Source organism: Apteryx mantelli, chromosome 3 (assembly GCF_036417845.1).
Source record: "Apteryx mantelli isolate bAptMan1 chromosome 3, bAptMan1.hap1, whole genome shotgun sequence".
Lineage (NCBI taxonomy): Eukaryota > Metazoa > Chordata > Aves > Apterygiformes > Apterygidae > Apteryx > Apteryx mantelli.
The window spans coordinates 71845165-71989343 of record NC_089980.1 but is presented as its reverse complement, the minus strand read 5'-3'; the positions used below and the strand labels follow the sequence as shown (position 1 = coordinate 71989343).

The 144179-nt window shown below is 37.6% G+C and overlaps 1 protein-coding gene across 5 annotated transcripts; it reads left to right on the top strand.

The window, feature by feature from the left end:
- The first annotated feature begins 23517 nt into the window (after positions 1 to 23517).
- ADGRG6 (adhesion G protein-coupled receptor G6) lies at positions 23518 to 143395 on the top strand. 5 transcript variants are annotated; one of them, XM_067293638.1, is made up of 25 exons: positions 23518 to 23574; positions 29618 to 29718; positions 68785 to 69126; positions 74797 to 75417; positions 80288 to 80356; positions 91532 to 91617; positions 94017 to 94069; positions 94153 to 94212; positions 103006 to 103148; positions 103848 to 103962; positions 106041 to 106102; positions 107622 to 107829; positions 108330 to 108495; positions 112944 to 113084; positions 117505 to 117621; positions 118719 to 118764; positions 120604 to 120710; positions 123901 to 124028; positions 125354 to 125622; positions 127237 to 127351; positions 128430 to 128713; positions 132714 to 132815; positions 135238 to 135390; positions 137344 to 137390; positions 140296 to 140372. In XM_067293638.1, exons 2-24 carry the CDS (start codon positions 29619 to 29621, stop codon positions 137355 to 137357), a joined length of 3501 nt encoding a protein of 1166 aa, XP_067149739.1. In that variant the 5' UTR covers positions 23518 to 23574; position 29618; the 3' UTR covers positions 137358 to 137390; positions 140296 to 140372. The 5 variants fall into 5 exon arrangements, with proteins under 5 accessions (XP_067149739.1, XP_067149737.1, XP_067149740.1 ...); XM_067293636.1 differs by lacking the exon at positions 137344 to 137390 and having other exon boundaries at positions 140296 to 143395; XM_067293637.1 differs by lacking the exons at positions 23518 to 23574; positions 137344 to 137390 and adding an exon at positions 24257 to 24311 and having other exon boundaries at positions 140296 to 143395.
- The last annotated feature ends 784 nt before the right edge of the window (positions 143396 to 144179 follow it).

Here is a 144179-nt window from a genome sequence, read left to right as displayed (position 1 = left end):
CAAATGAGCTGCTATAGCAAAATTAATGCAGTATATTTCTATGACAAGCTGCACTATGTTTTCTTCATTGATCTCTAGTCTGCATCTTTACATACAGGTTGAAGAAGGTATCCACCAAAGCTAACTTTATCCCAGGGAGGTGAACTTTCCTAAATTACTTTTCTAATCCTCAGCTCCAGGTTAATAATATCATGTTCCCCTTCAGCAGTTTAGCTTGATCTTGAAAACTTCGCTAAAGCTCTACCCTGCCTCCAGGAGATACCCGAACACCTGTTAGATTTAGAATATTGTCAATTCTAGTACAATAGATTTTTCTTTTGAGTAAGAAAAGATGAATTGTAATTATAATCTGAATGTTACATGAAGAAGTGGATAAGACAGAGAATTTTACCACCAAAAATCTAAGGGATTGTCTACTTCTCTCCTAGGTGTTGTAGCTCACCTGTAGTTATCTCACCTTCTCTTAAGAGCGTGTAAGCATGTGCTTTGTTTCCAGTGAAGCCTGACTTTCTCAGCAGCACAGCATTGTGCTGGAACCTTTATTTGCTATCTTCTAAACTAAAGTTTACTTTAATTTAACTGGCTTTGTCTGGACTGCAGCCTCCTCTTTTTATAATTAGTACTCAGGTTCTAAAGAAGATATACTAACATTAGTTTTCTAGGAACCTGTAAAAAGCAGTAAGCACAGGTGGTTTAATTAGCAACATTGCTTGAAATGGAGGCATTGTAAACAATGACTGGAAATGGCAGATTATGTATGAGAAATAAGTCTTTTCTTGAAATTTACTATATGCTGCTCTTTAAGTCTCTTCCTATTGTGAAACTGCCTGTTTGCATCTGTTTAATTAAATCTCAGTGCTGAGGGCCATAACAATTACAACCTTGTTAGGTTGGTAAACAATACTAAAGCTTTCTCTTTCAGCGTCTTCATAGAGAGTTTCACAGTCTTTAATATGGGGAGGGACAATATATCTCTGTTGTCCTCGCTCTAGCTTTAATTGAATGCTTGCTGCATCAAGCCTGGCAATTCTGTAGCTGATTTAGGTAATTTAGCCAATATTTCAGAGCCACCTCAGGGCTGGATCTATATGGTTTCTATTGTGGTAGAATTATATAGAGAAATACATCAATATAATGCCAGTAGTGACACAGTTAAAGTGCTGCAATCTCTGTGTGCAAAGAAGGCCTCTATCTAATTTTTTTAAAAACATAGAACATTTAGACTTTCAATGAGCATTCTTCACCTCTGGAATAATCATCATATTTTACCTCTCTATTATTTAATCAATTTTTAATGAATAATACTTTGTTACTGTAGCATTTTGGTTCTGAAAAAGCCAAATTAGCAAACAGGTATAGATGGATAGTTGTGTCTAGCCAAATTATAAATGTCACAACAGAGCAAAGAAGTAAAAATAAAACAAGATGTGCATAGAGATCCTGTGTGTCCAGTGGAGTGTTATGAAATCAACAAAATAATTAAAGCATTGTGCTGTCTATAAAAGATTTTTCTAATGGAAGCCAGGCAGTACATGCCCATATGAAAGACTGCACCAGGCATTCTCATTAGTGGAAAAAGCTGCAAATCACTTGCAAATTGGCAAGCAGGTACTGTAAACAAAGATTGTTTAAAATAGTGTAGTCAACTGATGTGCAGTACAGCCACCTACAAGCTCTTCCAAAGGAAATTCCAATTCTTAAAAAGAGTTCCAACAAAAGGAGGGGCAGCATGAATCTAGATGAGTTGAAGAAAAGGAGCGCTGTGTATTTCTCTCTGCGCCTTTCCACCTACTGTCAAAAACATGGTTATTTCTACATAGGTGAATTTTTAAGTTCTATTCCCATATCTTGAATTGTACTTCAGGGAAAAGAACAGAGATGTCAGAAGCATTGCCTTGGAACAATGGGGAGTGAAAAAGTCGAGGAAACCTTGAAATGTGGCCACAGCTATGACAAATGCTTACAGGGTAAAAGCTATATTTGTCCTAGCACCTACAGAAAAAGTAAATTCTGTCATATTGAAGAACTCGTTACTTGAGTAGTAAAATCTACTTTGCAAATTGTTTCAGATGGCTCTTTAATAAATGTCAATGAAAAATGGCTCATCACCTAGGACATTTTATGGGAGAATTAAAAACTTAAATTCTAATCCTGAACACTGATGTGTTGGCACAGAATAATCCTTTCATTCTATGAACAGAGACTAAAGCAAAAGATTTTGGACAAATGATCTTTTCTAACAACAGGTTCTAATGGAGTCAGACAAATAACCATTTGCTACCCCATTCATAAACTGAAATTTTAGCTGCAAAAAGAGCTATTAGTATTACAAGGACACAGTCCTAGAAAAGTCCACAAAGACAAGTCACCATATCTTTTTACTTGTCCTTGCAATCTTCCAGACATTTTTTAAGATGTATTTACACTCAGTAAATTAAGGATCCATCTATAACACATGCTAGCATAGCTAGCTGTGAAAGCTTAATTTAACTGGCACGGATTACAACATCAATGATCTAAGCAATAAGGATTTTTGCATATGTTAATAACAAGAATACACATACATAGTGTCTAAAGAGTTTGAAAGTTGGTTCTCAGTTGGAACCCCAATTATTCTGCTTGGCTTTTGCTTGCCTTAACAGAAACCAGAGATATTTCTCAGATGTATCATTAATATATTTCCAATTAAAGAAAAAGTTGAGAGAAATTCATTGCTGATGTGGCTGGTAAAAGTTGAGATACAAATGCATATTGATACAGCACTCAGATGTATTCTGTAGCTCCTAACAAGGACAGGGTTCTGCTGTAAACTTTGGGTGCTGCTGACAAATGCATGCAGCTAGGACAAGATAGAAGGCAGTATTTTGACTCACAATAGAGAAAATAGGAACATTTTCCATAGTGGTACAAGAACAACTAAAATTGTCTGTTGTCTTGTGCTAATTTATTTGTCATTCTGACAAAAAGCAAAAGGACTTTGAAAAGAAGCTGCTACCTCCAAAATTTTTAGAAGGTCTTATGTGAATCAGAAACCACTAGCCTGAAGCAATAGCCAAGAAAATGAATCTCAAGAGAAATATAATACCAAAGGTTTAGTCTAGAAGGAAGGGTAATATAGATCACTTCCCTTCAAAAGCCATAACTGTAATGCCTTAAACCACATGGTGGAAGATTGTATGCACATGGATGTCATCTCAGTACTGCTGAGAACACCTGCAGAGAGTAAGGAAAGTGTCCCACTATTGTTTTCAGATCCTCTTAAAAAAATGGTTCTAAAGTGTTGGATTGTACAAATGTGTAAGATAAGGAAGGTGTTCTGATTTCCCAGGAGTGCTTAGTGCTATGTGTTTTGTCAATGGGACTGTGGCTGGAAGGCAGAAAAAAAATGTGGCTTACCTTTTCACCTTGCTGCCTCCACCCAGAGATCCGTCCAAAAGAAAGCGAAGATTGTGCCATCACTGAAAGCAAGCAAGCTCAGCAAGGAGAAGCTCACAAAGTGTGAGTGAAGCAAAGAGCAAACGGATATTGGGAGCACCATAAGGAAAACAGGGACTAGACATACAGTACAGCACATAGATAACATAAAGAAATAAATTTTCATAGACACCGAAGAGGTACAGTGCAGTGCTCATTGCTGTGCAGAAAGCTACTGGAAACTGCTGGATTAGAAATCAGCCTGAAGTAAAGGTCTTGCTCTTCAAAGACAAGAGTAGACAACAGAGAAAATCTGTTTTCAAGTCCTTTTGTCTTCAGCTAATGTACCCAGAAGATCTAAAGATCTGTATTTTGAGTCACCTAGTTCTAGTTTTGTTACCAAAGTTACTTAGTTATTAAAATATGGTAGTACAGATAGAAGGCCTTGTTGTGGTTTTCAATATGCTACATTCCAGGAAAAAGTGCAGGCAAATCCACCTCAAAATTTCTGGTTGACTTGAGATCTTATCAGAGTCCAATAGCCAAAATCTTATGGGGCTTGTGCAGCTTTCAGTAAATGTGGCAGGATTATCACCTGGGTAGAAAGTTGAAAACCTGTTGTCCAATGCATTACAAAGGTGCTTGGTAGACGTAGCGATTAAACTGTATTCTTCACAATTGGATGAGGAACTGAGAATCAGTATCAGGAGAGAGAAGGTAAAGATTTAAGTCTGCTGAGGCCATAGCCCATGTCTGATGGCATCGCAGCAGCAGAGGTTAGCCAGAGGGGTCAGTGAAGCCCCATAGACACTTTTTCTTGCACTTAGCATCTAGCGCTGGTGCTGAACTAAGACTAAAGCAGACATGTATGAGAGCACCCTCATGAGAGGGTACTCCAGGGAAATGGTCAGATTCCCAGGAGCAGTGTGGGGAAAGGAGTCAGAATAGCCTCATCTGGACTACGCAGCATTTCTTTTAGGGCATAACCATTCTGAAGGCTGAGACTTCATTCACCATAAGCAATAAGCTTTGGGAGGGCAAGGGGGAAAGGAGACCAGGTGAAAAGAACATTTGTACCTTGAATTCTGACACTATGCAACGGGAAATGGAGACCAATGATGGCTGCCAAAGCAGTTCTGGAGATGGGTATGTTATTGATTGTTTCCATAAACATGCTGTTGGCTTATTATTATATTTTCCAAAAATGAAAGCCAGATTCCTTCTCCTCTTCAAGTTTTCTTTGTTTAGATGCCAGTGTCATTCTTAAGAGAGAAAGGAAATACAGAAGTTGCGTGGGGTCTGTTTCCATCCTTTGTTTGGTGTGATTGAATTAAGTTGTGGTCTATTCTCTTTCTTAGCAACTCTGTAAAGGAAAGAACAGAAGTGGATGACAAACTAACAAATACTATAAATGGCCATGGCAATCATTAAAAAATTTTACTCAGTTGATGGCCACTTAAGGAAAGTCTAGGCATTTTATTCCTGCATGCATGACATAACCCCCCCCAGGCTGTTGAAGGGGTTGTCTGAATAAGTACTGGCAATGGGATACTGAGCACTGCTCAGAAGAGACAAATAATTTGGGATCCCCAGTGTTTAAACTTATTCATAGCATTTACAGTAGACCTACCATAATTCAAAGAAGAAGGGAGTTGGGGTTTTGCTACAGAAATGTAGCCACAAAATTCTGACATCTAGGTTCAAGTTTCAATGCAAATATTAAAGATCACATGTTTTTTCATTTTGTAGACTGTTCCTTACAGAGCCTGTGTGTTTCACTAGTCTCATGATTTGCTCCAACATGATGCTTCAAAGCTACATAGCAGGCAACAGATATACGTGTTTCTTAAACTATTTCCAGGCTGTGAAGAAGAAATATATCTTAGAGATAATCTACATTTTGGTCTGGAAAGTCTAACAGATCTGCAGCCAAATTTGATTGCTCAAATCAATATAGAGAAGAAAAGAAAGCAAAAAGTAATGATATTTTGCAGACAGCCATTGAACATCGTCAAGAAAGATATCTAATCAAAATTTTCAAAAATAAATGAAGACTTTGGTGTGCTTTATTTTGCTCTCTTAATTGAGACTTTTTTCTTAGGAAACAGTGGCCTTGCAAAGTGGGTAGTCATTTTAAAATAATTTCTTTTGGAGTAAAATGAACTCTGACTCCAAGGACAAGTTCTCTATTGTTGGAGTTTACCTTGGTCTCCCCTTGTAAATGTGAAACATTTTACTCCTAAGTTTTCTTGAAGTACGGTTAGGGTGTATACACATAAAACTTGTGAATCATTGGTTTACAGTGATCCTGATTAGATAAAGCCCAAAGTAAATGTTTGCACTGGGAAACTGCACTTTCTTGTCTTATAAAAGGATATGTCAAGAATTATATATCAAGTTTTTTGCTATTGAGTTTAATTATTCACTTTACATCCCACCATCTTGTATTTAAAGTGCAATACCGTATAAAAATATTTCTCATTATTTTGAGAAATAGCCAATAAACATGACATGGCTTATTGCATAATATGAATTTTACATATATATATTATATATATACACACACACATGTCTAAAAAGAAAAATTTAACCGACTTTTCATAAAAATAATGCAGGGAGGAAGAGGATTCAGCTGTACCTGAATCTTTTTGAAAAACCTTGGGCTTATCTTTAAATAGGGAACAGCATTCCTTCATGTAGGAAGTAGTTACAGCCTAGCATGACACAGTAATAACAGAGGCACCGCCAGGGTAAGAGAGAAGAAATTGTTTGCAGTGGTTTATAAATACCAGAGGGGTCTTCAAAGCTGTCGCAGGCAAAGCAGTCTCAGGTATTTTTACTTAATCTTATTTGGCAATAAATTTCTAATCACTGATCCAGGTATTTCAGAAAAAGAAAACAGAAAGTATTAAACGAACACTTACGGAGGCACCTTTCCTCCCCCTTCCCCAGGTTCGAGTTCAGTCCAATACCTCTCCTCCCCTTTCCCAGCCTCCACTTCCCTCGTTTTCACCAGGCGTTGCCCTCAGCCCTACCTGATTGCTGTGTGCTGGGTAATGCACCAGGCTGGGGTTGGTGCAGATCGGTTTCCTTCTGCTGCACCTTCACATTGCATCTTACTGTTCTTCCTCCACTGTGCCTTGCTCTTACTTGTTTTCCTCTGCTCCAGCATTGGTTGCCTGAAGGCTGAAGTCCCTCCGGGCACCCCCGCCCCAGCGTGGGTTGCCTGTGGTCCCCTCAGAGGTATCTCCTCTGTCATGGAGCGCCTTCTTCCAAGAGTGTGTCTCCAGCTGTGTCCCCAGCAATGTCCCCTTGCACTTGCCTCCTGCATTTCCCTTGTCCTTTGCGGCTACTGCTGTTTCCTAACTACACATGAGCAGAGGCGCTGTGGGTGCCCTCAAGGGCTGCAGTCCTGGCACACTGTGGGTGTTCATGGTGGTGTCGGAGCCAGCTGGACCCAACTGTGATGGGCATGAGGCAGCTCATGGCCTGCTCCCACGCAGGTCTCCCCTGCAGCCCCCCCACTACCCAAACCCTGATAGTTATGGCCAACATGTTAGCCATGAAGATTCTGAACAGACTTTACAGAGAAATAATATGAAACAATATAATTAATAGGCCTGTAAGTTAGAGGAGAGTATATCATAGAGGACACGATTCTAAAGAAATGGTGAGACAAGGGAAAAGGGAAAGGAAAATGCCATGAATTTGTGGAGGGGGTATGGGAATTATCTCATCTGGCATTGGTCAACTTAAAAGTTGGCATCCATACCAAGCTACTCATCTTCACTCTTGTAGTCATTGCATCCTTCAGCAAGCAATTTCTCCCGTCTGATTATAGATGTCTGGAAGAAATGTAATGACTCTTCTGCCTCTCTCTCCTCTAATGAATGAGGCAACATAGCATAGGTATCTAGGTTAGACTAAACATCAAAATTTTAGACCATTCATCCAAAAATCAATTTATTTTCATCTACTCAATGAATCACACTCTATGTTTTTGTCAATCAGTTATAAAATCCACAGTGCTCCCACAGTGGATCAAGTACCCATTAGCATTGTAAGAAAATACATGATTTAAAGACACAAAACTTTTCTTTGGTGTTAGTTTATTTGTTTTGCTGTGTTTCTGGATTCTAAGCCACAGAGCTATGCTCCAAATTTTACATACAAGGATATTTCCGTAACAGCTCATTTTTCCAACTTCCACAGAGGTTAATTCAGTCTTCTCTAAGAACAGCCCACAGATTAGTCAAATTCTACAAGTAATGTTTCTTTTGCCTGACACAACCAGCTTGCTTCTCCCATGTAACAGACCTGTTTTCAGACAGACTTTGGGGAGTCCCCAGTGAGAGCCTGGAGTCTCCAGACTTCAGTGAGGCAGGCATGGATAGAGGAAGTAGGAAGGAAAAGGGATTTAGGTAAGAGACCATGGTTTGAACAAAGAGTACAGGAAACAATTTGGTTTACAAGGACAACAGGGAGGAAAGATGAAGACCCTGACAGACTTGGAAGAGGATTCAGGTTGGCATCATTTTGAGGTCCCTTGAGCATCACATGCAACAATGCTGAGATGAGCTGGGAGGTGACGCAGCACAGTGGGGCGAGGAAGGGGGCACACACAGCACCGTGAGGGTCAGGAGAGAAAGAAGGAGGCTGTGAAGGGATGGGCAGTGAAGGGAGTTGGAGGGAAGACCATATTAACACTACTTATCAAATCTGCCCCAGGCTGCTGCTTTCTCTTGTAAAGGTATCAACACCATGGAGAGCCAATTCAGTATATGTCAAGTAGAAGGCAATTTTGAAAGTTTATTGCATCATGGCTTTGAGAAGGAAGACTATATGGCTGTATTAGACATGGTTTAAGCAGCCTTAAAAATATGCAGAGATACAAGGATAAAGCATTAGATGAGGAAACAAATTCATTTTTTGTTAGACAGTGTTACCCTCATCTGGATGTTGAAACTTTACTGTTGTCTTGGTGATTTGACTCACTGCACTGTGCAAGACTTGTTTTTATTACTTCAGTAATTTAAATGAGGCATTTCAGTATAAGCTAGAGCTAAGGTAATAAACTATAATATATTTACATCTGTATAGACAAAAGTGGTTCTTAGCTGCTTTATTAAAATAATATTTTACTTGAGCTGTTACACATACTAGCATGCTGATTGTTTTTCCATGTTGTTTTCTGAATACAGCACTCTTCTGTTTCAGTATGCATGTATGAGTTCTCAGTTTCTTTTAATCCCTATGCAGACAATGAATTAATAAGTTATTAGTCAGCATATATACATATATGTATGTATATAGGATATGTATATCTATAGCAAAGATATATATATATATGTCTCAAAGATATAGTGTGTGTATACATACATACATACATACATATATATATCTTTGATCATGACACATGACATTTTCTCCAAAGATGTTCTATACTTTCTGTTGTTTCTATGGTGGGGAGTCTTTTGTACTGTCTACTTACCCTGTGCTGTTGTTTTTTACAAAAAGCAAGTAGAAAAGGCATGGAGAGTTGCCAAGGAACTAATACCTCAAGAGAAAATAAAAATAAAACTCAGGCATTTGGATCTGCTGTGCATTTAAAGTAAAAAACTATTCCATGCTAAAAGAGACCCAAGTTGGAGGACCTGCAATCTCATCAAGGCTCATAAACCTTTTCAATCACCTAACAAAAGTAGAGCATGAAATATTGCTTCCAGCTTGCCTGCAGCAACTTTTGCCCAATTAACTGAAGTTGCATTGATCTAGGCCCCATGCTCTCGTAGTCTAATTTTCAAGATGACGTCTTTAGTCATTCCATGGCAAGGCAACCCGAGTGTATCATAGTATTATTTTCCTAAGTTGGGGTTTGGGGTGAGGTGAATGGGTTACAGCTAAGAGATTTTGTAGTTGTGTTTCCCAACTGATTTTATTTGATTCCCAAGAAAAGTTAGTGGGCAGCTTAAATTTGTATTTTCAAAAGAAGAAAGCCTCAGGGGTCACATTTTTTTCAGATGCTTAGACAATAATGTGTAAATTGAACATATTTGCACTGCTGACCCTGGGAAAGATAAATGTGCTTTCTGGTTCAAAAAATGACAAATTCTATTCTCTATATATGGAAACTCATATTCTTGATGAACTTGCTTTCCTATGACACTCTTTGTTCAAGGCTGTTGATTGGTAAAAAATATCTGTTCATTATATCTTAAAGATAAAAATGCCAGTGTACCATAACAATCAATGTAATACACAGGAATGTTGACATTTGCTGCTTTTATCTGTATGTCTGCTTGAGCAGAAAATGCTTGAAGGCAAAAATAATGGTAAATCCATTGATGATCTAAAGAACACAATGGTTAAACACTTGTGGTACTTCATATGATAATTTTAATATATGTCCAGCCTATACTATGACAATAAAACAAGGTCTTCAATTCTGGTCTAGTATATAAAGCATTTATTTTCAAGTTCCTCTCTTGTTTTTAAATCTAGTGTAATTCAGAAGGCATTAGCATGTAACCAAGTTACAAACATTAAAAACAATGGATGATTAAAAGAAACATTACTAAGTCCAAACCAGAATTTTTGGTACATCTCCACAACAGAACCTTCAGTGTGATCCATATTGATAGAAATCCTTCATTCTCTTGCAAGAAGATGGATGTCTTACTTTACCTTCAATAAAAATAGCATTCAATAAAAGGGATATTGCTTGGCTCTTGATATTGCCAGGTTTGATAAAAGGGGGAGCGATGGTATGTATTATATTGAAGAAGATATCCAAATGTTAAATTTTAAACTATTTCTAAACAAGCACTTAATGAATGGCCAGGGATGACTGGGAAATGAATTCTAAGTGTACATTCTAAGTGTAAATTCAGTCAGAAACCTTATTTAAAAGAATTATCTCTTGGGGTCTAGAATCAAGCTTTTTCCTAAATATCGCTGTGTTATGTTTCAGTTTTTGTCACTGTTAATGTATCAGAGAATATTTAGAACAGATTAGCTTCCCATGAATGTACTCATATATTGTCAAAGATTTGAAAAAAAAAATTTAATCTCTTCCTCTGTTTCTTTCCTCTGTGCCTTTTTTGGCTAGGGAATAATTAGAGTTATAAACAAAGGTTAAAAAGTCCTATCTCTTCCAGGAATGAAGCATTCTAAAATTCCTTATTTCTCTTTCTGTTTAACTGGCAAAGCACCAGATTCTGTCATCAGTATTTATCCTGCGTAGCTCCTTACAACTTAATCTAAAGCCTGTTGAAGGCAATGGGAACCTTTCCCCTGAGCTCAGGGGGAATCATCTCTGCTTGTGCAGGCAGAGCAATTTCAAATTATTTCCACTGGTGATTTCAGTGGAAGTACTACTTGAAATCAGTAAGCTGTTCTGAGATCCAACACGACAGCTAAGGTTATGATGTCTTAAGTTACTATTATACTCTTCTGGCTGTATTTTAATAAACTAAAGTATTAACAGCTGCCAGGAAAACAACATATAAATGATTTTTTTCTTCTCTATTGAGAGTTAAGAAATTAAGAACAACTGTACAGCTTCTAAAGACTGTTTCATTACTAACCAACACTGGAGACATCTTAATGATTCTTCTTGTTTTATCTTCTGAAATGTTTATGTCAATAATGCAAGGTAGTTTACTCATTGTAACTCAGAAAAAAAAAGTTTTTATTTGGAGATTGTTTTTAATGATACAGGAACCACTTTTCAGATAAGACAAAGGGACAAAATCTGGAGAGGAGCTCAATAGAGACTGTTCCCACTACTTTAGTAAGAATTTGGAGTGTTTGGGCCTTTCTGAATCTGAGCTGTTCTGCAGAACATCAGACTTAAATCATACTGACTATTGAACCGAGCAGCATTGGGAGCCATTCCAGACAGACTAAAGCAAATCCCACTCCATTCTCCTTAGCTTAATGGATGGCTGCATTCAAGTCCATAACAAAAAAGGACAGGAAATGAAGGAAGAAAGTAATGATTGTAAATTCATGGCTTTTAATGATTTATATTCTTCATCCTTATCCCTTCGTGTAGTGGGGATTATCTCCACACACACATTTTCACATAATGTGTGTGCTACATAAAAACACTACTTGGAAAAATGAGTTTCCAGTTAAATTCTTAACATGTTTTTGAAAATACTTGTTTGCAGTATAAGAACTCCAAGTCCCGGTTTCCACCATCTTTTCCACACCCATTTCCTTTTGATCTGATAATTTTAATTTTAATAAATTTAATGCTTCTTTCATATTTTTCAAGTTTTCCAGTTTAATTTGTCTTCCCTTTGTACCTCCTTCTGCCTTCTTTTCTTTCCTTCTCCCAGCGCTATGACTACTCTTGCCATTTTTTCATTCTGTAAAAGTCTTTCCATTTCCCTTCTCTTTGTTATTTACTTCTGTTTCCACCTCTTCTGCACTTCTTTGGTTTTATCCATCCAGCTTTCTTCCACCGCTCCTCCTTCAACATCTCTACCTTTTTTTCCAGCAGCCTTTTTCTGAACCTCCCACCTCCTGAGATTTCCTATATCTTCTTAATCACTCCACAGAAGTATTTCTTTTGCCACCTCATACTTTCACCCTTCTTGCTGAATGCCAGTTTGGTGTTTGCACTCCTCATTGTCTACATGCGCCTTGTTTGCTAAGATGATGTGTGAAATTCCCGTGCAGGGTGGATTCAGTTGCCTATTATTGTGCAAGGAAAAGGTGGAGAGGGAGCGCTGCATGCCTGGGAGACAGAAAGATGACTAGGGAGCCATTTTTGTGGTCTGTAGACAAAGTACTGTTTCCTTTTTCATCCTGCTCCAAAAATGAATTAGGCAATAATGGCAGAGATGGGGAAGAAGAATGTTTTGCAAGCAGAGAGAGAGAAGAGTACCCATAGGAACACCCACTCTAAATATCTAAATGCATTCTTCTTTTTTGGAATATTATTTAATGATATACAAAATAAGTTTACTGACATGTTAATATTTCTAGCATACTATTTTAAATCCCCTAGGACTGTTATCTGTAAGTGGTATTCTAGTGTTACAGATTCCATTTTCATGGGGTAGACACTGTAGTCAGTCAACTAACATGTCTCATCCATAACTTGAATGGCATTTACCTAGCATCAGAGACAAGGCAGCGCTTCCCACAGTTCCATGCACTGCTCCACTGAGACTTGAAGTAAAGATCCCAAGGCAGATGTCCAGAGTTACGATGTTATAATGGTGAAACCAAGTCACGGAGAACTGGACTCCAATAACTTAGAACACAAAAGAACACGTATATTAGATCATTGCTTTAAGGACATATTTGAGTTGCTGAGTCACTACCTCTAACTAGTCTGCCAAATACCTCTAGTTTGATAAATTACTTACAGTATTAACATTGTGAAATCAATAAGCAGCACCAACATTTGTCCGAATTTCCTTTTATTTTTGAAAAAATAAATAAATACGTACAGGATAAATTCGACAAAAGTTAGCCACAGGAAGACATTTCAACATTATAATGAAAATAGCAAACTTCAAAAGAATTATTGTATTTTTTAAATTAATCTTTGTGGATTATCAAAAAGATAATTAAACTAAGTTCAGTTGTTTTCTTACTAGGGTTTTATTTGGAATTTATTCTTTAACCCTCTGCATTCTCATGATTGCTCATTTCTAATGAAAATAATTTAAAATCCCAAATTAAGAAGGTTAAATGGGAATGATATTCAAGCTTCTTTAAACTTCAGGAATCTTGAATATTTGAATTTGTATCTGTATTTACATTAAATTCAGTGGTTTCTGTCACTGTTTATAGCAATGGATTTCAGAGGTTAAGAGTGTGTATATTCTATTAATAAGTATCTGAGTAGTTTTTATTTCTTTTACCTTAGAAGCAAGTATATTAACTTAATATATGCTATAATGTAACATTTAGAGCATGTAGGTAGTAGCAGCTCTCATGTTTAGCTGGAACTTAAAGTTGAAATATGAAGTGAACCACAGGAACATGGCATTAGTTACAGTTCCTATGTTGTGGGATCTGTCATCTCCTTGTGTATCTTGGTCACAGGCAAAGTTTGCTCCTTGCTTCAGTAAGTAACACGCGATTTCTTCTCATCAGCTGGAATTTGTTGTGGGTAAGCTACTGGCTTTTGCAGTAGTCTAGGAGTTTCACCGAGCAATTCTGCATAGTGTCTTCCTAACCATAGCCCTGGGGAGACGGCCGTGGTATGTGGGGGATTGGGTTACTGATTACCCCTACATTTAAACTCCTCCTAACATTCAGCGTTCTGGCAGTCAGAGGTACAGTCCGGAGGTTTACTTCGTATATCTAAATATAATGTAATGCTTAGGGAAGTAAAACAAACAGTCTCCAGATCCCAACAAAAGAGTGAAGGAGGCGCCTTTACTGAGAGGAGGACTGGTCCGTATTTCCCAAACAAAAATGGAAAATAGCGCTTAAAAATTATCAAAAAGTTAGAGGTGAGTTTTTTTCTTTTCTTTTTTTTTTAATGAAAAGGTTTTGACTGACTTTTTTCATGTAATACATTTTGTTCTTTTTTATTGTGTTTGGAGAACTTGAATAGAATTCAGAGAAATGACTATAGAACATGTGCATGTAACAGAAGTTTGGAGGAATGAGGGAAGGAAGGAAAAAATTTAAATAGTAAGAATGAAACATCAAAATTTCACATGGAGTAACTGAAAAATATTTTCTTTTTTCTTTGCATGGTTTTCTGTGACCCGTCAAGCCCCAATTTCAAGTTAGAGAAATAGACATTCCTTGTACCTCCCCCCCACCCCAAATGTTTCCTGGCCTTATGTGTTCATCATTAAGAAACACAAGCTCAACTGTTTTTCTTATACACGCTCTCTTAAATTAAGGAAAAAGACATAAACTACAACCGAAGTGTAACACTAAAAGAGATTAGTGGGTTCATTTCCTCTGAGGGTTTGTCTTAGGACATTTTACTGTCTCTTATTCTAAAAAAATTGAAGAGAATAAATAATTTTTCATAAAGAATGTAAAAGACATTGAAAAATTAAGTGTGACTTGGGCTATGACAAGTTATAAGCATATTCTGCAAACATGCTCCCTACTAATTGGGAAATTCACTCTACATACATGTTGCAATACCAGTAGGTGCCTTCTTGCCTCTATGATGAGAGTCATAACAGTACTTAGATACACTAAACTAAATTGAAAACATATGCATTTAGCTCAGCTTTCACAATGAATTAAGCATGTTCAGATGGCAGACTAGGTCTTCCATTACAATTCTGAATTACAGCAGTCAAAAAAGCTTGTGTGTGTTTCTCCCGCACTGACTTATTTCCTCTGTTCTGCAGCTGTTCTGTGCAAAGCCACCACTGATATCTCCCCTTATCCCCCACAATCACAAAAATATATTCTCTTTCTATTTATCACTCTCTTAATGGAGCTCTGGCTTTACTTTTTAGTTGTTTTAACTGCACAGGTTCTTATGATTTTATGTTCTATCTGTGAAAGGAAAAGATGCAAAAAAAGGAGTAGCCAGGAGGTCTGCAGAGCTGTGGATTCCTAAACCATCTTCTGGAAAAGTCAAAGTTTGATTAAGGCAAATACACATTCACCTAGCAAATCTGAACCCATTTTGGCTTAGCTAGTGACGTTCCTTCGAGTAAATAAATTATTACTTATTTCAGATAAACTACTTTCCCTCACAGCTTTTCCTTTAGTTGCAGCTCCTAACAAGGATGTTGTATCAGTGTAAAATCAAGGGAGAGTAAAATAGGGTGGCTTCAGTGGAGGTTCTAGAGTTAGATGATACAGTTTCAAAGAGAAGTGAGTAGAGGTATTATTCCCAGAGGGGAGTTCAGTGAGATGGCCATGGTTTGAAAGTAGACACATAACAATATATATTATGATAGTCTTTCATTACTCTCCACATTTTCCTTAAGGCCCCAGTTTTACCCAGTGCTGAGAGTCTATACATATCCTGGTAAGAATCGGGATTATTTGTAGGATCTGAGATGCTTATTCACTGTGCACTGTACTTACAACCAGTGAGAAAGGAGGAACAAGGCATAGGGACGGGGTTGAAGGGAGAGAAAAAACTAGTTCAAGGAAGCCAAGTATCACTATGGAGAACTGTATTTGCTTCCTGCCTCTGCCATACAGTTCTTTAAACTGAAAAATTCATGATTAGTTGCTGTATTTCCCCTTCCGCAATAGTTTTTACCAGGAGAAAGGCTGAGCACTCACAACTACACCTGAGCTCAACAGCAATGTACCTTCAAAATATGCAAGTGCTATAAACATGCCATGAAAATCACCATTATAACAACCACGGAAGACTATGTCCTAAGAATATCAGGCTGGGCAGTTAATATATGGACACTTTTTTGTAATTTTGCCTTTAATCTCTGTGTATGTCAATTCCCTATTTGGAAAATAAGGATAAGGCAATGTATGCTCCCAAGGGTGTTGTGTTATCAAGTATTCACATATTATGGTGACAGCAGTTTAAAAGGTACTTTGAAATTGAGTGCAGTTTGGGTTTTTTTTGCTCAGAGATCACACACTTAAAGGGAAGCACTTTTTTTTATTTTAACTAACAGTTCTTGTATTGGTAGGGGCTTGGCAGTCTGAGGCATGAGTTTGATCATTGGTCTGAAATCACACCAAACACTGCCCTATTTAGTTCAGCTTTTAAAGGGTACCTGGCTCATTCATTTCAGGGAACTGTAGGCTGCCAGGCCAGATGTTATCTGTGTCCATCCATTACAGGCTTCAGGCTCAAGAAACAGGCTGTTTCTTGCTTGCACTATGGATCCTGTAGACTTCGGAAGGCATATGACCCTTGCTTTTTGTTCACTCAGTAAAGTGAGGGTCCTATAGAACAGATAGCATATGCACATGTAATTGATAATTATGCATATGCACAAGCAATTGAATTAAAATTAAAAAGGTAGTTCAAATTCTCACCTACCTTTGCAACCAATGATGTTGTTTATTTATTGAATAGTGTAAATAATTGAATAATTTATTGAAAGTGTATTTCCTAGAATTGCAAGAACCTTTTCTCATATCTTAAAAAAAAAAAACACTTTGCAATATTGCCTTAGAACGCTGCTGTGTAACTCTTGTGATTTCAGCCTGAATACAGTGAAAAGTTTTATAACAGAAATTGATAGGTATCTAATCTCAAACACTGTACTATCTCATTTTTTTCTTTCATTTTCTTAAAAGTCACGGGGGGGTTATACATCTGTAGATGTTTATTGGCTTCACACTACAGCTCTGAGAATCACAAGCTTTTCTGCTCTGACAACCTTTTTGAATTAATGTTGCACTTGTGTTTAGCATCTAATTTTCATTTTGCATGACAGATGTATATTATTTTTATGACATGGGAAGAAGCTAATTGATTATGATTAATGTGCAGTTATTTCCATTTCTGTGTGATCCTGCGATTTTGTTACCACTTGTGTGGTTTTTAAAAAGAATGATGAATGAACTGCATAATGTTCACTTTGGTTTTAGTTCTGATAAGCATCCAAATATTTTGATGCTTACTCAAAGCTGATCCAAAGTTTCCTAGGCTCTTGAGTCTGCAAAACTAGTCTGAAAACTTAGACAAAGAAGGGCTTTCCTCATGAGGCTTCCAGTTGTTCCACTAATGGAACCTGATGGAAATACCATGAGGTCAGCTTTTCTTCCAGTGTTCCAAATCTCTAACATCTGGGCAGAAATCGGAAGTGAGAAACCCTGCCCAGAATTAGTATTATAGGAAAAGTTGGGTTCTAAAAATAGGGCAAGAAAGACTGTTTTTTATCTTTTCAAAACTGTTTAACCCATGACTAAAGAAAAAAAAAAATCAAGAAGCCAAAATTACAGCAGAATCAGGTTAATTGGTACCAGAAACAATAGCCTACATGGCTAAAACCCTTTGCTCCTTAGAATTTGGTTGTCTGCTAAGTGCTCTATTTGCAGCAAAATTCAAATTTGGTAACATTTTAGAAGCTTTCGGGGATAAGTGTTTATCCTCATTCCAGTCAGGTATTTATTCACATGTGCTAGGGTAGTGCACAGATCCTGATAGGCAAAGGTTATCTCAGCTTTGTACAAAAAATCCATGTGCTTACTCTAATTATTAATATTCTGTGGGAAAGGGGAGACACTAGCTATCAATGTTATCTTCTTCAAATAGCTCTAGTTTCAGGGTAAATCTACAGTGAAGGTGGGGAGTTAAAGCTGACATTAAACTTAGGTGATCACATTGAAATGACTTGCAGCCACACAGACACATATTTAGGCAAAAGAATTGGATAGCTTAAATGCTTTCTACACTCTTGGTTGATATACATGAAGTTCAAAGAATACTGACTTTGTAGAAATGAATGGTCACTTTTAATGCAGCCCTGATTTTCAATAAACTCATGATCTTCTATATACTGTGCTTCTTCCCACTGTGCCATGTATCATACCAAGAATCACCAGCTTTCGCTGCTTATCCTTTAATTTTATGAGCTCTTGCCAACCAGGTTTATCTTTCTATTCAAATACCAGAAACTAGCTCAGATCAGACCACTCATAGGTGTTCATTGATGATACCAACACTATCTTACAAAAAAATTCATAGCAGTAAAGTGTTTCACCATGTAATGTGAGCTTTAATCCAAGTTCATTGACCTGAAGCTGGGAAAATGTTCTGAGGTTCCTCTTCTTCATGAGAGAAATAAAAGTTCAGGAAGCCTTTATAAGCAGGCAAGCAAGAACCTCCAATTCCCCCTGCCTGCTGCCCCAGAACAGAGATGTATTTACGAACACCAGTGACAGCATGCTCCAGCAGGCTAATGTTTAGGACCCCCAGAGTGCTTGATCAAGGGTGAGGAATTGAAATGGGCTCATTAAGACAGATTAAAACCTGAAATGTTTTGTGAAAACCGTCCAAATTAGTTTGCTGCCCAGTCTGTCTCTTGCTTTGCTTGAGATCACAGACTTCACAACATTTTACAAAGTGCAATGTATAAAGGCACTGTACATATCATGCTCTCAGCACTTCATCAAAGACATTTCATCTGGCACAAAGCACATCATTTTAGCCATTGGTAACTTTGCTGACAGGAAACATTTCATAACCTAAGCTTTTATACACATGAAAATATACAGAGGAAGTATCAATGAGGCAAAGATATGAGCATATGCTAGCCCTTGAGCTTCTGAGTATGCATTTTAAACCTACATTAGGGTTACAGTTCACTTTATGCTTGTCTTCAGGAGACATAACATTAAATACAAGAACATATATGTCAGTGCAAACATTTATAGGCAGTCACTCATTACTAACTTTACTCAGTCCTGTTTCTTCTAATTCCCTTACCCTTCCAGTTCCTGCAAGTCCATGATTTCTTGGTACTGTGGTTAGGCACAGTAACTGCATGCCATTTCCCCCTACTTACTGGGTCACCAGTCCAGAAGAAACATTCACTCACCCAGCAATCAGGCATTCCTGAAAAGCACACAGATGAAACCACTGCATTAATGACCAGAATGAAAAGTGACTTGCCACCTCTTCAGCCTCTTAGTAATGGGAACAAGGTATCTGCACAGCATCTCAAATGTGAGGGGAAAACATTTCTGCAAAAACAGGAATTGACCAAAGAAAAGGCCCAGCTTGTTCCTGTTCTCACCTCCTCTGCATCTGAAACAGAAAGGTAGGGCTCTTATTAATCTCCCAAATAAGGAAAAAGCAGAAGAGAGGATATGTTTGGAGAACTCCTAGCAGGCCCTCAGAAGAAAAGCCAAGAAGTTCAGACAGAGTCTCCTCCGACTATGAAAGATGGGACTATGACCCAGCCAGGGGCAAACAAGCCAACCCTGAGGGCTGATTAAACAGTCTTGAGGGAGATAGAAGACCCTAGAAAAGGAGGAGTTGCAGGATTTTAAAGATTTATTTAAAAGCATAATGAAACAGAGTCCTTCTCTGCTATATCTCAACAGTCTGAAGCAACCCTTGAATGACAAGTATGGGGAACAGCAGTTCACACCAGTGCAGGTCCTTCACCTTTCAGATCAAAGCTCAGACTTTGATCCTCAAAACCAACTTCTGGGAGCTCACCTTTGAACTTTCAAACTCAGCTGGGGGTATCTATCATGTTTTCTCCAAGACAGGAGAATGGCCAGGCAGAAAGCCAGGAATGGCTGTAGAGTGCAAGCCAAATTTTGTTTGTCTTTGGACTTTTTGAGAATGCATATGATCTTGAATTTTCTTGATAAGTTTATAGCATTACGCTATTTATTTTAAGCTTCCTTTTTATTGTTGTGGGTTCAAGTGTTTTCTCTCTTGGACTGTTACAGGCACTAAAGTTTTAGTATTTGCACTTCTTTGAAAAATAAACACAGGTTTTCCTAAATGTGATTGATATAATAAGGAGGAAAGTTTCAAAACAAAAGTTCCAAGAAAAGTCCTGTCTCAAACATTAAAGTACCTAGATACAAAATATGAAATTTCACATTATTATTTCATGAAACATTCTTTAGCATTCTTATAAAATATTTCCTGAGAGGTCCATGGAATGTTGCATGAAACATAAAGAAATCATCCTAACTCTAAGTTTAACAAAACATATGAACAAAGCCATAAAAAATCAGGCCTATAAATTTCTTATGAAATATTTCACTAATCTTCTCAGAATATTCATGACATATGCTGGAATAACAGAATATCCTATCCCTGTATCTAAATATTCAGTTACCATAGCTTGTGGTTTAACAAAAATAAGCATAAAGCAACATTGCCACTACAGACAAAGTAAGATATGAATAAAAAGCACTGCTCTCTGTTCTGTTGGAATCCCCCACTATTTGCCCATACAAGGAATGTTTCGTTGGTGGATTATAGCAATGTCTCCCAGACCTTGGTGAAATTTTTCCTCTTACTCATATTTTGCAAAACAGAGCACACAATGTTAACCTGAGACAGGTATTGTAAGGTAGCCTGCAGTCTCACTCCGAGACAGTGAACTTAAAATCACTTTAACCTACGCACACAAACTTTCACTCTTGTCTAAACAGCAGTGTGACACATATCTGAGAGCAGGCTTCCTCAGCTATGACAGTAGTAGTAGATTAATTCTCTCAAAATTACAAAGGGAACATTAACATCATTCATGTACATATTGGTCTTGAAAGCAAATATTCATTCTTTAATCAGATACAAGTGGTGAATTCCCAGTCTTGAACCTTTCAGTATCATCCTATGTTAATAGGGATTAATGTGTCATGGTGATTAACCACATTATGGAAGTCAGCAAGAAATATCTATGTCTATTAAAGAGATCATTGTCCTTGCAAAGAATATGTTTCAACAATGATGTTAGGCCTCATAATTGACACCAATAATGTCTTTTTCAAAAAAGTAGCCCTCTCCAACTACTTGCTCCATACCAAGTTGTTTCACTGCTGATTAAAGGCAGATGTGGCACAGTGAGCTGCTGCCAGCTAATGAGGACCATTTGCTACTCAAGTTTGCTGTTTGCTGCTCTGCAGCTCTGAGACAGTCTCCAGCAAAACACTACTTTGTCATCCAGGAAATCTGCAGCGCACATTATCCTCACCAGACAGCATAGTCATTTCTCACCAGACAATATTTGGTTTTGAAATCCAAAAGTACTTCTGCTGTGAAGGAGAAAGCTCCTTCAAGAAGCAGCTGTTAGGAGCAGTTGTTCTTGTTCTCCCTTGCAGTAGGGTGGAGCTCTGCTTTGATATAAAATGTCTCCAGTTGCGTGGTTTTTGACAAACAAAATTTAAGCCACTTGGTGTGGGACCATCAAACATTTTGCTCAGAAGCTTTTATTTGAGATCTGACTAGTGTTCCTGATATAAAATACTGTTTCTGCTGTTCTGGATAGCAATTTGAGAACAGTGATGACTGAGATACCATATGATAACAAATTGAGAACAGGATAATTAACTAAAAACCAGATAGCTCAATGAAAGCATGGCAGGAAAGAAATCTCTTTTTTTTTTTGTTTGTTTGACTCCACATTCTGGAACTGCAGTCACCTCTACATACCTAGTAGGGTAGGAAGATGCAAGTTTCCAACATATCCAGAAGATAAGCACTACACCCATAGCACTAATTCTGCATCAACAGCAGATTGATATCTTCCAGATGCTCTTGACTTACATGCACATCATATACACACTGAGTCCAATATGCCCAGGAGTTATTGAGCTTAATCTTCAACTGATCAGCACATAAGCAGTGAGTCCTACGCATTCTGTATGCATAAACTTTGCTGTGCATGTGATGCAAATGCAATCTGTGCATGCGCAGTAAGCTCAGCTGTCTGCAAACTGACTGCACACAATACAGTAGGGCTTACGTGCATCGATGCATTCAACTTATTGCAAATGCCATGTCCGGTTGCTCCACACAGACTTTAGACATCCTGAAATAGAGTAGTTTGCTACTGAAAGCAGCAGGGCAGTAGATTGCAAGTCTTAGAGAAAAGCTGGCACATGCGCCTACCTGTGTCCTCTGCTATGTCTCCCACAGTTCCCTGTGGAGAACAGCTCAAAAGACATCAGATGCAGCAGCAGGGTGGAAAGCAGTGCAATACCTACTCAGACTACAAAGTTCTTAAAATGGAGAAAAGGCCTACCACCTACAAAGTCCTTTATGCTGCCTTCAAGCTGCAGCTGGCCACACAGATTTGGCTATGTCAGGACAATTTAGCAATGGCAGTTCGTGGGCCCATGTTCAGTGCCAGTAAGTCACAATGTAAGCAAGCCTACAGCTTTTTGTTTTAAAGACAGATAGTAAAAATTGACTACAATGAGTGAATATTAATGTTCAGCATAAAGTTCATGAAAAATTTAGTGGTTTATTTTTTTAAATAGGAACTCTGTTTGCTTTTAACTGATATTGCATGCTGATAGCTTCATTGAATAATTCACTTTGCCAAGTCTTCTCTTCCCCCATCCTCATAATCCTGCCAGCTCAGAACCAAGTAGTATTGTGAAAATGTTGGACTTCTTTCATGACCTGCTTTTTGTTGTCTTTCACATGCTATCATTTCAATGCTTTCACACTTAGCTGTAGTGCAGTACTGTGTCCCGCAGAGGTTAACTGAATAAAACTCAGGATCATTAGCAAACAGTGCAAACTACCATCCTCCCAAAATGCTGCCCAGGAAACAGGTGTGAGGCACGGGCCAGCACTGCCTGTTAGGATGGCACACAGCCCTGTATCCTTGAGAAAAGTGGCCAGAGGTGCGCTGCCCCCACCTACCTAGCTGCCACTCCAACTATGGCGTGTTGCATGGATCAGAGAAAAATAGCATTTGGGGTCTGTGTCCCCAACCCTGGGACAAAGCCTGGCAGTTTATTTCCCAGAGGTGAGTTGTGTGCCCACGCTGCATGCGATGTGGTGTGTTTGCACCCAGATACGTGCTGCGGGCCCGGGGCACTGGAGCCTGGGTGGTGTCTGTGGGATGGGGCCTCCCTGGAGGCAGATGGTGTCCCAGGCCACGCTGGGGCCTCCCCGGAGGTGGCCTGTCCCCGGGCCATGCTCACGGGGACTGCGGCGGCTCAGGGCCTGGGCCCCCCCCTTCCGGAGGGGGAGGCGGGCCGGGGCGCCGGCGCACCCTGCGGCGAGGCCCGGCCAGCGCGGAGTGGTCCGCGGCCGCCCCGGGGGCCGGCGGCTGCCCCCTTTGCGGCGGGGTGTGCGCCGCGGCGGGGCAGCGGGGGCCAGGCGGGGCCGGGCCGGGTCAGGCTGCCCCCCAGCGCCCGCCGCCTCCGCGGCCGCCAGGCGCGGCGCCCCCCCGCGGGGAGCGGACGCCCCCGCAGGAGGGCGCGGGGGGCGCCCGGCGGCGGCGCGGCCCCGTCCTCCCCCCACGCTCCGCGCGGCGGGTGCGGCCGCGCCGCCGCGGAAGGACAGGACCGGCCCGGCCCGGCCCGGCCCGGCCCGCGGGGCAGCGCGGGAGCCGCCGCCGGGGCGAAGCCACCTGAGCCCCCGGCGCGGCGCGGCGGAGGGCGGGAGCGGCCCCGGCGCCGGCCTCCACCCCCAACTTTCTCCAAGTTGCGGCGGGGGAAGCAGCTGCCCCGGGCGCGGCGGCGGCGGCGGAGCGGATCGCCGCGGTGCCGGGTGGCGTGTGCGGGCGTGCGAGAGAGGTGGGCGAGCGGCGGCCACCCTGCCCGGGAGCCCGGGCGGGGAGAGGCGGCGGAGGGATGGTGGCGGGGGCCGGGCGCACGGCAGCCCCGCTGTGGCCCCGTGTAAGTCTCCCCCGGCTCGCGGGGCGAGGGCTGGCGCGAGCCGCCCGCCGCGCTTGGGGGGCAGCGGCTTCGCCGCGGGCCGCTCCGTGGGGCGGGAAAGTGGGGCAGGGAGGCAGGGCCGGGTGGTGAGTAACGCCAGGCTGAGCCGCGCGGGTAGGTAGGGCTGCAGGAATGGGGAAACGGGCGGGTTTCGCGCCGCAGCTGGCAGGGCGAGAGAGGGGCGGCTCTGCCCTGCCCGGGCTCCCGCCGTGGCAGCGGCGCGTCCCGCAGCACCGCGGGCGGCTGCCGGTCGCGGGGAAGCGCGGCGGCGGCGGGCAGGTGCCGGCGGCAGAGCCCGCGCCGCCGCGGGGCTCCGTTCCCCGCCGCCAGGTGCGGGGCCAGCGCCGGGCGGGCGAGAGCGAGAGGGAGGGAGGGCCGGGCGGCACCATAAAACTTCCCCGGCCCCGTCCTCCTCCTTCCCCTCTTCCTCCTCTTCCTCCTGCCGCAGCGCGGGCGGCGAGGGGCCGTCGGCGGGGCCACAGCGCCGCCCCCGCGGGGTCCCGGCGGGGGGGGGGGGCGCTCCCGACGCGTTTCCGCCGCAGGTGGGTGCCGAGCGCGGCCCGCGAGCGGGGCTTCTGCAGCGCCTCCGCGAGCAGGTGAGGCGGGAGCCGGGGCCGGGCGGGAGCCGGGGCCGGGCGGGAGCGGGACCAGCACCAGCGCGGGGGGCCGCGGCGGACGTGCCCGGCGGCGCGCGGCGAAGCTGCGGTGCGGCTGAGGCGCCGTCCCCGAAGAGCGAGGTCCACCAGACTAGCTGCTTGCAACTCTGAAAACTTAATTTTGGAAGGAAAGCCAGGGGGCCGAGATGGATCTAGTACAGCTGGCGTTGTTTAAATTAAAAGGCACTGTCTTCATTTTTTTTTTTTCCATTTCATTCGATGAGTGTGAGGACGTTTGCAAGGTTGGCTGTAAGAACAATTAGGATTAAGAAGTAATGCTTAAAATGAAAGTTTTAAGTGGTGTTATGTAGTTAATCTTTCAGGACATTAGTGTCGTACAGTTTAAAGTGAGGGTTTCAAAACTAAAATCAACTTCTCTGTTGATCTGCAGGAACTCGAATGGGAGTTGTAATCACCTTTCACTTGTAGTTCCACTTCAGAGTGATTAAGCTCAAAATCTTTTTGTTTACAACCTATATGAGAAAAAAAATTGTGAAATTGATGTTATCGTTCTTGTAATTTTCAACTGTCAGCAACATTTTTCCATAATAGCTTTAGACATGTCAAAGACCAAAGAGTCATGTCAGTCTGCCTGGGGCAGAATTCACATCCCACTCTGGGGAACTTTGCCGAAGCTTTAAACAAGGAAGATGGTGTATTCAAATGTGCATGACATGATTTGAGACCATACGGTATACAAATCAAATGTGCCAGGATTATTCATATCTTGTACATATTTTCTTGCAGAGCTATATGCTGCCCAAAAGGTGAGGATGTTGCATTAGCTGGCTGCTGACATGTATAGTAAAAAGTTTTGTAGTTAGATTTAGCAAGAGTCCCGCTAATTTAATCTTGAACTATGTCAAGTTACCATCCATTTACGGTTTTAGATAAATTACATGACTATTTTGCTCTTCTAGAATGAATTGTGAATAAGCCCATTGTCTCCCTATGTTATAGGAAATGAAAGTAGCTGTGGACTGGATTGAATTGGTAGCTAGAGTGCATAGCTGGTCTTGTCACACAGTGTCTACAATGGAATAATGCTGTTTCATAGAAAAATTGGTAGTTCTTCTATAAGACTCCTTAAATGGCAGTTATTACTCGGTTTTGTACGAAATATGTATTAAAAGGGATTGCTGTTGTGAGATCCTATCCAACTGTAATGGGTGTACCTCTACCATAGGTGTCCTGATAGTCCCTGAACATGCTGTTTTGGTTCTGTGTTTGGCAATCCACAATGATTTGTTCAGAGTTGCAAGCTTGTTACCAGCTGGAGACAGAACAGGGCTCATTCTTTTTCATTTAAATTGAAACAAAAATAGGGAATAAAGCCCACTGTGAAGGGTGTTCAGCAATTTTAATGTATTCAGTAGTAAAGACTGAAATAACCTGCATATGTTCTGAAATTGGTCCATCGTCTTTGTTACGGATTGCTTTACTTACTTAAATTCTTGGCATGTTTTAGTACGTTTCTGTGCTGATAGTCTTTCTCTCGCCTGTTGATGATTGCTAAATAACAGAATGCATCCTTTTAATATTACTTAAAATGGGAAAACAGGGCTGAAGACCTGAAAGAGTGGGTCACTGAGTCAGTGCTCTTGTAGCAGGCATCCGTGTCATCAGATCATCCCTTGATAAGCTATAAACTAGCCAGAGCTATGTGCTGATTTGTTTATTGAATTATTCATACATTGATTGGGTTCAATTCTAGATTAAATGAATGCTAATAATCAAGAAAATTAACCTATAATAAATATACTGGGTATTAACAGGTGAATACTGGGCACCTGTATGTGACTTAGTTTTTCTAAATGCCTTGCAAGTGCTTACCAGTTGCTCTGGCTTTTTTTCAAAATTGCTCGCCAATAAGGATGCCACATTGTAGAGATATCTGAGATAGATTTTTGGTATGGAAGAAATCTTTATGCTGGCAATATGTTGGCTGACTTCCATGACAGCTTCTTGTGTGACCAGTGTTGTTATGCACGTCACGGTGTAAGACTGTGAGCAGTAAGGTTTGTGAATTTTGGCTTTTTGTCCACACAAAGCCTGAAGAGCAAATGCACTGAACAAATGATTTTCTCACTCATTTACAGCACTCTGCTAAAGGTTATGCTTTGTAACATGGATCTCCAAAAGAAACAGATCTGACTCATGGTGCCTGCATTAGCGAGTGAAGTGTTTTGGTAGCAAGGATAAAAGCATGCTGCTTCTTTGGTCATTCTCATTTGAGTTTGAGAAGCCCTTCTTTCTGGTCATCTGAGCACATCATGATGTGCTCTAAAAGAGATTGTTTGGTCCTTCAACAATAGAGAATGTAAGGGTAGGAGACGGGTTTGCTCATTTTTACTTATTTATTTATTTATTTTAGTGGAGAATAGTATTTTTTTTGTAGCAACTGTAGAATTATCTAGTCTTTTTCCTCAGGGGAAGAAAGTTTCTATAGGCATGCCTTTCTGTCTTGCTCTCTGCACTTACTTATCCTCTGCTCTGTTGTCAATTATCCATATTCTTGAAATCTTTCCTGATTTCAAGATTCCTTGTGCATTTTACAAGAGTGAGGATTAGTAAACAGACTGTATACTAACACCATGGGATACTAGCTTGTAAATATTACCACAGTGCATGTAAACATTAACACAACAGAATTGGCCAAATGAAATAGTTCTCTCAGATTAACACAGAATCCCACAGACTCTTTAGAAAAAACACTAAAGGCAGTGTGGTTGGGTTGATGCACTTGAGACTTAGGTAGTGGCACCTTGTCATGTTATTTTTCTGTGAGTATATCAAAAGCTGTGGTTTGGATTCTCCCACTACTAAATGAGCAAAAAAATACTGCTGAGCTCGCAGAGACATCAAAAGTGTTGATGATTGCTGCAACATCCTAAAGATGTGTCGATATGATGAAAACCAACACAGACTTCTTCTGCGTTAAACATAGTTGTGATTCTTTCCTAGTCTGATAACTCTAGACTACACTGCTCAAAAAGAAGGGGGAAAAAAAAAAGAGGAATTCAACCACTTTTACAGGTTTTGATTGGTAGATTAGCTAGCAGTAGGCTAGCATTTATCACATAAGTAGCTGCAAACTGTTTTTGTATAGAAACAGCAATATTCTTCTGTATCTCATGTCGGATAAGGTATGTCAGGCTATTATAGTCAGCATTTCTATTTCACCACTCTGTGAATGTATGTGTGCATGCTATGTGTGTTTGTATGTGCGTATAACTGTTTTCATGTCTTAAAAGGACTTCTGTTCAATGTCATTTTTCTAGATGAATATGGAGGGCATTGTGGATTTATGAATTATATACATTGAAGAGTAACTGTTCCCAAACTTCAGTATTCTGTTGTCTCAGATTTTAACAGTGATTTATAGGTCATTAAGTTGAAGGACAATACTTCTATTGTTTGATAATCTGGTTACTTTGTGCGTCTGGCTTCATCACAGGGATTCTTGTATTTCAGAGCCCAGTATGTTCTGCACTTGTCTTCAAAACTTGTTAGGTTCGACTTTACAATATCTCAGAAAAATAAATCAGTTTCAAATTCCTAATTTGATACAACTGCCCGATAAGAATTGGACGGTTTTTTGTAAGCAGATACTTTTGCTATGTAACCCGGCAGTGAAGGGAAACCTCACTGATGGCAGCAATCTGTTGAAGTGTCATTTACCTGGGCTGTCTGGCATCTAGCCCAGGGGTGTGGTTTGCTGAACTACTACTTTTAAAACTGAAACATTAGTTGTTCCTTTACAATGGTTTATCTTGCTGCTTTAAGTTTGGCTTGTCTGCATCACAGAACTTTACTTTGAGGAGAAACAGAAGCCAGTACTGGGAAAGGATTTACATTTGCCCCAAAGTTTCATGAGCAGTTTCACAGCAGTATCTGTGGAGCAGAAGGAAGGAAATTTCCCCAAGTTTAATAAAATTAAGTTTTCTTGCATACAGAGTACGGAGTATGAACTCCTCTGTACTTTCTTTCACTCTACATCTCTTGCATTTCCATCCTGATAAATGATACAGGTGACCATTCCAAATACGCTTTCCTTTTCTAGGATAGTACGTATTAAATAGAGAAGACATTTGTATTTATTAGTGTTTCTTCATGACTATTCATTTGTGGTTCTTCCTCACTTACTGTTGCTGGGAATGGGCTTGTTAAATATTTTGGGGATTCTGTTAGAGGTTTTCTCACAGTATAAGTAGATAATATCTTACTGAACAAAGGCTGTTTACTGGTTGTCTTTGCCAAATAGGATGGGAATGAGTTGGTCAGAATAATGTGTGTAGTGTTCCACTATTTGTTCCTTGCTCTTGCTTGTTGGTAGCTTGTTGAATAAAATGAGATAGGAATGTAATGGTGCACTATTCATTTTGGATACATGGTTAAAACTCTGAAAAGATTCATTACAAGTCTTCTTCCTTGCCTCCCCCCTATGGAGGAAACATTTTGGTTTAGCCATTAAAGGTCATGTAAACTTCAAGGCAAAGGAAATTTTAAATTCAAGTAAAAATGACACTATAATTGCATTTGTTTTATTAAATAATAATCATGTCCTTGACTTCACTGGCAGCACAGATGAGCTTCTAGATTTTGACAACAAAAGTTTCAGGCTTTAGCTAAAAGTTGTCAGTTAGCAGAAAATGTTGTAGCTATCAAAATTTTAGCAGTAAGTATGGTTAAGCACTAAGTATGGTTTAGCACTAAGAGGTATGGCAATGTTTAAGACCAGAGGCAAATACCATCTTTATGTAGTTAGTAATGCATATGTATGTATATAATATATGTAAACCCCACAAATATATTCCTATAGGTAAAGTATGCAAGTAGGTAATATAAAGCTTTGTAGTTTCCCCCCAAAAAAACCCTTAACTCTTTCAGACTGTCACCATATGGACTGTTTGTTTCTTTTACTGAAATCTCATGCACCATTATATGCTTAGAGGCCTAACCACAACCCATCTTCCGCTTTGTTGTCTGCTAAGGATCAGAGAACAACATTTCTGACCCTTTATATCAAGTGTAGAAGCTCTCTCTCACGCGTTCTCTTTTTCGTGCATGCACGCTCGCTCTCTCTCCCTTGCTCTAGAGCAGTCCATAATTTTCAAGTGCTTTATTTCATGCTAGTTACTAGTTTCGCTAACAATAGTTTTATCTCATATTCTTGGCTTTTTGTAAAGCTCCCTGAACTGTTGCTTGCTTTTTTTTTTTTTTTTTTTTTTTTTTTTTTTTTACAGGATGTTTCATATAAGTGAAATGTGGTGCTACCACTGGAAATGGAAGCTGCGGCACTGTCTCTGCTTGTTTACCACGTATATTGTATGTATGCAGCAAGCAGGTAAGTTAGCAAATTATCCTCTTGCTTAAATAAATGGCCTAGGAGTCAAAGTCTGACTAAGGATTATGCTTACGTATGGCTGAATTACATACAATACAAAATTTTGATGAAAGTGATGCATTATAATTATTAATTGTGATTTGATAGCTTGTGTCGTATTTTCTGCTGTCAAACTTTCTTTTTATTGTTTTTCATTATTTTGTTGTTAGTTGCTGTTATCTTTTTCTTTGACCTTGCACTTTGAATTCCTTTTTCCTTTCCTTTGCTTTTACCTTGTTAATACCTGCAACTCATGAATTTCTCCTGATTTTTGAAATATTGCAAGTAATCATGTAGTTCTCCATCCATTTTCCACAGTAATGTGAGTTTGTGCCTGTTGCTTGTGTATTCGGTAACCCTTGCACTTTGTAGAATAACTATAGTATATTTATTATTTTTTAAACTCTTTAATGATTCAATTGATAGAAGCATTCTGTAGCAAGCTGTATAAACATAATATAATAATATATTGTACAGAGCAGGAAGTTTAAACTTAGCGTCTTCTTGTTCTGTAGTGACACTTGGACACAGAGTATTGTAATATGTTGTGACTGTTTTTGAAAACATATGAATGAGAGATTTCATTTACTGAATGTCTTCTCCTAACCAGTAGAGTGTAAAATATTTTAGAATATTTTCCAGCTTTGCTGGAAAAACCTTTGGAGTTTGCTCTGGAGCATAAGAAAATTTTGGAGCAGATTGTAGTGTTCAGCTAATTCCATATCAGATGGGTAGTTTTGCTGTTACAGATTTGCCATTGGAAAGAGTTGCAAAATGAGTGTTAAATATAGAAGGAGCTTCTAGTTTCTTCAACTTTTTTTTTTTTTTAAAGAAAAAGTGTAGTTTTTTGACGTTTCGGTGCAGTAGCCGTACAGTTGCAGTTTCCAGCTTCATGTCACTTTAATACATATTTTCCTTTTCCTTTAAACTGTGTAGCCAGAAATGTATGTTTGGACTTGATTCTCATCTGTGGCTCAGCTGGCTGATGTCCTTTGTGTCCCTGTGATCCTGTGCCATACATGATCCTGGGCCATGCAGCTGCCACCCTTGGCATAAAATAAACCAACAAAAACTGCTCTAATATATGCTAGCTGTTGTGGGCTGATGTGTGGTGACTGGACTATTAAGGCCCGAGAACATTTAGTCTTTGTCAGTTCCTCTTGATAAGAGTATAGTTATCAGAAGTGGAAGTGATAAGTCCCATAGAGTAGAAGTCCCATAGACTAGACTAACCAGTATGCTGAGGATAGGGAAAGCCATATAAAAGCTTGTCTCTGCATTCTGCTAATCACAGCATACCATTTGCTTCTTGTGCTGGTACTGAAAAAGTTGATGGGTCAAGAGTCCTATGCCAAACTCTAAGGTCAACTTCTACAAAAGCTTATATGCCTGTGGCTAATTACTTCAGTAATAAACTGATTTGTGCTATTGGAGAGGTAAAAACAGCCAAAGTGTTCTAGATAATTGGGTCCTTTCTCAGGCACTCATTTGGCATGTAGAAGACCCAAACCCAGTCTCTGATGAAAATCAGATCAGAGACCTGAACCTGAGTCTTTTACATCTCACATAAGCACCTGGGGGCTCTTTCTTCCTCTCTTCAACTGGAAAATTATTTGAAATCTTCAAAACTTCCAGTAAATGGAAAAGACGTGTTCCTATCCATCTGAATGATGAGTAGATAAATAAGGTAAGCTAGAAAAAAACAGTTTCAATAGACAAATGTGTTTACTGTTGAACCCTGAAAGAGATCACAGGCAGTTTACTATTAACACTCAAATGAAATGAAAATGAGACTTTTGCAGCAACCTGTCATTTGGCAGTATTTATCTGCAGAGCCTTAGGTTTCTTTCTTTTTTTTTTTTTTTTAGCATGAAAACATAGATTATAAACCATAGCTGCAAAATTTAGTCTTTTTACATTCTTTTTCATAGAGCAAGGCAGACAAGGTGGGAAACACTACTGCTTCTATGTTTTCTTTTGTTTTGTTTCCTTGAAAGGTACTGGTCAGTTTGCCTGTGGATTCATATGGTATTCGTAATCTCCCTGGCAGCTTAAACATTACTGAAGTTACTGTAGAAATATCATAAAACCTGACATTCATCCAGCTTCACTAGTGAGCTGTAAGCTCAGAAAGCTATTGGGGCTTATTGAGCTTTGCCTAGAGGAGGTTACATACAAAGGAGGATTAAGATCATCAGAGATAGGTTTTATGGATTATTTGTGGGGTCATACATAAATGCTAAAGCAATAATTTTATAGTTTAACTTGAGAAGAACTACAAGGCTTGGCCTGCTTTCAGAAACAAAGGTTAGGAGAAGGATTACACAGCAGAAAACTTAGAAAAGCAGCAGAATGGTCTGTGAAAAGAATATTTAGCCATGAATTTCTACATTGTGTCAGCTGCTGTTTATGGTGACAGGCTCCTTTTTCTGAAATGAACAGGTAAGGGCAAAGTACTTACAAGAAAGTGCAGTCATGAAGTGTAATTGCAAAATATAGGTCTGATAGCTCAGAGGAATCAATGAATAGACTCTGACGCTTAAACAGAAAGAAATGATAAAAATAAAAAAGAAATAAAAATATAGTATGTATTATAATTAAAATCTCAACAGCCTTAACTGTTCTGGCATACTGGCTTCAGGTTATATGTTGTGATTTGGGGATAAAATTACAAAGGAGAGTAGCTCAGTAAGCAACTTAACAGGTTTCAGTCCTCGTCTGTGGTGTAGACGTGCCAGATGGCCTTGAGTGAGTCACTTTACTCAGCTATATCTCAGTTTCTCTGCCTATAACAATATGTCTGGCCTCTCGTGTAAAGAGCTTGCCTATCTTCCAGCGAAGCGCTGTTTAGAAGCTATGATGTTGGGATAGTGATGTTTCAAGCAAAATTAGGTTAAATCCACTTTAATCTGAGATTCAGGCATGCCTGATTTTTTGCTTGTATGTACATTTTGATTGTTTAAGAGATCCCAAACGAGAACCAAAAGAGTGAACAGAGCTCTAGAAACCATGACCAGTGAGGGCAGAAGGATGTTTTTGGTCTAGAGGAGGCAGAATGGGATTACATAATAACTTCAAATATTAAAAAAGATAGCTGCAACAGGAGGGAATAAATTGATCTTTCTGATATGTGGAAATAACAAAAAGAATGGATTTAAATTATGGCAAGATAAATTAGGGGAGGAAATCTCATCAAAAGGTAAAGATAGCAGTGGTGTAGATTGCCAAAGAAGACTGGGGAGTCTCAGTCCTTGAAATTTTATAGTACTACCTGTCAGGAATGGTTTAAATCTAAATTGTTCTTTCCTTGGGTGGAGGAGTAAATTAGATGATTTCCTAACTTCCCTATTTTCTATAATGCTAGGCTTCCTTAATCTTTGCCCTATAGAACTCTATTGTGTTTCAAAATTTGGGAAATCGAGAGATCCATTGGTAACAGAGGTGGAAATTACACGTTGCCCAATATGACTGTGCTTTTGCTGAGCCTACGAAATTATACTGATATTTGTCCTTTTATAATAGCCTCCCTATCTTAAATAAAGAAGCAGCAGTTCAGTAGAGAAGGTAAAAAAACAGTTGCTTCAAATGTGTATAGCCTCTCAACAATGTTCAGTTTAGTACCCCCTTGATTTTTTTTTTCCCCTCCATTTTCATAGGTACAGATGCATAAAAAAGTGTGTAATGTTTTAGGATGGAACTATCATCTGGTTTTGAATGTCCCCTGTATTGTAAAACAAGAGCAGCACTGAAGTTTTCTGGGTGACCTTAAAGGCACTTTTCCAATTTGCATGTTTGCTTTCCAGTTTAATTTTTTACCATCTTGTCAGTATTGAATTTTCAGGTTTTTGAATGTTTGTGCTTTTTGAGGAGATCACAATATCCTCATAAGAGTGTTTACCTTCTTATGTAATCAATAGATATTTTAAATTTTGCCTACCATGTAACCATATTTAGTTTTATTCAGGATATGGAAAATGTGTCTTTTAATAAAGCCATAAATACATTTTCAACTCCTTTTACACTATTTCTGCATTATACCCTGGCCTGCTGTTACCACAGAATTACTATGTCTGCAGCTAGTATCAGAGTCAGTGTTAGTCCTTTTGTTCTTCCATTAGTAAAGTGCACTGGTGTCAGTAGTCATATCTCAATGTCCTAAAGGGGTTTTTAGTTAATCCCCAAGGGCTCGCCAAAGGATGAGTTTTAATTCCATGTCAGCCCCTGAACCTTTCATTCTGTTTTTAGTGGTGATTCGAAGCAAAAAATTATATTATTTTCACTTGTCAGGAAAAGAGGGGAGAGAGAAGAGTAGATCTGGAAGGGCATTCACCCACATGGCTGATACAGTCTGCCATGTGAGATCATGTGTGTCTGTCATGCTCCATAATCGGGCCTGTATAGATAAGGGAGGGATTAAAGCCCTCCCTTGTTCATGAGAGGGTTTCTGAGTGACCCTGCAGGCTCAGGAGCCTCGTGAGAGATGGGAAGGGAATAACGGTGGGAAGCGATGTTAATGTTGGGAACATGGTGGGAAGCACTGCTAATGTGCTAGCAGCAAGAGTTAGTTGTCACATCGCCTTCTGAGAAAAATGGATTGAGTTTTATCTTGAACTTCCCAAGTCAGGAAGTGTGTTTTCACCGCAGTTCTGGCTGCCTACCCCAGGCAAGGGCCAAAGATCCTATCACTGGGTGAATGATGGAATAATTGTCAGCACATTTGCTTATCTGTCTCTCTCTTAGCCTGTGTGCAGTAGGAATCAAAGTGCCAAGACATTAGCCACATCAGTCAGCGCAATCCTCCTGGATGACTAGGAAGCAGGGAATGTTTTTATAACATTATTACTGACGCTTTGTGAAAACTCTTTCATGGTATCCCTGGGGTGGGAATGGGTGTGCATATATTGTCGTGGACGGCAAAGGTAATTGAAAGCTTTGTCACCGACTCAGATGTAGAAATTCACGTTTCTGAACATTGTGAAAGGCTCACAAAACCTGAAAAGTTTTAAAGAAGTATTCAGTCTTTCAATTTCTTTCCCTACATAGGCATCATGTGTAGTTGAGAGATTAGCCAGAAGGAATCTGGAAATTTAATGAATAGCTCCAAAGCATTTTCATTCTCTCCCCTTTCCCTGTCAGTCTCATTTCATATTTTGGTGTCGTTTAAGCAAACAAATCAAAAGCAATCCTTTATGTTCTGTCTACTTAATATCCAAATTTCTGCTGGTTTAAGGCATACGTTTAGAATTTGTGTTCGGGTAAGTCTCGCAGCGAAAAAGTCACTGGTTGGCTTTCTTATGTTTCCCTTACTTGACAGCTAATTAATGCGAAAGTAAATTACTGTTGGAGTGAATTTCACAGGAAGCTGCTTCTTATTACCTCTGTTTACTTTCTTAGCTATAATTTTTTGATGGCGCTGATGATTATCTTCCCTGTAGTGTTTGAACCTCATTCCATTAATCGTAACTATGTTGCATTAAAAGCATAATGATTTTCCCCTCCTGGGAAACCTGTAGCCAAAAAGGAAATGGAATATGGTCAAATACCACAAAAATTCAGAGCTGACTAGAACCTTATCTTACAGAGTCTGTGCATTCTTTTGTTAGAATATGGACAGAAGAATATACCTTTCTTTAAAGAGTATGACTTTCACTAAAGAAAGAATATGCCTTTCACTAAAGGTCACATCTCTGACATGCAAATTTTTACAATCCTTTTTGCCCGATTTTTTTTCTTTTCACTGTTAAAAATCAGAAACAGAGACAAGTGACAATTTTTCAGTATTGCCAGTTTGTCAATATTGTCTATGATAATGGGCAGTAAAGTATCCAATTCAGTGACAGATCCAAGAATAGACACCAAAATGACACATGGCCAACTGGACTGTGCTTTACAAAAGACTGTTTCTGATAGAGGTTATTGTGTAAAGAAATTCATTCTTTACTGTGTTTGTTAGTTGTTCTCAATAAAGTGAATGAACATTTTAGAATAAAACTTGCTTCTGTTTTATTGAAAGATTCAAGCCTTTGAGAATCTCACTTTTTTCTCCTGTGGTTTAGTAACATGAGAAATGTCGCATCATGAAGTAGAGCTCTTAGTTAAGAACAGGACAGTTTTCCAGATAATAGTCCTGTACATATAAATCTAGCAATCATGTCACATGCATTTTACTGCATCACATGCATTTTACTGGACATTTCTTAAAACTAATAAAGGGTAATTAAAACTGTTGATTTCGTATACCAGTGGACCTTTTAGCAGTAAATGGTTAGTATTGTAAAGTCAGTGTTTGTCTACTAATAGCAAGTGCTGATCTTGCACATTTCACATGCATCTGGTTATGTTCATGAGGATTTCTGTAGAAAATTGATTTGTTTACTTAGTGGGAATCCTTAAGTGATTTGCATAAGGTGTGACATGTAAATGGTCACTAAATCAAACCCTCAGCTATCAGTGTCTGATACCTGAAATATTAACATCCATGTTTTTATTGCAACCACAACAGAGGTGTCTGAGATAGACTTGCCCTAGTGCATTTTATGTGGACAATATTAAAATGGATATTAAAAAAGACTTATTTTTTCCTATTTCTTGTAAAATAGGAAGTGAAGGAATCTTAATTACAATTTAGTAAATGCTAAAAAAATAAGAAGACCCACCCAGAAAATACATGCTCATTAAGATTTTGTGTAAAAATACCTCCAAATAAATAATTCACCAATGCTGATTCAGAATTTCTTGCACTCCACAGATGTGTGAGGAAAAATAACGTGTTTCAGGTATAGACTGTAAACATTTTCTACAGAGTTAATTAAAATATTAGTGCGATACACTGATAAATTACATGAAAGAAATACATCCCTTACTATGATAAAGTGAACCAAAACCCACTTTTCCTACTCTAAACATGATAATATAGGCACCCAAATCAATGTGCAGGCCAGGGCTCCCAGAAACACCTCTTGTTTTGGCTGCATTCAGTGTTGCTTGATCTGCCCAGTTCCTGCAAATGACAAGGTACGCTCTAACTCTTGCTGCAGTACAGGAAAATCAAGTGCATAATTCATAATTAGAATTCTGCTTGTATAGTCAGACACCTAATATCATGTACACTTATTCCTTTTATTGGCCTTCTCCTGAAGAATCAAGCTCTTTTTCACTCTAAACCTGACTCTAGTCGCCAATTTGTGAGGCCACTATAAACTTGTTCCTCTTGTGCTCCTTTTTTCTTTGTCTTTCATTTTGCGGCTTTCACCCCATTGTCTGTCATATGGGACAACAGCAGCTTGTGTGGTGTATTCACTGCTCTCTTCAGTTCCTCTTTTTGGAACAATTTTGCTAATTGTCCTCAAGATCCCTCCCCTCCCCCGAACATGCACACCAATTCCCATTTTTTGAATTTCCCCTCTGTGATTTCTGAACATCTTCTCACCTATTTACTGGTTTGTCCAAATTCTAGCGTAGCAAGGAGTTGTTTTTGACAGGAGACCGCACACACCACAATGTAACTGCAATGGTAGCTCAGATTGCTGAATACTACAAAACTACAGCTGTGTCAGTTAAAAGGTATAATGTTTAATATTCTACAGAAATGATAGCAGGACATATTTTCAGAGAACATATTCCTTAAAAATTCTTGTAGACTGGAAAAGTGCTGGTTGGAAAAATATATCGGTCAATTAGAGAATGATAGAAAGTTAGGTCCCGTTCTTAAAAACACTTTCTGGATATCCTCAAAGTAGTTCAACTGTCCTCCAATGCATCATAAAAAGTGCTTTATTTAGTGCTAAATGTCCTCAACAGTTAGCTCTTGCAGAACACAGAGTGGGACCATGAAAAGATCATAACACAGCTAACCTAATTTTTGAAAGGATACAGTGCAACCGGAGTTTTTCCAATTCCTGCTTTTTCCCTCATGAATATGCTTCTTAATGGGTGTCAGACAGAAAACTGCAACTCCCTATCTTGAACAGAGTTTGTTTTGTTCAGATACATGCTCTGGCTTCTCGCAGTTCTTCTAATTAAGAACTGTGCAGTGACAAATCCATACTATGAGGCTGAAGTCATTTTTTATCAGAACTTGCTTTTTAGGTGGAGAAAAAGACCTCATGGTTGAAGTTATCACAGAAACATTTATGCAAGTGACACAGTTCTCAGTGATTTTTTTGTTTTGTGGTTTGAGGAGTCAGGGTTTGTTTCTCATTGTCTTGAATCTACAGGAAACGCTTATGAACAGGTTTAAATTTTGTATCTTTACTATTTTTCCTTCTCAGTCTCTGTGTATATATTTTTGAATTCCAAAGTATGCTAGTCATATATCATACTGCACTTTACAGAAACTGGCACCATTCAGGGAATCATGAAGTCATCTTGCCTGCTGAATCATTAAGCATATGCAAAGGAACAACAATTTTGTTTAATGCCTTTTCTATCGAAATCTAAAATAACCAAGAGTTCTCATTCTGGCTATGGGTATCCTCATGTCCAGTGTTTCAAACAACGAATCCCCCAAATTGTGTTTCAATCTTCTTGGGTTTTAACATTTTTCAGAAAATTGTTATATTACACCGTATCATGTCTGTAATATATGTACAAAAATAAAAGGCAAAAGTGCTGGTGTTGAACAAAGGCATCACTGGTACAATGAATTAAGTCCTAGTGTTCTTTTTTTTCTTAAAACTCGTTTGACTGATAATAGTATTTAAGGAAATGGAACTATAAAGACGATGAAATCCCCTCCCCTTCCATACATAAATGTGGTACATCAAATTTGCTTTGTGCACCAACTGCTCTAGTTACAGTTTATCATGTAACTAGATCATAAAAGGCCTTTTTCTTTGACCTGTCAGATTTTGGTAGTGTATTGTTTCCAGGATGTCATGTATTTTGATCGTATTTTGGTTTGTGTATATTTCTGCCAAAATCTTGTCACTTAAACTGGCAAAGGCATTGTATAGCAATACCACCACCACTAAGGCCACCCCTCTGTCTGTCTCTGTGTAAGGGATGTGTGTTTTGTTAAGCTGATTATTCCTTTACATTACAAATGCATTGCATTTGATCCTTCCATGTTCTTAGAAGGGTTTCAGTGAAAGTTAAAGTGGTTGAAGTAGCACTGATACACTAGCAAATTTATCTGTTAGGTGGCACTTCACTATCAATAGTACTGAGAATTAAAAAGACACACATCTTTCTCTATGTGCATCCACTCCCTCTAATCAGAAACTTCTCAAATATTTTTCATGTGTGCATAGTACCAATGAATGGTTTCTAAATCCGTTACCAAACACTAGTAACAGAAGTCACCTGCAAATAATATATGTCTGGCTTAGTCAGCTTTTTTTGTTTTGGGGTGGTGTTCTTCCCCTCCCCCCCGGTGTTGACCTACATGATACAATTATTCTCTTTTAGGCAACTCCTGTAGTTACTGACTCCTTTGACTGTGCGCAATATAAGAGTATCTGAAGTTGTTCCCTATTGTTTATAACATATCATTATTGAGAGACTGGCAATTTAATTATATGATCATTAGCTGACCTCAAGAGCCTTGGGAAAAAATTGACGTTTCCCTTGTGCTTGGCTGACTAGCACATCATAACAATGGAATGTATCAAACACTAGAAATGTAGCTGAGTAGAGTCTTCCCAGCTATTGTTTTCAAAACATATATGTTTCCTCATTATCTCAGTTTTCTGGTATAATATTTGGAATTTGAAGGAAGACAATTACCAGGTTTATTTTTTTATTTGTTTAAAAAAAAAAAACCACTTTTTTTTAAGATAAAAAGAGATGGCTCTGTGTGGTTTTTTTTTTAAACAAAGTAGTGAATAATAAATTTCTTACTAACAAAATGACTGAAAAGTCATTAAAATAAATTCATAGAAAGCATGCTGTTTGCTTTCTGATATGTTTAGGAATACTGAAATTGAGACAGACCTGCTTTAACCTTGCAATAGTTTTACACAACTTTTGGAATAAAATGTCAAAAAAAAACTTCAGTAAATTTTCCTCTATATATAGTTTGGATGTTCCTCCATTTTTCTCCTAGTCTAGATTGCTTAGCACTGATTTTATTTGGTCCCACTGAAGTCAGCAGAAGTTTTACTGCCCCCTTGAATAAAAGCCAAGTTACACCACTGTTGAGCGCTTTTGAAAATCCCTCCCTAAATGCCCGAATAGAAACTATTTGTAAGTTGATGTCTTGGCCAAACAATGTTATGTCAGAGGAAACCAAAGTTCTGTTCCATCCTTTTAAAAGATTTAGCCTGCATGGTGCTACAGTTCCGCTATTCAGTGATCAGAAAGGAAAAAGGCTTAGAGGACGAAAGACGAGCTGCTGTGTACACTTGGCAGTGATTGTATGTTGTAACTTGTGTTTTTTTTCTACAGATTACTGTGATCTCATCCAGTAATGTTTGAAATGGAAGAGTTTTGTATTCTGCTTTTCACCTGTATAATCCGCATGTCATGTGATTCCCGACTTGGTACTTAAGATTTGACATGAGCTCCAGCTAAAGACTCAAATGCACAAACTCTGTTGGAAGTGCTGATATTTAAAGACCTTGTCTTTCAACTCTATTCATATTTTATATAGGATGCTGTACCATACTGCCTTGATTTTGAGCCCCTCAGATTTCCAGTGAAATGAGAGGGGAAATTTCCAGGGAAATGAGAGTTCTCAGCACTCCCCAAAATTGAGCCAAGGGGAAGACAGCATTTTTGATGTATGTATGTCTGGCTGTTTCTGGTCACAAACTGTGTGCTGATTCCTATCACCCTCTTTTCAGGTAGGTTTGATGCATCCTATTAGTCACTGTTCAGTAACTGGCAGAGCCAGTAAAGAAATCCTGTGAGTCCATGCATCTGCATCTTGCTTCTACCTACCCATCCATCCGTAGTACAGTTGTTTCTAATCCTAACACACAGAGGCAAGCTTTCTTTTCCCTCCTTAAATGGATTAATTTTGGTTACATTGATGCAAAAGATCTGTTGAGGTTTCATAATACTTTTACTACAGTGTGTGTTTCTAGTGAGAAGACAGTCCAGGCTGGCCAGAGTTTTAATCTTTAGAGTGAGGTCTGCAAAGCTTCTTATCTTAATCAGCTACTGTGTTTATTCTCTTGAGATATGTGAAGATCTGAAGAAAAAGCTTCCATAAGCAGGGATCAAGCCAAACTACCAAAAAAAAAAAAACCCTAATCTTTTAGCAATTCATGCTATTTCACATTAGACTTATATTAGCTTTCCATTACATAATTCACTGTAAGGAATGATACAAAGCAACAGCAGAATGGAAAATAAACTTGCACATTTTAAAAGCAAAAATAGGTCTTAAACTAGAATCTGGTCATCAAAAAACGAACTTTGTGAGTCACAAACATAAGTTATTTAATAGCAGTTGGTGGAAATTAAAGAAAACATTATTTTTTCTTGCCAAGAAGCTCTTCTGTGATACTTACAATTCGTTCTTTATAGTTTGCCTTAATAAAATTGTCTTCATGTTTGTGGTTCAGGGGTTTTTTTAGGCCTCATAATAGTTTTCAAAAGTAGTCCTCATTAGTCCTTTTGTATTATTCCTCATAAAACATATGGTGTTAGAACATAAACTGAGAAGTATATATTCAAATACTGACAATGATAAATACTATCTTAATCAAGTGCTATGCAAGTATACTTTCCATGGCCAAGGCAGTCTATGTGTTGAAGAACCAGTTACCTGAAATGCAAGGTGATGAACTATGCCATTCGATACAGATGTTGGGCTGCATTTATAAATTTGTCACGGAAGACCAATGTGCAGTCAAAATACTGATTTAGTGAACATGCTTTGGACCTTTGTTGGGGTTATTGTGTATATAAACGTATACAGAGTCTTCAGAAAGTTTAACACTTTTCCTTCTGTGTTTTTAAAATTATAATGAAACTCCATGATGGTTATCCCCTTCAAATTATAATATAAACACCAAATAGTACTAATAGTGATCTTTTATTTTCTGCATGTAGTGTGATCTGTTATAAATAAACTAAAAATAGTTAGCATCATTAGAAGCTCCTGGAGATATAGTGTGTGGATGAAGGATTGACCAGTTACCCTATGCTTGTGTACCACCATAAATAATGTTTTTTGACTTGTTCTTTTGCACTGCCAAAATACAATTTATATTAATTACATGCAGATAATGCAAACATGTCCATAACCAAGACTGATAAAAATGTCTATAAAACATTATATATTTACAGTGCAGCTTAGACTTTATTAAAGGAAATTTTGAGCTAAATTTTTGGAACAGCTTAAGGACAAGTGTCCATATGGAAACACATTAATATGTATTTGTATTGGATGGTGCAGATTGATCTCCTGATCTCTGTGAGTGCTGACAGATTTATAAGTTTAGCTCAATGGCACAGAGCCTTTGTCCACACTTTAAGGAAATTATATTCTTGAGTATGGGCAGTTTTGGTCATGGAAAAAATATCTGTATGAAACTTGAATGAGTAATGTTTTTCATTGTGAGCACCTTTTTTTATCAGCAACAATATCAGAGATTTGAGTGAATATCCAGACTGCCAATTACATGGAAATTTAGATTGGTTCAGCTGTTCATTTTCCTTGACATTGCCATTTGCCTGTAATTTAGCTTTTCAAAATTATGGCTAAGTACCTCTATTTCTGAAATTTCACATGGTATTAAATGTTTCTTTCTTGTCTGTTACTGCTTCAAAGTACAGAACCCTTCATTCCCACTAACTTGGAGAAAGATGGCTTTTTTACTGTCTAATCATTCCCTCTCACGTGGAGGTGAGGAAAAGATTGAGATTCAGATAGTGAAGCAAAATAGAGAATGATAATCTAGTATTAACACTTGTTGCTTCAGATGAAATGTCAGAGATCTGTGTGGTAGAAATAAAGGCACCAGTGCTGTGAGTTTCCTCTGATTGTCACACAATGGCATTTTTAAAAGTTTGATTTATTTTAAATAACAGAAGAAAAGCCTTATAAAAAATGCTATTAAGAAAATACTAAGGTTTGAAAGCCAGCAATTCAATAACTCAGAAACAACAGAAGTGAAGAATTCAGGTTGCCTCTGCAACTTTTACTTGGTCTCCAAATTCACGTCCATTATGATGACGCAGTTTTTAATTATGCAGTCGCATGCTTTTTGTCATTGGCCTCCAGCTTTGCACAGAGCACACAACTGACTTGCTGTGAGGATTCAAATAATATGTTTTGTAAGGCCTTTGCTTAACGTGTGGCCAGAGTTTGAATATTTAAACTGAATGAGGCGTGGGGTTGCCAGAGGATCTCAGGGCCAGGGCAGCTGAATGCAGCTGTAGAAATGTAAATGGTATCTCTGTCTCTTGCTTGCTAGGGTGCTGAGCAAAGTATTTTCCTAGGCTGTCTTTTATGTTGCTCATTTTCTATGCCTAATTTGAAGCTGTAGTGTTATTTTCACTTACTGTCGTAATTGAAGTGAATAGGAACTGCGTTTGTGTACATTAGCATCTGCGTAAACCCTTAAGAAATTAGGTCCTGTGAGTCTGAAACTGACACATGTAACATCAAAGGATATTTTCATCCAGATCTCTATATTACCCCACTATCCTACTATAAAATGAAGTTAAGAATCCTCCTTACCTTACAGTCACATTGTAAGCTTTTAATTAATAACTGCTTGTGAAACATTCAAATATTACACTAGTGAGCACCACAGAAGAATTTGAAAACAGAATCAATGATTCTGTTTTCAGAATGAGAATTAGGTTAGAATAGATGTGGATTAGAATCGCAACAGTAAACAAGGCTGAGGGTCACACATTGAAGAATGAAGGTAAAGTACACTGCTTATTACGTAGGATTTGTCCTTCCTGTGCGCTGGATGAGGTCCTGCAAAAACAGTAATGTGTGATTATGTAATTGAAGATTCTTTCAATTATCTATGCACAAAGGCCAAATGAAGGTTAACTCTGGCATTTCCTAACTTCCAAGTGCTTGATTTTGCAATCCTAATAGTGTCTGCATGTTGCTGGGGGTGGTTTCTAGTGCTGGCATGTTTGCCTATATATATGCAGATATAATTACTGTTAGATATGCTTACTTAGAATTTTAATTTAACCTATATGCAGAGCAGCAGGTCTCATTAACAAAATGTTATTTACTTATTTTTTTCTCTTTCATTCATTTTTGTGTTCTCACTTAATCAGGATGTTTTCCACCACATTTTTGAGACAGTTTGAGGAAGCTGAGGTTGACAGTTTGCTGGCTTGGAGTAATCAAGCCACTTCACTGTGAAGTAGTTTGCTCAGGACTAGAAGAACTTTCCTTATAATTTTATTATTTATTGTGGCCTTTGAATGACCCAGCAGTTAGAACAATAGCAACCTGATTCTATATGACTTGTGTAACACCAGAATATATTATTTCATAATGAAAAAAGAGGAACAGAGAAGTATTTTTTTTATAGTACTTACTTACATATTACTATCACTTACAAGATTTTTTTTCCTTCAATTTTTTATGCCACATGCATATCTTCAGGGAGATTTGTAGTTAGACATCTGTCATATATCCTTTCTCCATCTTCCCCAGTATTCTTTCCAGGGTGATATTGTGTACTGATTTTTTTTTTTTTTTTAAGGTGCTGTAATTCTTCACTTGATGATTGATTGATTGATGATAATTGTTTTGCTCTGGGCAGGGGGAAGAACACTTTACTTTTGAAATACAAGATTTAGTGTTTCACTTAGAAAAAGCACGACAAGAAAACTTCCATCTGGAGAAGAAATGTTAAGGCTTCTATTTCTGAAGTACTTGTTTCTGGAGGAGCATTTAGGGAATATTGGAGTTTGGATGAGTAGGTCGTGTGTGGAATGAGGTTTGAATGAAGGCTACATTTTGCTAGGAAGTAGGAGGTCTCTGAAATACATACAATCTTTCTGTGTATCTGAAGTAGTGGAAGAGCCCAAAGCTTTATGGAAAGATGCCTCCTTCTTCAGTGATAAGTAATAAATAAATAAATAAATAAATAAATTCAGTCAAGGGTAGGATGTCTTTGATGTGAAAATCTTCTGCTAGATGAAAGACTACAACTGGCATGCAGTGCCAAGCTTCCCCTACTTCCTTAGTGCCTTTGGTGCCAACATCCTCCAAAAGAACAAGGATTGTAATCCCTAATACATCAGATTTGAAAAAGGATTTCCGTTAGAACTAAGGCTATTTTTCTTCCTCCTCCAGTTGCGTAGCTACTGGGAGGACAAATGAGTCTTCCAGAATTTAAGAAACACTTAAGAACTGTAGCAGTCTTTGGATTACAAGTCATCAAATAATTTAATTGCTCTGAAATAATGGACAAGGCCTTTGGAACAAAAGTACATTTGTTACTTGTTTAGGCCAAGTGTCCAAGTAGCCCAGTGGTCATAAATGGGCACCCATGGAAAAGTAAAAACAAACCTAACATGTGTGATGTTTCCCCTCCGCAAACTCTCCCAGCCTTCAACTATTTCCGTTTTGGGAATGAAAATCTCCTGAGGCTGCTGTGGCTTGTCAGTTCGGTAGTCTGCAGTGGGTATCTCTGTCAACCACTTGCCCAGTCTCCCATTGAACCCAGGCATCCACAGTCCTCCTTAGGCATGAAGAACCACTGTGTTATGCTTGTTTTGAACCTGGCTTCTCTTGATGGCCCTTTGTTATGGAAGACAGTGAACAGAAAATCCCTCTCTTCCCTTTCCCTGTCACCTGCAGTTTTGTATACCTTTGTCACATCTCCTGTAGATCATCTCTTTCACAACCTGAAGAGTACTAGGCTACTCATTCATTCTGCCATTCATTCTTAGTGCCCTGAGTGCACCTGTAGGCCTCGCTTGCCCTTTCCAGCCCCACCTGGGACCCCTATCTGGGCACCCTCTGCCTGTGGCCTGGGGGCTGTCTTTAAGCTCAGGCTGGGGCACCCATGCCTGTCTGCCTGCTCTGAGCCCTGCTGTCAAGAAGCAGCAAGACTGGAGCTGCCCCATGAAGGGGCCAAGCTGAGAGGTGAGGGTGACCAGACTACAGTATCTGAGTGAGGTGAGGCAATGAAACAGGTCCAGGGTACTTCCAGGGAGTCTGGTCAGGAGCAGCAGGAGACTGGGCCAAAGGCAGGACTGGAGACAGACCTATAACATAGTTCCCGCAAGGACTGATAGCCTGTTAAGGCCTGTTAGTGCCTATTAGTGCACTTGAGGCTCTGACAGTCCTATCTACATTGGATTTCACTTGTCATTTTATTGCCTAGTCATTCTGTCTTATAAGTGACTGATTTTTTGCAGTTCTTTGCAGTTTGCCTCAAGGTATCTACTATCTTGAGTAACTTTGTGTCATCAGCAAACTTTGTCTGGACTATTCTACTGCTTTTCCAAATCCTTTCTGAATGTGTAAACTAACCTAGATCCCAGCAAAGACCCCTGAGGAATTCCACTGATGACTCTCTTAAATTCTTAGCTTCACGTTTGCCCTACGTTCTACTTTTTAACCAGTTAGTTACCGATGACAGAACCTTCCTTCTTATCTAATGGCTGCTTAGTTTCTTTTAAAGCTTTTGGTGTAAGTCTTTGCCAAAAGCTTTCTGGATATCCAAGTAAACTATGTCAGCTGGGTCACCTTTTCTCACTTAGCATGGCTGAACCCTGCAAAGAACTCTTAAGAGGTTTGTAAGACAAAACATCGCTTTACAGAAGTCATGTTGACTCTCCCAAATAGATTGTATTTATCCAGGTGTTCACTAATTCTAGCATTTATTATACCACAGATCCCTTGTGGGAGATGAGGCACTAGTCTGCTCAATGAGAAAATAAAATTGGAGTAAACAAGTTTTACCTGACTGCCAGTTACTGGTAAAATTTAGAGGTGCTAACATTATTAGCAAGTCTTCAGGATGAATGACTTGCAATAACACTGTTGTTCCAGTGCTCTGGACTAAGACTGCATGTTGCAGAAGTGCTCTCAAAAATTATAGAATGTGTTTGATCATCTTGACAACCAGTGGAAAGGACTGAGTGGTACTTCAGTACTTTATTAAAATGTAATGAAAGGTTAGAGCAACTCAGCTGGGTGGTAGTTTCCCATTATAATTTTGTCCTAGAGCTGCTTTTGTGGCTCAAACTGTGAACATTAACAGAAGAACATTTTCAGTTGCAGCAAATAGCTGGACTACACCTTGACCATCTTGAGAAGAAGGAATCAAATCTCATATTTCATAGGACGCCCCCTCAGACAGTAAAGGGGAAGAACGCAAACACCCCTGCAAAAAGAATACATGAATTTCTGCTTTCTTTTAAAATGCAGAAGAGACAAGAATAAACTGAAATACAGCAGAAGCTGAAATGCAGAAGGAAGCCTGCAGTTCACCACATTTGCTTCACTCTCTCTCTCTTACAAATACAGAGACAGCACTGTCATTGCACAGTCCAGATCTGATAGTCACAGGACTAACATTCCTATTTCTCCCCAAAAAGGTGGAACACTTCTGCATAACCTTATGTGGACTCAGATATAGTCAGATAAATAGGACAGGTTATTTGCCCAGAGAGGTTGTGGAGTCTTCATCATTGGAGATATTCAAAACCCATCTGGACAAAGTCCTGGGCAACCTGCTGTAGGTGACCCTGCTTGAGTGGGGGTGGGGGTTGGACCATATGATCTCCAGAGCTCTCTTCCAACCTCAACAATTCTGTGATCTCTTTTTGATGGGCAGTTCAGAGATCAGCTAGTTTAAGAGTTTTTGTACCTTTCTGTTTGAAAGACCATGCAGAAGTCAGTTCTAAGTGGAAGATAATACTGTTATGCTCCTTTTGTTTTTTTTAGTAAAACTAAATGCCAAGAAACTTCTGATACTATTACTTCCTGGAAAGTGATTGTTTTCTCAGAACAGGAAAGCTTGTAACTTGTAAATGAAATAGCAGAGTTTGCATTTGCAGGGAAAAGCAATGCTGTTTTTAAGTGTATATTTAAGTGTAAGGCAATATTTAAGTGTAAGACAACACAGTGTGAATGAGAATACCCAAATTATTTAATGTCTTTAAGCTATACAGTTTTTCAATTCACTTGGGCTGCCAGCATTACAACAAGAACAGTAGCTTTTTATGCATTCCACCTTACAATAGAAAGATAATGGGTGTGATTCATAGCTAGAACTTGTTAGTTGTTGTATTTTTTAATTAATGATGTTACTGGTATACAAGGATGGTCTCATGAACAGGAAGACAGTAGAAGTATATCTCTTTATACCTGCCCAGTATCCTGGCTAGTATACTCTTGCCACTTTTCTATTCTAAAATTACAGTATTTTACCAATTTAAATGCCAAAAAGAAAGGAGGAAAATCATGTACTGCTGATTAGTATAATACATTTTTAATATACTTATTTTCCATAGTGTCTTGGTCCTGCACAAACATTCTTGAGGTTAAAAAATAACTACATTGGAAGTACTGTTTTCCTATTTCACTGTCATTTGCTGTTGGCCGTTGAAGAAATAAATGTCTTTATTGCATCTGTACTAAGAGTCATGGGGTATAGGCAGAACAAGGTGAAGGCCAAGCTCCTGCTTTGGATTTTGGAATGAAACTGGGCCTTTGGCTAGTCATGGAGAGACAGTGTTGGGAGCAAGACCAGCTTCAGTCAGAGGCAGAGTAGACAGTTGCTTAGGGCAGAAGTCAGTACTTTGCTGGAGCTATTTGATCCCAGCCCCTTCTCCACAGAGAGGCAAAATAAAATCTTTCTTACTCAGCTGAGAAGATTTGAATATAAGCGATGATGTGTATTTGTTGATTTTTTCCCCTTTGGAAAGTTGGTATGAACAGCTGCTTTAGGCTACAATATATGTATTATGCTTCTGTTATCATTCTATATTTATTTTGTCACTAGAGTCAGCACCAGAGGTAGAACCTTGTCAACAACCAAGAAGCTTGAAATCAAAAGGTGCAATTATCTGCCTGGTCATAAATGCAAGAAGTCATTTTTGGCAAATGTTTGTAAGTCATAGCTAGTGATGAATCCAGTAGTTGCCTGAGTACTTATATGCAATCCTCTGTCATTTCAATAAATAGAAGCCACTTAAAGTTGCAGGTGGCAAATCATTTTAGTTAAGTCCAGAGATCAGGCTGGAAGCAAAGGTAAGCCAAAAAAGGCTTTAGCTTGCCACGATTATTGCCATTCACTGCAGTGCGTGATTTGATTTTGGAAGATGTGGTCACAGTTACATGACCGTTTAGATCAGGATGATGTCAACCTTTTGTTTAAATGGCACGCCATGGATACAAATGGGTACCTGAATTACACCAGCCGTGGGTCTGTTCAGAGTTGTAGGCATTACCTGGAAGACATTTGGCCTGTCTGTGTCTTAGGTAGGTCATCAACCAGTGGTCTGGCATTTTTATAACCAGTCCAGACCTGACTAAAGAAAATATGTAAGCAGTTACCATTTAAGCTACTATAAGAATTTTCCTTCTTGTAGTTGTTGCAGTCTGAACACGGTCACTCAGTTATCACATGCTGTAGAATGATGTAATTCCTGTTAGTACAGTATACTGTCAGAACCCGTTTTGGCTGTTCTGGGGCTGAGTTGAGGAGTCTTGAGACTGAACACAGGAGGAGTGGGAAATGGCAGGATGGAGAAAGTAATCTGAGTCACAGAACTACAGACCCGACACTATTTCTACCCTCTTGTCTCACCTTAGAGTTTACTGCACAATAACCACTTAAGAAAACTTCAGAGTTTGTGTAAGAAGAAAGTAAGTACCAGAATTCCTGGAAAGCTGTTCAGATGAGGAATGGAGTTATTACTAAATTGGACAGATCTTTTTTTAAAAATCTGTTGGTTAATTTTGTTGAAAGAAATATTTATATCAATTTTGAAGAAATGTAACCTAGGATAAAAATTCTAGCTGAAGTGTTTTGATGATGCAGAAAAATACTGCCTCAAAAATTCAAAGTTCTATGCCTTTTGTTTAAAAGGACTTCAATATTAAAAAATATTTCCTAAAAGTTTTAAAGTCAATAACAATGAAATGCTTTGATTCACTTGAAATGGCTTATTTGAAATTATTTTGCAGAATTTTGTTTTGAAGGAGATTTCTTAATTTTGAGATATTTTCCATTTGGTTTCTTTTTTGGAAATAGGATTTCCTTTCTATTTATTCCTCCACAAGTTGTTATCAGGAGGTCCGATCAGCAGCTGTCACATTTTTGTCTTTCCGTCATTTCTTTGCTACACTGAATTAACAGATTGGGATCGATTGACCAAGTATTAGGGTGGCATCTACAGATACTACAAGGTTTCTCTACCTTTCCATGGACACTGAGGGAGAGCTATACTGAAGAATCCTTTGTTGGTTTGCCCACACTACTCAGTAACTTTCACTGAAAAACTTGCATTGACTGGTACCATGCCAGCCATACAGCTACTAAAATAGGTTTAATAGATTTGATTTAACAAGAACTAGAGAACGTGGAATAGTCAGTCTCTCTTTTTTTTCTTTTTTTTAACCAGATGATAGGTTATAGATGAGTAGGTTATAGAAGAGTAGGTAAAATAACTCTTTAACTCTTGGGCAGCAGCTGTTTTTCAGATCTTGGCATTAGGGTCAGTTGGAGTGATTAGAATAAGAAAGAACAGTTTCCATAACTGAGAAGCTCTTTATATGGGCTGTATTTTAGTTGAGCTACTAGCTGAGAGTCCTTGATAGGGAGATCTAGAAGAAAAAACAAACATAAAATTGCTGAGTTTTATTGACTGAACTGTTGACCACAGACTTAGTCTTAACAGAGTGGATTTGTCATAAATCAAAATAAAATTCAGATGCGTCTGCCTTAAAATTCTGCCATTCCTACCATTGGACTCTACCATAGTTCTAGGCTTGGAGTCACTGACTTCTCTGGTAGAAATAATGCTGGCCCAGAACTGTAGCAAGGTGGATTTAGGTAGGCATGACAGGACGCAGAATTCAAGGGCTGCTTGGTTATGTGCATAAGTAGTTTGAAAGGAATTGTTTAATTTTTCTTATCCATGGCAATTAGACACTGTGGTCAGGGTGAAAGGCAAGACTTCCTTTATTTCCTGTTTACACAGACTCTATCCTCTTTGCTCTGTGTTCCTTGATGATGGTTTTGGACTCTTTCTCCATGTTCCTCAGTGCTCTGACAGCCTGTCCAGCTTAGTTCTCCCACAATCTTGGTGTTAGACTAATTTCTGCAGAACCGTTATGAAATCATTCATGACTCATTCTTCTCTTGCTTGCATGAGTGAAATATGCCCACTAAAAAAATCTTACTGTGGCACAGCATGGAATACTTATCAACTGGTTAAGTATGCTGTGCTGCATTTTAGTAGGTCTCTGCTGCAGATTCCAGCTTAGACATTGCAGCCTTAATACGCTTCTTCCCAATTCCTGTCTGTACAGTGGGCTGATGAACGTTTTGGAATATGCTTGCTCTCAGGGTGCTGCAAATCATATTCAGATGGTGTTAAGAGAAAGGGAGGGTCAGATGTAGCCTTTGCTGTTTTTTCACCAGACTTTCTCTGCCTTTTCCTGCGTCGCCCTTGTGTGGAGTACAATGATAGCGTCATTTAGCAAGCAAACTGGTGTTATGGTGTGCCTCACCTTATTTTCAATGTGTGTAACTTTCCTACCATGACCCTGTGTTACAGCTAGGACTCACCGAACAACAGTTTTCTGTTTTCAGGCCACTTTTTGTCTTCTCTGCCATTACCTCCATGGAAGTAATACATTGCCCTGAGTAAGTTGGGCCTTGCGTTTTTGTTCTGGAGATATTTGTGGTGTTTCATTTAATTATAGTTTATATTACTTTCTTTGTTCAGATAGATATTAGAGGGACCCACGGCAATGTAGCTGGAATGATTTGTCAGATTACTCTTATTTCCTGTTTATGCAGATTTTTTTCCTCATTCTACATGCCTGGTAGGAACCAACCTGAATAATGATTCAAAGCTAACACCATAGCTTTAAGAAGAAATATGAATATAAAGAACTTTCTTCACTCCACTGCCTGCTATTTTCTGATCTAATTTTATAATCATGATAGGTTGTGTGTTTTCCGTATCTAAAATTGCTGCACATTATTAAGGTGTGTACCTCAATGCAACTTTTTTTGTATTGAAATTTATGTGTTAAGTTAGTAAAGTAGCTAATTTGTTTCTGTTTTTGTAGATGACCAGTAGTCAGATCAGTCACTGAGGGTTTTGACGTTTGAGTCCATACGGTTTGGTCCAAATCCCACTGTGAATGGTTAGAAGATTGTTTTGAGTTAAAAGGGTTTTGGGTGCAGCCTAGAACTAGATGGTCTGGAAAAAACAAAAAACAAAACAGAAACCCACCCCCCAACCCTGCAAAAGCAAAACCAAAAAACTTTGTCAGAGGAGGATTAGGACTCAGTGTAGAACTGTACAAATCACAAAATACAAAATTATTTCTTTTTGAGAAGACTGTTTGCACTACATTTGGATCATAGGAAAATGCATCTCAGTCAGAAATATGTTTCTCTAAATTTGTTTGTTTGCTTGTTTTAAAAAAAAGATCATCTCACATGATCAAGTTCACTGCAACTGCTGGTCACAGAAAACAGCAAAGGAGTAAACAGAATCATCAGGGACAAATATCTCAGTGGACACAGGAGCCTTTCCAGGGATCAGTAGGTTTTGGATTCTTAATCATTTCTGGACTACTAAAACTAGACCCAATTATATAAATATCTGAGGAAGTAAGAAAAAAAACAGAGGTTAGGCAGTCTTTCAGTAATCTGAAACAGAATGAGAATGTTTCCATTGCTTGTGAATTAATGAACACTAGGAAAGATATGATAGTATTAGTTGTGTAACTGTGGTTCAAAAACTACACAAGGTATCTGTTGTAAACAAGCTGAACAAATATTTAAGGGTGAAAGGAGAAAAGCTTTTAGTAAACGTAGCATCTCCAACTAAAATAAAGAGAAATTATACATAAAGTATATATATAACTTCTATAATATATATTAGTTATATAGTACAATATATAAATATTATATATGTTTGAACATATTTGCTTTTTCAAAACTTGAAATTTATTACTCTGAATTCCTGTTTTTAAAACCTTATCTGGACTCCTGATAAAATATCTGGAACATCTGGGTGGGCAACAGTGACCAGAGTTCACCCTAACTTTGTGCTTGACAGGATGATAGGATGCGGGTGTGGGAGACGGAGGCACTATTCAGACGAGTCTCCTCAGTCTGCTTTTGTACGCTTTACTGATATGCTTCATTAGCCCCTGGAGTGAATTTTCAATGCAGGGAAGTGATTGTTGAGATAAGTCCTAAAAGAGCTGAGATAAAAGTCATTAATGGGTTCATTAATGAACCCAGGTTTACAGTTTGCAGTTTAATAGTTTAGGTTACACAGCATATGTGAAGAAATTAGGAAAAGGAAAGAGAGCCCCAAGAATGCTGTTTTATTCCATTTGTAAAATGAGGCAAGTTAAAATATGTTGCCATACTATTCAGCATGTTGCGAAGGGTCACACTGGCAGCCTAATGTAATGGCAGTAGGATGTGCCATAGCAACTGGTATATATTTCCTCCTGCTTTTTTATTAGTTACTACACATGGCAAATTACTGTTCTGTTAATCATGCTATGCAATAACACTGAGATACTTCTTTTGCCTTCTCCCTCCAAATTTTACAGTTAACTCAGCATAATTGCAACCCCATAGTCGTCAGTTAAAAAAAATACTGCTTTTTAATGGTTTGCTTCTAACTCTTGGCATTGACTGTTATTGTGAAGTAAATCTACATTCAGGCAGCAAAATGCCCCTCCCTCTTTTTGCAAAGCCTCCTTATGCTCTGCGAGCTGGTGCATTTAAGTCTTTGTACTTACACCATTGCTTTTTTAAATGCTAGTTCAAAAGTTATGGTACCACTGACTTTAAAATTTGAGTGTTTGCAGGAACAGAGTAATTGTGACTAAACACTATAACCAAACGTAAGTGAAGCAGTAGGAATTGTGAGCTCGCCACACTTCAGAGTCGTGTTCTGTATTAAATTTTGATTAGTGTCTCTTCTGTGTTTGCTCTTTTTATTAAGTTTGTTTTATTTTACTTGTCAATGAGGCTCCATTACTGGAATGTCCAGAACTTGCTATCCTGAAGGATCCAGTCCTTGAGCTTTTGAGAATTTCCACAATAGTAGACTTGTAGTCAAATTAGGGTTTGATTCTTAGAGTAGCTCTAGATATTCTATCAGTACTGATGGCAGATCTTAGATACTTAAGTATCATTATTAATGCATGTTTCAGGTGCAAAGACAGAAAATTGATAAATGGGCTCTGTTTAAAAAGGAGAGCACTGCTATTACTGAGTGTTCTTGGAGGGTGGATTTTGCTGGAACATTATCTTTAAAGCTACAAAGCGAGGAAGTTAAGTTTTTGAGATGATGACACATGTTGGCATGCTTGAACTTCAAAGCTTTGTTGAATACAAAACAATGAACTGCAAAGTTTAATATTTTGAAATAAGCTCAGGCAAAAGGAATATGGAAGTAAAACTAGGGCTTGGCTATCATTAATTGAAGAGTTAAGGCAATTAATGCAGTACAATGTGTTAAAGGTCAAGTAAAGGTACAATACTTGGTTGTAAATGTTAGTGTATAGTCATTATTAAGAGAGAACAGTTTGTCCGTTTAGTTTTATAGAAGGATGATGCCATAAAATTCTGTCTCGTACTCACTTCCTGTCTTATTTCAAGGGACACTGTGCACCTGTCATTATACTTCCTAATCTTTTATAACCTCCTTAAACTGCGTCTCCAGAGCTAACAAAATACCTTTTTCCTGTCTGCATTATATGTAAATAACATTCATGAAAGAGGTTTCCTTTGGTTGATTGGCTTGGTTTGGTTTCAGAAATTGCAGAGCAAGGCAATTGTAAAACTCTGCTGTTTCCATTAAGTGGCTAGAGTTTTAGATGTTGTTTCCAAATATTGCTGATGACTGCAGAATCATGACAGAAAATAAAGTAAGTTCCTTCACAAGAAGCAAGTTCTGTTAAGACTAAGAAAGTGCTCTTGTTCTTATAATAACCAGAATAACTTGCTGATGTTGATTTTTAGAAATGAGAAGTCATAAATCTGTTTTCAGAATTCCTCTTTCAGTGAAGAATTGAATGATTCTCCTGGTATGTGAGAGCTGAAGCTTTTCAGTATTGCATAGTTAAATGTGATATATGTTTAAGAAAGTTTCAAAATGCTTTATGTCTCATTTCTGTTATTTGTTTACTCTACATCTTAATGAACAGATTTCCAGATATTGATGTGATGTTTTTAACATGTCTACTAAACAGGTGTCTGTATTTAAAACATATTTCACATTTTCAAGCCCAACTTAGTCAAACCTTTCATAGTGTCCTTGCTAAAGAGAGAATACTTTCTGTTTTATTTTCTCAAGCAGTCTTACTTAGTGAGAAAGATGCAATCAGTTCTTTATTTCTGATTTGATAATTGTGATGATAGTGTTTTCTTGCTTTTGGTAAAGGAGGAAGACACAAAAGAGAAGTGGGGCACACAGTGAACATCCTTAAAAATTAAATGCATACAACTTGATCAGAATAAAATTCCTAACTTTGAAATCCATTAGTCTATAGAATATTATTCTTTAGGGAAGTGGTATAAAAAGCTGAAAGACTTTAAAAAAGCACTGGAATATGTAGGGAGAATTTTTATATAGAGATAGTGATAGAGGTGGATGTTAGCTTTACTAGTTTCTTGCTTTTTTTCTGTTATTTTATAAGTATGAATGAGACCAAGGCCCTAATCCAAATCCTGTTCACTGAACCCAATTAAAGACTGTCATTTACTTCAGTATGGCTTTGTGCAAATCTTAAAGGAAGATTGTCAATATTCAGACATAATATTTTTGTATTACATGACAAAGGACATCAAAAGTAGCTAGAGGTAGAAAAAGAGTAAATCAGAGAAAAGGCTGAGAATTCTTTCTTTCTTTTGAGTGTGTATTTACGTGGAAGTATTGCCAAGGACTGTTTGGGAACAGGGGTATTTAAGATGTCAGTCCTGAAACTTGCCTGTGTTTATAGTTTCAGTTGATTGCAGTGGGAGTTTTTGACTAGAGCTGTTAGAGAACTAGATGGAAGTTAGAAGAATTAATCACATATCCCAGACTAGCAAAAATAAAAGGTTCAGATATAGTCGCACAAAGATCAGTTATTGTAAGTTTAATGCAAGAAGGAGACACGTGTATTTAATACAAGACATTGCTGTTTGCATTCATGATCTTTTCATTTTTGCTGGCATGAAAAGGAGAACTACACCAACAAACCAGAGATAGAAATTAGTGATACAAGAGTGACAGAATTAGTGATTCGAGTTATTGGTGCTGTATCACTTCAAAATTACAATGAATGGCTTGTTAGAGAATATAGAGCAAGAAACAGCACTACACTTGTCAGAGTAACACTAAATGGCCAAAATATACACGCTTTTCCCCTCCAGTAGATGTTACTTTGTCATATGATACATTACCTTACTCTGTTCTTAGCAATGCAAATTAGAGAAGTAATTTCTGACCTCACTTTCACCTGTGTAGCCTCACTAGTTCTAAGAAGTCTCTAAATAGAAGAGATGAAAGCTTCAATGAATAAAGAGGCTCTAACTTCTTTCCAGTCTCTTGGCCCTCCCATTAATAGTGTACAAGAAAATACCTGATATCATTATTCAGAACATCCTTTCAGTTTGCTCTGGGCATAATTGATTGAATAATAAGTGTTAACACTGAATATGTTGTTATCCTTGGAGGGTAAAAGTGAGATTGAATTACCATGAAGGGGCAGAAGAGAATACTGAAATAGATACTGACAGCATCTGGTTTTGGTAGCTTCTTGAAAGGACCGAGAAAATACTAAGGTACTGAAGTGTAAGTGGCCCAAATCATATTGAAATAGATACTTCGAAGACTATTGTGAGGGACAGATCATAAAAGAGATTCAAAGGCGCTCTTAGAAATGGTGCTTGAGCCAATATTTCCTAGCATGTCTAGAAAACCTTGGTATTGCTATATAATAGTGAATTCCAGTGCAAAGTAATTGCCCATAATTTTTTTATCTTGTTCATCACCAGCAAACAGAATTTTAAATGGTCTCAGCCTCTAGTAGAGAGGATCCAAGTCATTAACAGCAAATTTTCCAGGATAGCTAGTAGGCCCAAAATGCAGCCTGTAAACACACAAAGCTTAAAGAATATCTTTGACTAGCAGTATAATAAATCCCCTACCTTTTGCGTTCTGAAGGCCTTCATAAGAGTAAAGAATGATGCTTATTCAGAATACTAAAAGTAGTAGCCAGGAAATGCATTCCAGTATTGCAGCCCAGGAGTGAAAACTTACAACTGAACTGCAGTCCTGTAAGCAGTGAAAGGTACTGAATACATCATGGGTCAAATGGAAACTGCTTTGAATATTATTTTGCTGTTGGGCCTATGCTGGATTTGTTGGGTAAAGCACCCAGTCAAGAGGCAATATTTTATACTTTCACTGTGCAAAATACTCTGTTATCCAGAAATTTCATCCCAACAATTTATTTAGTCCATATGCAGATATAGAAGAAATTTATATCTTGTATGCATGTGTATATCTGGGTTTTACTAGGAACATGACCCCCAGATATAGCATTATTGTACCCAGTGTCTGTGCAGTCTGGTGGGATCTCAGATTCCTACAAACCACTCTTTACTAAAAGTTTGTCAGCTGCTTTCCCGCTAGTGTTTGAATAGCTTCCCAGGCAAGTACAGCAATTGCTTGCACAAATGACACCTAAGAAATTATTTAGTCAGTCAGCTCCTCAGCTTGTATAGGCTGCTATAGTTCTGTTGAAGCTAACAGAGCTTATGGATCTACTCTGGTTGGGGATATGACCCAGTTAGTAATGATGCAGCAACTGAAAAGCGAAGAGCCAGCACCCAGAACTTTTTGCTGGAGTGGGCAAAAATACAACATTTTGGGTGACCATTCTTCTAGTAAAGCTCAGCCTGATTTGTGACTGAGTGGTGGGTGATATGTGGATCTCAGTTCAAAAACATTATGTTGCATGCAGCAAACTCATGAAAAACTCCCCTGTTCCCACACAGGCCCTTCCCTAACCTAATCTTCTGTCTACTTACATGTATTTTAGTCTGTGCGCCTGTTGTACTAGCCTGTATAGCTACTGACTAATACTTTTAAAACCAGCATATCTAAACTGAGCTTTCAAAAATTCCTGCTAAGGCCAAAACTAGCGAGTCAATTCTGTTATTTTTATAAGATTATCACAGGAATGCCAATGAAAATATTCTTAAGTTACAATGGGTGTAACACAGGATTTTCACATTACCCCCTCCCTCTGGGGGAAATCCATAACTTTGTCTACAATGTGAACTCTGCTCAAATGGGTCAGGGCAGATTTACCCAGTCAGTGTGTTTGTTTCCACTTCCATTTTCATTGGCACACAACCAAACAACTAAGGGGAAACAGGCAGTGCAGGGCCCCCACCCTGGCTCTGAACATATTTTCTTCTATTGTAGCTGGTTCCCTCAATTTCCCAGATCAATCAGAATCTACTAGACTCACTGCTGTGATAAAGTCAATTGCTGTCAGGAGATAGCATATCGTGTGCTAGACGGATCAAGAGTGGTCAAAGCTTTTAGTGGCAGTGATAACCCAGCAGAAATAAACACCTACTGAATTCCAGAGTAAAATAGGGGACAGGGACAGTACAGAATATCTGGAAACACATTGAATTTCTAATGGTCTCCATATTGTGCAAATATACTTCTCTGAGAGCATGAAGAACATCAACTCTGATCGTTCTAGGGCTATAGTAATATTTTGGAGACTGGTCATATAACAAAGGAGGATAATATCAATACTTGGATGATTCCATTTGAGAACTGGTTAGGATGCTAGCCTTTAGAGACTGTGAGATCAGTTCCCTAAAATGTCCGGTCTGAAGCCTCAACAGCTTTTGAATGAACTGAGCACCCTAAACAGCACGCCTAAATCAGTATGAAATTACAGTACATTTCTGTCCCTTACAAAAATGATTGAGAGTCACACTGTGGTTTATGTATTTCTTTGTGAATAAATAAATAATAAAAAATCTCTAAAGGCATGGCCATATTATATAGTTGTTTCATCAGCAAGTGTAGATCAACTTGTTCTATCTTGGTTTACTGGAAGTCTGCTGCTGGTTTACCTCTGTTCATGGTAAATGCTTCCTGAGTCAGTAATTTACTATTCTCACTTCTGCTTTTCTAAGCTTAACCTCAAATTTGAAAATGAAGCTTTGCTCTTCCTGATTTTTAGTGCATTATTACTCCTACTGACTTCAAGCAGACCCTGGCAGATAATTTTGATTATCGTGTTTGAAACAGGATGTACTAGCACCTGTTTTCTCTTGACTTATTTCTAGTGTTTGTAGCACCAAAACTAGTATGTAAGAACTGTTGTATTGGCTCACACATAAGATAGCCTAGTGCTCCGTCTCTAATGGTTAGTTTCCCTTTCCTACACATACATTGGCCACCTCTAGTGTAGTAAATGAGACATGCCCAAGACCATTCTCTGGTGCTGAGTGCTGAATTAACTCAGTGTCCCACATTCCTACTATAAAAAGCAGGGTAGCTGTATTCAAGTTGCATGTTGGGAATGGTCCCTGGCCTGTGCTAGCTGCTGAACCACGTCCAGGAACTGTTTGGACAAATGCTAGCTGGGCTGGCCAAAGTCATGCTGCAGGTCATCCTAGCAATTAAACACTACCAACAATAGAGTTCCAGAGTCGGGGACCGTGCTCTGGAGCTGTTTGCTTTACCCATCAACATGTAGCTATTAAGCCTTTTCCCAATCAGAAGTTGTTTGAGATTAGTTTCAAACCTAAGCCATGAGGCTTACAATCCCTCCCAGTTATGTTTCTTCTTTTTAATTATTATATATCTGGAGGTATTCTGAGATATTCTGGATACCCAGAGAAGTGCCTGTTGACTTTCTGAATTGTAAGTTCCCTGCCTTCATCGTTTTCATGTCAGTGAATTCCACAGCCTAACATTGTACCATATGAGAAAATATTTTACCTGTTTTTGATTTGCCACATATAACTTTATTAAGTGCTCTGTTCTTCTCTTACAAAACAGAAGAAAATCTAGTTCCAATTTTATGTGAGGAAAATTTTGATTTTTCAATAATTTAGTAAGCAGTAGGGTTAGAGTATCAGGGAGCAGCAATAATAAAGAAGTAACTTCACAGACAACAGGTACACTTTCATATATGACTGTACATACTAGCAGAATTTCATTATTCTTAGGTGCACCAACTGGTTCAACCATTTAAAGAATATGTTGTAAAACATACTGTATCAGCAAAAGAAGATGCGAGGCAAGTTGATATGGCTGGCCAGGACATAGTACTCTCTCTGTCTCCTGGCTTCAGTGGCCAAAAAAACCCAATCGTTGAATAATTTGTGAGAGCACAATCTTGTCTTTCATCAAATTATAAAAGGCTCTGCCAGGGTTATGTGCTATTTCCAGTCAGGAATATGGAGGCTTTAAATTCTTACTGGGTACAAGGAGTGCTAGGCAGATGATGCAATGGGAATGATGCAGAATGAGAGTCTGAACTGAGGTTTTAATAGTGCTTAAAATAGTACTTTTTCTTACAAATCAACAAAAAAAAGCCACACTTCCAAACTAAGAATAGTACAGAGAAATGCAAGATTCTTGCCAATTCCAGCTTTATTATATGCATGTGTGCAAAATGTATTTGGTTATATGTGGTGCAGTTTTAAGTAGGATACTGTAAAGCTTTACTCATAAAAAGTTTATGAGATTTTTCTCTCTTGAATTATGCTGAATGTGTTGCTGATGAGTCTATGCAGGTGGTTTCACACAAGCTGGTAGCATGTTTTTATCCTGCTGGGGATTCTATCTATGCCACACCTGTTAATATGAATAGATATTTTAGGAATGTTTTAGAGAGCTATTCAAATTGTTTTGGGACTCATTTTTGATGACTCATACTACACTGCCAGGTATTGTAGTATTCAGGAGTTTAACTGTTCAATAGTTGGAGAAACTTTAAAAAACCCAAAGGTGAGCTAAAATATCTGTCTCCACACAGAAATTTTCCAGCTTCAAAGTCTGCTACTGATGCCTTTGCAGAGCTGGAAGTTCATATCAGATCCCACTAGTAAAGGATGATGGGACAGGTTTGAACCCTACCCAGAGGAATATGATCCTGTTTTTCAGTGGGAAGGGCAGGGAATAAGAAACTTTGACGTTGTGACATTTTTAGAAAACCCATCACTGGATTAGAATCGAACATTGCCTTTCCTGGACTTTGCCTTTCCTGGACTTTAGGCAGAAAGTAATTTGGGAAGAAAATTCACAGATTGAAGGGAAATATTTCTGTGACAGTTTGATTTTAAACCCCTCAAATTAATTCAGTCATCAGCTTGAGTATCTAGAATATGCCCTGTGTGCTGGGAAGGAAAGGAAGGAAGAATATGGATTAGGGCGTGGACACTAGGCCAGATGTAAAAATGTTTCATGGGAATTATTTTGTCATATGGTCACCAGCTCTTTATAAGCAATGTGTGTGTCAGAGAGTAGATGTCTCCCTCTCTCTCTGCATGGATGTTTGCATATATTGGTCTAGTTGTTACTCCTTTCCATAAGAGGAAAAGGAAATGATCACAACTAGAGAGAATGAGACTAGAGAGAATAGCATGGTGGTCTTCACCGCTCAGATTTAGGCAATGCCTCCTCTGATTTCGTACGCCAGCAGCTGCAGAGTCATGCCTGCCTCCTATTCTGTTTGTCAGACCTCTTTGAGGTGAACACATGACCTCAAAGCTTCAAATGCAGGATGCAAATGCACCACTATGCAGGAATGGACTTTAAGAGTTTCCTGAATTTTAAGTCCATGCTTAAATCCAGATGATATGAGTGAGATTTTAAGACAAGCTCAAGTATTTTATCAATTTAAGGCTATGCACACGGTAGAAATGCTGAGGTATTATTATTACAATCAAGGGTTAGGTACATTCATACACAATCACAATCATATTTCCAACCAGCAGAGTTCAGCCCTGTCTAATCTTATTGGCAGGCGCAAATATTTGTGCACACCAGGAAAATAATCTCATTTCCCTTTTAGTTTTTGCAGAGATGATCATTTTATATTGCTTTTGTCCTTTTTTTTAAAGAGTTCATTAAAATATAATTTGGATGCTTAAATAGCTAGGATTAGGACTGTCTGTTTAATTTGAGGATTACAACACATGCTAACATTGAATTATATGTTGTGTATAGTAATTTTTATAAGAGCCAGTGTAATGTAGCAAAATGAGTATCTTTTGGGGAGATAAACAGCTTTTACAGTTTGGGAAGTAAGTAAAGAAGTAGAAATGAACTTGCCACAGCTCCTCATTTGCAGTTCCTCAAACAGAACTTTATCACATTGTGGGCTGTGCAGAGAGCAGACAATATGGTTTAAAGTGTTCAGAGGCTTCACTGTGTGCCATGTTTAATTAACAAGTTTAATGTTTTGTATTAAAAATGGTATAGGTCAAATCTTACAACTGACAGTGAGTAAATAGAGCGTTCCTTTATGTCCAGAAGGAATGACTTGTGGCAGCTCTTTGCAACCAATATATTCACAGTTTCCATATAGATATTTATGTACGACACGTCCCCTTAACCTCTGAAATGATTTTTTAAAGAGAAGAAATGCAAGCAGGGATGGGGCTGGCTACTGCTGAGACCTTTGCTATACTATAGCTGTTCTGGGTTTAGTGTTTGTGTCTTGTGTTGAAATAACACAGGTTTGTTTGTTCTGTAGCTGTTCCAGCCCACCCACATTTTGGTGGTTTGGCCCTTCCTCTTGCTTGTCTGCAGGTGTGTCCATTACTGACCTCATTCACCCATCTATTTCGAGTCGTAAATACGTTTGACCTAATGTTTGGCCATATCTCTGTAGATTCTGCCTAAAGCCCCTGTGTTATGGGATCCTTGAAATAGAAAGAAGAAAATGACAAGCATTTTATTACTTATAACAAGGCAAGACTTCTTCTTGCCCAGTGTCCGTCAAAACAGGTATTTTTCACACTGTCACTATGAACGATTGTAAGGTTTCACTTCTGTTTTAGGCTTTGCCACACGCTTGCTGTGTGTATAAGTGGCTAAGTCACTTGACCTCAGTATGCTTTTCTCTTACTTAGTCCAAAATGACAGTACTTTTAAGCACTTCCTTTTTTAATGTATGCAGAGTGCTTAAAGGTTCTCAGATGTCTACATAAAAGCAAATTATTAGTAAATCTGTATTGCTATTTTTATATCTAAAACATTAAGTACTGTAGCTAAGATTTTCTGAAGCATTCAGGGTTGGCATAGTTCTGTTAGACAGGGAAGGTTTTATTGTTCACTGGTATAAGAACAGAGTTAACATAAATTGTTGTTCTTCTTTTTTTTTTTAATCTATCCCACAATTGCATAAATTTATTCCAGAATATTTTCATATGAAAGCTGTCTCATCTACATGGAGAAGCAGAGTTAAACATCATCTCTAAATGAAATCTTGTAGTTTTCTATCTTACTTTTACCAGGGAGCCTTTCAATGGATTGTTTAAAACTACTGAGAATGCTAATTCAACCAACACAGGCTCTTATTAGCATCCTGTGCCACTGCCTACACTTTATGTAGTCATTTACACTTCTGTCCAGTAGAAAATGCCGCACAGAAGACCAGTTGAATGCTACAGTCAATGGGTGGAAGAAAAAAATCCCTATGCAAGGTGTAATTTAGTGTGAAAATAAACCAGATAATATATGAATTACAAGAACAGACACTGACATTTCTCCCTAGAGAGTTTTCTTTAGAATGTTTTATTCTGATCCTAACCTTGACAAACTTTATGCCTTTGGGGCTGAAATAGGCAGTGTCCCAAGCTTGATTGCTTTTGCTGTTTTAAAAAAATTCTTGGCCAAACAAAATTTGCTGTCCAGCAATTTTTCAAGGTTGGATAAGAGTAAAAGGGAAAACAGGTGGAGAGGTAGAAGTTGAAAGTCTTGTCTGAGAGGTAAGTGCAGAAAATATAATGGGATGAAAGGTGAGGTATGGGGGAAATGATGACCGTGGAGAGAAGTAAGGAAGAATGAGAACAGGAGTTAGAGGAAAATATGAATATGAGCACAGATTTTGGGAGCAAGTGCTGGAAGGTGGTGGACATATGAGAAGAAATGGAAAAAGAAAAATGCAAATTTATAGGAAGAGGGCATACAGAAGGTTTCCCTGCAAATCTGGAATTCAGCTTTGGTGTTCTGGGTGTCTGTGTGGAGTTCTGGACATTGGAGTGTCTGAATGTGTCTTCAGCTGCCCACAAATGGTTTGTGAAAATCACTTTCACATTGTGTATGTCAGTCCCCACAGATGAACTTACTTAATTGATTCAAGTGGTGGAATTCTGTGCTGTGGCTCTAAAGAGACAAAATCTGTTGATGGGACAAGGTGGACTATTAATTTTGTTCCATGGGATACCGTTTCTATTGTGGTTTTGTGTGTGCTTGTGTCTGTTTGTATGGTACGATTTTTACTTAGTCACATACTGTTTCAGCTAGGCCCTTGTTTTAGGGCCTCAGATGATTCAGAATGGTATGGGAAAGAATAATGTAGGACACACTTTGCAGAAAGTAAAAGGCATATATGTGAAGGTATATATGTGAAATAGACAGGAGAGTAGTAGAAGAGTGGGAATGGTATGCTCTCGTGGTTAGGAAAATTGGCCACCATGAGAATGGGATTCTATCCCTGCCTTTACCAATAAGTTCCTATTAATGATGGCCAAATTGCTTTGACCAAAATTTTCCATTGGCCACTGACTTTGGATTATTTGAATTTTCTACAGTGGGACAGATTGGCAGACTGCTCTCCCAGCTGCAGTTTAAAATCATTGGTAGTGTGCTTTGGACATATAAAATGCTATACAAGTACTAAGTGCTGAGAAAAATCAGTATTCTAATATCAGTATGCTAATTTCTCAGATTGGGAACCCAAAATCCATGGAAAATTTTGCCATTTTTGCACACTGTCTCTGTGCCTAGCTTTCTCTTTACAAAATGGACATGTTAGACAGGAAAAAGCCACTTCCTGAACAGCTGCTGAAGTCAATTAACATTTGTGAATCACTCGGATAACACTGGTGAAAGCTCTAAAACACTCATGAGGAAATTATTAATTTTCCTTTTTAGTATAATGTCATATTAAATTTTTAACAATTCATTTATTAAATGAAGCATGAGTCCTGTAGAAAAAATAATGTGCAGTTATGGAATGAGCACTGTATACCAGGGTATTCACATGGAGAAAACAAATGAATCGCCAGTGAAACTTTCAACTTGAGAAATGTTGACCTTGAGTGCTTGAGTTTACTGTATTGGGAGGGTGTTTATGTTACATTTTTAGCATATTCAGAGGAGAAGGAAAGGTGAAGTTTTTCTTGATAAAATATATTTACAGAAAGATTTTCCTGTCATCTGGGCGATAGCAAAATTCTTGATGAGCAAGTTTTGTCTATGGCAGGGTTCCTGACCAAGAATATCATACCTCAATTTATTCCCATTAAAATCAATAAAATATTTCATATTGCTTGCAGAAATGTTTGTGGTGTGTATTGCAACAAGTATTTGGTATCCACAGTTCAGAACTGCTTTGGGCCAATGGGATTGCAAAATATCTGTCATCTTTGGCTGACAGCCTAAGGTTGCCACAGCAATTTTTCTCGTTAATGAGTAAAATAGGTGGTGTTTATAGAAAAATAACTGTCTCATGAGAAGCTGTGCAAAAAGTTCCATTCAAAACCATTCTGTTTATATATAGTTTTGTTGTTTGTTTTCTTTTCTTTTTACTTACTACTGTGGACATGTGCATGAAAACAGGATATTTCTCCTTCAAATTGCAGTCGCGGACAGAATAGCCACTATGCCAAAATGGAGCCAAGCCACTTCAAAACAGTAAACTACTCTGCTCGCCAAATCTTTCTTCTATGTATGCAAAGTTTATAGCACTTATTTTCCTACCTAAATTTAGGGAGTGTTTTTTTGCATTAGTTCTGTAAAACCAGCAAACCAATATGGATATGATAAAATGATAGTGTAATAGTAAATGTATGAGAAGATGAAATGAGTAAAGTAACAACAGCATAAATAACATTTATGTTTTAGTATTCACAGTGACAGGAGAGATAAAAGTATTTTTGTTATGTGTGCTGATGTTTTTTATTTACACAGCTTAGAAACCACGATAAATACTCAAGAGAGAAATAAATAGAAGAGCTAAGTCTTATTTTGGCTGATGGTAATCAGTAGAATTAGTAAACACAGCCTTCCTTTAAGGGTGGTTGTGGTTTTTGTGATGCCCAAATTTGACTCTTCCAATCCCAGGCTGAATTTAATACTCTACCAATTAAGAAAGATAGACTAGACATTACTTTTACTGATAAACATCATATTTCTTCTGGTAGCTGTAAGTTCAGCAATGTTTTATAATGCCATTAAGATATATTTTAGGGGTCCAGTGCTTACTCGGTGTACATTAGCACCTGTGTTCCTGTATGCATTCACATCACCTGAGGATCCAACCCGAATGGCTTAGTCCTTGGCTCCAGGTCCATCTGGGTGCAGCTGCAGGCTCCTGATTGCCCAGATAGTCGGTGCCATTAATTTCTCTGGCAGGAATGAGCAGGAGAGTGTGTGTGGCTTGCTGCCACATCCTCAGTGCCTGTAGCCCTGGTACTAGAAATACCGAAGGCGGGAGCGGGAATGGGAGAGCGCCACCACAAGAGGCAGCCCACGCTGGAGCCACCTGCCAGCTGCTGGGCCTTCTGGAGGCTCGCTTGCCCTGGGCGAGGAGACCGCAGCAGCTCCAAGTGTGCTTTTCCGCTTCCTCTTCCTCTCAGCCTAGGGTGGTTCCCTGAAAACCGATACGCGTCTGGGCAACATCCCTTGGAAGAAGCCTGTCCTCTGCTTGTACAACTGCAGGATTTATATTCACTGTACTAATAAGTGAATTTTCCCTCTCTGGTTCATAAATGGAACAGCAAGATTTCGGGATAGGTGAACCTAGTCCTCTGATTGTACAGATTTTCAGAGAAATTAGCGTGGACAGGCTTCTGCCTACACTACATGGATCATGTTTTCCAATATCATGAGTGCCACAGCTTCCCAAAGCTACCAGTAAAACTTTAAGACAATCTATTTTTCTTATTTATTTGACTAAATAAGTATTCCACAATTCTGTTCTATTGTATACAGCCAGCATTTGGCTCTGAAAGCCCAATTACTGAATAATCTCTTTATCTCCTTGCAGCCACATGACTTCATGATTTGCTCATAAAAAAATAATAAAAACTCTGCAGAATGTATGTGAGGACTCCCCTCTCGGATGTAAACTGCCTCTTTTTGGACATGCCAGTTCACAGCACAGAAGGGGTCCTGTATAAACTGTAGAAATAGGGTATGATCTGAAGAAATGTGGTGAAGTTGAGAGCACAGCCCAAAGTCCTACAAGTTACCGTGGCAGAACAAAGTTTACTTTCATAAATAAATACCGCTCTGAAAATTAACTTGCCTTAGGTGACAGTTATCTTTTGTGTGAAATAACCTTCCTTGGGGGTTGAGCAGGTGAGAATTGTCCCTCAATATCCCTTCCCTTGCAGGAATTGTTTTATAGACTTCATCCCACACTACAGTCAGGGTCTATTTGCTAAGGCTGAATACCATACAACCATGAGTTAGCTACATCAGGACTGAAACAGCAGAGACATCAAGGGTACTCTGGAGGAGTTTGTTACGTCTATGCCAATTTTATGGCTACTTATTGCATAGTTTGACGCTTGAAAACTTTTTTAGTTGTTTTTAGCTTAGGCAAATAATAATGCATGTTCATATTTTCCCATTCTTTTTCACACTGTTGTAGTGTTTATGCAGGATTGTGGCCCAATGAAATGTTTTCAAAGTAATTCAGCATAGATCTGGGCAGAATTTAGTTTCTTTTGTTATCTTTTGGTCATCTTCAGTTTCCACCAAAAGTGTTTAGTGCTGCTTTGGCATATTGTTACAGATTTTAACAGCAGGCAGATCACAGTAATAATATGCTATAATACATGAAGTAAATATATGATAGAAAAGTAAATATAAAACAAACAAGAAATACAGTCTTGGGGACTAAATGGGCCTGAAATTTGCATGCAGAAGCAATGCTTTGTAGGTGAGCAAAGGAGTATGAGGAATGGGATATGAATTTCTTAGAGTCTTACTGCCACAAATATGTCAGTGGTGCTGAGTCAGCATGGGAAGAGTGCAATAATTTGCTGCTGATTCAAAAACCGGTAGCTCACTGCTACCCTTCTGGGTGATGTGGAGGGTGTTTGCCGGAAATGTTGATGACTAACCTTTAAGAACTCTGGAGAATTCTAGCTACTTTCCGTGGCTCTTCAATTCTTCTGTTGTGCTGTTGCATTCCAGTGGCATTCCACCGAAAACAATGGCATGGCGCAGAGTCACTGTAGTAGTCAGCATCAGTCCAGCAGCCAAAAGATTTAAATGTTACCAGTCATTTTTTTAAAAGTTTCAGTTAAAGAATTCATTTACACTTGAGAATTCAAAAATATTGCTTTTGCATTGTCATTTTTTGCACAACAGGTTAGTATGTATAGCAAATATATATTATATGCACAAATGAATATTTAGCAGTATAGTATACACTCCTTTTGTGAAGGATTTCATCTATAAAATATTATTTTACTGTCTTGTTTCTCCAGCATTTTTGCCTGCTAAAAACCAGACCCTTTTCTTCCTTTCTTCCTCCCATCTCTGTTTATGTTTTTCTGTGTAGAAATAGATTAAGTCATTGTATGGATGATTAATTTCCTGTTAAATTATCTCTCTTCCTGACCTCCAACCTTTCTCTGTTTTTATTGCCAGCTCATGGATGTTACGACTGTAGGGTTGTGCTAACTGACCCCTCTGGAGTTTTCACTTCTCCATGCTTCCCCAATGATTATCCCAACAGCCAAGCATGCAAATGGATCATCCGAGCACCTCATGGATTCATCATACAGCTAACGTTCATCGATTTTGACATTGAAGAAGCGCCAGGCTGTATTTATGATTCACTAACATTAGACAACGGAGAGAGCCCAATGAACCTTTGTGGCATCACTGCCAAAGGATTATCATATAATTCTACTGGAAATGAAATGATTGTGTCTTTTAAAAGTGACTTTAGTATCCAAAAGAAAGGTTTTAATGCCAGCTATATACGAAGTAAGTAAACCTAAAGCATTTCATCCCTCTTACAGCTAAAATGTCCTGTTGGAAGGAAATTTCCGATAAGGATTAGAATGACACTTTCTAAAGGAACCAGAAATGTTCCATGAGAAGGGAAGGGAAGACAGGAGGTGAAGAGACTTCAAGATAAAACAAAAGAGTGTTCTTACATATATTTTTAACTAATTCTTTTCTTGTGGATGAAAATAATTTATTCTGGAATGTGACCTCCTCAAGTGCATTAGAAAAATATTTCATCTGCAAAGATTTTAGGCCTAACAGTGCCTCTTTCTGCAAATTTATGCTGGATGGTTTTGAAGCAGGACACCTCACCTTCATGCCAGCCTACCTGCAGAAGGACATAGAAACATGAAGGAGAGCACCAGAGAGAACTTAAGTCAAGCCAGAAACAAGGCCAGCCCAGACCTCTGGCCCAGTGAAACTCCCTGCAGTGGGGAGAAGTTTATGCAAAAGGCAGAACTTTCTCAGGGCTCCTTCCAGCCTCTAGAATAAACTCTCTCAGGGATGAAGCATCTTTGCAAACTTGCTACCTTTCATTCTTGTTCCTTGACCTTTCTTTCTCTTCCATAAATGCATATCAATGCTTAGATTTTAAAAAGCCTAACAACTACTAAACAAGACACTCTTCTGCCCATGCTTTCTCCTCTGGGAGAAGATGAGACTACAAATAACTGCTAATAACTTGTTGCTTAAGACATTACCAGAAGTTGCTTGGACATGACAGTAAAGAACTGCAATGTAACAGAGAGAGTTAGGATGATTGCTGGCAGGCCCCATATGTTACTCTCCATTCACTCCACTTGAAGTTTATAGTTTACAATTGCATACTCTCAGAAGGCTTCCTTTTTGTTGAAGTCATACACCCTAACTTGGATACTAGTACTGTATTAATCATTTATATTATTTTATCACACTTACATTCTTTTGGTTGATTAAATGCTGTACAAACACAGAACAGGCAGGTTTACAATTACCTCTTTAGCCACAAACACATCTTTCTTATGTAAAAAGTTATTTAAATATTCATTAAACATACAGTATTATTTAAAATAAATAATAAACCCCAGAAATTATAAGACAAAATGAGTCCTGATTATGCAAACAAAATTTGTGTGCAGTTCTGAAAGAAAAATGGAATTACTGTATCAGGGGAGCTAAAAATGTTTCTTTCCATTCAGACCCTTCATTGCTGACATAATGAGTTTAGTAATAATTCTGGGAGCACTGGTTCTTTTCTGGAGGGGAAAGTAAATTTTCTGAAAGGTTTCTTTATTTAAAGATCTCAACTCTTGCTGTACTGTAAAAGTCATAAAATCATGCGGATCATAAGTTGTATCAAATCAGATTATGCAAAATTATTTATTTTGTTATTCCTCTTTGATATCTCATTTTTTGATTATGATTATAAGCAATAAGGTGACTTATAATAGGAATCAAAAGATGCAATATTACCCTCAGATATGTTCAATGAGGGAGGAGGGGGCCATGGATATGATCAGAGAACCATTTGTGTATATATACATATAGGTAATGTATTTTTATGAAAGCAAAGATAAATTACCTCCATGCCAAGTTGATTAGTACCTTACCTTCATGGGTAGAACCACTACTGTTAAATAGTTTGGGAAGATGTTCTTACGTTTTGAATAAGAAGGCTATTATCCAATGTGAGTAAAGGTATCAGTGACCTTCACCAGTGATTTATATTTTAGTGTTTCATATATATATTCATTCAGGCACTCCATGTTAAGGCCCGCTGTTAGGTTATCTAGACTAGGGTTGCTGACTTTTGATTCATTACTACAAATCTTAACTAACATCTTGATTTTGACCTTGGCTGCCAGAAGAGCTGGCTATGTGCGTCTGAAACAAATTATAACCACAGGCCGTATTCTGCTTATTGCCCACAGCTGTGCAATTAAACTGAGTTCAGTAGATAGTCACAGACAAAGATCATGGCAATGTTTAACCTGGCAATGGATACAGAAATGCAGTCTGGTAAAGGGATGATAATGTACTGCTTTCCTTTCATAAAAACTAAGTTATAGAAGTATGTAGACAGGAGAACATCAACACACACAAAAATTATAAGACATCTGTGTGGTGGATGTCAACCCTACAGTCTGTTGTCCTTACTTACAAAGAATTCCCAAACTATCAGAGGGAAATCTACATCCATTCACTTCAGGCAGGTGAAATAGCATAATCCAAGGAGTTTCAAAGCTCCATTGTCAAACGGAAACGATTATTGTTATTGCCAACATCATGCATAGACAAAATCATGAATTTCTCCCAGAGAAGGGGGAACTTTAATCCAGTGTTACACTTACAGTACTCGTACTTTCTTTCATTTCTCAGCAATGATCTTATGTAAATAATAAAATTAAATAGTTGATCCAATTTTTAGTCTGACAAAGTAATACAAATTTGGAATGTTAAGGACTGTTTGAAGACTCATGGCAGTTTGCTATCTAGAAATGGCATTTAAAAAGACATTAGTAGTACAGCTTAATATACAGTATGTACACAGGGCAAAATATATATGGGGAAAGGCAAATATAAATGAGTAAATGAGTTTGGGGAGGGGACTGACTGAGAATAGAACAGCTTTTGTGTGATTGCTAGGTTTTATGTAGCAGTGGTTCCAAGGGAAGGTTCACGTGGTGCTTCCTGTTACCCGTAACAAGTTGGCTGCCCACACAAGCGCTGACTCTCCTGATTGTTACCTGCTGCAATGCAGCAAGAGCGGATAGATGGGCCTTATCTTCAGCTGCAGTGAATGAATGCAACTTTACTAGTCTCAGTGGAATACACCAACTTACACCAGCTGAAGAGCTGGTGTGTTAAATAATTTTCAAGTAATAGTTAAGTGCATACGTAATAGCTCCACTCGCAAGTAGAAGTTACTCAGTCACCAGAAGGAGCGAAAGGAGAGCCAACAGACCTCTGTTCATACAGCAATGCTTGAGACAATGTGTCATGTAAAAATTAGCACACGGATGAGTAGTACTGTCATATCCCAGATTAAAAGCGCAGTTCAGTGCAGTATTAATAAAAACTTTCAAATAGGCATTTGGTGTGTAGACACTTGCCGACCTCATTAACGTTGGTGCCTTTCCTCCAGTAATACTGAAAGGGTGGTTGAAAGCAGAGAAACTAGAAACAGCAGAAGCCACTGCTCAGGGCACTGAACCATGTTGAAAAGCTGTCAAAGGGTGGGAAAGCAGGTTTCCCCACAACTGATTGTAAAATACAGTCTAGCTACTCCTTGTTGGCTTATGTGTAAAGAGGTGTATGTGATGTGAGACAGCGAGCTGAAAGGGAAACAAGTAAGGTGGGGTCTCTAAAAAGAAGCAGAGGCAGACTTCATGTCATCACAGTACTCCCATAAAAGCAGAAGCAGATTTCAGAACAATAAACTGCCTGTTGCTGGTTGCTCCTGCTGCATCCAGGCTGCCAAGACTTTTGTACATTTTTCATGAGGAAATAGCAGTGTGTCCAAAAGAAGCCTTGTTTATTATAGTCCAGTTATCTTCCTAACAAATAGTTTAACATAATCCTGTCTATAGTCTAACCACTTGGATGGTAGACCATGGATATATGTATAGTCTCCCTTAGAGAACAACCAGTTTCTCAAATATTAACATCTGATATTCATCAGAATGATGACTGGCTGTGTAACAGTAATCAGGACAGAAATCTGCTCTTAATATCGATGGCAGGATTCCGGTTTTTTGCACGTGTGCAAAATACTTGTCAGTTTTGTCCTTTTGCTGAATGGGGAAGGTTTCAGTGTTTAAATCTGTTCAGATGAGTGCTGCAAAGTTAAGTGGGCTTGTTCAGGATCAGCGCAGTATTCTCATTGTTTGCTTTTCTCCTTATACTGTTTAAATAGGACCAGGTGTTCCATAACCTTCCTGACCACCCTAACACAGGCTGCATGGTTCTTGTATGAATGAGCTTTCTTCTTTTTCAGCTCCTGAATTCTTATACTTCTGGCACATTTTGGAGCATCTTCCATGTTACATAAAGAACCTTACAGTATAATTAACCCATGAAAAAATGCCCTTGTTTTCAATGGAAAGTTTAACGCATCTTCTATCTATAAACTTATTACAGTATACTTTTGCCCTTGGGAAAGGAAAAACTCTGTGAAGTAAATCCAGTAACTATGAAAGCCCAGTATTTCCCCCTCTTCCCACCCATTTCTCCCCTCTTCCCTCCCCAGTTGCTGGGTTTGCAAATAATGGGCAATGCTTTGTGTTATTTAATTATGTAATATATTGGACCAGTTATTTCCTTGTGTGTATCCAAAGTGGTAGTTTGGAGCTCAGAGTCTTTGCAAACGACTGGCAGAAGGAATACACAATACCGTAGAATATGTGGAATCCTTATAGTGTATACATCTATCCTTTCCTAAACATGGCATGTCAGACACCATTCCCTCATGTATCTCACCTTTTCAGATTTAGGGGATTTTATTTCATTCTGAGAAGAGAGCAGGTATGACAATTACTGTATGTGCCATGGTGTCACTTAAAGATCCCAATGGAGACCAGGCATTTACTGTGGCAGTTGTTCTTCAGGCCTAGCAAAAAACAGTTTCTGTTCCAACATATTTGCTATCACAGAATATGAGAGAGGAAGCAGACATTTACTGGAGATGCAGTCTGCCACAGAATCATGGAGGCAGAAGTAAAGCCAAGGTCTGCTGAGACCTTGTCGCTCTAGACAAGACTTTGTGTCACTGTACCTTTTGATACCATTAATATACTCATGGAGAAAAAGCTGAAGTCGTGATGCTGTTTTCTACGTTTGGTGACTGTCATTTTTGCCAGTACAAATGAGAATAGCAAATAATGATTAGAAATGGAATAATTCTGCCAATGCTTAAATACCTTTACTGCAGTGTATGTTTGCAAGAAGACTAGCCACTTCTAGATACTTGTGCAAAATCCAAAACTGCTCACTTGCAACAGTGAACAGCTTGGATATAAATATTCATGAACACACGATTGCAGTATTCAACCAGAAGGCTGCTGGGGATAAAATGAAAAGATGCCTAATGCTTTGCAGAATCCCATTAGCTGAATTCAGGAACAAAAGGCTTCAGTTTGCCAAGGAATGTAATTGAGGCTTTCTTCTATTGCGATATTTAAAAGATGTAAGGCATGAACTTCATTGGTGTAATGCAGTCATGCAGGCAAGTAATTAAAATAATAGATCATAAAAGCAAGTCAAATTATATATTTCAAATAGCTGGTTTATTGCAGTGCCTAATGCACCCTTACTTGATGAGTGAATATTAATTTTATAAATGCTTTGTTGAATAAAGTGAGCTGAGGCAGATTTGGAAATTAGTAGGTAATATTTCTTAATATTGTTCTAAAGGCAACTTCAGGAATTGTTAGTTATGTATAGCACTGCATTCTCCATGCTATTCAAAAGGATTTCTTTAGTTGAATGCATTCCCAAGCTAAGTTCCCCTCAGTGTGTGCTATTGGTTTATTACAGTGATAAAACCCACCTAATGAATGTTTGATTTAATGATACTTTAGTCCCTGTCATTAAACTTTTGACAGTCTGCCTTTAATTCTATCTGATGAATTTTTTTTAAAAAAGATTTTTGTCTGCTCTTGGTTCTAGTTGCCGTGTCTCTGAGGAATCAGAAAGTCATCATTCCCCAGGTTCCCGACGTTGACACCGTGTCTGTGGCAGATACTGTCTCAGTCCCGGAGCTCAGCCAGTTTACGCTGTGCTTTGAAGCAACCAAGGGAAGCAGCGATGACAATGATGACTGGAAGGTTTTCTCCTACAGCAATGCCTTGTCAGCAGAATTCTTCAGTTTCGGGAAGACCACAAAAGGCCATTTTCTGTCAATCTCAGGCATTGAATGCATACTTGAGAATGCGCTGCCCCGAAATGCAGAGTTTTTCACAGGAATGTTTGAACAGCTCTGTGTTGTAGGGGATAGCTTCTCTGGCAGTATAGGTGTATATGCCAAAAGAATCTATCATACAATATACTGTCCAGGTATCTTTGGCAAAGTTATCCCTGGAAATGGGAGACTGGTGCTGGGTTCTAACAGCAATGAAATAAGCTCTCTAAATGGGGACATTTACAACTTCCGCCTTTGGAATTTCACCATGAATGCGCAAGCACTGGCCAACCTCAGCTGTGATGTGAAAGGAAACATTGTCGACTGGGAAAATGAATTCTGGAGTATTCCAACTTCAGCACTGAAAGCTGAAAACAATTTGAGTTGTGGTGAGTATGTCTTGCCAAATCTTTTTTGCTTATTTTCCCCTCACACTTCTGCATTGTGCTGAAAATATGATATACCAGCTAGGAAAAAGAAAAAGTACCTTTCTTAGACTTTAGCTCTTTAGCTCAACTCTTACCTACACAGAGGCTTTGAAAGGGGATAATGTTGATTCCCAGAAGAAAAAAAAATCCCTGAAGTATATTGAGTTGCTGGTTGAAGTAATTCACAGAAAAAAGTTCTTGCTAAACAGTTGCTTATTAGCATTCTGCTCATATGAAATGAGGGCCACAGGAAAGTTCCTGCTAACCTCAAGTTACTCTACAGTGATCTCTAGAGAAAACTTTTCTTGAACTGATCGTTGAGTGAATGTTTTTGTATCTGCCCTTTGGCCATTTAAGGAGCACCTCTTAACATTGTGCTGTGTACACAGAGAGCCAGTAAAAGCAGCTGCAAAACAATAATGCATACATGATGGAAAACTATGAGGAAGAATTAAATTAGAGGAGGCAGATAGAAAGGAAGAGTTTTAGATCAAAATATTTTTTATCTTCCCATTGACATATTTTCAGCCCTTCTTTAAATTGTTAATTATTGAAGGTTTTTCTTCCTGTGGATTACTCCAGAAGATAAATTCTAATATGTAGTCCAACTTATTCTCATTCCATGATTCAGACACTTGTTGATTCGCAGAAGTGCCCAGGAATAATTTTTATATATGTATGTGTTACATGTAGTTGAAATTTTTCTCCTGGAAATTATTTTCTATTAAAAATTACTCAAAATTAAAAAATCTTTGACAGTTTGGACCAGCCTTTTATTTAAAAAAATTGAGTGAATAGTTTTGCCTAGATAAAACTTTAGAGATATTTAGATAATTTTAAAATGCATAGTAGAAAACCTGAATCATGGCCAGCAGTAGCCTATTCTGTGCACATATGATGTTAGTGAAAATCTACTGCTGCAAAACTCCACATCAGCACAGTTTGAGCCCCTCTAGTGTAGCAAACATACATTTGTTAAAAAAAAAATTTGTTTACTCAAAGTAAACAATTACAAATCCTGGTTCTCTCTGAACCACATGGGGTCTCTCAGTATCTGATGTTGTCCTCTCCCATTTTGCCTTCTTGGTCCCCTAAGAAGTTATTATTTTCTTAAACCATAGTTTAAATGCAAACCTCTCCTCACAGAGCGTCTGTCAGAGTTCTGGGAATCCTTAGCTTAAAACAGAAGCTAGCATGATTGAGGCCTGCTAGTTGCTGTATCCAGTGGCTTATGAGGGAATAGTTTACTGAAACCAAACAGTGAGATCTTCATTCACAGCTGGACTGACTGGGACAGCTCTCAGCATGCCTCTGATAAAAGATTTAAGCAATACCTGTATAAAAGCATGAGCAGCTAGATGCCTTAACACATCTACTAGGACAAACAAAAGACTAATGTAAATGTTAATCATGACTGATGAGGGCATTCTGAACACAAAAGTTGCTTTTTCATCCGTATGAACTGACCTAACAGAAAGTACTTAATTTCCCAGAAAATCTTACTTCTTTTACACTGTTCATCAAGACTACCACAACACTCTTACTAAACAATCAGGAAAGACATGGGTAAATGCTGTGGTCTCGTCTCATTTTGAATGAAATATCTTGTCCTTCCTTTCTATTAAACACTGTACAGCCTTGTGGAACAAAAGTAATATCATTGCTATGTTCATAAAAATAATATACTTATTTGTTATACTACAGCACAGATTTATTCTTTGTGATGTCATTGTTTAGTGGTTTCCTTACAGCAAAACATTATTTTGGAAAATGTATGTCAGCATGATTATATTAGCAAGAACGTAGGCCCAGGTTTTTATACATGCTGCTTCATGTGTATCTTGTACATAAGCGTTGTTATTTCCTGTAAGGAAGCCTGGGAGAAAATTTTTGCTCCCTAGTCAGTCTTTTTCTTTCAAGGATGTTAAATAACCACTATGATACAGGCTTTCCCTAACCCGAAAATACTGGGTGCAATACCATTTCAAAAATTGTTACCAATCCAAGAGATTAAATTGTTAGATTTTTCTTCCCTTCATCTTCCTGAATAAAAGCCTTCATTGTAACCAACCTTTAACATAAAAGCTGATGAGTCAGAGTATCAACCATGAATAAACCACTGACAGTGGTGAGATTACTTTCTCTGATTGGGCTTCGTTTAGCCTCAATGGAAGGATTCATTTAGAAAAGATATTCACTCAGTTCCAGTAATGCTTTCCTAGGAAGCTGCATGTAACTTAAAGAAAAAAAACAAAAAAACAAGCATTTAGCAGTGAACTCAACATATTTGTGTTTGAACGACACTTGCATTTTTCAAGGGCTATTGTTTTCATGATTTTTCAGACAAAGCTTCTACAAGTAGACTTACTGAGCATAAAAACACTGGCAAATTGTTCCAGATAATCTTTTCATAGTTTTACCTTCTCCTCGTTTATTCCTTAGACTCATGATTTTACAGCTGTGCAGTCATCGTGGGGTGTTTCTGGAAGACTTGACAGGATTTTGTTTTTATTGCTGTACCTTAGCACTACTTGTATTTAAAGGTATATATACACTGCAGTATTCACAGCCTGGGTAGGCATATCCAAACTAATTTTGAAAGCAGCAGCTTAGATAGTGATAGCAGAGTAACCCCATCAATACAGAGCTCAGTGCAGACAAACTGATTGGTATTTAATCAGCTTTTTGTATGGATTTTGCAGCCTGCCATGGCTACACATGTAGCAGGATATGACCTACGCAGTTTAAGGCTAACTTGCCTTTATGTCTGGTCGTGACTGTAATCACAGCATTTTCTTCATGTGCACTTCATTCGAGTCCTTCATTCCCAATGGCTGGCATAGTGCTTAATTTCACTGGCAAATTTAACTTGGGGTGGGATCTGTCCTTAGGCAGCTGAAGGATGGATGTTTAAGGCTGAGCTAATTACCCTCAATGCTCTTTATGATTAGTGGAGTGAAAAAGGCTTTTCCAAAGGTCAGTTAATCTCACATTGAAATAGATGTCTCAGTTAAGTGAGATGGTTTATGCTCTATGAGTGCCCCTTTCTCTGGCTATAAAGAACGTCTAGCATGACAAGTGCCGATTTGGATGTCTGAGTTTTAGACATCTAAGGTAAGTGATATATATCACACACAGTATCCATAGTACAGCAGATCTGTATCTGCTGTTCACATAACTTGGCTTCATAAGGTGGCTTTTGCCAAGTATATGAACAGTTTTGAGATACTTATCTGCTACTGATAGAAGTATCTGTTTGCATCCAGATCGTTATGCTTTCCTGAGTGCATACTGAAGGAAGGACTAGTCTGGCTGGAATTCAACCTGATTAAAACCTTAAAAAATGTTATTTAATATATTGACTGAAAATATTCCCCTTTAAAGGGTACAGTCTTCTGACTTAGGTGTAAATGTAAATATGAGAATTATGTCAAAAGTGGATTTTTTTTAGTTTAACCAACTGAAATCATGATTTTTTAAAAAATGCTTACTGAAGAAAATATGATGGTCTGGAGATTTTCCAAGCCATCTTTCAGGTGATCTTTCACTGATACAGAAGCAAGAGGAGCAGGAACTTACAGCAGGTTTTGATACTGACTGTTTAATATTAGCAAATATATTTTGGAAAAAAAATCTGACCCATAAGTTGGTTATTCACTTAGAAGAAGCTTCCTGCAGTTTACTTTTATAGAAGTAAATAAATGTACCAAGGAGGTGGCTCATAAAATTTTCCTGTATCTCTTAAACCATTAAAAAAAACTCCTGAGCTTTAATATCAGTAGAGGATCACATATTTTGAATTCTGCCCTATATTCAGTCAACAATGCATGTAATAATATCCATCCGATATGACTGCTGAGTTCAGACCCCAGACTTCATCTGTTCTTGCGTCACAGGAAATATGTTCATTGCTATCCTGACAAGCTGGTGGATGATGGCTCTTTAATTTTATGGAAAGATACGATGTTTCATGAGAGAACCTCACTGAACCAATATGATTTTGAAGTGGTGAAACTAGAGCCAAAAAGGCAACAGTCCCACTAGATTCAGATTCTACCATGCTGTATGGCCCCGTTATTTTCAACATAATGTGCAAAAGCAGCTGTATGTGCAGCTGAACCACTGGGATATACAAAGTGTAATTAATGCAGTTTCATGAGTTCTTTTTATGTTAACCATTCTTATATCCACTGTTTTGTTTCTAAATCACCAAAATGCATGCATGTAGTTATGAATAATTCAGTAAAGATATAGACTTGTAACATTATCTGTTTATTAATCATGCATGCCAGAATATTAATCATGCCCACGCCTTGGGCGCAGGAACAAATTTAATCACTATTTATCTACTTGGCATCTATCACAAGGCAGGTTTCTCAGAAGTGTGCAGTGGGCAGCCTGTACTACAACAGCAGAGTGTGATTACTTCTTCAAGGTGCCAGAGCACTGTTCATGAAGATTTCATAAGTTCTACAGCCATACTGACCCCTCCATTCAAAGCCGTTTCATGGAGTATACACAAATGGCACTCACTTAGTGGGATGTTTTTTGTTTATCTAAAGCTGTGGAGAGTCTAAAAAAAACAGCGAAGGATGTGTAAATGAATGCAGCTGGCAAGTCAGTGAGATTTTCATTCTTCTGATCACTTGGAAGCATCAGAAAATAAAGATATTTATGAGCAATTCTTTTGAGCAATATGGCATTATTAGTTTTGCAAGAGAGAAATCAAGAGAAGGACTATGTCACTGCAAGATATAATGTATTTTGAGACATGATGGTGTTATGTCCAGTAGCCAAATCTCTCTAATTATTTGTCTTTCTTATTCTTAAGGCTCATACCTAATTCCCTCCTCTACAATTGAACCAACAAGTTGTGCAAACCTGGGAAGCCTTTGCCAAGGTAAGAAGGCTGGGTCATTTTCACAGTTTCATCTTTGTTAAATCTTTATTTTCTTTGGTTTTGTTTTGATTCTGTTCACTTTTTTTCTTTCTAAAAGGCTGAACTGTAATAAAAAGTAGCAAGGAGAGGAATTCCTTAGCCTCATCAGATGTGTGGGTGTCCTGTACATGCAATAAGTGGAAAGAATGTGATCATTCCCTTGATAATATATTTTCCAAATAGTCTCCATTATATCAAAACTGAATTAATCTGCTGGTTTCATGCTTTCTCCACCTCTTTTCCTTCTGCACGTTTTAAGAGTAAACTATTAATCAGGATAGGAAGTGGGTACATCTGCAAATAAAAAATGAGCAGATGTAAATAAAGGAACTGATTATTATCCAGATTTTTTCCAACAGACTGCTGTGAGGCTTAGTACTTTGAGATTATCAGGTAAAAAGTTATGATCAAAATGCAAAATCTAGCAGCTGTTAGTTAATAAAACACTTGTTGCAGCACTTAGTGGTGGTTTAATAGTGTTAAGATCACCACATGTAACAACTCATTAGGTCTCTTGAAACGTCATCTCAGCTGAATGCAAGGAATAGGTGAACCCTAAAGATTTCCAAGCCATGTGAATCATTGGACATGCACGGCTAGTTAATTCCTTCAGCTCTGCTTAGAGGCTTAAATTCTACAAAAATGTCCCACATGAACAACATCTGCCCATTTGCACAGAGCATTCATGAACACAGAACCTGCTAATGAGGTGATATGCTATGCTAAACTTGAATCACAGCAGCAGCTGCACCAAAATAATGTCAAGCTCTGTAAGCCCTTTTTAAGCTGAGTGGTAGAAGACAGAGACAGGAGAGAGTGAAATAAGAAAGGATGGAGGAGGGGAGTCTTAGATCACTTTCTAAATCAACATTTCCAAGTAAATCAGATTTAGCTTAAAAATAAAAAGCAAAATGCACTCCTGTTAGGAAGCCATTAAATGATCTAAAATAGTCTTTAGTGTACTTCTCCCAGATGTTCCTGAGGTAAATTTGCTCAGGGTCTTGGAGCATATTGTATTGATGTCCATAGGGAAAGTAAAATGCTAGTTATCATCATAATCTGATGTCAAACAGCAGCTTTCAGGCATCAGACTCAACAAGTGTAATGCAATCCAAATACTATTACTGATACGCCTTAGGTAAATATGGCAGCAACCATCATTCAGTATTAGTCTTTTCTACAGAAAAGATAATGCAGCCACCATCTAGAGGTGCTTGTCTGTACTCTTGGAAGAACTCTGAGAGATTTCTTCTATCAGAATGGCATGGTGTGTAAGGAGAGAGAATATCTTTAATTACGTCAACTGCTATGGCTGCAAAAACGAATACACTTTCAGACAAACAGGCCCATTTTCCTAAAAGCCTCATCCTTTTTTATAGCTTTATTAACCTGTCTAGTAGAAGGTATTACTTCTACTAAAAGATGCTGTCTTTCAAACTTGTCTTTTTTAAATCCTTAGACCATCACGCCTTCAATAAACACTGTGAGTACTTTCACTGGGGTAATACTAATGTTTCCTGACATACCTACCTTCTCTGCAAAGTGACTGGCAAAATGTCACTGTTGTTCTGTGTTTGTTCCTTTGGAAGTGTCAGATCAGTCCAGTTCATCATCATCATCATCATTGTCACCATCATTGTCGTAATAATGAAAATCATAAAAAAAACTGTCTGTCTATTTCTGTCAGCACTGCAGACTTACTCTAATCTGAAAAGTCAGTTTGGATTCTCTTTTTTGTTTGTTTGTTCTGTGTTGTGCAATAGCACCAGTAACAAAGGTCTGGATGCCAGATTATTTGTCAGCTACAGTCTGATGAAAGAGTACTGTTTTCTTTATCATGCGTATGATATTGTTTAGGATCTGAAAGTTAGTGCATGTTTTCATTCGTTGAAAGATACCTCCTTTAACAGTGTTGGTTGGAAGATAAAATCAGTAAGAAGGCTTAAAACTTGTTTCTCAAAGCATACAGTCCTGAACTTACATGGAGGAAGAGCTTTTTTATATTATAGGGTGTCATGCTCGCTTTCCTGGTTAGAACCCCTGTTTGCTGCAGCCTCCAACTCTTCCCTCTCTTTCCCTAGATATTTTCTCTCACTGAAACCTGAACATGAACCCACTCCCTAAGCTGAGATTTGAGTTTATAACTTTTAGACTCAGAGGCTAGAGTGCTACAAACCAAATTAAGCTAAGCTATTAGTGCCTTAAAGTACCATAGGAACCTGCACAGAGGTTTGTTCGTTTGTACTGCCATTTTGCTCAGTGTTTCCCTTCCTCCATCCATTCTGCTAAGTAAGGCATTACTTAAACATCTGACCAAAACAATGTTCATCAAAGTATTAATCCTCAACGATGATGTTGGGGACATCCCATAAGCAGACTGACAAGGGTACTGAAGAACATTGTGTCGGCTGTTGTTCCTAGCTGTCTTTCCTGTCAAGATTTGTTTAACTTCTCTTTCACATTTTCGTACTTCTTTCATTGCAAGTACTTACTCACTTCCAAGAAGGAAACTGAAACTTAGCTCACAACTTTTGATTTACAGGATTCTTCGTCTGATCATCATGAGTTACAAGTGAGGGAATTCTGTACGCTAGTGGGGTCCTCTGAACTTTATCAACGTTGCCTGCTCCATATATCATCCATATAAATATTATCATTTGATTGTAATTGTTATTGAGCACTATCTTTGGCAGTTTGCTATTATCAAAATATAAAATAGGTTAGAAAAAAAAATTGATTTCCAAAGGCAAAATTTTTAATGACAAAGAACCAAAGTGTTTTTGAAATGGATTACAGAATGTAGGTCTCCATAGGCACACTTCCCATAGTCTTTCTCAGTTCTGTTCCTTTTGCCAAATTGGCTAATATAGTCCTCTTTTGTTATAATTTATGTTAAGAGCTAAAAACGCACAAGCTATTGAAATATAATGTTGAATATTCAAAAACTAAGTCATTCGGCATTTTTGCTATATAAAGCATAACTAGAAAGCAGTTAACAAAGATAAGTAGATCTGTTCTCCTTCCTTTCCCCTCCCCCAGAAAATAGAAAGTTCACAACTAAAACGACCTCACAAAAATCAAAAATACAATTTCTTGCTTAAAATACAATTTCTTAACCTTTCTGGTTTGGTTCTTGGCCAAAATCTGCAAAGGACATGTAACATTGTGAGACTATACTGCACCAATCTTCACACTGTAAAAGGAGTTTTCAGGAAAAAAGAAATCTATCAGTCAATGAATTTGCATTCCCTGGGAGTTACTGGATAAAATTAATTTTTTTTCCAATTTATTATTTGAAAAGTTAGTAGCATGATCTGTGAATTGTTTTCTTCCTCTGGAATGTGTACCCTCCCAGTCTGCTGTGAAGGGAATTTGCAATTTTGTTTCTCACACTGTGTTAGAAAAGCATTCTAGCCAGTTCTGGGAAACATTTTCCAGTGTTATGTGGGATGACTCCTGTTAGTTGCATTGGGAACAGTACAGCTAAAATCCTGCATGAAACTTTCAAAATATAATCCATTCCAGTTATTTCAAGTCTGATTTTAATTCTCTTCATTACGTGGAGTTCAGTGGAGCTAATTAGATCCTTACATGGGCGTTTTAGTTTCACATTATTTCTTAGTCTTCAGTTCCTGAGTAGGGACAACTATTTTTTTCAGAAGCAAATATTCTAAGTGCATGCATCTTAGAATTTATGAGATCTGTTTTCTGGCCTTTGCACAGCTGTTTGGATCTGACGCTCTCATAAGAGGATTTAGAATTTATGAAAGCAGTACAGGACTGATTTTGCAACCCCTGCACTGGCCATACTCCCAGTGAAGTCAGTGACAGTAAAGTTGCAGGACTGAAACCTCAGTTCATATCCATTCATCACTTTGTACAGAAAAAAATGTGTTTTTTTTAACATGTATGGCATTATATGTAGATGGTTTCATTTTACATTGTCATGCGTTGTTCCCATTTTGTCTTACCTCATTAACATTCATATTTCATTCAAGTTCACCTCTTTCTCATCTTTGTTACCAGCTACTGTAAATGCTACTACTCCTACACCACCCATTGTCACCACTAACATGCCCGATACTAATAGAACCGATAAGCCAAACAATGGTAAGAAATCCTGTGTTACATTTTTCCTTGTACTGTGTCTCGAGCAAATGTATTGTATTTTAAGGTGTGTTTTTCATAGTATCATAATGTCAAGGGTCATGCCTCAGTTCTGATCTCATTTACACTGAAAAAAATCAGGAGTAACTTCACTGGACTTGCACATGTGAGAATGGTATAAATGAGAACAGAATTAAACTCAGTGTTTTTGTATCGTGTTTGCCTAGTTCTTGTCTGAAAGGCATTCACTTTGTGTCACCAATTCCATTTACCTATGCAAAGAACAAGGGAAAGGATAAGTATTTTTTTATAGAGATTGAGAATAATCATGCTTTTGAAATGTTTTATCACTGCAGATTATTAGGCATCATGTAGCTATTGCGTGTACAGCCAGGGCAGTAGTACTTTGGGATTGTCTGTTCCCCGCTGGTAACTTCCAGAAGCCAAGTGGAATCATTCTTACGGAGCAAAACCACTTCCACTGAGTCAACAGGAATCTTTCCACTGACTTCAAGAAGAGCTGGATCAGACTTTACTAGGGAAAATGTTGACAGTATCAGATATCGTTTACTTTTCATCTAGAAAGATTAAGGGAAAAAATAAGGCAGTAAATGAGCCTATTATTAGCACAGAAAAAAAGCAGAGATTTCTTTGGAGGTTTTCTCAAATTCTATATCACTGTCTCCCAGAGACTGAGCATCATTTTGTGAGAAGCTACTAAATATTTATTATTTTGTTAAAGATAGTTGTTAAGCATTAATAGTAATATGGAAACAATTACTTTTCTGACGTTTTCATTTGAGGCTCAAGTATCTTTTTAGTAAAGGTCTTATTAGCAGTGAGCTCCACAGAAGTATATTAGCATCTGATTTTTTTTAATGTGTCAATTGATACTATAGGTTTTAAAATTCTTGGAGTGCTTTTTCTCTTGGCAAATCATTTCTTGTATATTGACAATCAGGCAATACAGTAGAGAATATGAAAGAATTTATCTGAATTCATCCTATTTGGATTTACTGAGCTGTACAAGTAAGAAGAAAATCCTGGTTATTTCCTCCCAAATTGGGGAGGGGATTCTGTTTCTGGAGCTTCTCACTCTATATTCACCATGAAAAGTTCAGTAGACCCAGCTGCGATTTTCATAGCTAGAGAAGGAACTGAGTGCCCTGTTAATGTTAGTGTGAATAAAATCTGGACTTCCAAGTCCTTTCTTTGGCTTTGAAACTCCCAACAGAAAGCAGAAAGACTAAGCAAAGTAGGCCAAATTCATTTACAGTAAAAATAAATGAAACTTCCACTGATCTAACTGGCATGATCTTTCACAGACAGTATGTTGATTTTTAGACCAAGAATAGACATCCAAGAACAGAGTTAGGTTGCATATATTTTCTTTAATCCATTAACTATGTGGCTTACTGCACGCAGACCTGCAGGAATTCAGACTTCCTGCTACAGTTATCTTCAGAAAGAAGAGAAATTCACCTGAATCCTCCCATTCACGACCACAAAGGCAGCAAGAGTCTAAGATAGAAGGGGTAAAAACCATAGGAATTATCTCAACCCCAATTATTTGGCCAGTGAAACAAAGGCCTCTCCATTTCAGTAAAAACTCAGCAAATGAGAACCAAAACCCAGAGAGAAAAAATATGTACAGCATGTTTCTTCTATCTGAGTCCACATCAGCTGCTTCTGAGGAGACTGACAAGGGTACCTTGGAGGATTTTACAGAAAAAATGGACCTAGATAATACTGTGATGAATCAGTTACCAAGTACGAATATTACAAATGATTCTAAAAGTTCTTTTCATGACATTTATGATGCAGCAGAAGTTGTTACAGTTCATTATGAGAGTGCAGCAGTTCCTCTTCTTCAAAACAGAAGTGTTGTTGCAGAGCTAGCATGGACTTCAGCAGAAGGATTAGATTGTTCTGGGTCTGAGTCAGCATTGCATTTTTCCATTAGCAGAAGCACCACTGATGAACACAGAAAAGAAACCCTGGGAACTTTGTCCTCCAACAGTGGCACATCTGATTTCGTGCATATAAATGATATCTTTGAACCTGTGAGCTGGAGGAGTGAGAGTGTATTTCACCATCGTATCACCTCTGACGTTCAAGAAAGTTACCGTTTTCTTCCTAGCTTGTCTATGTCACCTACAGAGGATGAATCATCATTTCAGAAAAGTAGACTAGAATTTCTGGAATTTGCATCTCAGAATGTTTACCTGGAAGTAGCAGAAGGCAAGGCTAATAGGAAATCTTCTTCTATGTTAGCAGCAAACAGTGAATTTCCATTTACAAAATCTACATACGATAAGGAACATCACTCAGGAAGCATTACAAATTTAACCTCTGTGGAGACTGCATATGCAAACTCGACAGTTTTTTTCCAAAACATAAAAAGAACATATACACAAATTATGCCTGACATCCAGCAAACGGATGACCATTTAGTCCTAGGATACAGCAGAGAACTACCAAAATTATCAGCACTTCTGGTAGGAACAAGCTGGACAAGTTCAAAATTTGAGCATGTTGTAACTACACTGCCTATTTATCAACAGTCATTGAGTGACATGTACTTGAAAAGTGACAGCATAATTGTATCTAATAGCAATCATTGGCCCCATTATTTAAAACCTTCAGGATATATTCAAAAGAAATCAAGTGAGACCCTGGGAAATGGAGACCTGGGCAACAATTTTGATGCATTTCATAATGATAGTCAAAATGAAGAGTCAACTTTTTACACATTAGAACCAGAGAACATGAATAGAGTTGGCAACTCCTGGGAACCAAATTACTTGGATTTTCCAGCAAATGATGTAGATATTTCCCCTTCTTTAACAGCAAGTTTCTGGACTGTTTCATATCATTTGAAAGAAGTGTCTGAAGTGTTTTCTGGGGAGCAATCAGAAAATTGGTGGCTCTTGTTTAATAAACTGCTTTCTTCCCCAACAGAGAGGCTGCCATCCATTAGTTCAGCTACTGAAGTTGACAGTATCTCTGAGCCAACTCCTACCATTAGTATATTAGGTCACAGAGCTGAAGAAATGAACTTCTCTAGCCGTACACCAACTTCAGAAAGACAAATCTTTAGTTTATTTGTTTCAGGCCTTTCAGTGAAGATTTCAGAAAGTAGTGACAAGTCAATATCACAGTTGCAGTCAACAGTGAACATTTCTACTAGCCTAACCATATCTTCCAGTGGTGAATTTTATTTAAAATTTCCTTTGCCTTCCCTGGAAGCACCTTTGAGTCAACATTCGGTACAGGTGCAGGTAAGCCACTTTGATATGGCACTTGCAAATTCCACAGAAAAATTAATGACCTTTGGTAGTTTACACATGGAAATGGGAGCTGATATATTAAGTGACTTAACCCACATAACCTTCTTAAACAATAGTCAGGAGCTTGATTCAGTCCTTCCAACACATTCAGGAACTGAGCCTTCATGTTCAAGAGATAGCCAAACTGCTTGCCTGATCAATACATCAGTTAAGATTTTGGTAAACAGTACAAGAACTCATGAATCACTGGAGTCACAGAGTGTTTCAGAGAATAATGCTATAACAAATACTACTGATAATGCAAAAAGTAAAGTTCAAATAGCTGCAGATGCTTTTTTAAAAAACAACAGCCCAGTGAGTTCTGACTTCCTCACAAAGACATTGTCTTTGGAAATGAGACACCCTCTTCATTCAGACTCAAAACTCAGAGTCAGTGTTCCGCCTAACAGCTACTCAACACCTCCACTCCCACAAAGTCTTCAGAATCATCTTGATCCGATTTCTCCAAGCCTGATCCCTCTGTGGAACGTAGCAGAGTTAAATTTACTAACAACAGTAACACTGAGAAGTCATCTGTCTGTTTTAGGACAGGACTCTGCTGAAAATCTTGACGACATTCTGAGATACGCTCTACAGGTAGTAGAACAAGAAGTGATCATCGGTGATGATGAAATAAGGAATTCTGCTGTTCTGACATCAGCTAACAAATCAGGTCTTTCAGAAGGGGATTCAGAATGGGAGGTGGATGGATACTTTAGCAAGCACAGTGAAGGAGTGTCTTCTGTGAATCTTGTTAGTACTCATTCCTTGGATTTACAAACACAGACAATGTCTCTATCTTTTGAAGATATTGTTTATGGAAGCTTTGCAAATCTCTCTTCTATTTTGGAATCATCAAGAACTGCAAAAATGGATGATGCAATATCTTTGCCATCTTCGTACAGTGGAGTTATGATTCAGAACAAAGAGACGATCTTGAACCACAGTCTGCTGACAACTGGAGCAGCAATCCATCACTCTTTCATGCAGTCCCAAATGTCGGTTTCTCCTGTAATGTACCATCAGTCATCAATTTCAGCACATGTTCATCCCTTGGCCAACTTATCATCTGGAACAAGCCAAAATACCACCCCGTATCCACCACCGCATCAGCTTAGTAGCTCTCCCACAGTCCTTTTATCTTGCTTATGTTACTCCTTCACTGACTTGGGCTGCCTATGTCGACCTGAGGTCAACTACAGTATGTCAAGCCATCAAGTTAGATGTAGAAAAAAACCCATGTCTTCTCTATTAGATATTCAGCTGGTAGACTGAACATAGAAGTAGCTGGATTTCTTAGATGTAGTTCCATTTAGCATATGAAAAGATTTTAGAATAGTAATTTAATTACAGTAGAAGGGAACTTGTAACATCTTAGTGATAACAAATGTCATTAACGTGTGATTTCTAATTTTTGTGTACTTCTCTAACTGAGACAGCTCTCATGAGACTGTGAGGATGATATATTGGGTCGCTACGTATTTTATGTATTTTATATCATTTTATTATTTTAAATTGTAGGGGGTGTTTTTCACTTACAGTATTCATATGTTTTTGAAGATTTAACTTTCAAAAAGCAAAGGCCCAATGGAAACCTTATAGAGACTTTTGAAAATTTGACTAAGAGAATTAAAAAAAAAAACAATCCTGGTATTTCATTGATCATTGTATTTTTTTAGTTGGGGGAGGGTGAGGGGAGAATTGTTTTTCCAGGTTCTTTTTTTCCTCTTTTTGCAAAGTATCTTTGGCTACTTTTCATCAAATTTCTGCCCATAAAAATATTTTTTTTCATTCAGCATTTTGAGGTGGGATTTCCACTATTTAATTTGGAAAGTGAGAAATCATTTTTAGTTTTTACTATCTGCCACTGCAGTCTCCTGAGAGTGTTTAAAATTGTAGATTAGTTCTTTGTTCTTGTTCTTTGTTAGCCTTGTTAAAACATGCTTCGGGTCACCATCTGGTGGAGATCTTGAAGCTATTCATTCTAATTTGTAGATACTAAGTTTGGTTTTAAAAATACTTTGCATATTCCTATATTAAGGTAATTTTGTCCATATACATAATTATATAAATGAGACTGTATAATTATATATATGATTACATATGAATGCATGAGAATATACATTATGCACACTTTCTGTATATGTGTATCTATATAGTACGTAAGATGCACATTATACATATAAAATCAAATCTAATATATGTATATACAGAGAAATATGCGTATGTATGAGATCCAAGTCTTCTGGCAAATGTTTTCAGCTTGACCAAAGTCCAGTTTTCTCTTTCTAAAGTTCAGACTTAATTTTTTCACTTTTTATTTGAAACTATCACAGCAATAATTACAAACAAAATGACATTTTCAGACTAAACTGCACACCAAATTTGTGTATTTACTGATTTAAGGGAGGAAAAAAGGCAATTAATTAAAAAGCAACCAAGTTCATACTACTTATATAACAAAAAAGGTAACTGGTAAACCATCTTTCTTCAAGAAAATGATTCTGCTCTATTTTATCCCAAAGGAATTTTCATACTAATCTCAGTGAGAGTATGATCAAATCCACAAGGAAGAGAAAGAACAGTACTCAAACCAGCTCATGAGTAGGATAGTAACAAATATGCACAATTAAATGGGAAGATACTAAGACTACAAATTTTTGTTAGATTATTTTATTTTTAAGATCTTGTAAAATGATCTTCAGTAGTATCTATGAAGTTGTAAAATGATGAAATTTGTTCACCTGTATAAAACTACAATAAAAAGTCTCTTTTGATTTAGACTTGGAAAGATAGAGCACTTCCTTTCTAATCATGGGACAGAAAGAGTTTTCCATATAATTTGCTTTGTGTCCTACTCTGTCCTATGAAGTGTCTCTGCAGTATTTACAAAAGATTTGTATAAATACAAGTATCTGCGATCAAGACCACAGCCTCATTTGCTAACAGGCCCCAACCAAACAATGCCATATGTGCGTGCACTTTGAACTAAATTGATACAGAAGTTCTTAAACCTCCCTCACATCCAGGGACATTTTATTCCACAAGAGCAGATATAATTTTGTAGTAGCTGAATGAAAAATTTTTGCCTTGTGAAAAGAAACATTTTTTAACATAAAGCCCAGCTATGATATAACTTGATTTTACGTATTACTTGTGAAATCTCGTAAGTGACAAAAATGCTGTCTACCAAATCCTGAGCTTCAAGAGAATTTATATTTACCTGGTGCCATTTCAAAACAATTTTATTGACTATAAAATTGCTCCAAGCCAAGTGTTATGCATTCTGCGATTGAAAGATGGTTTGTTCGTTCTTCTACTGTCCGGCTACCACCAGAACTGAGAAAAAAGATGGTGCTGCCAAAACAATAATTGGATAGCCCTGCTCCCTTCTGATTCTGTCCTCAGGTATCTTGTGACTTTCAACTGATAAAACATATTTGCTCTCACAGAGTTTTCAGTTTTGAAAAATTTCCAAGGAATCTGCAGTGGTCTTCTCTGGATTATAAGAATATGACTGAGAGCAGAATTTATCTGTGTTGCAGAGTTCAGTAATTATAATTGTTTTTTAAGTTCATGATATTTTCATGATCTTGCTCTTACACACTGCATAAAAGGCATATGCAAAATAGTATTTATACATGAATCACTATACATGAATCAAAGTTTCTAACATTGTAATGTTGTTTTTAATGGACAGGTGGGCTGTTCTACAGGATATCTATAACTGTCTTTAGTTTAAACCACAACTCAGCATCAAAAGTACACGATGCGGTTGCAAGATGGGTAAGTTAAGTTTTCTTTTATGTGTGAATGCATGTAGAAATATGCCCTATTGATATTATCAGTCTGAAAATAAAAAAAAGAGAGAGCGAGAATTCCAAATGAACTTAGATTTAATATGTGCCCGCTGAAGCCCGATCTTTCTTTGTATTATTTGTTTGCACAGTACCTAATTCAAATCTAGTGTGGGCTTTTAGGCACTATGGATAAAATTTTGAAATGTCTCCATTGTACCAGCCAGCTTCTTAAAAAATGTTAATATTAGTTGAGATTTTGGAAAGTGTGTAGAAATCAAAATCATCCATTGAAAGAGGCAGGTGTCTTAAGTTCCTTGGTCCCTATACAGAGTGGAATTTTCTCTTCAAGTACTAATGTGGTTTTGAATTTATATTATGATAGCAAAGATAACAATAAGCAATCAGTATTCATTTGTGTGAGGCAGTACACCTTTCCAATTTACCCTAATAATTTTTACTTTAACAAGTCTTGCCATAAGTTAGTTGTTGGGGTTTCGAGTAGCTATACCTTTTCAACACATTTTAGCAGACATAAGGCTTCTTCCTGGGTCCCCTAGATGGAGGATTATTGAAGTTCTCTACCTCGAAAAGTTTTACCTGTCTGAATATAGATACAGTTCATATACTTGCACTCACACATTCTATAAGTAGTCCTTATATCAACTGCTTACATGAAATTGTAATGTAATAAAGATATTGCATTTATTGTTTATTATTCTTTTAATAAACCTGGAGGCTTTCAGCTTGCAGAAGCCAAGGAAGAGAAAGTATCCACAGTGATCTGCAAGCCAGAAATGCAGTCATCCACACTTGCTAAGGTTGTCCCCTTAGCAAGCAGTACCCAGGCAAAATACTTAGATGCTTGAGCATCTAAGAGAGTCTAGAAAGGTATCACCTGGCACTGGCTGAGTATGCAGGAGTGGATGGACTGCAAAAACAGATTTGCAACATAAGGAGGTGAAGATCATAGAATAACACCAAAGTCTTTAGCACGCCTGCCCCCTACCCTTCATGAAATCATTATCAACGTACTGTTAAAATGAAAAGAACTTTAGCTGCCATGTTTCATTGACCCAGGGAAGCTTCAAATTTTTAATAAATATTTGTCATTTAGTGTTGACATTTGTTATTTTAAAGAAATTTTCTACTTTAAAGCTAATGTAAATATGAATTTATCTTAAAAATATGAAGTCATCACATTACATTTATGAAAGTAGAAAAGCAGGCAGAACAGCAAGTTGTTTATGAACCATTTTAGAATTTCACCCAGGATATTTAAATTCTAGCCACCTTGACCATCTGCTATTTCATGCTCGGAAGGTTTAGATCTGTTAGAGAATTAAGATTACTATTTCACTGACTTTTTAATTGATAGTAAGTTTCCTATAGTTTTTCATTTTACCTTCATTTGCTTTTGATAATACGGTATCCTGAGGTAATAGTTGCAGCAACATACAGATATTTTCTTGTCCCTGATCTAATTTATGAGGCAAAGCCGTACAGAAATATGCAGTACCTGGAATGTTGGCATCAGCAGACTTGCATAAAATTTTGCATCATAAATGAGGCAAGGGAATGGTTTATCAAAGTCACTGGCACATGGAAAGCCAGAGTGTCTCAGCAGTACAGGCACTCTCTCAAATCTCAGGCCTCTTTTAAGAATACCTGCACCATCTACTCTGCATGTTCTCTCTCCTAGACAACAGAGAGCTCCTTGCTAGTTTTCCCCATTGTAGATAATCCCTTATAGTAATGTGTAGGTGGACATACTGGCTGACCTCATCTAGTCTGCTCAGCCAAATAAGCAATCTCTGACTTCCCACATTACCTGAGTTTTGTAGATGGGGAGAGTCAGCTTAGAAACATGTACATCGTCTTTGCAGATATTAACAGCTTGCCCTTGTACCCCCTGTAATCAGTGGTAAAGATCTCATTGTCTCCAAAGGGGAAAATTAAGCACTGGCCCACTCAGAGATGAATAAAATACATCTCTAAAATAGATATCATCATAAGATTGTAGACTTTTAGTTGAAAACTGATCCTGTATTTTTGTCAGTAAATCTTTTCTAATCCAAGTGTTTCTAAGAATTTAAGATGGTGGGGAGAGAGAGAGGAGAAAGAGTTCAGATCCTGTTCTCCCACCCATTCACTCTGTCATTACCTTATAAAGATTCCCTTCCATCTGTGAAAAAACCCACTCTTCACCAGCAATTGTACATCTAATAAAACAGTAACCACATTCATGTGGGAGAGTGTTCTCTTTGCTTTAAAAATAAAAGGAAATTTCTCAAGAGGAAGAGAAGTGAAATTCTAACTCTCTTAGACGACGGAGATCCCCTATTAACATCTTATCATTCTTATGATCAATGTCTTCCTGTTTTTCAGCTAAACCATACTTTCCAGGATTGGAATTACACTGTGTATGTGGTTAATATCAGGTAAATGAAGGGGGAAGATGTTTAAGCTACATTCCTTCTGTGAATTACCCCACCCTACTTAATATTTATTTTTACCTTTATAGCATCCAACCTGGCCCCATAAAAGAGGGAGTAAGAGAAAAACGAAGCATTGATAGTCAAAGGTAATGTCTTTAAAGAATTTTTATTGATAGAGGCAACACCTGCTATTACAAGTGGATATGGCTTTATTGCATATTACGGGGCATATCTTGCCAGTCTCTAAATATATGACTGCTGGGAAACTGAGTGCTCTGGATGGGCTCAAAAGCCTCCCACTGGTTGTGATGTTCATTTTAGTTTAAACCTACTGAGCTTCTTTAAACTTTAGCAGATCATCTGCTGCAAAACTAATAGACACATTGTATGTATGTGATATGGCACACTCAGCTTTCTTTAGCAACAGGCACTGGTACGCTGGTATCTGTCTCCCTGTCACTGTATTTATTCTCTTGAACCAGAGCCTTTTGAGTTAACAGACATCTTATTAGAAGCAAAAAACTGAAGAACCATGCTGGGATTGAAAGCCAAGCTAGTGTGAGTTAAATTGTTTACCATATGCCCTCATTTCCTGACTTCTGCTGGGCTCAGAGGCACTAGAGTTGGGACGGCCTCAAAGGCAGCCAAAGAACGTTAGATGTGTCACATCCCCTGAAAACTGGTCCTCAGGGGATTTCTTTGAAATCAGCAGCCCAATTTCTAAGGGATAGATGGGGAGGGAGTGAATCTTAGGACCAAATTAAAGAGAGGGGACCAAAACGTAATTAGTCCTGGGAGGAGGGAGAACAACTGGATATGGGATGCATCTCTTTGCTGTGTAAGCGAAAGTAGTGTAGTCAAGGACTTTAACAGCTAACTGTTGATAACTGCTATGATAACAGTTGAGTTTTTTAAGTGCAGAGATAGCCCAGTATTCCCAGTTTAGCATCAGAAAGTAGCTGCTGATGCTTCCAGTTTTCTAGAGAGTTTACCTACACATGAAAAGATCTGTAAAAGGTACAATCTGTTTCCTGCATACCCACAGCAGAAAGACAGCTTTTGTTGGCAAAAACATGTAACTGGTATAGCTTAAACCCAGCCCCTGAATGGGCTATTTTCCTGCTTGAGCTACATTTACAGTAGGGTTTTTGCCAGTGTAGTGATGTGGGTGTGATTTTCTTTTCACACTTCCAAATGACATGGTTATGCCAGCAAAACCTTTTAAGAGCAGACCATGCCTCAGGTCTTAGTAGCAATGCAAGACTGCTAGGGAATGTAAAGCTTTTCCTATCCTTATTGCTGCATCTTTTACCAGACTAGCCGCCCAGCTTGTCAGCGGCTGTTCTCCCCCAAACTACACACCCGGTTTCTTGTCACTCTCCTGTCATCCTGCCTGCTAGACTTTGTTCTTCTTCACGATCTGTAAGAAAAAAGGAGGGGAATGGGGAGAAATGATTCTAGCTCATTAAAATAGACAAAGTCTGTCAGTTGTCTGTCTGACAGTGTTAAGCTCTGTGGCAGCAAAGCACTTAAGCACAGGCTTAACTTTCATCATGTGAATAGTCTCTTTCTGGCAGTGTTCACATGCTAATTACATATTGCTTAAATGCTGTGACCTCAGTTTTGTGCCAGAGAGCCTTGTGAGAGTTGAAAGATTTGCCTGAAGAGTCAATCCCCCACTCAGAAATACATTCTTTCAGGAGTAAGCACATATGCAAAATCGTCCTCTCTCTTTTTCTTATTTTCTTTCCTTTTAGTCCATGGAGTTTACTGTATTTTCTGTGATAAGGCATTAGCATAGTTGCTATACAGTGAATCTAGCACTAAATTACTTCTAATATATCACTGGTATGTGGAAGTAATCCCATTCCTATTTACTTTGCTCATTTTAAAGGTAATGTAATTACATGTTATTGATACATCATACAGTTTTTCAAGGAAGGCATGGTCTAAAGAGAAACTGAAATACCAGTCTTGTCATGAGTTCTAGTACATTTCTATAAATTATTTATATCAATATTTTCCCAAAGATCTCCATTATGGTTAGTCAAGAATAAAGCTTCTCTCATAGTTTTAGACTTTCCACTATTTCCCTTAGTTTTGAAGTACTTTTTATTGCACTTTCCTTCATGTTTGCCAAACTGTTCACCACAATAAAAACTTCAGACCTAACCCATAAGCACCACGGCCTTAACATTATCTTCTACATAAATGATCATATTACTCTTAATCTTACTCATTAAACCTTATCTCTTGTCTTCTCTGAGTTTTGCACTGGATCATAGTCTTCGTATTTCTAAGACACTATCATAATTCTTTAAATTGCTCTCTGACATGTTTCTCCTCTTCTTGCATTAATTCAAATTGTTATCATTCAGATCTAATTTTTTTCCTTACCTTTTGGATTACTATTTCATACAGCAGTTTTAAAAAAAGTCTTTTCCAACCTTTTCCATCCATTTTGCTTTGCTTCAACCCTTATTTGCTATACTGTTATCTTATCAAGAAACTTATGTTACTGGGCCCCCCACCCAGTCTTCTTATAAGAGAAAGTGGAAGAGCCAATAGAGACAGAATGATTCAGAGAAGAAATAGGAGCTGAAAGTGGGAGGTAGGAAGCTGAATTTTTTTGGCTTGTTAAAAATAGGGGTTTTCCAAAAAAAAATTTTAAGCCGCACTGCATTCTGGAGAAGAGAAGAGCAAAACGAAACAAAACTGTGGAAGTGAATTGTTATTCTTTCGTTGCTGAGTTCTGTGAGGTGCAGCAATCCAAAGTACAGGGTGCTTATTATGCGTTAATTGTACATGGCGATGAGAGACGCACACAGTGCCAAGTCCAAAAGTATATATTACTATCAGCACCTTGAACACTGTAATGATCTCTGGATGACAACAGTGTAACAAGATAGTACTGTGGTAGATTAACTGTATTAATAGAGAGAATTTTGTCACAGCTGTTTTTTAGCTTGTGTCTGGGTTTAGTTTTCTCCTCCAGTCGTACTGTTTCTATCTCGTAATCAGAGGGCAGCTGTTCAAAATAAAATAGGAAGGAGCTCTGAATGGGCTGCAAATATAATTGTTTATTTTTCCCCCATTATTTCGCACAAAGCTTTGGAACTAAAGCCAATTTGTGTTCTTTATATGAATAAATTATATGTCTGTGTTTCTTTCATTAATTTCTTGCCTTTTATGGCACTGCAAGATTGTCACACCTTTCTGCAACTGCTGCTGCTGCTTTTCTTAGATGGGCCTTACTGAGCCTCGGTGTTATCAGATGACTAATGTTGGGCCGCCTCAGAAAGGGAATTGCCTTTTACTAAGCAGCTCAGTGTCCCTGCTTTCCCCTGTTTTCTTTTACTTTGCAAGCAATTTTGAGAACCCAAGTCCCAGTTTCATTTATAACCTTTTCCACCTAGCAGCCAAATGCGATTATGCTTGCTGCAGCTTCAGCTACCTGTTTGTCATAATTTTGGCCCATGTCCTGTGTTTAATTGCTTCTAGTATGGGAAACAACATTAATGTTTCTACTGTTAAACAACTCATCCAAATTAAAAAACATGGTGTTAGCAATCTGTTAAGACCACTAAGTTTAAACAGAAATCTCTTCTGTTAGAAATGAAAATAAAGAACTAAGCAGGAAAGCAGAGATGACCATGTCTAGTCCTGCTTTTTCTGAAGTCCATGGGAGTTTTGCCATCAGTTTTAGTAAAGCAGATTCAGGATCCTGCATGCTGTGTTCTTGGGTGCTTGTTGCTTAATGTAAAGTTTAATGCACTTGGATAAAACTTCAGCTAATTAGATTGTGTAATGGTTTTAGACATGAGTTAGCAACATCAGAGCAACATAATTTTGCTTTTATAGTCCTAAGTATCTTTAGTTACTAAACTGAGTAAAATGAAATGGGCAAAGTATTAGGCTTTTGCATTCTTTGTATAATACTTCAAATGTATTCATTATGAAATAATAATCTATTCTTATTATAAATGAACACCTGTGATGTGTTTCTTGGTTTCTACTGCTGAGGTTTTAGGAACAACTTGAAATTGGCCCCCCTCTACTCCCTTTGACTTCAACTTCAGTATTATTGAACACAGTAAAGGACAACTTTGACCAGTGCTGAGAAATACTTTAAAATGCCATCCTGTATGTATTATGTGTAATATTTATGCTTGGAACTTTGGTAAACGAAGAGCCTAAGAGAAATCCTCAGGTTTCTCCACAGTGCCCTGCTGGCACCTTCTATCCATGACCTGTAAAGAAAGCCTTCATCACAGTAGTCAGAATTCAAGAATTCCTCCTGAATTACTGAAGAATTCTCCTGATGAAGCTATCTAGTCTTGATCCGGCTTCCACTGACTTCCTTTGAATCTTTCCACCAACTTTAATTGGATTTGATACAGGCCTGACATTGTCAGATGCCATTTTTAGCAAAGTGATGGATTGCTTTTTTCAGGGAGAAAAGGGACTTTCTCTGTAGCTTTGTAACATAGTTCTAGTGTAAACAAAAGCTCATTTCGCCTAAGATCAACTGTTGAAACATTAGGTATTCCAGCCCTTTTTCTTTTGACTTTCTACTACATTTCCTTTCTAGTCCCTAGTAAAGAATACCAATATATTCATACCAAATTGTTGCATTTTAATAAATGCTTTCTATTGAAAAGCAGCAGCTGTTTGTTAATTCCTGCACCAGTTCTCCAAGGAAGAACAAGGCCCAGAGAAACAAACACAGGAACAGAGAAATAATCATCCTACATTGCAGTGGTATTCTGATACAGTGACCATTAACTTGAGAGGAAGGCTTAGGTTGCTCTTATTCTTAATAGTGTAAAAAATTGCTGCAATTTTTAGTTTATGTCCTGAAGTCTCAAATTTTATATCCTTTCTATAATATCATCTTCTTCTGAGAGAAGAACCTCTCCATACTTTGCATTTCTTTGAATATGTCTGTTATACCCAGTCTTACTTTTCTGCTCTCTATTCTGGACATTTTAATGTTATCACAGTCGAAGTCACCTTAAAAAAAAGTTTCTCCACAACTGACATTTTTGTGGAATGCTTCTAACTTCCCTATATTTCTGCTGTAGTTTTTGATGATAGGGTGACAAGAATTGAGTATAGTATACCTGGGGAAAGTGCTTTTGCAGATTCCATTGCAAATTTAAGTATTTCTTAGATTTCATCAGCAGACTTCTTGCATTTCTTTCTGTCTCATTCTGCATATTTTCTAGTGTTTTGTCTACAGTTTGGAATACATCCTTCACTGAGTAACTTATGTTATGGTCAGCTGTTTTTTTGGCAGTCCTGTTAATGTGCAGAACTCAGCAGTGTTTACGAGTAATTGAGTATGTGGGCCTGCCTTGCTGCCAGCCTAAAGTATATGCACCAGCCCCACTTATCTTTAAAGCCAACACAGCAGAAAGATTTGTAAAGAATTTAGCACTGACATGTAAAATAAAGTTTTAAAAGTATGCCTGGGTAGTTAGAAACCAAAACTGCAGTGACTTTCAGTTGAAATTTAGATTCATTGAGCACTTAGGTGCTCATTATTCTTTATTCTCATTATACTTTAAATCAATTAACATCAACAAAGAAACAAATTAATAGTGATTTGTTGGCGACCACAATAATTCAGTATCACTTCAACCTGTCTAGTACAATTAAAATGAGAGGAGAAATATGCATTAATAATTTTCAACCATGTATCTTTGAGTTTGTACTACACGCTTCATATGGTTCGTTGTTAGTCATTGCTTCAGGATCCTTGCGCAGTGTAGCTGTTAGACCACAGCCCATGTGTAGGCACACTGTCCTAGAATAGCTCCTGAGTCACCCCGCCAGAGCAGAATGAAGGCTTTGTGATACAAGTAAGGGCAGCCAAGACGCCCCCACCTTCTTTTATGCCTCTGATTAGGATGCAGCTTTGCTAAACTGCTCTCTCTGAACCCGCTTAGCTCAGCTCACTAGGACAAAGTGAGACAGACAGTGATCTTCCCCTTCTTTCCTACTTGCTTCAGCTCTGCCCATTTCTGTCAAAGAGAAGAGAGGCATAAATATTTGCCTTCATTTTTTATACCTACACCAAGTCTGTTTTCTTATATTGATGGCCATAATAGTAGTACAAGTAACCATAGATGATATAACCTGCCATTAGCTTTAATTGATTATTCCTGCAAGAATTTATCTGCTTTTATACAATGCACAATAAAAGATGTAAGGTTGGATGTAGTAAATGCAGTGACACAAACACAGCATGTCAATAATGCCATTTATGTGAGTGTAGGCCTACTGTTTCACAAATTGAGAATTTCATGCTTCATTGTTGAAATGTTTTCTTTCTGGGAGCTGAGTGTGATAAAGATGGAAGGAAACACTCAGCTTCATATTGCATCAACTGTCAAGTTAAAAGGTATTTATTGTTTACTGCAGGAAGCTAGCATGAGTCATTCTGAAAAGTTTATACTAATTGCAGTTTTCATCATAATATGCAACAGGTTCTTATTACACAGCATACCTGATATGTGCTCCAAGAGTTTCTCAGAAAACAGATAATATAAAGGTTTAACAGATGATTTTAGTAGTGATTCATAATTGGTACTTTTCCCTATAATTGTTCAGGCTACCTGTAACCAGTTCTACCTCATCTACCATTATCCCCTCTGTTCTGTTGCTGTTTTCCCTCTGCACAGTTATGGGTACTAAATATCATTTTGCTTAGTTGGGAATACTTCAGTAAGCAGCATAGTAGTATTCAGCAACCGTCCCTTATGACTTCTGCTTTGCAGCCAAAGTGCTGAGGTAGGGAGTGGCACCAGTATATTAAGTTTTCCTCTTCTAAAGTAAATGGAATAGATGAATGAAGCCAGAATCTTTTAGGAAAGATGGTTAAATGCCAGGAGACTCTGGGGCTGAAGTATTGGAGGGCTGAAGGAATTGGCAATCTCATAGGCAATTTTCATGCTTCTGCTAAAAATAAATGCCATAATAAACTTTTGCCTCGTAATATATCTGAGGTATATACCAAAAGCCTGTTAATGTACATCCACCCTACTGAGGTTATTGCCATGTATTAAACATTCCATGGAGACCAAAGGAATGTTAGGAGAAACTTAGTGTATCGGAGAGCAGAGCAGGAGTGATCTTGCCGGGGGTATTTGGAATTTCTCTGCTGAAATAGATCCATTGGAAAAAAAAACAAGCCAAGCCAGCAGGTAACTTGTAGCCACATTTTTATCTTCTTCAGCAATCTGTGAAAAATAAAACAGGAGATACTGGAAGGAAAAAGGAAAAGGTACTGATGTTCAAAAAAAAAACACCAACCCAATGACTGCATACATTCCTTTACTTTCGGGTCACATCTGCAACAGATGTGTGGAATACTTAGTTTACATTCTTGGATTTGTTATGAGGTTTGGGCTTTGTGTGTTTTTTTCATAGACTGAGAGGTTGTTTTCTAATGTTATTTTCTGTTTTAATGCCATTTCATTTATGAAAACACTTCAGAAATGTTGGTTGGAGATACTCACTTTCAAAATGATGTCTGACATCAAGAGGGTTAAATCTGCCATCTGACAGCAACATCTGCACAATAAGCTGTAGTTTTATCTTGTGCCAGACTAGGCACCTCCAAAAAGTCTAGTTCTGAGCTGTCATCTTGGAGATGGCTTTCTAGAAGATTTTTGGAAATGAAGCCCTGGTCTGTCTAGGAAGGGGTACCTCAAAGCCCTGCCAGCTCTCTCTAATACAATGCCCCTACAGACTTTTTCTTCTGCTCTTCTTCTTCAGGTAGGCAGCAAGACCCTTTAGCTCACTCCTGTTGTCTCCCATTGGGGAGTCCGGGTGAAAGCGGCTTTGTTCAGTGTTTTCCCTCACCATATGTATGCTGGCAGTGCCACCGTTTTGCAGGCTGCCAGGAACTGCTCATGCACTAGGAAGGACTGTCTTTATTCAGACTGCCTGGTATCCAAGGGCAATGCTAAGATGAAGGCAGCCCAAAGGAGGCTTTACTTTTTTCTTTTTTCCACATTTTGGCTTCCATGGAGATCCAGTGTTCCATGCTTCAGTGGCGTGACCTCCTACTAATAAGAGCCAAGCAATGCTCTTGGGTACCGACAAATTCTCTTCTCCAACATGTGTTTTCTGTGCCCCAGGAGGAAATTTTTGAGCCTTCCACTCTGGGCTTCTTTCCTGTGTCCTGCTAGAACTGCTTTTCTGTTCATTATTTCCCTTCCAGAAAAGCTGTGTTTTAGGAGAAGGGTGGGGACTGTTTTATTTCTCTCACAGGAAGGAGACTTAGGCACTTTGTACTACTCTTATGCCCAAGAAAGTAGCAGCGAGCTACAGCACAAAACAGCTATTACTGCTCAAATTTGTATTACTCATCCGAGCAGCCAGACTTTCCTAATTAGGATTAAAACTTTCAGAAGTGTGTCAGAGTGGTTTACACTTCATCAAACTTTAGACATCTAAACGTTAGGCATCTGTTCTTAGCCAATCTTATAGGCTTCCTCTGTAGTCAGTGGAGAGAGAGACCCTCCGAAGGATAACTTGTCCCATCCTGACCAGTTTGGTGAAGTGAGATGAATCAGCTTTTAAGTTCCTAAGCCATTAGAGACCAGATTTTGGCATTAGACACTACAGAGACTATTTTTTGCTTTCATCTTTTAATATCTTTTAAAATATAAAACCTAAATCTTTTGAAAGAATTTCTTAGCTCTTTTGATGAGCTACCTTTGTAACAGTAATTAGGGGACGAAATTTCCCAACAGTACTTTCCCATCAGGGTCCTGGATATACAAGAACAATAATTTACAGGTAAGGAACAACATTGTCTTGGTGACACTGTTCCACCCTGGGAAAACCAGGGTTTGTCAAATATTTTTATTTCCACACATTTGGGCTTTCCTGTTCTGACTCAAACACTCCGATAATTTTCCTTGCAGTTTTGGGGTTTTGGCTCTTCTGGTTTATAATTCTACTAACAACATCAATTTAGAAGAGCAAGACATCCGCCAGAAGCTCATAAATAATAATGGGACCATAGCAGATGGATTTAGGCTTCATACTGTGGATGTTGATCCAGTAGGTAAGTAATTTTCAGCTTTGTTATGCTATAGATTTTTTTCCCTTGTCCTAAAATAAGCATCGTGTATGTTAAAATAACAATGCATTTCCGAACAGTGTGGCTAATCCATATTTTAAATTGTTATTTTAAGCCTTATTGTTCCATTGACCTCAGAGAACCATCCTCAAGATATCTCTTTTACCACAAATATAGTTATCCAGATTGCTTCAGTCAGTGTTGGGCTGTATGGTTCAAAGAAGTTGGGACAGTTCTTTTGGGACAGATAGTTTGAGAATAAAGAAGCACGATACACCACCAGAGCTGTAATGAGACATTTTGGACCTGAAACGCACCTCGCCCACTCCTCAACCCTGTTTGTTTGGGCTCCTTCCAACTGCTGGTCTTAATCAGTCTCCTTTCAGTCGTCAAATGTCCCCCATCCTTTCCCATTCAATCCTCTGCCAGTCAGAGATTGCCCTTCCCTGGGGGGAGGAGGTTGGTCCTGCAAGTGGATGCAGGGTGGACGTTCAGTCCTTTTCCCTGAGCAGCAGCAGTATATTTTGCCCCCGTAGTGCACCTCTCCTTTACTGCACAGCTCTACAGATAACATCCAAGCATTTCATTTGAAGAGAACAGTGTGCTGCAGAATGGTTGAAGAACTGAGAATGGGCAGATGAAGAAATTCAGAGTTAATTCTGATATATTACTATTTTTTTACAGAAAAATGTTTAGCTGAAGAAAACCCTCCAAACTATTTTTGGCCAGATACCAGACCCACTGTGACCAACTTTACATTTTGCCATGGGAGCTCAGTTCAGATTGCATCAAGAACTTGGTAAGTGTTCAAATCCCTGAGAAGCCGAGAGCTGCCTAATGGCTTTGCTGCGGCTTTCAGGTTATATAGTTAAACTGCATCCACCATAATGGATGCCATTAGTATTATATTTAAGGAAGATGATTTCTGTACTGTGATTCAGGAGCAGAAACAAAAAGCATAAAAGATTATGTGTGTACTATAAAGGTATGTAAATTACTAGTAATTAAAAAAAGCTGTTACCACTTCTGTAGGGTATGTTGAGGCCCCCAAATAATACATGGTCAAAGTGACTATAAAAATAGCACCTTCTCACAGAGCAAATCTGCTCTCTTCAAATCATGATGTTTATGTAATTTCAAAACCGAAGTTTCACATCTGCTGCTACTACAAAATCATAACAGATGCAAGAATGAGCTGGATTGGACTTGTATACAAAATTCTCAATTCTGTGAAGATGATATGTGCATTTGTTTAATCCATAACCTCTCATCTAGTTAAAGAAAAGTCAAAGAAATCTTACGAAATGAGTATTTTGGCAGTGGTCAGTCATAACTGAAGGTAGGGATAATCTTATGCTTAAAGTTATATGGTTTCAAGGTTTAGGATAAATTTTCCCTAATATAGTCTTTCTTTGTGAACATCCACAAATATTTTAAGCACTGTATCTCTATTTACCATTTGTAAAAAGGGAATATTATTACTTCCTGTGATACATTACTAAAACAATAAGGCTTTGATCTCCTTTGAGTACCTTGAACATGACTATGATGCAATACTAATTAATCTGTTCAGTATTTAAATTAATCACCATTAATTGTAATATAGTAGTCTTATCCACCCACATTGCATCTGGAATGTGTTTGGAGAAGACCAGCTATCTTACTTTCTGCAAACAGTATGGCAACATGGATATGAATCAGCTTTGAGGTTCTGTGCCAAACAGGAAGGCAGCCAGCATTATATTTAACTAACTCACTTCCTCAGCCTGTTAATCTTGTACAAGAACTGTTACATTCTGATTGACCAACTTTTGTTGTAAAGTACGTAGTGCAGGGGTCAAATTGTTTTTATGTCAGAGCCTCAGAGTAATTACAAATTAAGGCTCCTGGCCTCTGCTGCCCCAGGATTGCTTATCTTTATTGCTCATTTGTGGTCTACACAATGCCATTGATTGTCCATGTGCAGTACTTCTCATCAAAAATTATTGTATACTGCATTGTGCTATGCTTTCCTTGCCTCTGCCTCCATCAGCTTTAGCTAATACAGAGCACAGGTGTGGCATGTTTTGTCTGAGACAGGAGAAGGCTGTCCTAATGGACTCTGCTAGCCCTGTGCTTCCCAAAGTAAAAGGTTGCTTATTAGTGTGCTGTTATAATAAAGGTGCTATGTTCATCACTTGAGCAATAACTTCATTCTGTCGTGTGTTTAGTGAAGTGGTAACCATTCTCCATCCTGCCTTTGCCTCTGTGATCAGCATGATTGTCCTCAGAGAAAAGTGAGGAAAAAGTGTGTCTAATATTGGAGCCATATCTAGATACTTTGCTTTTGTCGGGCTTTAGAGAAAGCATTTTGAAAAAATTACTTTTTATGTCTACCCCTCACCTTGGATCTGGATCTGATGGTGGTCTGCTGAGGTTTTCACATGTAGCATAAATTTATGTCTCCATATACCTCCTGTACATGTTCTGAGAGCTACTACTGTTTCCTGTGGACTTGATCAAAGCCCTTTATATCAAAGAGAAATTTTAGAAATAGCATCTGATTAGGCCGCATTAGGGATGTGATAGTTTTTATTGAAACTTGGGTCTTTCTTGAAACACAAGGCCAGAATTTCCACTGATGCAATTCATCAAATTACTACAGGAATTAGCTGATAATTCATCAGAAAGAACTGGGGTTTCTCATCACTGTCACTGAATTGATCGCATATTTCCGCTGTCAAGCATACATTGTTCATTTTAGTTGAAAGGTCATGTTGCTAGGTAAATTGTAAATTGAGAATAGCGTATCACTGTAATATCTACAAAAGAATTATGAGACATTTATATTATTTTGCTATTACAGTTCATGTGTATTTTGTTATTTTTCCACTTTAGCTATTTGGGTCTGCAGAATTATACATCATACTGGGGCCAACCCGATCTGAGAAATTGCACAGGTGGGTACATTGCTATTCATCTTTGGCTAAAAGAATAGTCTTGTAGACTTTGGTTACTAATTACTCTAAGGAAGGAAGTTACACTAAGGAAGAATATCTTCCTCTCTTATGCTAAGTTGTTTAAAATCTTTTTAAAAAACCAGGGCAAAGTAAATATTTAAATTCTGGGGAAGTGCACCAAATTGAATCCAGCCCACCCATTACACTCTCTGGATATGAGTTAATGAAATCAATCAAACTCTTCATGTAATTTAAGCAAGAATGGGGGCAGGTGATAGCTTGCATCAATTTGATACTCAGTCAAGCCAAATTTTTAACTGTTTCCAGTGTTTGTTGATGTTAGTGGAAAGATTTCCACTGTCTTCCCTAGGCTTATGCTCAGACTTTTCAGACTTATTCTCAGTTTAAAAAATGCTGCTTGAATTCATTCTGACCTTAAAGGAATAATAAAATAATAGACATCAATTTTTTGGCCACTTCTGCAGTGCTGGAGTCTCCCACATCTTTCTCTATAGTCAGTGGGGAGAATGAGACTCTAGGGTAATTCAGAGTACCTACAGTAAGTTCCTGTTCTGAACTGTTTTCTAGAGAAGCCTCTTTTTCTTTGCTGATTATACAGGGATCATAGGTAATCTGGCTACCTAACTTGGTTGATTATGCTGGATACTTACAGTCAGGCTATATGAAAACATCTTTTGGTACAGAATGAACGTAGTTTCTTTAAATGTAGCAAAAGCTACATTAGAAAACACAGCATTAAAGAACACAACCCGTTTCAAACTAAAGAAGGTCGATCTTCTTTCAGAATCTTATTTGTGAATAGCCAGTAACGTCTCGAATATTTTGAGATTGTATGATGTTAGTATTTGCATTAGTTTTCCATCCAGGTGACACCAAACATATAATTTATATATAATTTACACTAATATTTTGCCATTGGACACAATATCAAACTTTCCTTACCAGGAAAATTCTTCTCATGAAATTTGCTTCTGTGTTGCAATTGCCAACCCTCTGAACAGGAGTATAGTCCTCTGATGGTACAGGAATCATTCACAGTGGCATCAGACTTCCTGCCCAAAGCTTTAAAGAGTGAATATTTTGTCAGTAATAGTGACCTAGGGACCCCTTTTTCACTTCAAGAATGAAAGAGAAGCTGCTTTTCCCAATGAAAAGTGGAGGATAGGATAAGGAGAAAAAAGAGAGAAAATATGCTTTTTATTCCTCACTTCTCCTTTTTTATTTCAAAAACCATTTTAATAATTATTCTGATTTACAAACTCATATGAAATTAAGGAAAAGAAAGACACGATCAGTGAGAACAGCATATAAGATTGAACAGGTTCTGTATACTTTTTCATAAAATTATAAATCTGATAAAATAATAAACCCTAATGTTCCTTGCGAGTTCCATAGAACACGCTCTAGCTTTCAACAATGAGTAAAAAAATTTCTGAATTATTTCAGGATTAATATGCATTATTTTCTCTTTTTGTTCCTGTTATGTGTACACTCACAGAAAATGCAGCTGATATTGCCAATCAGCTTTTGAATCTCACTGGTGAAGGGCAGCAACTAACTTCAGACAAAGTAAATGATGTTGTCCAGAAGCTCAAAAAAATTGTGAATGATGAAAAAATTGATGAATCTCTGGGTTCTACTGTGGTGACAATTTTTTCCAATATTCTAACAAGTTCAGACAGTGTTTTGGCCGCATCATCTTCAGAGTAAGTATCTCTGCACTTGAGAAATGCTATTGAGAACAACCTGTTTCACTGTCTGTTAAGAAATAAATTCATACTTCCATATATAGACAAACAATTGCAATAAAGCAAACTTTTCTGATTTCCATCAAAAAGAATTTGATGAGATGAACAAAAGATTCTTCTTCAGTTATATCAAAACTAAAATTAATGTGCATGACAAAGGTAAATTATTTTGATGTAGAAGAAGTTTCCTGATAAATGACACACCATAAATTTAAGTATCATTGGAAGATTGTTTCACAGCCTTTGATATGAAGTCAGGTATTTTCTGTCAATCAAAACCTTTTGTTTTCAACAGAGGTACCTAAATTTACAGTATGACAATCTCCTTGTGAATACACAAGTGAGTGACAGAAAGACAGTCAGTAATAAGAAAATGATCTTAGAAATGGAGAACATGCGATGCCATAGTTTTTTTCTTCTGTACTGAATTTTTAGAATAATTTTTTTTCTGTTTTTAGAGCTCTAAAAACTATTGATGCCTTGGCTCTAAAGATCCAGTTCACTGGACCATCCATGAGCATTTCAACACGAAACCTTGCACTTGGAGTGTCTTCTATAAACTCAACTTCATTCAAAGGTTCTTCTTTTAGTGTCAGTCCACAGAATAATGCATCTGATTTTCAGGTACAGAATGAAGATTGTATTTGAATGTGAAATGCGTCTGGTGTTCAAGGTGTATTTCCTGTGGGTACTATAAAGCCACTTAGAACTCCCATTACTCCCCCTACTACTCTATTCGCTTTTTCCTGCAGTCATCCAAACATATCAATTTAATATTTCCTTGAGTAGCCGGAAACCCAGATGAACCCATGTGTTCCATACAGATGAAAAATATTTTGCTTATAGATCCAGAACTGACTTTATTTTTTTCATTGTTTTGGGTTAATGAAAAGGAAAAAATAACCCTTAAGAGTCTTCTGTACACTATCGCAACTCCACTGATGAGTTTCAGTTTGAGAATAAGACAGCTAAATATAGGTATTTACATATAGATTTCTACAGATACAGTAGGCGTTTGAGCTTGCAGTATTGTTTAGACACCTACTGCCAACGGACACCTAAGGCTGATCCGGTTGTCCACACGTGGGCTCATAGTGCTGTTTGGGATGGCCTATGATGTTCAAGACATTCACATAGGACTGACTGATCAAATCAGACAAACAAAAAATATAGTAAAGACAGATCACTCAAAGTGCAGAATGGTTTCTAGTGTGACAGTATTGAGACAGGATGCTGTATTTAAGATACTTATCATCACAACACCATTTGAGGCTCAAAATTATATGTCACAAATGAGGAAAAATCTTTCACAAGTGGAGAAACAAGGACAAGGTATACACAAAGCCATATCTAGAAACTATTTAGACATTTGAGAAGCAGATGAACATCTATTGGGATTTTCTTAAGCTCCTGTGGAAATCAGTGGCAATGAGGTACCTAGACTTTTAAAAACAAATTTATTATATATGTGTGTGTATATGTGTGTGTGTATATATATACACATGCACACACATATATGTATATATGTATATATAGGTATATGTGTATATGTAAATATTTGTTATAGTGTTCATAGTTATATAAAAAGCCTATGGCAGAGAAAATGTAATCTCAATCTCCTAGGTGTTTAATCTAGGTTAAATTTAGGTTACCCTTCAAATATAGTGAGACTTACTTGGAGAAACATATAAAAAAGATGAAGCATAAAAGTCAAAAAATATACTATCTGTTGGACCAGAGAAACCAAATCTGAATTTACACATGGAACAGTTGTGGATAACAGCTAAAGTCTAGTCACTAGAGTATGAGCATCTAATGAAACCAAATTCACTGCTACTGTGAGTTGGCAAGACAGGAATCCTAATAGATGGATCATCATTTTATAAAGTGCCATGTACTGTAGAAATCAAAAACAGTAAAAAAGACTATTAGAAAAACTAATAGTAATCTAAAAGGCTACAAGCTTTTTACATGCAGTCTATATAGACTTTGGATCAAATCTCAAATGCTGGTTTGAATAGGTATAAATGAATTTAATGTAATCAGGTTTTAATGCATTTATTTTCATAGAAGTTCTAGCCAAAATTTCTCTGAATCAACTGTATTAGAAATGTTTGATGACTGTAAATATACTTTTCTTTTGTTTTGTTTAACTCTCATATTAATGAAGCTTGATAGCCGATTGTTTGTCCTCCAGATTTCATCCTGTGTTTGTGGAAAGAGGAAAGGAAAAATTCTGAAATTAGATTTGCGATGTTCTACATGTATAATAAGAATTACCATCTGTGGCTTGAGGACATCCAGGAATTTTCTTGCCCTGGAATCATTTACTATAGCACTGTCTAAATAATCATAAAATCCAAACTCCATCGAATTATTTTTAATGTTCCTGTTGGAACATGAGTTTGTTCTCAGGCTTTTACGTTTCCAACAGCTGATTGAGAATTCTTAGCATCCTCTCCACCAGAAATGTCTGCAACAGCTGTGATCACAGCTTATATTTTCCATGCCTATCAGGAAAGATGTTTGCTATCCCTGCTGGAGGGAGATTCCCTTGTGAAAGCCCAAGCTGTTCACCAGTGATGTGATGATCTATCCCAGGCTCATCAGGGAGCCTTAAACTCTATGTCAGAATGTTTTATTTCCTTTTTTTTTCTTTTCTTAAAGTAGATATCAAGCAAATGTATCCATGGCAGTTTGGAAAGATTCTATTTTAGTCCCCTGTGTCTTTATGTTTCTTGCCAAACCTTTGACTAAGTTAGTTTTTGGTGATTCATATTATTAAATTGTTCCTGTAATGTATCCATACTTCTTTATAGAAGCCTCTTTCATTCTATTTGCAGACAATACCTAATGGGATGTCTTTATCACATGCATGCTTTCTGATTAATGTGGCAGAATTATCCTTTGAAAACATGTTTTCAAGTGCTTTTAGCCCTGTTAGGAGATACCTGTGAACCATATCTTACGAGTTTCCAAGGATACCTGTTACTCACAGTAAATCAATAAAAACGTGGAATTTAAATAAATTCACTCATGACTTGTAACTTCCTATTAGTTAACGGTGCATTAGTGTCATATGTCTGATCATGAAAGGCACAAATACTTGAACCAGTTACCCCTAGAGAAGTTAGGAGTGTGAGTTTCCACATCTCATAGTAAAATTCTTTAACACTTTTACTATACAGCAAACATGATGTGGCTTACTCCCCTTTCTTTGGTGGATAAGGTGATACACCCTGAATTCACCTTGCTATAGGAGCATGTACTCATAGAACTGCTGTGTGGTAGACAATGAAATACGAGTTTGCAACCTCGTTTCTTTCCTGCTGTCTTGTTATGTTACTGTGCCATATTTGACATGTTGCCTGTATTGGTTAACCTTATACTGATGACAAAAAGTATCCTTTTTTCTGCTGCATAGCACAAAATATTAGAGCAGTGACTCTAATTGTTATTTTTAAGTCTCCCTTCTGTAATATAGAAACCAGAAAACCTGATAAGAGCTTAATAAATCTTTATAAGGAACAAGAACAGTGTTTAGCAAGCATCATTGTTACTGTCTGTTAGTTAATACAAAGACTTATCCCAGAAGGGATTAAGTTAGCTACTCTTTTTTATATATGGATTATACATAAGCTGCCAAATAGAAACATTTTGGTGGTCTCATAACAAAATAGCACATTTAAAAACCATAGAATGAAAAACATACAGTAATTCTATAGCTATGTGAGACATTTACTGTAACAATGTCTACATTGTGCACTCTAGTTTCATGCAGAAGTAAGTCCACCGTAGCCACCTCTGGAACGGGAGCACCACAAGCAAATATGGCCTGCACCAGCTAATAGGGGCACCACTGTGGTTGCACTGTTTCCAGGAGCTCAGCTGGTACTGCCACATAGGCAGAGCAGTTCATTAAGCAATAGCTGAGCTTTCTGCCTGGCCCTGTGTCACACCACATAGACAAGCCTCATGAAATCTTAAATCTTAATAAAAAAAAGTGTACGTGTGTGAATGAGGGAGAAATCAAAGCATTTGATCCATTTTATCCCTCTGATTTTGTCTGTGGATTAGAAGTGCCTAAAGATGAATGGCTCATATGTCTTTTATGACAAGTTAAATATAACTTGTGCTTCATGTGTGGAATCCACCACAAAATCAATTCCTGTTAATGACATTATGCTCTGTGGAGGTCCAATATGTCAAAGTTTTTATCCTACAAAGAAAGAAGTGTCATGTGCCACTTGTGGGGGAAAAAAAACCCTAAATTCTTTACACTAGAAATCTACTCTTATTGAGTGCATTGCTTTGCATAGATGCTTACAGGGATTACAGATTTACAGTTTTAGAAAGAAGCTAGTTGTTTGGGTGTGGTTTTTTTTGCTTTAGTGATTACAAAATGCATGCATTGCGTAGCAACAAAGGAGCTAGAAAATGAGCAAGATTCAACACAAATGCAATATGAGGGCAAGTGGCTACTTTGCTTAAAGAAAACGTTACCAAAGCATTACACAAAGCAAATGAGTGTAGGATCCTAGAAGTTTTCTATGCAGTCAGTGGAAAGAAGAAGGAACTATTAGAAGGAAGTGGAGAATGCTGAAGTCAAATGTCAAGTAATATGACATGCCCCCACAGAATTGGATGTGCTGGAGAAATGATGTGTCCATGGATCATGTGTGCAGATCAAATAATACAACTCAAGAAAGAAAGATTCAAAGCATATCTTTCTTTGCTTACCATTGTTTAGTATGAGGAAAAGTGTCCTGAAAGTTATTCAAAGTTATTGACTGCAATTATTATGGCAAATCATCAGTATAGCAGTGAAGGAGTCATTTTTTTTCATCTTCAACTTTTCTGTAGGAGAAGCCTTGTCTCCTGCTGGGGGGAAAGGGAACCTCCTAAGCCTTTCTTTTATTACATCAGTTTTCAGGTACAGGTCATATTAGTGTGATGATTCTAGTCCCATGTGTAGATTTCCCTGCAGAAAGGTCTGAACTCAGTTGTGGTCAATGAATGGTTTGCTTTTTGTTTTGAACATTTTCTTTTCTTTTGTTGTTTTTATTTAACAGATAGATTTTGACAAGGATCCAACAAATGCCTTTGCTTCTGTTGTTCTGCCATCAAGTTTACTGAAGAATTTAAGTCAAGATGAGTTTGAAGTTATATCCAGGGCTCAATTTACTTTTTTCAATAAAAATGGTCTTTTCCAGGTAAATATGAATGTGCTCGAAGTAATTTCAGTTAGGGTGAATCAAAGGCAGCTGCTAAACTATCTTGTAGTGTAAACTTTTTGCAGCATCCCATCAGTTATAGGAATGAAATGGTAGCAAATGTAGACGTTAGGAATAGCATCATGAATTCAGAGTGACAAAATAGCTGTCATGCCCAAGTTGTATTACAGTCAGATAATTGATCACAAATTCCTGTCACATGCAGGGTAAACTTATGCCTAGAGTAATCAAGGGAAAACTGGATCCCAGATGATTATAATCAGAGTAAATTAGCAAGGCTTCTTAAAGGCCCTATCTTATATTGATGTACATTGATAGAGGGCCTTGATGTTCAGTGGAGCCAGGTTCTTTCTCAGCTGGAAATTTGGCCTATAAAACGGCTAAATGGTCTTTCTTTCTCTTTTCCTTAAAACCGTTGATTAACGCTCGTGCCCAATGGACCACTTACATTCAGTTTAAAACTCTGGGCTGATGGTCATCAGCCAGAGAATATTTATTTCTACATGTACTATTCTTCTTTTCATTCATATGTGGTCCTGCAAGCACGCTACATTTAATAATGTCTGGATGTTTCTATAGACAGCATGGTTATGGAATAAAGGCAACAACATTCGTACCTGAAAACTGAAAGAATCTAAGTAGATTATTTTTTTCTCATTTAGGTCCCATTGTATGGTAATTGTAAATTGTTCCAGAATGATATATGCCAAAAAAGTTAGAAAGAGTTTAACAGCTTATAGAAATACAAACAAGAAACACACCTATACTAAAAAATTAGTTCATTGAGAAGAAAGCCATTTCATAATGAACTGTAGGCTGAGCCTCAAAAAATTTGAGTTTGTTTTCCCATTAGTATTTCAAGTGACCTTTGGCTCTTGTGCATCCGCAAAACTCTGTAGTATTGTGTTGTCCCTGTATTATCGTTTTTATTGGCAGTGTATCCAGATTTTTCAGATAGTCTAGGCAAGAAAATACCCATGACCCTGACTTGCCTTCTGAAATACACCCTGAAGTATCTTTAACTGTTTAAAATAGCAGTCATTTTAAGCTCACTTTTAAGAAAAACAAGATGAATACGTTTAATAAAGAAACTCCAAAAATACAGAAGTAGGCTTGTCATAATGGTACAAAATCATATAAAGTCAAAACATGCAGTCCTATTAATATTCCATTAAAATTGTTGTCAGGAGGTCTTGCCACTAACCAGATAGGTATCTTCATTTTCTTTTCTTTTGTTTTTATATTTTAGATTTTGGTGTACAGTTCAAATTGCAAGTATTGTAAGCTAATAAAAGCACATGACTGTTCATAACAGATCTTGTAAAACTGATCTGTATGTGCTTCTCACATGTGTCCTTCAATGGTACTAGAATGTGTTTCTAAGTATACTTGGTAAGTCAGTGAAAGGTAAAGCAATAAAATCTGCAGCTAAAATTCCTCACAATTTTATTCTTATTTTTCAAATTGTTCATGAGTGACATTTTCAACCAAATTAATTAAATATGTGCAACCTCACATTTTCCATTTTCCATTACTTACTATAAAACAGAAAAAGTAACTTGTGACCAGTCATCTCAAATCTAAATGTAGAAGACTCTTTATTCATATAACTCATTTCAGCAGAAGTGCAGCACAAGACAGCATAAATAATGAACAGTAAATTTTTCAGTCCATCTAAAAATGTTATTAATGGTTTAGTAAACATATCAATTGTTTTTAGATAATCGTGGTTTGTATTATCTCTGCTCTCATCAGGAATTCTAGATTGATAATGTTCAAGAAGAGAAAGAAATGTACACAAAAAGTTCTTCAGCATTTTAATCTACTTTACGCTAATATTTCTGTTTCAGCATACTGCTATTGTAAGCCTGTTTTAATGTAGATATCACTATTAGAATAGTAACAGCATGTCATCTATTCTGAAATACCTCAGTTGTGCTTTATTCCTAATAATAAAAATATCATTGTTTGTGCTGTTTAATTAATTGCCATTTTGTGAAGCGAATTCCAAATATTATTCAGTGGTTGCTGATCAGATTGCTAACTAAAGTGGTAGCTTATGTCAAAGAATTGTATCTTCCTATTAAATTAAACTGAAGTATAAAATAAAGTGATCCACATGCCATTTCAAATCCAATAACTTTATCCACTAGTGTAAAAGTGTTTCAGGAATATACTTTATTCTGCTTGAAATTTAAAAATTCCCAGTGCTATTAGCTGTGTTTCATATAAGCATTCACTATAACAGTGAGACCTCATACCTAACAGCGTTGGGATTTTTTTAATTGCAACTGAGAGAATGCTTGTGAGTTTTATCCTGCCATTCATTAAAATGTGATGATGACATTACTTAAAAGACAAATTGATTTAAGCTATTCAGGGTGGGATTCATCTCACCAAATGTATGCGTTCACTGTAGATAACTACACCTGAACTGTTCTCTGTAAGCTACCTTCAAAGCCAGTTAATGGAGGGGAATGGAGCCTGTTAAGGCACAATGCATCTCATCCTAGTGTAGGAGGAGAGTAGGAGTAGGGTGAAGTTCCCCAGACAGAGGAGTGTAGCAACACCTGAGACACAGAGCAGTGTTGCCTGATGTGACAGTGAGCCTATAAGAGACCAGTGATCTTCTGGAGCAGCAGCTGGAGACCAGGCAGGATAACCTAAAACCTGTAAAATGGACACTTATATTTAGGCAACCACATTCCACCTACATGTATAAAATAGGTCAGATGAATTATGCCCCAAAAGTGTATGTTTCTTTTCATTGACTATGTTAAGAAACCCTACTTCAGGTGTAGACAACTACTTTTTGCGTGTCTAAAGTTAGGTCAGAAGAATACCACCCTTATCTTCAGTTTTGAGCTCATGAAAATAACGTGCTAATATCATAGATGGGAATTGTAATGACTGTCTACACTAGTCAACGTTTCTGTCATTAACTGTGACTTCATCATAGCTTTACTTTGTACATCTGCGTATTTTAGTGGCTAAAAACTTCCCCCTAACTTTAGCTGAGTGCAGCCTTATAGCTAAATAAGCAATGCCATCTGTATTTAGTTTTAATGCACACATTATTTCGATTCCTTTCTAAGGACAAGCAGGAAAAAGATATCAAATTGCCTTCATAAAGAGACTGTCTGATGTTTATTCCTAGTTTTTATTATTTGGTGGAGACAGGGCCCATTGAAACCCATAGAAATCTATCCAAAGGCTTTCAGGGGCTTTGGGTCAGACACTGAAAGTTAAATGGTAACCAAGACGTTTTCTCTTGTTGAATACTTAAGAACTGGCTAGGAAACTGCATTTTTCTTCCTTGTTAATTTTCAAGTTTTTAGGAAACTGTTTCACAAACTTCAGTATACTCTGAAATACTGTGTTTGAAAACTCTTGGATATGGTCCTTAGGAAATGAAATATTTTTCTCAGTATAACCAGAATTTGATGACTGAAAATATTATGTTTCTCATGAGTGATGGGATCTCATAAGCCCACCACTGAGCAGATATCCAATATTTTCTCAAACTGACCAAACTCCTGGACTGAAAGGAGTTGGGGATTTCAGGAGTTCAGGAGCCCAGTTTTTTGAGGAGATGTGGGTGACAGCAGATTTTGACCTGCAGCAGGCAGTGTCCTGGAAGTCCAAACGTTCCAGCTCCCACAAGGTCAACCAGGCAGATAACTAAGCAGGTTTCAGTGGAAGTTCATCAAAAGGGAGTCACATTTACAAAATACTTCCACTTTAATAGATCAGCAATTTCCAAGGAAAACATGCTTCTTTGGAAAATTTTCAACCTGATGCTTTTTCACTGGTTAGGAATGGCATCGCTCAGTGACATCAGTCTTCTATTTACATTTCCACCGATTAAGACCTTGTAGAAGGTGTTATCTCCTACAGTATGTAACATTGCTTTGAATTTGTTTATTACTTCTTGGTCATTCATTTTAAGATGGAAAATAATTTAGCAGCTATACACAGAGAACAGGTTATTCTCCAAAAACTTCCCATCTAGAAAAAAGAATAGCTTTGACAGTAAAACAAGAAAGCTAGCTCATTCTTGCTTAGGAAAATGAGCTAATTAGATCATGGCTTATTATCTGGTACATTGTTTCAGTTATAATTCTGGTGGAATCAAACAAAGTGATTAAAAGGGAAATTTTTGCCTTATAATCTCTCTCTATAATTGTTCTTGTATATGTTTATGACAATAAGGGAAATAGGGGAAGTTCCATGAGGCAAACCTGTAATTTGATCTTATAAACAGCATGTTCATATATTGGGTGATCAAAAGTGTAAAAACCTGAAAGCTTTTATTCTGGCACACGACAAAACTGTTTACTCTGGCTTTTAGGTTCTGTGCTGTGTCAGCATTTATTATATTTTTCTAATTCTTTCAAAGGATCCAGAAACTCCTGCCAACTTGACCAGTTTTGTGGTGGCATGCAGTATTGGAAACATAACAATTCAGGACCTTCAGGATTATGTGAAGATTACAATTAAGCATACCAAAGTTCAGGTAAGAAGAGAATGATTATTCAGAGAAACAGAAATACAGATTATGTGTTATAAAGGCTGAACATAAAGTCTTGTTATCTGGATGGATTTTGAGTAATAATACAAATGCAAACGGAAATAATATTTCTAAAACAAAAGCAGGCAAGTAAAACCTAAAAATAAATAATATTTCCCATCCTCTCATTCTCACTCTTTTCAGGATTTAACATTTATCTGAAAGACCATTAATTATGCCACTTTGAGGCAATTTCTATGCCAACAGCCATAGATAAAACCATAGTTCATGACCAGTGACATTATTTTTTACACTGGAACTTCAGAATGACTTAAATTCTTTGATCAAACATGAATTGCTTTGTTAATAGTTCCTCAAGGTATTTTGTTTTTATGTGGTTTCCTGCAAAGGAAGAATGGACGGAATCACATTTTTAAAAGATGACTAGAATTAATTCAGGAAAATAGAAGCCCAAATGAAGCCTTTTGGCATATTCTATTTCAGTGAAACAATCATTCAAGTGTCAGCTTGACTCTGTTCTCAGATATGTTGCTCAGTAGCTACTCCAAAAGAGACACTAGAGATTTATAAAATAACATGTTAGATGTGATATCTAAGTAAAACTTTCATGGAATAAGAAACTGGCTCATTAACCTTGAGATGTTTTTTTCACATTTCAATTAACTTTACCTTACTTTTTTTTATAAAGATTATTTCAAGGTCAGGCAAACAGTTCAGCATGCTTTTGCTTAGTTTCAAGGCCAGTTGCCTAGAGTATTACTGATATTTAGACCCTGTAAAGACATTATACTCATGAATAACTTCAGTGAGACCATAAAACTAATTCAACAGTCTTAGTACGTGGAAAAGGAGCAGTGCAGAGGAACAGTGCTGTATGTTTTAAGATCTTCTGGGCAGAGTTGTCTTTCTAGAAGAGTAAGATCTAGTTTGAAACTAGAAGAAATTTGAACAATCCAAGTAATATTTATTCTTCTGCTCATTAAGTGAAAGCATACATAGTGAAACATCTGCTGTAGACATTTATGTTGACAAGATTTATCTCTGAAGAGGTATAAAAAGTTTACTTTTGCATGTGTTCATAGGAAGATCCTAAGCCAACCTGTGTGTTCTGGGATATGAACAAAAATGGTAAGTTAAAAAATACTGTCATTTCTTTTCTAGGGCAATAAAGGTGTCTATGTTTTAAAATCAGTCACAGTCTTGGCCCTTCTTGCATCTGCATCAGTCCTTGCAAAATTGGATGAAATCATTAGACTGTATCATTTCTTCTGGATAATAATGTCTCTTGTAACAGCAGATGTTAAATATTCTTTCTAAAAATTTTACATGTGAGTTTGCATAACGTTTTGAATTTGTAAATAAAGTTTCTCAAATTTCCTGTATCTGATAGCTGTTTTTCACTGATCTTTCTGTATGTGCAAGTCAAATAGTAATGCTAATGAGAGATATGAATGGTTTTCAACCATCCTTTTAACTGGCCATTTTAAAAATACGGGGTTATTTAATTGTGAAATTGTGCCTCTTCCAAATCTTAAGTTGGTTTTGCTTCCATAGAAGGTCAGTAACTACATTACACAAATTTCATTTAGATAAAAACTCAACATCCACCTTGTAACTGGACGCAGTTTGCGTGATAAGGTCCTATATGGAGATACACGTTAACATGGCAGCATTTTAGCCTATTCTCGGTTGATATTACCTAACCTACGTGTAACGTAACACTCATTCTTTACATAGGTAAAACCATTCTCTGGGATGATTTTCCAGTGCCACCTTCTGTTTTATAGATCACTACTGAGTAATAGAGACCTTACTTCTCCTTACCAGGAAACAGAGAGAGAGTGAAAACGTAACTATCTTTAGCAGTAGGATCTGAGGTGGAGGGGATTAGTAAAGGGAGTCTTGCAAGAAATAAAATTTACCATCTGAAGTAGTCCTGCAAAAAATAAAATTTACCATCTGAAGTTGTAGTTGAAGGCTGGAACTTCAGAGGGAAGAACTAAGGAGAATGCAGAAGGATACAAAAAGAGCAAAAGCTAGTTAGGAAGCTAAACTTGAGAAGAACATCAAAGCAGAAGGACACAAGGAGAAGTCTATTCTCAGTGGCTGCTTGAGTTGGAGAAAGTTTTAAGTGGTTTTGGAATGTCTTCACATTCTTTTGAGAGAGTCTATCTTGAATTTGAGGTAAAGTTACAGGGTCAGTCAGATAATTTGCTGGATTTTGCCTGGAGTTGAGCAAACACGTTTTTAAGAATTCTGAGAACATGAACTATTTCACAAAATCAGTTCAGATTTTAGCAGGAGAAAATGAAAGGAGAAGTAATGGGAAATACAAAATTTACTTTTTTACATTTACTTTTTTAAAATACAGTCTTGCCACTTATAATTTCAAAATGGCCTTTTTGGGTAGGGAGGGTAGGGGGATAATTTATTTCATAGTTTTTTAAGGCCAGAAAGGCTAATCAAGATTATCCACTCTGGCCCTCTGCGTTACACAGTACAGAGAAGAAGGACGGGACCCTCTACTCATGGCCCATAAATGCTTTCATATATGGCCTGAGGATATATGAGTAGGAGGGAGACAGGTGCAGACATCACATCAGTGTGGTGAAGGCAAGTTCTAAAACCATGTTATTGCTGGGTAAAACTAAGGTGTGTCTTAATGTGTAATCTGCATATTAAGTCTTATTCATCCCTAATTAATCAAAAAAAAAATCCTACCTTTATTATAGACCTCCATTTATTGCTTCTGCTTAATAGGCCATAAATTGGAACACTTGCCTGGTGGAATTTTCTGCAAAAACTAAGAAATCTGATACTTGCTACTTTTCTGATTATTTTTAATATTCACTGATTCAATCTGAGAAAGCATTTCTCCATTTGCAAGAAATGAATTTAGAAATCTGTTCAAGAGATGGTGATACGAGTTTGTTGGAAAGTGTGGTTTCTCTGGTTTCATTTCTGTAGGTGGTAATGGTGGTTGGAACCCTGCGGGCTGCAAGGTGCAAACAGAATCCAATGAGAATGAGACGATTTGCTTATGCAACCACCTCACACACTTCGGGGTCCTAATGGTAAGCAAACTCTCACTTTTCAGTAAGTTTGTCTTTTCTAAGAACCACAATGTAGTTTTTGTCTTGGATCAAGACAACTATCTTCATTCATTTTTGTTACTTGGGTTATTCATTTTGCACTTGTTTTATAATAATAATTCATTTTATCCATTATTTTCATAAAGATATCTTTTCATAACAAAATGTCTAATGATAAGGATTCAGGAATGAGATGATGAAGAAAATTAGTAATGAAAAGGAAGTGTATTATTATTATGTCCTCTACAAGTGGCTAAGTGTTACAAAATAAAAATTAAAATGTGCCCACAACAGTATTCCAAATTTTAAAAATTACTGTACCGTGAAAGACCTTGGGTTGAAACATCTGAGTGATGCCACAATAAAAATAATATGTTATCCTATCCAACTTCAAAGCTGGGACATGTCTGTGTCAAAAAAAATGTCAGAATCAGGGACTGTAAAACCAAGGCCCAGTACTAACTCTTCCGCTACTGAAACAGAAAAAAATTGATCCTAATGAGTCCTAAGGTGGAGCAGGTCTCTATCATTTTCTTTAAAAATGTAATCCAACAAAATGTCATGCAGTTTTGACCCCTCAGAATTGGAGGATGTGACCAGATTTTCATGCATTAAGCTGCAGAGAAAGGCATGGACAAAGAATGTAGCAGAGAGGGGAAAAAATCAAAAGGAAAAGGGCAAATATCCTGTAACTTTTTGTAAGGGATCTCAGACCTGATCAATGAGAAGAGAAACTGACCTTAAAAATATTGTGAGGGTGTGAACAGAGATTAGAAAAGGTTGCAGAAGAGAGGGAGTGTTCAGTTTATAAAGGAAACTAGTGCAAGGAAGAGACTGAAAGATTTGTGGTGAAAGAGAAACAGGGCTGGGTAGAGTTGAAATTGCAAGGTCAGGAAAGTGTGAAGGTATTAGCAGAAAAAAAATAGAAGAAATGGATTTTTTTTTTTTAGAGAAAAAGGTGACAATGTTGCAGAACAAAAATATAGAGCTTCATATTGTCAGGGGGAAGAAGAACAGTAAAGAAAAATATGTCCTACTGTCAAGCAAAACTGCTAATGGGGATGAAAAGCCAAGGCAAGGGAGCACAGTAATTCCATTTCATCCTGAGATTCAAGGGGATAAATCACCCCTTGCAAATTCAGGTTGCAAATCTGACAAGATTTATATTTATTTAATGCCAAAAAGTATAAAGAAATATGTTCTTTTGCAAAATTTGTAAAAATTTATTTGCTGCTTTCTTTTAAATGGCATTAATCAGGGTTGTCTTGCCGTACAGGGCTTCTCTTGGAAAAAATCTGCCTATTGAGGGCTGCTGCAGAACTTATATGATATTTACGATAGCTTAAGGCTATCAGAGCCTTAAGCAAAGTCTCCAAACTGGATGGCTGAGATAGGTAGGGCTTAGCATATTGGGGAGATAGGAGAAGGTACTATATAGAGCACTTCAGCCTCAGTAGTGTAATTCCTCCAGCAGTCAGATGTCTACAGAAATTTGCATATCTGAAATATTTTTGAAAGAAAAAAATCCCAACAGGAAAAAAATGGAATATTGCAATCTTTTCTTAAAATCTGGTGACTTTTCAAAACCTTCTTTAGGTTCCCAAATGCAACAGTCATGTTCAGTAATAGGCTGAACTGTGGCTTTCAGTCTGACATGAACAGTCTTTGACTTCTAAAACAAACCTGCAGAAAAGATGTTTGCTCCTAATGAAAGTATATATTTTTGATTTAACTTCTTGTAGTGGCAATTTAGTAATAAAGAAAAATACCTACAAATATTTTAAATACTAAAGATAAAATGAGGGAAACAAGAAAATCTGTACCTGGCATAGGACTTACTGCACAAGGGAGCCACATACTCAGACTTTTTCAGCTTTGGTCTTCCAAAGCCTTGCTGCTTTCTTCACAGCATGCTTAGATGTAAATATGAAAAAGTCCTGAGTTTTTTGTCTTTTTGCAGCCTAAATTGTGTTCTTCTTTCAATTTTCATCCTCAACAGGAAAAAAAAGGGCTTTCTTTAGGGTATATTCAGTGAGTCCCTTCTCTTCCCCTGAATGCTTTTGTTGCATTAGGAAATAAGGCAGAAGTTTTCTGAAATTGGGCTGCATTCCAGTAGATTTTTACACAGTTTTGACCTTCTAATTGCTTTTCCATTTTAATAATCTTTTCTGACTTTAATTTAGATATTAAATGACTTTCAGATAACATTCTCTTGATGTATATGAACTGTCTTATGAGCCTGGTAGATGAACAGAGTGTAAAAAATTGCATACAGCTCTTTAATTTTCCTGTGAAGAATGTCATGTTTCGTAACCTTTTATAGGTATCTTTTTGCTAGATAGTTTTGCTAAGGGCAGCAGTAACAGTGACCATAGAATAGACACCATTAAATATTGGTATTTGCTCACATTTACTCCACACTGATATAGATCCAAACATTCTCTTTTGTTTTGTCCTTAAAAAAAGGAAATAACACTGGAATTTATTCTCAGACAGTACTATGTGGCAATTACAGTTGGAGAGAAAACTGGAAAAAAAAAATCCTCAGAATGTTCCTACTTCATTTCCAGTTTTTTTGAAATATTGTCTTTATTTTTCTGACCAGTTCTATTTATAACTGTAGTTTTTATGTCAAAACAGACCATAAAACCAAAGAGCAGTATCTTGCCCTTGGTTTCACCCGTAGATGATTAGCTACATCAACTCTTACGAACTTTTAATAACAAGAACTGACGTCAGAAACTCACCAGAATGGTCTACTCTTCAGTGTGAATACATTTTGTATGATATTTTCCATACAAATATGTTATTCTTAAAGAAGGGTGTCTATAAGCAACTGAACTAAAAATCTGAAAAGGGAAAATTTTTCCATAAAAGGCCACTTGAATTCCTCGTAATGAATTATAATGATCAGTGTCAGACTCTGTCTTTCTGCTGATCCCAGCAGTTATAATACTTACAGCACAATGTTTTCAAGAGTCATGGGAAGGAAGTGAGAGGTGTAGCAGCTATAAACTAAGTATACCCAGTAAACATGAACCTTAACATCAGGGTTATAGCGGTGTTGCCAAAATGTTTTTGAGTTTTACTTGACTGATTACCAAGAAACTGTGTTGCGTTCATTAAAAAGGAGTTTGCTGTAACTTATACCTCTTCCTTCTCTCTCACTTAGGATCTTCAGGGAACAGTTACACAAATAGACTCACAGAATACCAAGGTCCTCACCTTTATCACTTACATAGGCTGTGGGATATCTGCCATATTTTCAGCTGCAACTCTTCTGACATACATTGCATTCGAGTAAGTATTAGTTCAAAACATCACAAAAGAAATACCTTTATATGATGAATAAAATAAATTAGCCATATGGTTGGTGTGTTTTCGTCTAGGAAGGCAAATCTGTATTTAAACAAAAATAATGAGAGTAGAATTTTTTTTCAAGGAGATGCAAGTTCAGACTCCCTCCTCCTGTTTTTGCTGTGTTGTGCTGCTCAGACTGAGCAACAGGGCTGATGTGTCCCAAAATTTTCTCCTCTGGGAGTACTGTATCCTCTAGATTCTAGATTCTAAGCAGGTGTGTATTTTAAAATCCACAACCAGGCTTTTCAGGCTTTTTGAAAAAAAAAAAAAAAAGCCTGCCTGTTGGAGAATAATAAGTCCTGAATATAAAAGAAAAATTCCGACTAGAAAAATTACATGCTGGAACCCTTTGGGAGGAAGTGGAGAAGAGAAATAAAATGAAGCTAAACTGTCAAGTGTTACAACAATTTTAAAAAGCAATTCTACTGAAATGTCAGGGTGACTCAAGGGAATGCAAAAGTTATGAAATGATACAATTCTGTGAACAGTGAAAAGAGAAAATGAAGTCATATCAACAGCTGACCACAGAGGAACCATTCTGCCTATAACAGGACAGGACAGGACAGAGTAGCTGCTAAAGAAGGAGATTTTGCTGGGGGAAAAAAGGGGTTTTCTCTGAGATGTTCAAAAATAGTTTTAAATATTTCTAATTATTGCATTCCTATTGCATTACCTATGGTATAATGTGGTGGTCTGAAGTTGGCAGAAGTTGTTGGTTTGCCTCTCAGTGCATACATTTCAATGTCTCTCAGTTAAAAAAAATTAAAATAATTTGATTTTCAGTCTTCTCAAGATCCCATAAAAGAAAAACAAAACAGAAAATAGCAACATGCACCGGACAGTATCTTCTGAAAAACAAGCAAAGATTGATAGATAAAATAACCAGAGATGAGCTTCTGGCCAGCAGTATACTTTGAAAGTGTTTTCTTTTATTTTGCTTCAGTTTTCATTTAAAATAAAAAACACTTTTTTTATATTTAATTTGAAAGGTTCTTAATAACAAATCAGTAGCTAAAATATTGCAGCAATTAGATAGCTCATTAACAACTCAAAGAAGTGCTGGCTCTTTGCCAGCACATGTAGCAGAAGCTTTCAGCAATATCACACAGAGGTATACCTCACTATGCCTTATTGCCACAATAGCATATTGGCACAAGGAGGTCACTGTGCTTTTATTTACTTTGTAAACTGGTAAACTTAGCTTCTGTAAGCAGTTCAGGCAATTGAAGACGATTAATCATATGAACGTGTATTTCTCTCACTAGGAAGCTGAGAAGAGATTATCCGTCAAAAATCCTGATGAATTTGAGCACAGCCTTGCTCTTTCTTAACCTGATCTTCTTGCTTGATGGTTGGATTGCATCATTTGACATAGATGGCCTCTGCATAGCAATTGCCTCCCTTTTGCACTTTTTTCTTCTGGCCACCTTTACATGGATGGGACTAGAAGCTGTTCACATGTACATTGCTCTTGTAAAAGTATTCAACACCTACATACGGCGATATATACTGAAGTTTTGCATCATTGGCTGGGGTGAGTTCAGCAGGTGCAATATTTACATAGCATATATTTGAAATGATGCTGTATAGAAGAGCTCTATCATAGATGCAGAGAAGAATCAAAGCCAGGTAAAGTTTCCTTCCCCACCTTGGTAGAGGAGCACCATAAATACTGAATATAGCTGAGACCATAGTTCCGTTGTCTAATTTTGTGCAAATATCCTGTAGCTGCTGTTTGCTGCCCGCAGGAACTTGCAGTCTGAGGAGGACCAGAGGGACCAGATAAACTGGTCTCACATTCCAGACAGGCCAGGATGGGAGAGAAGAAACATTACTGTCATATCAAAGACAGAGAACTGTGGCAGTTCTCTTACAACAGTAGTAGTAACTCCTGCAGTTACTATAGGGATCTTTGCATTAACTTTCAAAAAGCTTTGGGTCAAGCCTGAAGTTTCTTGCCAAAAAACATAAAACCTATGGCAGGATCAGAAACAACCAAAACGTCCTGAGCTTCAGCACAGTGTTTAAACCACAGAGATATCCTTCCTGCCTTAATCAGTGTACATTCTAGTGTTGAAATGGAAAATGTAGTGCTGAAAAATAACTGTGAGGCTCAGGCAGCAAGGCTTTTATTCTTCATTTTTTCTATATCAGGAATCTGTGCCTTCTGCCTGAATGCACATATTGTGTTTGAAATAAGTCAACACAATACAAAACCATTAATCTCATGACTAGAGCAGTGACCTCAGTCCAGCTGATAATTGATGTCTTTCCATTGGCAACTAGCATCCCCTTTGGCAACCTCAGCAAAGGACAAGGACTGAGTGGTAGGAAAAGCAAATTAACCTCTTCCCTTTTGAATCTCTTGTCATAGCAAGGATAAGACATGTAAATAGGGCATGCCAGGAAATGTACCTTTATTCTGTGTGAGCTGTACCTCTGTGTACATGGTTCTCTAGTTTTTTGTTATTTTCCCCAAATGTTCCCTTCATTTTGTTATTAAAAATGCATATAGTTTACTTCATTTTTGGTACACATTTAAGTGAAGGATATGCAATGCTATAGAAGAAAAGAAGACATTTACATTTGTGAAAAAATAGAGCAGAAATTGCAGGTTCAAGTTCATGTTCCACTGGTGCCTAGTTAAGTGCCATCAGAATCTCTGAAAAAAATCACTCCAACTTAAAATTGTCTCATCTTTTTAATCATTTGTTGTTCTTTTTCTCACTTTCTTATAAGTACCTGTGTGCAAATGCAAATTTAACTTTGGGTAATTAAGGGAGAATATTTTACTCTAGTAAAATATAATTTAGTATATTTTACACTTAAGTATATTTACTTACTTTATTTAGTATGACACTTTAGTATCACCTATTAAAATAGGATAGTAACATTTTCTGCCTTAAAGAATATTATAAGACTTATTCACTAATGCTTATAAAGTACTTTGAAAGTTTTATACATTTGTACTTTTTGAAAAAATCATTTATTTCCTTCTACTTCCTTACGCAGTTTTCTGATGTAGAGCTACCTCAGGATACTCTGTACTAAAGCGATACTGATGGAAACATCAATAATTCAGCTTTACGTGGTGATTTTGAAGGTTTAGGGGTTTTGAAAGCAAACTACAAGCTTTCTTGTGTTACAGGTTTGCCAGCTCTAGTGATAGCAATTGTTTTAGCAAGTGCGAATGCAAATGCAAGTCATGTTTATGGCAAGGAATTATATGGCAAAGATGCTAATGGGCAAGGAGGAGATGATTTGTGAGTATTTCTTTTAATCTCTTATAATTTAGCATTTACATTCTGCAAGAAATTTAGCATTTGTCAGATTGCTTTGAAAAGGCATAGGTGTATAAAACAAGCAAAGTGGACGTGGTTGTCTTCTAAATTATTTGTATCTGAAATGCAAAGAAGGCTATGAGAAAAATTGGAGGCAAGTCTGCATTACCGAATGCCGTGGAAAAACACACCTCTGACAAAAGAATAATCCATAAATTTTGTTTCACAAAAACAAAAATGCCAGTTTTGATTTATCTTAAATGAAAGCTATATATTCTAGGTGATGGCAAGAAAGAAGTAGTATAAAAATAGTTTCCTTTGTAAATAAAATAGCCTCTTGTCAAGTAAGTCATTAGCTTTCTCTATTCTTATCTAGATGTCCAAATAATAATCTCCAAACCTCCAAATTTTTATATGACTGTTTGTTATCTCATTTTCTGTGCCTTGCCTGGCAAAGCTTCATGATGATAAATATGTCATTGTGTATTTTTATTACAGTACCATGGTAAGCATTCAAGCCATTTACTGCTGGAGGAATGAGCTGGATATCTCAAATGGCTGGCTGTCATATGGCTAGCTGAAAGGACTACCCATTCAGCTTCTTCCTTGGAGCTGTTTGAGTTCTCATCGAACAGCTCAAGTGGCAGAAACTTGAGATCTTGGCACTGAAGATCCAAGTTTGCCTCTGAACTGTGTATGTAGCCCATTCAGTAGCCTATGGCTCATGCTATTGCAAGTGGTGAAGCTACTCATATTGAGTCTGAACATTTCATGATGGGTTTGCAGTTCCCATGGCTTGCATCTGAGGTCAGCTTTTCTATCTAATTAGTTTTAAAGTAAAATGAGATACAAGATACTAAAATGGCCCATAATGTCTTAAAGATGCTCGTGGGCTTCATCCTATTCACAAATATAAAATGGTTAAAGGTTTTGTTTAAAATTGCAGCTCTGCAGCAGTGGAATCTGATATAGACTTATTTTCCTTGTAGTCATATAAATAACTGAAGCAAAGGATTGTTCGTGTTATCTAAAAATGATCATATTTTGGTATTTTTTACAGCTGCTGGATCAAGAATAAAGTTGTCTTTTATGTGACTTGTGCTGGTTACTTTAGCATCGTGTTTCTGATGAACATTGCCATGTTTGTTGTGGTAATGGTGCAGATCTGTGGGAGGAATGGGAAAAGAACTAATCGGACCCTAAAGGAAGAGATCCTGAGGAATCTCCGTAGTGTTGTCAGCCTGACCTTCCTCTTGGGCATGACATGGGGCTTTGCCTTTTTTGCCTGGGGTCCCTTAACTCTCCCTTTCCTGTACCTCTTCTCAATTTTCAATTCATTGCAAGGTAAGTTGAATTTCTGTTCTATGAACAAACAATATTTACGCTGTTGCTGTTTTGCGAGAAATTATGTCCACTGACTTGACTAGGGAACTCAAATCCAAGTTCTCTGTATCTTCCCTTGATACTAAGACATCTAAAGTTTCCCTTTATGTGAAATAATGGTACCTACCTCACATGTTTTGAATGTCTTGGTTAAATTAATTAATGTTTCAAGGTCTTTCCAATAAAATGCCCCGTATTATAAATAGTGCTATTCATATCTAACAGTCTGCAGTGATCTCTGTTGACATAGATGCTGTATGACCTTCAACATTTCCTTTCACTGATTATAACAAATATAGGAAGCCTCTTTCCTTAATTTATTCCTGTAGCAAACCTGTAAAGCTCATAACTATTTTCTTAACACATAAAGAGCTCATAAAATAAATTTCAGTCCTGTTTTAGTGTGGAGAGATAGCACAGGGATATGTGATATGCTTTGGTTCTTTAAGAAAAATCCAATGACTGTTGCAGTCTGCTTATTTCTGTTTCCTTTACTAAAGTTTTGGATATTTTAATTTTCCAAAATAGTTCATCCTTCAGTTGTGAAAAATGCTGCAAATTATAATCAGACAGTTATAAACTACAAAATTATATAGCTGACATTTAACAGAATTTCATCTCAGAGCTGATTTGCATATGTATCAAATGACATAAGAATCTCCACCTCCCCTTGGCCTATCCACTAGTGAAAACAACTAAAAACAAAACAAAAAACAAAACCCAAGAAAGTCATTGGAGGAGCATGTGTTATGGCACACACGTATTGAGATAAAAAAGATCTGCCTAGGGTCAGCAAAATATCTTTCCTTAATGGAAAAAGTACTTACTGTTACACTGCATGGATTTCTATCTGTTACAGTTGAGATATATTTACTGCTCTAAAAGATTTATTGAGCTTTCGTGGAAAGAGAATAATGTCGCGGTTTTTGGGTTGTTTCAGGTTCAACATAGAATGCTAGGCAAAATGGCAAAAATTGTTCGGATGTGGTGTTCTTACTAAAGGCTTTTTTTCCAAAGGACAGATTCTGATACTCCCTAGGAGCATAATGAAGTATTTGCTGTAATGTGTCAGTGTGAGATATTCAGAACGGCCTAGAGAGATTAGAAGTATGGGAAGAACATGGAAAGAGATTAAAACTCTGAAAAGCATGCCAGGGATCAAATTCAGCAAGTACTCTTTAATTAGAATTTCCAGTGCAATCATTTAAGCTTGTTTGTGCAGAGCACGCACACAGTTGAGCGCCAGTGCTTAAGTCTCTATGGGGTAATAGCATTATTATATGGAAAATGAATATTTGGAAAGAGCTAAGTTAGAAAATGAAACCAAAACACCTTGAAGATTGAATGCAAAAAGAAGATGAATGATGAGCTTGCAGTATGTTGTGGCAGCAAAGATGGCACAGCAGACCTACAGGCACGGAAAGACAACAGTCCTTTATCTGATAATGCTTACTGCTGTGTCAGAAAGAGCTGGGAAAAGCTAAAGAAACTCGGGGAGGGGTGTGTTTAAAATCTAATATAACTGGTGCACATACATCTAGCAGTAGGGATGGAATGGGGCAAAGAAAAATTGAGAATGTGTATCAGGAAGTTTTTCCTAGCTGTAGAAAGTAGTTCAGTGTGGCAAGTCTTTCATGGGAATTAGGATGAGCTTAATTAGTGGAACTGTTAAAACTATAAAAGACAAAACTTCAGAATTCCCTGAAAAGCTGCTTCCTGCTTTGAGAGGCAAATATAATAAGGCACATCTGGCAATTTCCATGAGCTTTGGATCATATCCTCAATAAATATGGCTATTCTATCTCTCAGGTTCCTGAAAGCTGCACTAATGTTTTAAGCAATACCAGCAGCCTCCAACAACCTAGTTTTCTATGTGTTGGCATGCAGCAGTGAAAAAGTAGGTTGCAGTAACTACTGGTGTTACTGTACTTTGCTTTTTCATCTACATAGGAAACGATTTTTCTCTCTTTGATGCTCAAGAGTAAAAAATCTGGGAACATCTCTTTTTTGGCTGCTCATTTTATATATATGCCTGGGCAAGCCAAATACTTTTAAGTCAGAGCCAAGCTAGAGCCAAGCCTAGGCTCTGATTTGGCTCTGGGAAACAAAACCAAAGCTGTATTGCTAAAGAACATTGTAAACTTAATGAATAATGAAATACATATAAAAAAAAAATGCAGACACCAAGCCCAGACAGGGCAAAGACAAAGTATTTAATGTGCTACATTTGTTTTTGTATTACTATAGACATGCGCATTTTCTCTTTTTTACAGTTCAGAATGTTCCAAACTTTTACCACAATTTAATTAAGCATCAATTTAGTAAGTTTGTAGCAGTGCAAAAGTACTAAGAGATACTGTGGAGGACAAACAACTGCGTAACTTTAAGCATGTAAGAGCTGCTAGTGATTACATTGGAATTACTCTGTGCTTATAATGAAGCACACACAGAAATATTTTACTAAATGGAAACACATTAACCAGAATTCAGGAGAGCTTGCTGTAGTTCCAAGTAAAATTTACAGTTCATTATAGGATGCATTAAGATACGTTCACCTTTCCTAAATTGTGCTTCTCAATTTTTTCCTATCAGCTCTTGAAAAATTTGCAAATATTGTGTTTCATGACATAAATATTTATTACCAAAAGGTACCAAAATCAGCTGTTTTGGTTCTCTGACCTCAGTGGGCTCAGCCTGGCCTGAGTGCTGTAAGGAGATACCAGTCCTGTTCCCTGGCAAGCATTCATGCAAAATTACACCTCAGGGCTTTGGAGGATGGAGGATAATTTTATGATTTAGATCCGTATTTTCTAAGCTTGACCCTGCCCTTGTGTTCCACCAGCTGAAACACGGCGGGCATTGGCATATGGACCTGTATGTGATTAGAGCAGAGGAACGAGCTTAGAGAACATCACTAAACCATGTTTGCCCCCATTATGTAGCATTTATTCCCTTTTAAGATGTAATCATGAGGGATTTGGCTTTAAGATTTTTCCATCAGGTGTTCAGCCTCGGCTTGGCTGTCTCCCAGTGAATAAAAGTAAGTAAAACAAGAGCAGGCCAAGCCAGAGAAAGATAAAAGATTGCAGTGCTGGTGCCTGCCTGGGAAGAGCCAAGAGCATATTGTATTTCAAACTTCTATATTTAGCTTTAAAGTTTCTCTGAAGAGTGATGAAATCATACCATACACCCAGCTGAAACCTTGTTTGCTACATGATAGATGCCCGTTTTCTGTCTTGAAAATAAAGATTATACATTTGCCAGCAAAAAATGAAATCTACACAAACATTCTTAAGCACATTTATTGCAATTGCATGTACAAACCAGGTAATTTTCTTCAGAAATAAATAGCTGGACACCTAATTCGTACTTCTGAACATTCACTTACCATTTTCATAATCATTTCGAGTGCATGCATGTGATGCACGTAAATCCAAATGCTCTTTTTCTGTGCACCCATTTAGTGCCCATTTCAAGCCTTCAGGTTTTAAAAAAATATAGCACAGTTCTGTAGATGTGGAACAGGAGGACTTAAAATTATCATCTTTTTATGAAGTAGTATCTGTATTTAGCTTTGTAGTCTGGCTCTTGCAGGCCTTTTGGTTGCAAAACTTTCATTTAGTTCAAAGACAAAACCTTCTAATTATTTTCATCTAAGCCAAAAAATAATTAAAAGATCCACACTGAGCTAGATCTAAATCAGCAATGTCAATGAAAGGGGCTCTGTTCTCTCCCTTCCAATATCCCAGACACATGTATAGCAGCTAGAGGATGGGATAGCTTTAATTAACTTTAGTACGTATTAAATGAGGTGTGCAGATAGATGACAATAAGAGGACTGGAACATGATTTTCCTTTGGTTTTCCTTTATAGCATTTTGTTAGCAGATTTCATTTTAGTTGATCTGTTTATCTATTTATAAATATATGCTTTATTTGCTATTTATTTGCTTTCGTTGCAGGTTTATTTATATTTGTTTTCCATTGTGCTATGAAAGAAAACGTGCAGAAACAATGGAGGAGACATCTCTGCTGTGGCAGATTCCGACTGGCAGACAATTCAGGTAAAAACAGTTCATGGCTCCACTCCTTAGATGCTGGAATAGTCTGGAAAAGTCCAGTGTGCTATTTTATTCCTAATGTAACACAACTTAAGGCAGAGATGTGGAAAAGCAGAGTATTAACAGGCTATCACTTCACTTTATTAATAACAATTGCCAAGGGACCTTTCAGATATCACTTCATAAAAAGTCTCAAGTCCTCACTTTAAGTTTTCCACTGAAGGCAGCTGGTAAATTTTGTAGTGCTATGAGCATGGTTTTGGAAGGCCCTGCAGACTCCCTGCAAAAACAAAAGAATGTTAAATCAAGTCCCAAAGGTTCAAATTCCGTGATTCAAAGTCAATCTTATTCCCTTTCTCCCACATTACATTATGTTGACTAACTTGTGGACTATTAGGTTGAAGTAGGAGTGGTTCTTAAAGGGCAGATAGAAATGCTCTGGGGTCTTTTGCCTTTATCTTCACCTTTTCAAACTATTCTGTCCTTCATCATGTAGTTCTGAGAGAGCATTAGGGACATGAAAACATATTAAATTCCTTTAGCAGAAGCCTAGTTAGGTTCCTGAATTGGTGTCCATCTTTATGACTCTCAGAGTGCAGGGAGAGCGCTGCTACAACTGTCCTTTGCAGCAAAAAAGCAGTTGCTTTGGACACTTTTATAGACTCCTGTACCTTTGGCCATCTCAGATAGCGTTAGGCTCCTGTGTTTAGGCACATGAATCCTGCTTTACTATGTGACGTGAAGATCTTGGAATATAAATTCTTGCTCATATAGTTATTGCTCATTGACCAGGGTTCGTATCTATAGTTGATATAAAGTAGCATAACCTCATTGACTATTGAGGTAGACTGGTCTACCTTAGATAGTAACAGTGCTCCAAGTACTTTCTGTGTCCTTTCTCTGTTGGCTTCCAAGGGCTGTTTCAAGGTTTTAAGTAACTGCTTTCCATGAAGAATTCTGTTTTCTCTTCTTTTGTTTTGTTTTTACAGTGCTAGTAAGGGAATGCATTCTCACTGTAAACTATGAAACATTTATGCTTTCACTTTATACTAAGAAATCCTGACTTGTGATCTCAAAGAGTTAATGTAAATTAGGGAAAAAAAAGTCATTCTGATCAGGCATCCACATTATTGCATACATTCAGTTTCCATGCGGTACATGCTGTAACTCCTGGACTGGAAAACACAGATGGATAAAATTATTTTCAGTTTTTTATGCTGCTGTTGGGCAGCCTGTGGGGATGATAGAAATAAAAACCTGAAGCATTCAAGTATTTCAATGATGTTAGTTAATGTGCTATCATTACACCTAATGCTAACTGGCCCACCACCACCAGCTGGTTTTATTCTAAATGAACCTCAAACCATTAGCAGACAGAAGAGTGCAGTATAAGTAAAATGTGATCTTAAATCCTTCTCTGTCTGAAATGAACTTTAGAGCATGTTATGATAAAGCAAAGAAATAGCCATACCAAAACTCTACAACACTGTCATAGCTAGATCAGAGAAATAGTAACCTATATCCTATTGCAGTGTTTCAGGATAAAATCCTTGTCTTCATATAAACCAAGACTTAAGTGGCCCATGTATCTTCTCTGCATTTTGTGAATTTCATTGCAGTACAATAAATTAGAACGGTAACAGCAACAGTAGGACTAATGTGTGAAACTGCCTGTACTGACCTGCAAGTATATGTTGCTGAAATAGTTGGATACATTTATTTTGCATGATACTGGTATTGGGACATTTGTGGTGAATTTTTCAGTGTCAGTTTTCCCCCAAAGATTTACTGGTATTAGTTATTTAACTTAATTTTGGAAGTTGTTTCAGTGTAAGAGTCTATTGTGATAATGGTTCTGACAAAACTCTTCAAATATGAACTACTGAATAAATATTATTATTCATTATTATTAGTAATGCACCAAAATTCTAAACCCTGTAGCAACAAGTGCAAATCCAGTAATATGTAGGAGCTCTACAGCAACAGATCAAGCCCTCAAATGGTAAGGCCTCTGTAAATGCTCCTATCCAACCCTTTGGATTTCTCTGGTCAGATGATGAAACTTTGCATCCTTATACAGCTGCAGATCTTCACCACTATCCTGCTTCCTGGAGAGCTGGGTCTTACCTACAGTTCTGCCATCCAACCAAATGATTGTTAAAATGTTAGAAATAGAGCCACCAATTTTAACTACTCTGGTAAGCAGCAAAGTAAATCAAGTTGGATTTGTAAATCAAGTAAACCAAGTAAATCAAGTTTGGTTTCTTAAGAAACCAAAAGGTTCTCTGACAGGAAACAAACAAATCATTTGTTATAAGCAACATTAAGAAATGCATCTGATACTTGGAATGTTCATAATTTAAAAAAATTTTGGCATTTAGTAACTACAGTAATTAATTACTTAAAACTTTTCAATCATTTTTAGATTGGAGCAAGACAGCAACCAACATTATAAAGAAGAGTTCTGATAATCTTGGGAAATCCTTATCCTCTAGTTCCATCGGCTCCAATTCAACCTACTTAACATCCAAATCAAAATCTACCACAAATACATATCTGAAACGAAACAGCCATACAGGTGAGTTAGTTATAGTATGACACAGTGCATTTTTGAATACTTACTTTGATGTTAAATGTACATTAGTGACCCAAAGGTTAACATGAGAAAATTTCACTAATTTGCCTATGCAATTTGCCTATTCAGTATTTTTTAAATATGTTATTGTTTACTAAGGATCTCAACCTAATATACAGTGCATCCAATGTATAATTCTGATCTGTGTATGTTCCTGTCCTATAAAAGTATGTGTAATAAAAGAAAACCTTACTTCTTCTATGGCACTTTCACCTCTTTGGTTAGAAGAAAAGTTTTATCCCACTGTAAACACATAGAAACCAAAGCACAGAGAGATGGCATTTCTTGCCCAAGGTGGCATGAAAGCTTGCAGCACAGTTGGAAATAGAAATCAAGTCTTCTGAATCCAAATCCACACTCAGCAAAACTGCTTCCATTTAACTGTAACACATTTATGGGGGAGAGACAAATGGGAGCTACCTGCAAATTAATACTGTGTTCCTCGAGTATATGCTGTTTTTCCCTGCTACAAATAGTGTGCCATATTTACTGTGTATCTTTTTGGATGTCAGTGGTGTAATAAAAGGCATCATGTGTATTTCACTCACACCAAATAAAAATATGCTTATTTTAAGAACACTTTAAAAGTACACAAAAACAGGAACTGACATGCTTTGCAAGTCTGTTTACTTATGGCTGAGATAATATTTCAGAAAAGCATTTAAATAGCTTATGAAGTAGTGTTTGGATCTTTTGCTACTAGGTTTTTGTTAACTCATGTTTTCATGAGTATCATAGTGTATAGTCACGTAACGTATTATCACAGGATTATTTTCTGAAACAAAATGGAAATAATATTTGCACACATCCCTAACACAAAGAGGTGTACTTGCTTGCTTTAAAATGTTTGTTAGACTTACTGTTTTAAATATGAAATATATGAATTTATGGAAGGAAAGTTCCATTATTTATTAAAATTAAATTATTTTCAGAAATCCCCAAGGTCTCATTTCTGATGCTTCAGTCTCTTTAGATTCCAGGAAGTGTCTTCCTGTTTTTATTGCTGTTCATTACCTGGTTCACTTAGGCACACAATAATTTTTCTGTCTAGAATTCCCATTTTTTTGAGAAATATATGGTTATTTTCTTTGGCTGTAACCACTAACTAATATTCGGGGCCTCCGTTAGCATCCTCCTGTGCATCAGGATTTCAAGAGTGTAAATCTTTTTTGCTTATAGAGAATGTACATGAAGTACATTTGCCCTGAATACAATGAAAATCAGTATGTCAGAAATTCTCCGGCGTACCACTTCACCGATCTTTATGCCTAGGGAGTTTCCTCTCAGGATTCCCAGCCAGGGCTGCTCTCGGCTGGCTTCTGCCTCTCCCCCGTGCTTGTCCCTGCTGCCATCTCAGTTTTGATGTGCCACATGGCTCCAGGTGCCCTAAGTAAGCGGTCTTCAGCTCTCTCTCTTGTAAAAGGACATTTCTATCAGCAGTCTTCCACAAACAGCATGTGTAATATTTCAGCACTCACAGTACTACTATTAATTTAATAGCAATTTAAAAATTAATTTAATATGTAATTAATGTAATAGATTACATACCTCTACTGTCCCTTTAAAAATGCCAGATGAGATAGCTGAGAGCATCATGCAGTTTACTCTGTGGAACATTCCCAGTTCTGTGTATGGAACAGCGGACAGAAAATTCCCATTCATACTGGTGGCAGCTAAATATTTACATCCTTGACATTGTGACTAAAGATAAAAATGTGCTTAAATGTTTTGTTGGACTCCAATTCTGATTTTGAATCCAGCTAAACTTCTCATTGTGATGTCTTAGCTGAAGTATAGGCAAATAATGTAATAGCTACATGTCTTGGCAGCTCTTGTTAAAACAGTTATAATGTGTTCCCTGGAACTGACACAGGCATTCATGTGTTTGTGGTATAGATAATGTCTTCTAAGGCCATTTCCTCATCAGTGGTGGAACATTACAGGTAAAGTGAGAATCGCTTTTGTTGAATGCATGGTTTGAACTGGGTGGAGGGATGCCATTTGCATGATGTCCTAATTGACACAAAGGACTTTGCTAATCAGGAACACTGCTTGTTTCTCACTGTTACCTCTTGCGTCACTGGTGCTGAGTCTGCACTTCAAAGGATAAGCATGCTTCAAACTCTGGTTGCCTGCACTCTGCATGGGGCATAAAGCATTGGAAAGATATCATTTTAGGAAACAGACCATATCCTGATGTTAATGCCCATATAAAGTAATCTAGGGAGAAGAGACTAAACTGAAACACCCATACATAAACGTATTAAAAAGCAAAAATCAATCTATCTGATTGATTCCTAGAAAGACTTTGAATATTTAAGGAGCTACTACAGAAATTTGAAGATATTGTTTTTCTGTTTGGTCTATGGCCATTATGGAATTTAGTCCTCTAGCCATTAGTTTTTCATGTCCAATCACAGCCAAATTGAATCTGAATGACAAACTATGTATTTCTGAAAGCCGTGCTGTGAACTACTGGTTGAATGTAGAATGCACTAACTGAGACGCTTGTTGTGGACAGAAGAAATCACTTTGACATCTTATGGCACTGCTGTCTATAAGACTGACACAAACTTATTGTAGGTAGTAGTTAAATATATATAACACTTTTATACATTGGAAATTAGTTTTATTTCTGCACAGAATTTGGTAATACAACTCCCATTTACTTCAGTGACACTACAATTCTAACCTTGTGCTCTGGTCTGAAACCCATTGAGCTAAAAAAAAACAAGAGGGCTCCACTGGTTTCAAAGGATTTACATAGTTCCTGTGCATGCAAATTTCATAGATGTTATTTAGCAATGTAATGATATCATGTGAAAAGAAGTGAGGCATTTCAAAAATCTGTCCTGAAGACTAAGAATTAGCTTTTCACCTTTGTAATAAGATATTCAATATGTAGAAAAATATATACTCAAAATATGATACCATTGGCTAGTAAATACATGCATTTGAAAGGTACAGAGTACCCAGCAGTTTGATATTGGACATGGAGTTACTTGCTGCGATTCATGGACATTCTTGCGTGCTTTAAAAAAAATCATTCTGATATGTCTTAACATGCCTGTTTCTTGTTTCATGGGTGAAGCTGTTTTGATTTCTCACTCTGCAATCCATTCCTCCTTCATGCAACATTTTATACCTCAGATCTCTTGTATGGCTTGATATCATGATTTTGGGAGGGCGGGAGGGGAGACGGGAATTGCTTTTATGTTTAGTTTTAATTAATAATTCATTTCTATTAGAAACAAGTTTTGTATGAAATCATGTATGAAATAATATGCTAATTCTTTAAATGATCCAAGAAATTTTCGACAGTGATTTTGCCAAATTCTATTTAAATAGTCATCAGAAATGCCACTCGTAGAAAACATCACTTCATAGAATCCTCCCTCTTACTGTCAAAGCTTGCGATGGTCCAAGCCTTGCTTGGGTTGCAAGAATTAATTCCACCTTCACTCACTGCAGTGGAAACGATAAGAAGGCTCGTCAAGACAATATAGTAGAGAAAAAGGGATGCACACTTTCTCATTGCTCGCTACGTGAGCTCTACCTACTGACCGGTCTGAGAACAACAGTCCTGTCAGCCTCTGCAGCAGACCTTCCCAGCTCAGTCTGAGAAGGAGATTTTTTCTGGAGGGCATATGAAAAAGACTGCAAGGCTCAGGCTTATTGGTGTGCCAGCGTTCGTGAGACATCCTTAAGAGTTGCCCTGAGTAACTTCAAGGGTAGGAGGCAGGTCACATGATTTGAGACTTTTACTGTAGGAAGCAGGATACCCTAGTCTATTTTTATAGTTAGTGGAGGAAAACAGGCAAGCATAAGATATGATTCATCAGGCATAACATGGGTGTCTGAAAGAGGATTTGACAAATGCACTCTAGAAATGCCTGCTTTTCTCCATGAGCTCTGAAGGGAGCCTAGACTGCTAACTAACAGTAGAAGCAAAATACTTTCTTCTTATGCCTAGACCCTGAAAGGTATCTGGTTCATCTCTGTAAAGGGGAGATAAAAGTCTAACAAGGTTTATTGCATGATCTTTTTGATGATGTCGAGTGTGCCTATCGGAAGTGCCCTGGGCAACATCAGAAACATGAAGGACCGTATCTTTTCAATAACTAAAAGAGAAAATTTTAAGACTAAATTGTCTTACTTCTTTTTCTCTTCAGTTTCATCCTTGGTTTATAGTATATGAATTCTGAAACAATGACAGTTTTCCACATTTCATTCCCATAGTTGCTCAGCCTGTGTTCTCCACATTGTGGAAATGGCAAAGTATAAAGTTTAGGGCAGTTTTAATTCTGGTTATCTGATTTAGGATGCAAGTCATTTTTTGCTACATTCTGTGATTATTGCTGTGCTTAGATTATAAATTTCACAGTGAAATAATTACATTTGTTTGCTATCGTTTTCCATTACTCTATTATGTGGAGATGTTATTTAGCAGATGTTATGGAAGTCACTCCTATTCCAGTGATACTGAAATGTTTTTAATTTGTAAGATTCAAAGCATGAACAGTAAATCAATATATTAATGTGCAGTAGGAGTCAGTTACATTTTAGGCAAAAGAATAGAGGGGATAAACTCAAGAGAGACCTGAGCAGGGACTAAAATTCTAGCCATTTAGGTTAGAATATGTTGAATTTATGTAAAAGCTGGATTCTGAAAAGAATTTAGAAAAAATAACACCAAGCCAAAGAGTGGTTTTCTGGCTTTCAGGGCAGTAATTTCATTCAACAGTAATGATAACTGAAAGCATATCTGTGTGGGAGAGACACACCTCTTAAACTATGAGTTCGCTTAAGAAGTCTTAACCTCTTGTTGTTGCTTTTTCCTCTTCCTAGAAAATATTTTTGTTGACAAGCCATCTTCAAAATTTACCCAAGAGAATGGAGAACAGACTTCAATCATCCCTGTCCATCAGGTTATTGACAAGGTCAAGGGATACTGCAGTGCTCACTCTGACAACTTCTATAAAAATATCATCATGTCTGACACATTCAGCCACAGCACAAAGTTCTAATTGGGCTTCTGATTTTTTGAACCAAAGCAAGACAACAAATCTGCATGGATTTGAGAATAATGAAGGAGAGGTTCATCTGTCATATAATGTGACCTGTTTAGTTATTTTTCCCAGTTTATAATGTTATCCTATTAACAGCTTCCATCTGAGGACCAATTTCGCTACCCGTTTACTATTTGGAAAAAGACAATTTTCCACCATGATACTGAGCTGTTTTGAAATGAGTGCCAGCCAACGTGATGCCTGGACAGCTAATTGCAATCCTGTGTAAATATTTTTAAGACTGAAGAAGAGCCACAAGCCTAACTCGAAATTATATAGTCCAAACAGAAGCATGTCTTGACTCTGGGAGAAAATAGCAGACATCCTGCAGTACAGCCAAGCTCTTTCTGATCAGTTCACTGATGGTCTTTTTGAAGAAAATGGATTTTCCCTACTGCACTTGTTAAAATTCTTGCTTCTTGACTGTCCAGTGCTGCCTGTTCTTTTTTGTAAGTGAATAAAACCCTAACACCAGTGTTAAAGGGTTATTTTAAACAAATTTTGACTAAACAGACCTAATCATGCAAATCTTGCTTACTGAAACTGTATGTGCTGTAAATTCAGGCTGTTTTGTATTCATGTGCATAGATGTGCTAGCTAAGAAGGATGTGCAGGTTGCTAATAACTCTTTTGCAAATTTTAAGCCCATCCATATGTATGAGAACAGTGGTGGGTGTCATTTGGATTGGTGCAGAACAAGCAAACAGGTAAATCCAAAGTTTACAAATGTCATGTTTCAACATCCATTGATCAGTATGTGTGAAAGGTGGCATCTCCCTTTGCAACACTAATGATACAGTGTCTGTGCCAATGTGTGCAATCCTGTGTTTAATGCTCCTTTTCACTAAATGAAATAGAAGACATGCACCTATATATAGATATATAAATATACACCTAAATCTCTCTCCACACATATTTTTATAATAATGCACATGGTAAATATTACAGAGGAAACCACAATGTGTAGCACAGACAATCTAAGAAATGGTGCTAAAAATGACCCTATTACATACAAGATGGACACTTTGTAAGCCCATAGGTGCATTTGTCACTTTCTGTATGTCCAGTATGTTGTACGCGTAGCCACCGCCCTCGAATGGCATTGCAACATGAGAAAATCTGGGGATTGCAGTACGTTTCCTGGTAATGAATAAATGACATCTTTCTTGGCCCTTCCAGTATCAATATTACCATCTCTCTCCTGCCCCCCATTGACTGACTAGATCAAGACTGTTGAAGGCAGTGTCAAACAGTGTTCAGGCAACATTAATGAACTTTGCTTTACTATACTGTGCGCGTAACTGCACGGAGTTTCGTGTGTGTGCAGAGAGCAGACAAGAATATAAAATGCTTGCTTGTTTTGATATCTATAAGTTTATGACACATTAGCACACAACCATGTCTGCCAAAAGTGCATCTCTCATGTAGTATGTCTCGGCACATGCCAGGCTTTATAGAAATTTTAACTGCACATGTCAATGAAAGCATGAGCCGAAAAATCAAAGGTATTTTCAAATATTTTTTTTAGCGAATTATGTCTCCTAATGGAAATTTTCATCTTTCAAAAAAGCCATTTTTCACCAAAGTATTTTTAGCCAAATATTTGATTAGTTGTATTCGGAAGGTGGCCAGAAAGTTGTGCTGTGAGATTTTCAGTTGCCAAGCAGGTGGATGTTCAGTGATTCAGGATGTGGGTTTGTGCCTTTCTCTGCTCTTTGCATGCGCTTTTGTGTGCAGAGATCATTTAATGCTGTGACCGCACAAATGGAGTGTTTTCCCTGGCTACAAACACCTTGTTTGCTGAAGGAGAGGAGTATGTTCTAATTGTATTCCGTCCAGAAACACTGCTGTTGCTACAAATACCTTTAATGAAACCTCAGTCTCTTAACTGCAAATACTTACATGATGGTATGAATGAAAGTCAACCCTATTTACTTCAAATGCAATTATTAACAGGGGTGAATGTTGTCAGATGTCTTTAATAAGGGAAAAAAATTAGGGAGAAATTATGTACCAGCATTTACTGAATTTAATATTTTATCATCCCACTTGCTTAACTACTGTAGATAATAGTGTTCACATAGCAGCTTACTGTGAGATTTCTACCTGATTAAGGTGTTTAGAAATGAAGAGAAGGAAAAACCAAACATTCCTGAAAAATGAGGAATTAATAAAACATAATAAATCAGTAAATATAAATAAAAAGCAAACATAGCATCTTGACTGAAGCAAGGCTGTTAGCTAACTATCAGTTTAATGTACAGCTTCCTATATTTTTGCTGAATTAAAATTTTTTCTTTTTTTTACTACCATGTAGTAATCTTAAACTGTCTATGTCAGTTAGATGCTCTTGAATGCTCTCAGTTCTCCAATGTAAAGCTTCCACTTTGTAGTTGACATGCTGTAACCTCCCTTGTATATATTTATTTATTTGTGAGGTTAAATATGTCGAAATATATTTAGCTCTATAATGTCTGTTCTTGTTACTTTAAAAGTAGCTTCTCCATCATAGAAGAAGAGGGAAAGAGTAATTTCTTATATATGCTTTTTCCAAACACTTGTGAAACAATTTACTGTAGTTCTTTTACAAGTATGAGGAAACATGTCAGTGTAATTTGTAATACTAGTCAGTGGAATATAGTGTAACAGATTTAAAGATGGACTAAAGTGGAAAGAAGCATTTTCAAATAAACATTCTTGATGTTAGCGTTCCAAATAATTAAAGTCTTTTAATAGTGAATGGTTGATTTTTTTTCTTTTTTAGTGTTCTATGGCAAAAATTACTTAGTGGAACTCTGGAAAATAGTCTTGTGTTTATTAAATATGTGAGACAGGTATGTGTGTAGCCAAAATGTTGGAAATAAATGTGCAAGACTTAACTCCATCTCATCAGAGGAATTCATTTTGCAGAGTATACTTTACCCTTTTGTGATTATCTCAATGCCAGATCTAGTGATCTGAAAGTTATGCAAGTTCATTTATTTTTGCTAACAGTTATATCATAACACTGAAAGGAAAATAATGGCAGCAGAATAACAGACAATATGCTGGAATGTTATTTGAAAAGTAATACAAATTGATAATGTAAAACTCAGGATTTATTTCTATTCATATGTTTTTTTCCAGCTGAATTTAGTCCCTCATTATCAACAGCAGGATAACTTCTAATCATACTTTGACTGATCACTATTCAAATATTTTAGTCAGCCAATTACTTGACTAAATATACGCACTAATGTACAAACATCAAATATAATACATTACTGGCCTACCTTTAAATGTTTGCCTTTAAAGAGCATGGAAATCTGCTGAAATGCACCAGATCTGCTTACCTATCTTTAAGCCTCATTATAGAAAATGCACAAAATACGAAGATTTAGTGGTAATATTTTTAGAAAGCGATCAAAACAGAGCATGTAATAAGAGGTATTTATTAATGAGGATGCTGGGTGTGTCTCTGGACTGTATGTCCATACAGACAGGAAAGGCTACTCTTGGGCTTTATGCCTTGAACTGTGTGGGAGGACCCTCCTGAGGGAAGGAGCCCAGTTTTTTCAAGTAGGATCTTGGCAAATACTGAACTTGTAAGGAGTTTTGCAGCCTTTGAGGGCGGATTTATTTTTCTCCTCATTTCATCACTTTTAAATATCAAGAACAATTTTA

Coding starts and splice junctions, on each gene's coding strand:
- ADGRG6 (XM_067293636.1), top strand. CDS start 29,619: ATGTTTCATATAAGTGAAATGTGGTGCTACCACTGGAAATGGAAGCTG. Junction 75,418..80,287: donor TGAAAACAATTTGAGTTGTG/GTGAGTATGTCT, acceptor CTTATTCTTAAG/GCTCATACCTAATTCCCTCC. Junction 94,213..103,005: donor CGAAGCATTGATAGTCAAAG/GTAATGTCTTTA, acceptor TTTTCCTTGCAG/TTTTGGGGTTTTGGCTCTTC.